Source organism: Pteronotus mesoamericanus, unplaced genomic scaffold (assembly GCF_021234165.1).
Source record: "Pteronotus mesoamericanus isolate MK-2021 breed Mesoamerican mustached bat unplaced genomic scaffold, CSHL_Meso_final contig_192, whole genome shotgun sequence".
NCBI classification, from domain to species: domain Eukaryota; kingdom Metazoa; phylum Chordata; class Mammalia; order Chiroptera; family Mormoopidae; genus Pteronotus; species Pteronotus mesoamericanus.
Window position 1 is genome coordinate 360,214 of NW_026555082.1, and position 132,383 is coordinate 492,596.

At 55.7% G+C, this 132,383-nt stretch overlaps 2 protein-coding genes across 4 annotated transcripts; one reads left to right on the top strand and one right to left on the bottom strand.

Annotated features, from left to right (window-relative positions):
- Positions 1–5,384: 5,384 nt before the first annotated feature.
- EVL (Enah/Vasp-like) lies at positions 5,385–93,902 on the top strand. Of its 3 annotated transcripts, none has more exons than XM_054567662.1 (14): positions 5,385–5,518; positions 48,281–48,449; positions 55,149–55,326; positions 76,916–76,979; positions 80,548–80,615; positions 81,287–81,516; positions 82,267–82,388; positions 85,172–85,232; positions 86,315–86,378; positions 87,962–88,028; positions 88,126–88,188; positions 91,317–91,383; positions 91,724–91,781; positions 93,446–93,902. In XM_054567662.1, the coding sequence occupies exons 1-14, from the start codon at positions 5,496–5,498 to the stop codon at positions 93,481–93,483; spliced, it is 1,272 nt and encodes a 423-aa protein (XP_054423637.1). In that variant the 5' UTR covers positions 5,385–5,495; the 3' UTR covers positions 93,484–93,902. The 3 variants fall into 3 exon arrangements, with proteins under 3 accessions (XP_054423637.1, XP_054423639.1, XP_054423638.1); XM_054567663.1 differs by lacking the exon at positions 5,385–5,518 and adding an exon at positions 33,541–33,670; XM_054567664.1 differs by lacking the exon at positions 88,126–88,188.
- Positions 93,903–95,553: 1,651 nt separating this feature from the next.
- On the bottom strand, positions 95,554–110,936 carry DEGS2 (delta 4-desaturase, sphingolipid 2). Its single transcript, XM_054567665.1, has 3 exons — positions 110,843–110,936; positions 97,423–98,165; positions 95,554–95,721 (listed from the first exon to the last, which is right to left on the bottom strand). The coding sequence occupies exons 1-3, from the start codon at positions 110,922–110,924 to the stop codon at positions 95,575–95,577; spliced, it is 972 nt and encodes a 323-aa protein (XP_054423640.1). The 5' UTR covers positions 110,925–110,936; the 3' UTR covers positions 95,554–95,574.
- Positions 110,937–132,383: the final 21,447 nt, after the last annotated feature.

Consider the following 132,383-nt stretch of genomic DNA (forward strand, 5'->3'; position numbering starts at 1 on the left):
CAGGAAGCTTCGATTCTTCAGATGAAACTGGAGACAGGAAGCGAGCCCAGATAACTGGCGTGGCTGTGAGGACATGAGTGCGGAGCCCCCCAAAACGTCCCCACGGACGGGACTGCCAGGTCGCTGAGGCCAGGTGTTATCAGGCTGAGTCTGGGCCTGTCCCTGCTGGAGGAGGGGACAGCCTGGCAGCAGGGACTCTGGGGCTCTTCCTCTCCTCCTTCAGCCAGAACTCTCTCCGTTTATCAGTTTTATATTCACTTCAGCTCTATGTTTCAGGTAGGAGATATCTTCAATGAAAGGCTGAAAAATTAATATCTGGCAAAGGAAGCCTACATCCCAGAGTAGGAAGATGATTTGTCTGGGCCTTGAGTCGTTGGCAGATGCCCGGGAAGACTTCTTTTCCAACATTGTGTGGCCACCGAAGTTCCATTCCAGTGAGGAGGGGGGCAGTCAGAGTCATGGCCCTCTCTTACGTCCCCATTCCTGACACTTCGGCGTCAGCAGTGATCCGGTGGCCAGGGGGGCGTGCCGAGCCTCAGAAACAGACTCCGTTCCCAGTGTGGTGCGGAGGCCACGTCAACACAGGCCCCACCCCACCCTTCCCAGGGCAGGTGAGGCCCTCTTCACCCTGGCGGTCTCAGGCTGGCCATGACACCTGGGTGTTAGGGTGCCGGTTGGATGAAAGAGCCCCAGAGGCTCCCCATGCCCCAGTCCCGTCTCGGGCCACAGGGGGCCTGGCAGTCTGCAGCACAAGTCCTCTCTGGAGGCAGCTGGATCGTTGGCACAGGGGTGCCAAGAGGCACAAGGGATCAAAAAACATTGGTGCTAAACCAACCTGTGTCCATGACATTGTCCTGTTGCTGAATAGCGATACAACCTAGGGCAGATTACTTACCCACTTTGGCCTCCATTTCCTTGTTAGTAAATTGAGGCATTTCCTAAAATGTGTGTGGTGCTAGGATATGGAGCTTGTTTACCATTTCTGTCAACTCTGCTCCCTGTCAGGACCTGATAAATTGCCCTAAGGGAACCAGCAGTCCAAGAGGAGACTCTTGGACCACTGGTGGGAAGAGGCACCGAGTCCAGAGGTTCTCCATCCCGCCAGGCCTCTGCCACACTGGGCCTGCTTGGTGGCCAGGGAAAAGCATGCCTTTTCCCTGCCCTCCCTGAAACCTCCGGGGAACGCCAGGAACGTAGGTTTTGACCTTTAGACCAATCAAAAAACCCATCAAATAATCAGTGCATGGCAACTTTCCCCAGGGAAGCTGGCAACTGTTGATTTCTAGTTGCTCCTACCCGCATCTATCTAAGACTGCAGCCAGGTAGTTTAATAAATAAAAACATCAGAGGGACCTCATCACACTAAAAAGTTTTTGCACAGCATCCCTTACAGGTGTGGCTCAGTGATTTGTGCGTTGCCCTACAAAGCGGAAAGTCTCCGGGCTCATGCCTGAGCTGCGGGTTTGATCCCTGGTTAGGGTGCGTACGAGAGGCAACAAATTGATGTTTCTCTCACATCAATGTTTCTCTCCCTCTCTTTCTCCCGCTCTTCCCCTCTCTCTAAAAATAAACTCTTTTCTAAAAAAGTAAAAAAAAAAGTTTTATACAGCCAGGAAACCATCAACAAAATGAAAAGACAACCTACTGAATGGGAGAAGATATTCACCAATGATCCATCCTCTAAGGGGTTAATATCCAAAATGTATAAAGAACTCAGACAACTCAAAACCAAAAAGGCAAACAATCCAATTAAAAAAGTGGGCAGAGGACCTGAATAGACACTTCTCCAAAGAGGACATACAGGTGGCCAATAGTCATAAAAAGATGCTCAAAGTCACTAATCATCAGAGAAATGTAAATTAAAACCACAATGAGCTATCACCTCACACCTGTCAGAGTATCTATCATCAATAAATCAACAAACAAGTGTTGGCAACAGGTAGGGAAAAGGGAACCCCGTGCACTTTGGTGGGAATGCAGATTGGTGTAACCACAATGGAAAACAGTATAGAGGATCCTCAAAAAAAAAAAAAAAAAAAAAATTGAGCCCTGGCAAGGTGACTCTGTTGGATGGAACATCATCTGCACCAAAAGGTTACTGGTTTGATTGCCTGGTCAGGGCACATACCTCGGTTGTGGGTTAGATCTCCAGTCGGGGTACATACAGAAGGCAATCAATCAATGCTTCTCACATCGATGTGTGTGTGTGTGTGTGTGTGTGTGTCTCTCCCCTGCTCCCTCTCCCTCTCTCTCCCCGTCATTCTTCCTCTCTAAAATCAATAAGCATATCCTCTGGTGAGGATTAAAACAAAATTAAAATTAAAATTAAACTGCCTTATGACCCAGCAATTCAACTTCTGGATATATATCTGAAGAAACTCAAAACACTAATTTGAAAAAACATGCACCCCTATGGTCATCGCAGCATTAGCTGCAATAGCCAAGACACGGAAGCAACCTAAGTGCCTTTCAGTAGACGAGTGGATAAAGAAAACGTGTTACATATATACAATGGAATATTAGTTGGCCATAATAAAGAATTAAGTCTTTCCATTTGTGGCAGGATGGGTGGACCTAGAGAGTATTGTGCTAAATGAAATAAGCCAGAGAAAGACAAATACCGTATGATTTCATATATGTGTGGAATCTAAAGAACAAACAAAATAAAATTGAAGCAGACTCCCAGATGCAGAGAACAGACCAATGGTGGCCAGAGGGGAGGAGGTGGGGACCGGGTGAGAAAGCGCGAGGATTGAGAGGATGGGCAGTGGCAGCGCAGCCGCAGGACGCCAAGTCCAGCACAGGGAGCGCAGTCAGCAACACTGTCGTGACCGTGATGCCAGGCGGGCGCTGAAACCCCGGAGGAAACGCGTTGTAAAGGGTACGATTGTCTGTCTACGCTGTGAGGCTGAAATTAATGCAAAATAATACTGAACTTCAATTGTAAGTGAAAAAAATTTGAAGGCAAAAGAAGTCATATAGTTATATTTGGTGTGGGAGAATTGTTTTTCATAAGACTTGGGTAATCTCTACTGCTTTTTTTTTTTAATTACGACTTAGGACAGTGATTTGATACCTGTATCTGCACACATTATATGTGTATGTGTGCATACACACATCCTTTGTCCTGAGAATTGTAGGACAGAAATACCTTGTTCTCCTCGCCCCCCCGCCCCAAAAAATGAAATCAGATGAGCTTCCAGGAAACACACTGACCAAACACTTCCATGCGGGGTGTGCTCCCTGGAAGGAAGAGCCGCCCGCTGCTCAGCACTGCCCCGAGAGACCCGCCCGCGCAGCCGCGAGGCTGAGGAGGAAGGGCCCTGTAACGTGCCTGATAAAGACCCTTCACAGCTCCACGGTCCAGGCTTGTTGGGCCCTCGCAACCGTCCTGCGAGAGGGGCGTGGGGTGGTATCCGCATGATTCCAGTTGTCCTTCGTGGGAATCCAAAGCTCAGAGACCTGGAGTTGCTGGCCAGTGACCACAGCATCACTGAGTGGCAGATCTGGGACTTCAACCAGGGTTAATTAGTGACTGACTCTCCTGTGTTTTCTGTTATGTCGCGATTCTGCCAAGTAGAGGGCCTCCGGCAGAGGCTTGCGAGGAACGCCGTGGAAGGCGCACTGGGTCAGCTGAACTGCTTGCTATTTGGTTTGAGGGACCACAGGACTCCCCAGAATTTCTTACTGATCAGCCTGCTTCAATTGGCTGTTACCGCTTCATTTCTCCAAGGCAAGCTCTGGTCGCTCGCTCGTCGCTCTTCACACACAGATAAGGTGAGAGGAGAGGCGTGTTCACGCCAGAGCACCTGATGCGAGAGCACTGTCCCCTGATGGGAAGCTGGGCAAAAGGGGCCTCCTGCAGTGCATCCTGACTGGCTGACTCCTGGCTGCCCGGCTCTGCACTGGGCACAGGGCACGCAGAATGTGCTCCTGCACAGCCCTGCCCTTGGGCACCGCAGGGACGCATGGGGCAGGGGCAGGAGCCGGCTGTCCAGGCAGCTGGGGACAGACAACCCCAGGGAACGGTGTGGGCTGCAGGGAAGGGTGCAAGTCACAGAGGGAGCAAGGAATCATTGAGGCAGTGCGCCCTTGGACTGAAGAAAGGAGGTCTTGGCTTATTTCAGGATCTAGGAACGTCTGGCTGGATTTGGGGGTTCATGGAGAGTTTTAATGGCAGAAAGAGTTGGACAGATAAGATTCTGCGCACCAGGCTGAGAGCTTCTTCCTTAGCACTGTGGGCACGAAGGGGCTAATGCGGGGTTCAAACAGGGGGCATCAGAGTCAGATTTAGAGAACTTGCTCTGGCAGAGTTTGAGAGGAGGGAGGCAGAAAGCAAGACCAGTTGGTTATAAGGCAGATGTCAGTCCCGGTGAGGAATGTGGAAGGCGGGGCGCAGGCAGTGGGTGGGGAGTGGGCAGCGCGCCCTAGTCAGAGAAGCCTTTCTGAGGTAGAGTCTCGACTAGTGACTGAGTATCTTTGTGGTGTGAGGCAAAGAAAAAAGTCAAGAGTGACTCACAGGTTTTTATTTGAGATTTGTCTCCCTTATTAAGATTTGCAGTCCAAATGCTGAAGATTCTTAATGGCAAGTATAGACTGCAGTTTCAGCTCATTTGCCAAGTTTTGCCAGCTTGGGCTTTACAAGCTGGTAAACATTTCTGTCTCCCCCCCCCTTTTTTTTTTTCTTTGGCCGACATCTCCTTTCCTTTTTTATTTTTTTTAACTCATATTCTGAAATTATTACGGTGATTTTTGTACTTCAGGGCATTGATAAGAACCTGATACATATTAGACACTCAATAAATGAATTGTCAAAGAAATGAGATAACCCATCATCGTTGACCTACAAGGTCATATTGTTCACAGTAAAGTGGTGGCATAAGATGTAGCTTTGAGGATTCCAAAGCCCTTTATGCATCTGTGATAAAGTAAGGTTTGGTACTGGATGGGTAGAATACAGGATTCTGCAGAATTTGCAGTAAAATGTAGCCAGGCATCTATCACTCTACACTACATTCACTGACCACAGTGGTCCTACCTGGCCATTACAGCAGCAGCAGCTGCAGGAAGACGAGGTAGTCAGGCAGATCACAGTGGAACACTTGTGTTCCCATTCCTTTAAGCTTTGCCCCCGTGCAGTCTCCTGGTCTGGAGGTGGGGTGTGTTCTGCGGTTTACCCGGGGCCCAGGCTTGCACTTACTCCTCTGGACTAATCCAGCGCCCAGCCTGGAGCCTAAGCATCCACTGCATTAATCAGACTTGCTGGAGTGATCACATGGTTTTCTCGCTGCCTCCCCTGTGAGCTGCCGCTTGTCAGCAGCTGGCGGAGCTGGAGGCTGCAGGCCCCTGTCTGCAGAAAGCCTTTGACTTCAGAGTACTGGGCGGAGAACCCCGCCTCTTTTTCCTGCACTTTGCACCATCTGACTGACTAAATGGTTGTCCTCCGAACCAAAAAGGCTACCAGACAATCTGAGGAAATTGTCTCTGACTAGGTCATGTTCGCATTTGAAGAATTCAGGTATGTTCTGGCTTTTCCACATCAGCCTGCCGCTGGGTTTTTGTTCTCGCTAGGTTTTTGCTGTGTAATGACAGCTTAGGTTCTGGCTGGTTCTCGCACACAGAAAAGGGGTTCTTGTCTGCATTGGGCGGGGTCTTCCCGGGAGGTGGGTCGGAGGTGCAGCGACGGTGCAGGTCAGGGTGTTTGCTGCATGCACAGGTGCAGCGTGGATAATTGTTTGCTGGCGTGTACATTTGCCGAGGACCCCACCTCGTGCCTCATTTGAGCTTCTGCTGCAGGTGTAGAGTTATGAATACAGAATAGCAACTGTTCATCCAGAATGAGTCTCTCGCTATCTTTTGTTTTTCTTCCTTTGTCAAACTCATGGAGTCAACTGCTCTCTTAAAAAAAAAATGCTAATCTTAGCAGTGAAGGTGAAAAATTCTGCAAGCCTGTCTGCTTAGTTGAGATGTGATTTTGGCTCTAATTCTCCTCATCGATAGTAATGTCGTGGCTGGCGGGTTTCTGGGAAGTGCCCTGATAATGTCCTGTGAACAGGACCCTCCTTTGCTTTTGTGAGCCTTCCAGCTGCTGTAATCACTAATGCTCCAAACGGCGTCTTTTGTGAATCTCACTCCCTCGCTTTCCTCCATCTCTTCTCCGGGAAGGCGTGTGTGGCTGTGAATGTGCAAGAGCTGCTCCAGTACAGATAGTTGCTAAGAAATGAAAATAAAGGAGGGGGCTGAGAGGGCTGTCCGGTCATTCCTGTGCGTGTTCCCACGGCTGTGGAACATGTGGAAGCGAGTGTTCATGTGTCTGGTTCGGACCTCGGGCAGCTTCCCATTTCTCGCACGGCATTTCTGCATATGTTAGAACTGAGCATGGATACCTTGCTGATGGGCAAAGACTGTGTGGGAACCTCCGTTCTGTCTCTTACAAGCCCTTTTTGTTCCCTCCAAATGGTGCTGCAATCCATATAAAATGATCATAGAATAACCACTTTTCATTATTTGTAAGAGGAAACTAGAGGCCTTTTAATCAAAATCAAGGGAGTAGATGAGAGAATCATCAGATTTCCTGAAAGAAAAGCAGGGCTACACAGGTTGTCCCCGCCCTTTCTGTCAACTTGGGGCTTTGGGCCCAGGAAGTTATCCTTTGTTTAAGAGTGTGTCCCTGCATTATTTCTAATGGACTGGGCTTGTGAAAAGGACGTTCTTTTCATGTGGCAACATGCTCGAGTGATATGGGGACTGTGCCCTTACATGGGGACCAGAAGTTACTGTTTTATAACAGCTCCATTAATAACTCACAAGAATTTATTTAATGCTTGACGTTGCAGTAGATCAGTCCTTAGAGAATGAAACAGGATTCCTGGGTCCTAATCCCAGTTTCAGAATCAGCTCTTCTGATCTTGAGAGAGTGATGGAAGAGTTTTGTGAATTGTAGAAAGTAGTGTCCCTGTAGGGTTCATATTTTGTTGTGAGCATTTATTATAGGTGGAGTAAGCCTTAACTGCTGCCCGGAACAGAGCTTGGAGCCTTTCTCCGCATTTCCAAGTTTGGGAAGGGACATGAACCCACAAAACCAGCCTGTGGCGCTGGTCTCCTAGCCCAGGAGCTGGGCCTAGTGAGGCGGACTGGTCCAGGGGAAGGCCGCCGCATGCTGGCCGGGGAAAGTGCGGTCCTCTCAGGAAAGTAAGCCAGAGCGGCGAGCCCCTCACCCCTGCTCCAGGCTCCTGCTGAGCTGGTCCTCATGCTCTCGGCTGGGTGCGACTGCCACACGGTACCAGGCAAATGGCTTTCTTCTTTCATCACAGGCTTTGCGTGTGTGGAGCTGGGTGGTTGCAGTGGGTTAACACCAGCGTAACGGAAGAGCTTAGCTTTTCAGCTGAGGTCAGAGTGGCTCTCAGGCTGTGACGTGCAGGAGGGTCACGTGCAGGAGGGCTCTGAAAACTCGGGCTGCTGCGCCCCTCCAAGAGGTGCAGATCCAGTAAGGAGGTCTGGGGTGGGGCTTGAAACCCGCAGGTGTGACGCCTTCCCAGGTGATTCTGATGCTGCAGGTCTGGGAAACAGATCTTGAGAGCCGTCAGCTTGAGAGAAGCAGACAGATTGTCACTGAGATGGGAAGTCTTCTGGGGCAGAGGCAGAGGGGGGTTTGGGTAGAAAAAGGTCAGGAGCCAGAGCAGCACACGGGCCGGTGGGCCAGCACCAGCATGCTCGTGGGGCGGGCGCGCTGACTGTGGCCGCAGCGGTCACAGCAGCCCCCACCTCCTGCGAGGCCTTAGAGCGGTGGAGGGGAGTTGGGGGTGAGTGTCTTAGGGCGTCTTGGCTTGTTAGCCTGGTTCTGCCGTCTACTGTCTCCTGAGCTTTCTTTGCCTCCATTTTCCCAGCTGGAACATGAGGATAGCAATTCTTGCCATGCAAATCTATGATACTGTCAGAATTAAATGAGAACATAAATGTACTTGATAAAGTACAGCACTCTTTCAGCGTGAGCAGAAGGGAGCAAAGGGCGTCCGGGGTGGCTCTGTCCTCTTACCCACACGTATTTATGGGCCTCCATGCACACGTCTCAACCCCAAGAGCACAGGGCCGCCTTCACTTCTAAAAGGAAGTCTAGTTTGACACGGACATGGATATGGGCCATTAGTCCCTATTGGAACGCAAGTTCTGGAGAAGTTTAATGAGTCCTCCTGTGTTGTCCACTTTGTGTACTTCGTGCCTAAAACTGCTCCACACGCAGTAAGCCTTGCTCAGCAGTGGACCCAGTTCGTTTTCAGGAGGATTGAACAAGGACGGAAAAGCACACAGCGGTCCGGCCGGCTCGGTGCGGGCCTGACAAAGGTGCCGTGGCGACCGCTCGGGGTGCCGGCTCAGAGGAGCATGTCAAAGAGTCGACAGCTGACCTCCTGGGAAAGAGGCCAGGTGTCCTCCGCACGCCCCAGGTGCTGGAGTGCCAGAGAGTTCCGGCCACATTTCATAAGGCGCCTCCGCAGGTGACCTCACTCCAGAAGTTCTGCTGTGGTAACGCTGCGCTGAGGCCCAGGGCCCCAGCCTGGAGAGCTGCGGCTCCGGAAGCGCGGGAGGTCGGGCCTGCGCTTCCCAGCCCATAGGGAAGTCCGGCCTGCCGTGGCCGCAAGTCTGTATCGGCCTAACACCAGGCGAGCTGTCGTAGCTGGCTGTTGTGGTAGATATGCTCTACTCATGCTTTTGCCTTTTGAAAAAAAATTTAAAAACTTCTTTGGTGAGGAGTGTACTGAAATAACAGTTTAAGTAAACATTGACCTGTTACTCTCCACTGCAGAGACTGTCACCTGAGACTGTCACTGGAGACAGCTCTGTGGGATTCCGGAGTCCTCCTCCCACCTAGGGACTGGAACAGGACCACAGGCCCCTCCCACCTCCAGAAGGGAGAGTTTTAAATGTAATTTTTGGCTCCATGATCCCTCAAGTGAGAATGGAACCCAAATTAGAAACAACCGTTTCTCAAAATTCCTGGTACTTTTTCCTGCTTACTTTCAGACGGACTGTGGTGTACCACCTCCGGGATCGGAAATCCAGTCAGAATGCGTCAAATCACATGAAAATGGGAAGTTACTACTTTGAATCTGTTTTGTTTCGATTATTTTTTTTTAAACACTATAGACAAGTTGAGGTTCAAACTCTTACTATCTCTGTTTTTAGTACTTCAAATATATATCTGGTTTTCAGAAATGTTATACCTTTTCTTTGCCCTTTGACTGGAAGGTTGAAACAAGTGAAAGTGAGTGGAATCAGGAACCACCTGAAGTTTGCAGCCAGGAAAACCCACGCAGGTGTCAAGTGCCAGCTTCATCCCTCTCATTCCCCAGGGTCCTATAAGACCTTAAAGGACAGGTATTTAGGTCCAGTGATGTTCCCCTCTGTGGTGTGGAAGGACAGCTCGGATCAGCAGGACATGGAGACTGGGCTGGGCCGGAAGGGGGAGGCCCAGAGCTTCATCACTGAATGCCTACTGTGTACCGGGCGCTGCTAGTTGCTTTGCCTGTGCTAACATTAACCCACATAGCATCTTAGGAATGAAAACAGAGGCTCAGGGACACAGACGATTCCCACGTGTCTACCTCTGCCCAGACCTACCCCAGGAGCACCTGGTCCAAGGAAGTGGGCAGAGGGTGGAGAGTTGAAGGAGAAAGAAATAGAACAGGCGACCAGGAAGGACAGACAGATTTCACGGACTTGACAGTTCCGCTTTGTGTTGTCTGACAAGCCACAAGCAAAATGTTATTTTGGGAAACGTAATTTAGCTGTTAGAATGACAAAGCAGATATATTTAAAAGAACCCTCCATTATTAAATAAGTGTTATAATTATTGTTGACTGTTACTCAAATAGAGGCATTGTTGGGGATCAGAGCCCAAAGATTTGACTTCACTTTGTAAAGTATAAACTTAAAAGCTGTGATGTTTTTTCTCTAGGTTATAGTTTCTTCAGTTACAGGAAAGGGCTATTTTGAGCATAACATGTAAGAAAGAAGTGTATAAATTAAAAATTTTGCTATAATGTTTGTATTTCTATTTTGGGATCAGTGGAAGCTTCATCAGTTAACGTTTAACCCATTCAGTCTTGTCCCCATTCCCCACACCCTTTGCATAAAAGCACAGCAGTTATCTCGTGTGTTAAAAACAATGAGTCCGGTGAAAACCAAGAAAGGCTTTAACTGGGCTCAGTTAGAGGAATGCATCTGGAACAGGACACAGCATCTGTATGACATTTGCTAGCCACTTAGGATAGTTGCAGAGGTCCCGCCAACTGTGTAGGTTCTGAAGACTCTGTGTATGTCTTTTTGGAGGTGGGAGGGCCTTTTTGCTAGTAGCAAACCATTCATTCAAAAAATACACTTTCTGAACACCTACTAAATATAAGCCATAAAAGAAAATGCAAATATGTTAACCCTTAGCCCTGCCTTCAGGAATTTGCTGTCCTGAGAAGGTGCGGCCCGGGGTAGCCATGACGCAAGGAGCACAGGAGCAGCGGTTCCGCTGAGCTGAGAGGTAGGAGGCTTTCAGAGGACGCGAGTCTTGCAGGGTGTTGGAGAAGCATAGGATTTGGACAGGTGAAAATAAAAGGAAGGGTTTGGGCCTAGTGCAGGGCCTGAGGCGGGGGCGCAGCGCTGAGAGGAGGAGCGATTTCTCTCATTTTCTTCAGCGTAACCACGCCTGTTTTGTCTTTTCCTCGAGATTGGTGACTTCTCTCTGCCCCGAAGTTCACTGCTTGAGGAGGCAAACGCTTTCCACCTTTAGTGACTTGTGTGGTCATCTTGGGACACACTGCTGGATGCTCTGCGGTGCTGGCACCTTTGACTCTCCACCAGCCTTGTTACCCTGAGCGTCTCAATTGAGCCTTCGGTGCTTTAGTTTGTCTTTCTGTCAGATGGGGTGTTACCCACCTCCCAGCATTACTGCACTGATTAAATAAGATTACTTACATAAAGCACCTAGCAAGGTGCCCAGCACTTAGTAGATACTCAATAAATTAATTTCCCTCAAGCAACAAGGCATTTAATTAGACTAATTAAATCCCGTTCTAATCTAATCATGGATTAGAAGCCGCCTAGGAGCCAGGAAAGGGGCCTGACCCCCGTGGGCCAGAGCACCTCTAAACTCGCCCCCCGCCCCAGAGGTCCGACTCGGGATGCTGGCGAGCAGTCCTTGGGTGACGGTCCTGTCTGTTGAAATGTTTATGACGCAGTGAACCAACCATGATGTGGCTTGTCAGCGGAGAGTGTGGCTCTGGGCTTGGTTGACAGGCAGATGCACTGGCCTGCGAGAATTATTAAGTTTCTCACAGCTGACGAACTGGGACTCCAGTGCTTGCTGTCTAGTTGTGACAACACAACCAGAGCCCCGTGCCACGGGGTGACATTCTCCCCAGGACCTGCAGTAGCGCACAGCCCACTGGGCGTCGTTCCGCATTCCTCGGTGCCCTGTCTCTGTTTCCGGAGCCTGGCATGAGATAGGAACGTCTGCTGAAGAAGTGGGGGCTGCGCTGACAGTCAGACGGGGCGTGGGCCGCAAAGTGAATTCCAAGGGAGAACTCGGTGATGCGCGCCCTTCCAACCAGAAGCGGCTGTTGTAGAAATGATGGGTACGTTCTGGGTGGTTGTTGGACATCAGGGGAAACCTCTGAAGACCTTCAAGTTGAAGGGTCCTGTGGGATGGTTCTCAACTGGGAGGACCCATCAGAATCCACACACAGGTGCCCAGGCTGCCTCTCCAATCGACGTGGTCCAAATACTTGGGGGTGGAACCCAAGTTCGTGCACACTTGCAAGCTCCACTGATGATTCCGGTGCCCGCTTACAGTTAGAGTTCGGGGGAAGAGCCTGGCCTTGGGAACCTGGAACCTAGGACCCAGTGATACGAGCTGTGTTACTGAAACTGGAAAAGCCGGACTTCACGCCCCCTGTCAGCTACTGAAACCAATAAGCAGAGACAGGCACTGAATCTTTATGGGTGCTTTATTCAGATGGTGATATGAGAAGACGGTGGGTAGCACCCTAACAGACCGACTTACATTTCCTTTCAAGCCAGGCTTGTTATAAGGGGGCAAAAGTGTAGGTAAGGGATTTGGAATTCAGGAAAGAGGGTAATCAGATAAAAGCTGCAGCCTGCAATTTCCCTAACACCCTTTCGTCCACTGACTGGCAATTTTCTTTGTGTCCTGGGTGACTGTCTTTCCCTGGAGCACAGAGGCTCAGATGCCACCTTGATTGCTCACGGTCTCTTCTGGAGCACAAAGGTCAATTGCTTGTGGTCTCCTGGAGTCCGGGGGCGGGGGGGCTGTACTTGCAGCTCCAGAAACAATAGCTCTTCACGTGCATTAACTATGGAGCTTATTACCTATCACCTTAAACTAATATTTTCCAGTTCTTGAGTACCCCATCGTTACCTTAGATGTGTCATTTACCTTCACTGGGGCTTAGTTTGTCCACTTGGAAAACAGAAATAATATTTTATGCACAGAGATGTGGCTCAGAGAGAATAAGATAATGGCCGTGTGGGCACTTTGGAAAGTCAAGAGCACCGGAAAATGAAAGGTGCCATCACACGCGCCTTCGAACCTGGGGGCGCCTCCTCAGGCAGGCCGCATCCAGGTGTGCGAAACACGGGTAGCTAGTGCAGAGTACACTTTCGGTCTGTAACTGAACTCGTGCTGGTTGGCGGTCCTTCCTGGGTTCGGTAGCTGCGCAGCCAGTGTCTGGCTGTCAGGAGTGCTCGTGTACAAGTTCAATGTATATAGCATAATCTAATACTTAATTTTTCTGTCATATTTTCCAGACTTGATTAAGGGTTATTTGAAGGCCGAAAAAAGGTTTGCTACATTTTCATTCCATCTGTCACACTTGAACAGAGCTGGATTCGTGATGGCTTCTCAGCACTTTTTATTCATTCTTATTAGCTTTTTTTTTTTTCTTAACCTCTTGCCGTATGCCATTGTTACAAGCCCTAGAAGAGGAAATGGCAGGAAAGAGGGTAGTTGCTGCCTCTTGGATGTCTGTCCATTTCCGAGCATGAAGCATTGCTGGGATTTTGAGGGAGACCAAGTCTGGGGAGCAGGACCTGCTTTTTCTGCACGGGCAGAATTGGTCCAGGCAATAGGTCAGGTGCCAGGCCTAAAGGGCTACGTGGTAGATGTTCAAGGCTGTGGGAATTTACAAAAGGGTTTGAGCTAGCAAAAATGCATGTGAAGCTTAAAAAGTCCCTACATATTGAGCCCTGGCTGGTGTGGCTCAGTGGATTGAGTGCCTGCCTGTGAAGCAAGGGGTCGCCGGTTCAATTCCCAGTCAGGGCACAGGCCTGGGTTGCGGGCCAGGTCCCCAGTAGAGGGCGCACAAGAGGCCACCACACATTGATGTTTCTCTCCCTCCTTTCCCCTCTAAAAATAAATAAATAAAATCGTTTTTTTTTTTAAGTCCTTACATATTGAAATGAATCTGATTCTTCTAGATTCAAATACAAACAAGACACAGGTGCCAGTGTATGGTGCTGGTTTTTATGTTTTTGGAGCTTAATGAAGTCACTCAGTTGGAAAATCAGGAACCGTGTGTCTGCCATTCACTTTGTTGTCCCCCAGTGTCAACTGCTGAAGCAGTTTATTTTGTGTTTTCCTGATAGGTCCCTGGCAGCAAGAAATTTTTGGACAGTTCCAAAATGGTAAATTTCATTCAACAGTGCATGTGTTGTGTTCTGTGCTTTGTTTTTTTCACACTGCTCATTCCCTCGTCTGAGCCCATCTGTGTGTGTGTGTGTGTGTGTGTGTGTGTGTTTAAAGGAATGTCTTGATGTAATTACTCTTGATGTCTCCGTGACGAGCAGGGAGCCAGCTCTTCTTCAGGGCTGCTAGGAGGAGAAGGGACGCAGTGTCGCACCCCGGAGTGGTTCCTCTTGGGGGAGAGCGCTGGGTGTGCGAGGTCATGCTGTGCCTGCGTTCCGTCGGCCATTTGTTGGTCAGCGCCCGGGCAGAGGTAGGAGTTTGAGGTCATTCCAGTAAGTAAGACATTGTACAAAAATGGAGAAGTTTTTTTTAAAGGGAGAGGCAATCATGTAATTTTTTAGCGTACCTATTTGTTTTGCTCTTCACAGCATTGCTATTCCTAGAAAGTGGCTGTGTTTTGCCCAGCAGCCAGCCTAGGAAGGAGGAGTTCAGAGGAGGGGAACTAGCAGTCCATTCCACAGTGAATGTGGTTCTGTGGGCCTAACCCCTCCCTCACGTCGGGGTGGCACGTGAGCTGGGCCTGGCCTGGCCATGGCTCAGTCCCTTGGCCATGGCGATCGGTTCAGGGGCAGGTCTGTCACCCAGGAGCTCTCCGCAGGACTTGGGCTAGAGCTGCTAGGCAAGACGTGTGCTTTTCTGGGGTCAAGAGCTGGAGGATCATGGAAGCCCCGAATCATTGGTAGCCTTCTGGTAACGAAGCCCACAGGCGGGTTGGCGGCCAGTGGCGGCCAAAGACCTGGCTTCTCACCGCGTCATTGAGCCTGGGCTTCAAACAGTCAGCCCTGCTTAAGCCAGGCTTATCCATGATGTTTTTCTGTTTTGTTTTTTTTGTTGTTGTTGCACTGTATGAACTAATAAATTCTATATTTTCCTATTAAAATGTCACAACCTAGAGAATTCCAAATAATACAAAACTGCAGGGCAAATCAAAAGCAGACCAGAACTTGTATCACTTTTTTCCCTCCAGAGGGACCATACTAGCCATCTGCAAACCTGCCAGACCCCAGCCACAGGGTTGTGTTTCTTCTAGGTGTTTACCAGAGTACTGAGGTCTGGACGCTATTTGGACTGGATTGTGTCCACCCCTCCCCCCGCATTCATGCATTGAAGCCTAGCCCCAGGGCGGCCGTATTTGGAGGCAGCGGTTGGAGGTTAGGGGTGATGAAGGTTGAAGGGTGGGGCCCTGGGCCAGCAGAGCTGGTGTCCTTGTAGGGAGAGGAACGGGCACCAGGAGCTTGGAGAAAAGGCTATGTGTGAGGACACCACAAAAAGGTGGCCCAAGGTGAGGGCCTCAGGAGAAACCAAACCTGCCGACACTTGACCTTGGCCTTCCGGCCTCCAGAACTGCGAGAAGGCAAATTTCTGTCACTAAGCCCCCCGGTCTGGTACTTTGTCACAGCAGCCAGAGCTGACATGTACAGGCACATTTAAAAGGGGGTTGGTGAGAGGACTGAAGACCCTGTGTGAGGCACAGTCCAGGAAGAGCGGGCAGTGAGCCTTTAGGAGAAGAAAAGGCAGTGTTAGAGCCACAGAGGCTCTCGAGGCGGCCCCTGGTTCAGAGCTGGAGGAGTCGCCTGGACACAGCATTGACTTTCCACTTCCCCGAAGCAGACCTGTCAGGGCCCCCGAGGCCCTCCCGTGAGAAAGGGGAGCGATATTTACTGAACACCCTCTGTTACCTTCTTTTGTTCTTCCAGAATAGACCTTAGAGATGCGGCCGGGGTCGCTTCAGTCTAATTCAGCTATTACCTGCGGAGAGCTCCGTTTCCAGTACATCATTTCATTAACACCAGTCCCAGCAAGTTAGAGATGTCTCCCTTTTACAGATGAGGAAACAGACCCAGAGAGGGTCACAGCTTGGTGTCACGGTCCCCAGGGTTAGCAGCAGAGCCAGATCTACAATGCCAGTCTACTGATCCCTGTTCTGGTGCTTCTGTTCCCTGGCCCTGGGAGGAGGGGGGCCTGGCACAGAAGTCAGTCCTGGGTGGGGACGGGGGACTGAAGGTAGCCCGAGGGTCCTGGATATCCCCGAGAGAGCTGGAGGCACTGTGGTTTCATGAAGCACCACGTTGACCGTGCCCTGTAGAATAGGGGGGAAAAAGAAATTAAAATCTAAAAAAGTTGTGGCAAGTAGAGAGAATTGTTGATCATGGGCAGAGCAAATAGGGCAGGTTTTAGACCAGCCAATCTTATCTTCCCGCCCTTTGCTTTTACCTTTCCCCTCCTACGCCAGAGGGTTCACAGTAAATCAGACACCTTCCCCAGGGCAGTAGAAACAAAGCAGACAGCTTTCTCCTTGATATTAAGCTTTCATTACCTTCACTACGTATGTATTTAATATGTTCGATCCATAAAATAAGACCATAAATTTATGGTGCTATTACTACATTAATAATATGTGAATATGTAATGTACAGTTACATGTGTTTAAAAATAGTAAAAAATAGTGGCATTGCTGTTGAATTAGCATTTGACCATCGTTGATAATAAAGGCCCCCCTTCCATTTGACTCCAAGACCAGGAAGGCCGTGCGTATTAAAGGAGGAAGCGATGTTCCGTGGAGCAGGGAGGACAGAACTCGTGGGTGTAAGAGGAGGCTCTACTGAGCTGTGAGATGCGGGACAAGTCCTTCCCACCAGGCCTTTCATGCCCCCGTCCTGTAACCACAGAATAGTCTGGGTAATTAAGTGATATAATGTATCTGAAAGTACTTTGTAAACATAAAGTATCAAACATGAAAAGAAACGCAGAGGGAGGGATGAGCAGATCTTACTGAGCCGAGTCTGGATAATTAAATGATATAATGTATCTGAAAGTACTTTGTACACTGTAAGTTTACATTACAAACATTTTAAAAAATGCAGAGGGAGGAATGAGCCTAGCGCTGTGGTACAAAAACCTGGGTTCCAGGTGGCAGCCAATTACAGGCCGGGTGGCCTGAGCCACTCTCCAAACTTCAGTCCTCTTATATTTAAAATGGAAGTTATGATGATAAATGTGAAGAACCCAGTACATGATAGGTGCTCAGTATATGTCTTTTAAAAGAGATTATTAGGTGTATATGCTGAATGTGACATTTTTAACTGAGTGTTGCCAAATGGCTTTCACCATGGACTTAGACGCTGTAAACAAATTTGTCAGTCTTAGAGTATTGTCTCAGTATTTTTGGTGAACTGTTTTTTATTTGTGTGCCAATAATGACATCCTGACTTAGAAAATACTCTGAAATCTTTGCTTTTGATCTGCAAAGAACATTTCCCTTTTTTTATTGACATATGATTGGCATGCAACGTTATATTAGTTTCATGTGTATGACATTTGTATGCATTGGGAAATGATCCCATCTCTCTCTGTACAAAGTTAGTACAATACTATTGGCTGCATTCCCCTCACTGTGCATTATATTCCTACGACTCGCTTATTCTATAATTGGAAGTCTGTGCGTCTTGATCCCTTTACCCATTCCGCCCTCCCTTTCTCTGTGTCTGTGAGCGAGAGCAGGACATTTCTAAGGTGGGAATTAACCCATCGCCGTTGACGGAGAAGGGAGGGCCATGGAGAGCGGCGCCTCGGGCTCCAGAGCAGCTCTGCCCGCAGAAGCACAGCAGCCACCCCCGTGGGCCATGTGTGGAAGCTAAATATTTAACCGCCCTGTTAAGAACAGAAGAAAAGTAATTTTTAATAATGTATTTATTTAAACTGCTATATCAAAATATAATTTCTACATGTAATCAATATGGAATTACTAGGAAGCTATACTGGATGCCTTTCTCAGACCAAGTCTTTGCAGGCTGGTGTGGCTTTCACACTCCCACCGCCCCTCTCCGCAGCCTGGCCGCGTTTCAGGCGCCCCTGGTCGCAGCGGCTTGAGGCTGCGGTGTGACGGTGCAGCTCCAGAACCCCCATGCACTGAGACCAGAGGGGAATCCCGACAGAGCTCTCTTTCGCATTGTTGCATTTAGCAAGTGGACTCCAACGTGCTGGGCCCAATGGGGCTTCCAGGCGTGCGCCGTATCCCGTGCTCTGTGTCCGGCTCGCGGTGATGGCAGGAGCTCCCACACGCTCTGAGCTGCTCCCAGGTCTTGTGCGTTGGCGCGTGGAGATGCCGCCCCCTTTGGCCCCCTCGCCTGTGGGCTCGCCATCCCTGCGGGGGGGGACATGCTGTGACAGGGCCTCAGTGGTGGTCCCTGGGCTCAGGGCAGTTCATACACTTTCTGTGGTGGGACGGTCTCTTTTTTGGAGGTCGGGAGCACCTTTGAAAAGTTAATGGAAGTTGTCCGCACAATCGCCTGGAAAAGTGCAACATGGGTGAACCACAGCATTGCAGACAGTTTCAGGGGCTGTGTGGATCCCGGAAGCCCACCTGTGTGCCTCAGGTGTGGAATGGGGGGGGTGGCGCACAACCATCTAGGAGGGAAAAGGGCGGTGGGGCCTCACAAACCTGCCTGGATGTGCAAAGGATGGCTGGGAGAGAAGATACTTGAAACTACTACTGTTACTGGGGAGACCCGAGTTAAGGGGCTCCCCCTCCCGAGTTCTTGTCTCGGCTCACAAGAGATGCATTCAAGCGAGAGACCACGTATGGTGGAAATGAGGTAGCCAGTTTATTTATGAAACACATATGGGCATGAAGTTGCAAGTGGGCACCAGCCGGTGTGAGTGTCTCGACTATTGGGATTTTAGGCGTTGTATGCTGGTAGCCAGCTTCTAGGCTCCCCCCCTCTGCCCTCTCCAGGCCTTGAGATTAGCACACAGTTTTAAAGGCTTTCTTTCCCAGCTAGTGGAAAAGATACATACAAATTTTCAATGGCTCCCTCCTCCTGTGCTATTATGGATTTTCTTGTGAGTTTTGGAGCACCTGGCAATCTTCTTGGACCAGGCTCCGAGACGCTGAGTTAAGGGTGAGCATGTCTCCCTCCCCACTTCCTGCCTGCGTTTGCTGTCTGTCCTCGCCCGACAGTGCTGGCAGTGGCCCCTGGAGGGAGCTGCGAGAGGAGGGAGAGATTTTACTGTATCGTTGTAAATATTTTAATTCTTCATGAGATGCAACATTTTTTGAACATAGAGATTTTGCTTAAAACACCCACACAAAACAACAACGACACCAGACCTTTGCTCCAGAATCCCACGTTAAAACTGTCTGGAAAGCTTCCGCCAAAGGCTGTGGGAAAAGAAACCTGGTTGAACACTCAGTCTGCCAGGCACTGGGGACGGGACGACAGGGATAAAACACGGTGGCTCCCGTCCGAGAGCCCTCAGTGTAGATAGACACAGACAGGCCGTTGTAACAACAGCGTGATCCCTGCACAGCTGGGGTGCATGTGGACACCTAACGCGCAGGCCCGCCCCGCTGCGTGAGCCACAGAAGCTTCCTGGAGAGACGAAGTCTAAACCGAGCCCTCTCCCATCACGGGAGGTAAGCGGAGCAGGCGGCCTCCTTCCAGCCTCAGCGGACAGTGAGCGGCAGTACGGGCTGTGCTGGTGACAAGTCTGGGCGTGGTAGCTTGCCCAAGGAGATGGGCCTCCTTTGCAGAGTTTTACGTGGGTACGTGACTTTGTCAGATTTGCATATTAACCTCGATTATTCGTGGAACTCACAATATGAAAGATGGGTTTGAAGGAGCTACACGTAACTAGAGGCAAGGTAGCCAGTTAGGAAGCTATTGAATTAGCCCAGGCAAGAACTGCTAAGGTTTGACCTGGGTTATCAGTTCTTGGATGTAGACAGTGAGGAATAGGAAAGAAATTTCCAGATTGCCTGCCAAATAAGTTGCGGTAGCATTAATTAAAATAGAAACCACCAGAGTAAGATCGAGGAATGGAGGCGACAAGAGAGCAGCTGATCCCAGCCTGTGCTGAGTGCTCCATGGGGTGGTGAGGTTGGCCGACCTAAAGCAGCCTGTGACTCCCAGTGGGGAAGCGCAGGGTTGGGGTTGGAAAAGGGAGAAACCACCCAGAAGCCATCTCGTCGGCCTAGAGGCAGGAGCCAGCAGGCGGAGGCTTGGAAATTATCCAGGGCTCTCTGTGCGCTCGGATGCCGAGGCCCGCGGAGGACTCGCTTGTCCAGGGTTCCCAGAGGCCTCCCTGGAGAGCCAGGGCCGTCAGTCCAAGCCTCGTGCCTCCCAGGCAGGGCCCTTCCCTCTGCCACAGAGCACGTGTCTCCCGAGCGCCAGGCTTTGTGGGAAGCGCTAGTGCGTGGGATTAGCCTGGCATTCTCCACGGTTGCAGGGTGTTTTCATTGGCAGTCACTATCCCAAATGCCAGGCTAGGAGAGGCTGTTTTAAAATAAAAACGACCCCTCCCATTTGCACTCGCTTTCTAGAACACCCAGGGTCTCCACATCAGTCCCATGGCGGCTTCGGGACCAGTCACCTCACCTTCCCGAGGATGAAGTGGGCCTGGGTGGGGAGGGGAGGTTTGCCTGGAGACATGCTGCTATGGGATAACGGGGCTGGGACTTGTCCGGGTCCCCAGGTTTCAAGGTCAAGCCATTTCACGATAATGTTTTGGGCTCCGCTGACCCAACCTCCCTCTATCCATCACGCATCACCAGTTCATGCCGGGGGCTGCAGAGGTGACTAAAACACTGTCCCTGCCGGGTTGGTAGTGGCACAGTCCCTGGAACAGATCACCAAAAGGTGTCCCCTTCACCTGTGTACTGTAGGATCGTCATACGTGGACCCCCAGGGGACCCGGAGGAGGGAAGGGGACAGTGACCCTGGCCTGGCCGGGCAGGGCCTCCCAGAGGACGGGCGCAGCGGGGCGTGCCAGCCCCTCCGTGTTCCCCCCGCACGGTTCCCAGGTGTGTCATTCTGGGTCTGGGTCAAGGACACACGTTTCTGGCAGTGAACGCAGGTAGCAAAGGAGGCTGAGGCTGAGTGGGAAATAGAGGTTGGCTATTACTAGCAAGAGCTGAAACGCTTTGTGAAGAGCTGGAGCTGATGAACTCCTTGAGGGTCTGGCACATGGAGAAGCTGGATCTAGCCACCGTCTAATAGGTGCCCGCAAGGCCAGTAGGACCTTGAAAAGCTCCTACTGAAGAGCTGGATGAGTGGGCATCCACAGTGGGCAGGTCTCGGCAGGTTCGCGGGGAGAGATTTTTGTGATGCGTGTCAAAACAAATACATGTGTTCCTATATCCTAGGCCAGAATGATGGGATTTTTTAAAATCATGAGCTCTGTTATTAGCTAGATCCAAACCGATGAAATTGAAGTGGAATTCAGTGGAAGCTGAAGAGAGTCCCCTCCCTCGCCACCAGGCAATGACTGTCAGGTGGCGGCAGCCGCGTAGAGGGTGCACAGCCAGGGTTGCCTGCTGAAAAGACCCCGCTGCAGGTAAACCAGTGAGAAGGGTGGGCTAGGCATGGCATTGAGCGGGCTTTGTGATGGAGAAGAGTAACTCCTGTGAGTGGTGCTGCTCCATGGGAATTCCTTGCCATGCTGTTTTCTGTAGACCTTTCCCTGACACACAAGTGCGCTGCAGTCCCTTAGCTGGAACCGCTGCTAGAAGTCCCCGCGCACGAGGAAGTTGACACCAACCTCAGTGGCCCCGAGTATTCTTAACAAAACCAAGGGCTGCACCCCACGCCTCGCTGCCAGGCTCCTCTGACAAGTGAGATGTTCCACTTTTCAGCCGTCTCTCCCATTCATTTTTGAATTTAACCTTCATCAGCAGAGTAGAAATGAGGAATCCGAGACTCGGGCCAGGTGCTGGGAACGCTCGGGTGGCCCACTAACCCAGGCCCTCGTGGTACAGGTGGGGATGCAAAGGCCGGAAGGGAATCGGTTGCCTGAGACTGAAGGGAAGGTGGAGTTTGTCTCCTGTCTCCCAGCTCAGTGCTCGTTCCTCTGCGCCCTGCCACGTCCACGTGACATGTGCCACATGGCACACGTCTGTGCTTGATTCCTACCGAAAGTGTTAGCTTGGCAGGGGATTAAATCAGTTACCAGCAAAATTGTTTGAAATGGCAGTCAGCAAACTTGGACAAAGAAAGATTTTTTTTAAAGGATTCAGTTTGGGGTTTTGTTTGAAAATCAATTCATTAATAAAGTAATTACATTTCCTGTCAACCTAGACTAAGGAACTAAGCCATACCAGCTGCCTTCCTAGTAACGGTTCTTGTGGGCCACCCCTGGAGGTGGTATCATTGGCTTCAGGAAAAGAGACTTGCAGGTGGAACGGACTCTGTTTTTAGAGCAGCCACTTCCGGCCTTGGCAGTTGATGTCTGTGGTGGGCACATCCCTGCACTTACCCTCTGGGCAGGGCGCCCCCCACGCTGGGAGCCACTGCTTTCCAATACAATAGGGAAATAGTAAAGTTAGCACCCACTCTGCAGATGGTTTTGAGTATGAAATAAAATAAGGAGAGTGAGATATTTTCTAGAACCTAGTACAGTTCTCCTGCCTTCACTCCGTTCACGCCCTATCTTCACAGTTGCCTTTTCCTGCCCAACTCCTCCTGCGCTCCAGGCACCCGCGCTTCCAGTCCTCAGACCTGCCCTGCTGTGTTAGATCCCATCCTCTTCCTGAGGGCAGGGTCTTTATTTTGTCACCTTTACATCCGTGGTGGTCAGCATGGCACGTGTCTTTTATAGGTGCCCAGCACATGTTTGTCAAGTGAGTGAATCCTCACGTTGGTGCAGTGCTTGTCACTGTGCAGAGCACTTTCCCACCCACCATCTCCTTTGATCCTCCCCAGAGCTCCGTCTGCTGCAAAGGACTGGCCGTTGTTTCTGCCCTTTGCAGGTGAGCACACGTGAGAAAGGAAGAGGTGGGACCGTGAACCTCAGCTCTGACTTCCTTCTGTCGCACCCTCTCCCTCCCCCCAGTGGGGTGCAGGGATGGCAATGGGCTGAAGTGTGAAAATTTTCTGCTTTGTGCTGCCCTGGGAATATTAGCAAGACTAAGTCAGACGGTGCTGTCTGTTCTCCCTGTGTGTCTGTGTTTGTGGTTGCTGGGCGGAATGAATTATGGAATGAATCAATGAATTCCTGGAATGCTCTGAGGCCAGTGTGGGCGCTGATGATCTTAACCAGTCTTGACAGCTTTCCCCTCCAGCCATATCCTGAATCTCATGAAAGCCAGTTTTCCTTCCAGCCTAATTAGAGCAGTTGGTCACCCCAAAACAGCTCAGAGCAGAAACAAAATCTTCAGAAGAAACTGGTCTGATTTCATGTGATTTTTTTCCCCCCATCTTGTCATTGAAAAAAAGTGTTAAAATTTCAAATTGTCAGGTTCCTTTCTCTGTAAAGGCCTCTGAGACAGCACATGTGAGCGGGAGGCGTTGGGTTCTTTGTTCCTCCGCAGACACAGGCAGTAGAACGGAGGCTTGGACCAAGCATCAGGGCCTTGGTTTCCAAGTCCAGTTTTGCAACCACTGCTTTAAAACCTTAGGCAAATCTCTTTCTTTTACGTGACCTCAGTCTCTTCTTGAGGCCATTAAACCCAAAGACGGAAACAAATCATTCGTTCAAAATAGAGTTGCGGCGCCATCTTGGACAACTGTGCAAAATCAGAGTCAAAGCACATCATTAGACCCGACCTCCTACTAAAGCAGACATGAGTCGCACTTTCAGTCGGCTGGGCGGTCTCTGCCGCACACCAAGACCGTTTCCCTTGTGGCTTCCCCTCTGGAAGCAAGAAGTGCCCAGCACAGAGCCCGGTTGTCGCCACTAGACCTGATTGTCTCCCAGGGGCTCACGGGGAAGGAGGAGCCTTTCTTTGCAGCGAGCTCCACTTCACAGGCCCAGAGACGTGTGTTCATGTTCCCCTTCGTCTCCCGGGCTGGCCAGCCCCGTTTTGCTCGGCCCGCCCTCATAGGTTACAATTCTGTTTGCCTCGTCATCTTAGCCACCCCCCCAGAATGCTTCCAGGTGGCCAGTCCCTCTTGTGTTGTGATATCAAAATCTGATCTCAATATTCCATGTGTGGTCCAGCCTGTAGAGAGAAAGCGTTACATACTCCACAACCTGCATTACAAAAGAAATGAAACAGGTACCCAGTCACTGTTCCTGATTCACATTCTGAGTTCTGATGCTTAGACATATATACGACACCAACAAGCTTGCCTTGTGATTTTTCAAAATGACTATGGAGATTTTGGACACTTGGGTCAAAAGTCCAGAAATAAGCCCAGACAGATATGTCACTTGATGTTTGACAAAGGCAATTCAATGGAAAAAGCATGGTCTTTTCAACAAATGGAGTTGGAACAATATGCAAAATATGTCCCAAATGAACTTTGACCTAGTTCCCACATGTTATACAAAAGTTTCCTCACAGGAGATTCTATATCTAGACAAAGTATAAAACTATAAAACTTCTGAAAAAGCTTGGCACAATCTTCATGACCTGAGGTTAGGCAAAGGGTTTGCAGATGTGACAACAAAAGCACCATCCCTTTTAAAAGGAATAAAGGAATAATGATCGATTGGACTTGATCAAATTAAAATAATTTTGACTTCATCAAAATTGAAACTGTTAGCCTGTGAAAGACATTGTTAGGAGAATGAAAAGATGAGACAAACTTCAAGAAAATATTTGCAAATTACAAAGGACTTGTCTTGAGAATGTATAAAGAACTAACAGAATGTAACAGTAAGAAAACAGCCCAATTTTAAAAATGGGCAGAAGACTTGAATAGACACTTCACCAAAGAAGATACACAGATGGCACGCACGCACATGCAAAGATACACAGCATCATTAGTAATTAGAGAAACTCAGCGTAAAATTACAAGGAGAGATCCACGCACTTATTAGAATGGCTGAAGACAGGCGGCATGGGGGCTCCGAATGCTGGGGGGCGCAGCTGCAGCCCCCGCGTTGCTCATCGGAACAAAGGGGCACGGCCTCACTGGAGACCCTTGGCCAGTCCCTTACGCAGTTAAACATGCAACCAGCCCTCTCAGTCCTGGATATTCGCCCTGTAGAAATGAGAATTTACATGCACATAAAAACCTGTGCAGGTGTATGTGACTGTTTAGGGCGGCTCTTTATAATGGCCAGAAAGAACTTCAGTGTTCTTCGGCTTAATGGAGGAACAAGGCGCGGTGCATCCATACAATGGGAGACTACTCTCCAAAAAAAGAACAAAAGGACCAAATTATTTCATGAGCCCAGCATCGTGGCTGGGTCTCAGAGGCATGCTGAGTGAGGGAAGGTGTCTTAAAAAGTCACATCCGTATAATCTCATGGGTGTGACATTCCACAGAAGAAAGCTGTGGAACACAGCTCAGTGGTTGCTGAGAGTGCATGTCAGGGGAGCGTCTGACCTCTGAGGGACAGCTAGCAGGAGTTTGGGGGTGTCGGACTTCTGCTTCAGATTGTGGTGGTGGTTACACAGATTCATCCAGGTGTTTGATTCACAGAAATGAAACGAATCAAACCAGACCAAGCCAAAAGTTCTGAGAAACAAATAATCCCAGTCTCTCGGCCAGTGATTTTTTAACCCTTTTAATAGGCCATTACTATTCCATCAGCACAGCCTCATTGGAACTGGGGCACATTCATTCCTGGTGGTGCCCCAAAACTTCCTGGGGCTATCTTGGCAAGGCTGGTTTGGAGGGAGCCGGCTTCCCGGGTTCTCACTCCTGTGCATATCCCATCCTAGCACCGATCCTTCTGAAATGTGCCCGGTGTGCTGGGCCCCCTTCCCCACATCACCTTACACAATTCCTCTTTTCTGGTGGCACAGAAGGTCACATCGCCTGCCCTTTCCAAGTCCTAGGAAGGTTCATTCCCTCAAGCGATGATAACCCCAGGGAGTAGTACCTCCCACACACAGAAGTGAGTATCTGGAATTTCACTCAAAGTTATAAATACACACTCTTAAAAAGTGGTCACTGATTATTCTTGCTTATTCAAGTGTAGTTAAACCTCAGACAGTAAGAAACTACTAGATTTTTGCTCCCCCCCAATTTTTTACCCATTTAAAAGAATCATTTTAATTATCTTACAGTTTGCAGTTTGGCGGTGTCACAGAATTGCTCAGTGAGTGAGAATTAGGAAAAGAAGGCATCTGGGGGTGTTAGTTTGTAAATAAAAGGTGGGCTCACCAGCAGGTTTGCTGTTTATAGGATTAGTTAGCTCAGGGTGGGGGGGCAGTCTCTTCCCAGCTAGGAAGGCCCCCCCCAAAGGTGTCAAGACATCAAAATACATGCAAAATATAATTAATGGGGAGCAGGTATAGGAAAAGACAGTTCAGTAAATACAGAGTTTCATTTTGGAGTGATGAAGATATTTTGAAATTAGATAATGGTGATGCCTGCACAACATTGTAAATACACTAAATACCCCTGAATTGCCAGGTTAGCCCCAGGAAGTCTTGATGTGCCCCCGGGAATGAATGTGTCCCAGTTCGAATACTGCTATGCTGATGTAATAGTAATGACCTATTAAATGGGTTAAAAGCAACTCTGTGACACCAGTTAGGTGTACTACAATTTAACTCAATTTCAACACTATCTACCTGAAAATAACATCAGATTCCACAGATTTAGGGCTCAGCCCCACAAGGCTGACCACTCCCCCACCCGACCCTGCGTTTCAGATGCCAGTTGCAAGTCCAGGTTTTTACCTGTGCTTCCGACCAACATAAATCAGGTTAACAGGACCCTTTACTGGGTCTGGTTAGTTTACTAGGGTAGCACTTACAGAACTCAGGAAACCAGTGTACTTACTAGATTGTTCCATTGGAAAGGTTATTAAAGGACACCAATGAACAGCCAGGTGAAAGGTAAAAAAGGAGAGGTCTGAAAGTGTCCCGTGAAGGAGTTTCTGTCCTCGTGTCTGGGGTGAGCCACCCTCCCAGCACGGGGATGCCTTCTGGCTCCCCAGCCGGGAAGCTCTCTACACCCCGCCCTGTGGAACTTTACAAAGGCTGTGTTACGGGTGCAGGAGTGCGTAGGTTGTGGGCCATTGGTGCCTGAGCTCAGTCTCCAACCCGTCTCTGCCTAAAGGTCAGAGGTCTAGGCTGGGGCTGAAAGTTCCAACTCTCTAATGACCGTTGTGCATCTTTAGATATTAACATAAACATGAGGGCTGTTGAAGGGGGCTTATTATGAATAACAAAAGATTCCGATTTCACTTTTATCATTCCAAAGCTATTTCAGGAAGTGAGGCCAAAAGACCAAATATTATAACAAGTGATGCTCACATTGTTCTTAAGTTTTGGAAATTCCAAGGGTTTTGGGATCTGTGACCCAGAAAAGACAAAGACCAAATACATATTTTTTTTATTATATATTACAGGCTGATTCACTTGTTGCTTTTCTTTTCAATCTTTGAGTGTTTGCACTTCTCAGAGATGCTATGATTTTCCCCTGTGAGTCCGTCCTTACCCCCTTAGAGCACTCAGTCGCCTTGGTTAGCATGAGTTTGGTCAGGAGCTGGCTTGGGAAGGAAGTTTCTCAGGGCAGAGTGCCCTGGTATTGCAGACTCAGCTCAACCATTTTTTCCCTAACTGCTGAGATTTGAAACTCAAATCCATATGTATACTCTCTCTGTGCCACAAGTAATTCATGCCTTTACGTCCCAGCCTTTTACACAGAGGAGTTTAACAAACAGTCCGAATACTCACTACGTACCAAGAATTGTGCTAGTCATAACTGGTTCTAAAAGATTGGTAAAACCTGGTAGCTTCTACCTGAAGGACAGTGATCTGTGACAACTGAATTGATGATGTTATAACATACAGAAGTAACACAGCAGTAGGAATAATTTTCTCTATCTGGGGGGTTCGATAGACATGTCATTGAAGAGGTGATGTATATATTGGATCTTGAAGGACAAACCCAAGTTTGAGTGCAATTGGTCATGCAGTTTTTTTGCTAACAGGTTTTCATAATGTGTCAGTGATGGTAACTAATTCTGTGTAGCCATTTCTCCTTAAACGGGACACTTCTTAACTATCTCACTAAATTGCTCCTTAAGTGTCAATAGCTCCTATCCTATTTTTCCAATAGTTTCTATTTCCCTGACCCAACTGATTTAGGAGTTGGTGCTCTACCTGCAGTCTATGGTTACTATTACAGCCGGTCTTTACATTGAACAGATGAAGAATCCGGGGTTGAGAGTGGGGAAGTGAATGTCAAGGGACATAAGAAAGCATGTCAACAAGAAAGCATGGCCTTGACTCCATATCTACTAACACCTTGGCCAGAAATCTTTTCCATATTTCTTGCTTTTTCTTATCATGCTGCTCAAGTGCCTTATGAAAGCTAGTGACGAAGTTAAAAGAATACCCTCCAAAGTTCACTCTCACCTGTTACCTACTTATGAAACCAAGAAAAGGCAGTAATGATATGGGTGGAGGACAAAGGAAATAAGGGATGAAAGTGAAAGGCACATTCTCACAGTGAGGATGTTTACTCTCAGGTTAGCATGTTCAGGAAATCCTCAGAAAATGAAAACGAATGCCATTTGGTACTTTAATAATCATACTCTACGGCTTCTGGCCATGACAGAGTAATGGTAATGGACTTGCTCTCTTGCCAACAAAAACTGTAAAAGTGGACAAAATATTCAGAGCACCTCAATATACAAAGGATACTGAAACTCACACAAACACACAAACTACTAAATTCTTGTTGTTCTACGCATTGAACAGGCAGCACAGGACTCTGAGCCTTGAGTAAAGAAAAGTACATGAGAAGCCCCACAGTGGCTCTGGCCTTCTGCCTGGGGTCTCTTCTGGAGCTGGCATGGCATGGTGGAGCTCAGGCTGAAAGTTCTTCTTAGTAAGCTCAGGAGGCAGATGTTGGAATTTCGGGCTACTCATATAGCTGGACAATTGCAGAGCAAAGAAACAGAGAAGAGGTTTCATGGTAAGGACAAGGACAGCAGAGTCTGTGTAGGGATTCACTTTGGGCTGTCAGCTGAGGGCTGGCTGTACAGGGTAGAATGAGACTGTCCGTGGGGCTTAGCACAGATTGCCCACCATAGGGCTAACAGCTGAGTGATGATGCTAAAGGCCATGCAGTGCTAGGAGGTGTTGGAGATTCCAGTCAGCCTGAATGAAGAGACCCCACTGAGCACCTCAGGCACCCCAAAACAGTACCAACAAAACACCTTAGCAGTAAGAACTGTGTCCCTGAGTAAGGGCCACGCACTAGGGTGATGTTCAAAATGGAAATAGAACTTAAGAAAGAATTTGTCCAAGCTCTACAGCATCAAAAGGACTTGCCAATAATTTACTTGCCTGCCAGGACATGCTCAGTACCTTGAAAGGAAAACAGTATAACCTATACCCTCCTCAGTGTATAATAACAATGTCTAACATACAATCGTAGATTAGTGGACAGTAAACAGTCAGAATATGTGATCTATACTTTATTGAAAAAAACAAAGTCACCTAAGGTGACTTTGAAGTTGGAATTAGCTGGCAGGTACTTCAAAGTTGCTATATAAATATGTCCAAAGACTTAAAGGAAAAAGTGGATAAAATGAGCAAACAGATGGAGAACCTCAACAGCAAAATGAAAATTATTAAACATTTACCAAATGGAAATATGAGTATTATAAATGAAATTGTAAAACTCACAGATTGAGATTGAAAGTGGATTAAAGACTCTATTAGAAAGAGTTAGTGGACTTGGAGTCTGATCAACAGAAATCATCTAATCTGAAAACCAGGGAAATAATACTGAAAAACGTAACAGCACCTTGATGCCTTATGGGTAATACCAAGAGGTCTGCATATGTATAATTGGAGTCCCAGAAGGAGAGGAAAACAAGAATGGAGCAGAGAAGAATTCTTTTTTAAAAAAAAATATTTATTTACTTTTAGAGAGGGAAAGGGAGGGAGAAAGAGAGGGAGAGAAACACCAGTGTGTGGTTGCCTCTCATGAATCCCCTACTGGCGACCTGGCCTGCAACCCAGGCATGCGCCCTGACTGGGAATCGAACCGATGACCCTTTGGTTCAAAGGCCAGAACTCAATCCACTGAGCCACACCAGCCAGGGCAGAAGAATAATTCTTGAAGAAATAATTGCTAAGAATTTCCCAAATTTGGTGAAAAACTTAACTGACATACTCAAGAATCACAGCAAACCCCTATCAGGGTAACTATGAAGAAAACCACACTAAGTCCATCAGAGTCATACTGCTAAAAACCAAAGAAAAAGAAAAATATTGTTACCGGAGGAAAAATGATTTATATACAAAAGATGACAATATGAATGATGGCTGACCTCTCATCAGAAACCATGGATGCCAGAAGACAGTAGAACATTTTTCTTAGTTCTGAGAGAAAAAAAAAAATCAATTCTCTGTTCAGAAAAAAATACTTTCAATAATGTAGGTAAAATAAAGATACTTTTCAGAATTAAAAAAAAAAACTAAGAGAATGTATTGCCAGCATACCTGATATATAAGAAATGCTGATGAAGTTCCTCAGGTAGAAGATAAATGATACCAGGAAAAAGATGTTTAGAAAAGATGAAGAGTACCAGAAAGGATAAATATATAGCTAAATATAAAAGTTTTTTGTAATTAAATACATATTTATGTACATGTGATCATTTAAAACAAAAATATATGACATTGTATTATGAATATATAATACACATGACTACTATACCAAAGGATGGGAATAGATTTATGCAGTTGTAAAGTTTTTACATTTTACGTGATGTCATACAATATTAATTCTAAATACACTATACAAAGTTAAGAATGCCTATTGTAATACCTAGAAAGACTTCTAAAAAGTAATACAAAGATGTATAGCTAAAAAGCCAATAGTGAAATTAAAATAGAATTCTAAAAAGTATTTAGTTCACTCAGAAGAATGTAAGAAAAGAGGGAGAGGGAAACCAAAGACAGATGAGACAGAAAACAAATAGTAAAATGGTAGACTTATAGCCAACCATATCAGTAAGTTAAGTGTAAATGGATTAAACACTCCAAGTAAAATATATAGATTATCACACTGGATGAAAATGCAAGACTGTCTACAAGAGACACTTTAAATACAAAGGTACAGGAGGGTTGAAGGTAAAAGGATGTGTAGTAGGTAGAGTAACGCTGCCTCCCCACCCTAATCCCCAGAACCTGTGAATGTGTTACCTTACGTGGCAAAAGGTGCTTTGCAGATACGAATAAAGTTATGGTCCCTGAGATGGAGCAGTCATCCTGTATTATGCATTGGCCCAGTCTAATCACATGAGTCCTTAAAAGTGGAGAATCTAAAAAAGAAAAGGAAATGGTAATTCTGTGAGATGATTGATATGTTAATTATCTTCATTGTGATTATTTCACAGTGTATACATATATCAAAACATTAAGTCATACACCTTAAATATACAGTTTTATGACAATTGTACTTTAACAAAGATGAAAAAATAAAAGCAAAAAGATAATTAGAATATGACCATAAACAGATAAGAGTGGAGAACCTTTTCTGGCTGTGGTCTGAAATAGACGTTAGGATGACCGCGAAGTCCCAGTGCTGCTGCACCTCTGGCCGTGAAGATGGGGAACAGGACCCTGAGCCAGGGGATGCAGGTGGCCTCCAGAAGCTGGAAAGGGCAAGGAAAGCATCCTCTCGAGCCTCCAGAAGGAAGCAGCACTTCCAGCACCTGAGATCTGTGTCAGACTTCTGACCTAGTATTATCTCACAGAACGAAGATAATCAATTTGTGTTGTTACAAGCTATAAGTTTGTGGTAATTTGTTACAGCAGCAATGGAAAACCAGTATAAGATGGAAAAAGATATACCAGGCAAATCGCATAAAAAAGCTCACAAGGCTACGTTAATGTCAGACAAAGTCAACCTGAAGACAAAGAGTGCTACCAGTGATGAGGAGGAACATTTCATACTGAGGGAAGGGGCAATTCGTCAGGAAGGTGCAATAGTCATAAAAATATGTGTACCTAATAAGAGCTTCAAAATACATGAAATTAAAATTGACAGAATTAAAGAAAGAAATAGACAAATCCACAATCACAATTAGAGATCTTCTTAAACCTTTCTCTCAGGGGTGGATGGAAAAATTAGACAAAAACAAACAAATCAACCACAACAAACCAGTGAGGACATAGAAGATCTGAATGGCACTTGCTTGACCTAACTGACATTTTTAGAGCACTGCACCTAACTTCAGAGTGCACATTCTCTCCTTGTGCACATGGTACATTCACCAAGATAGACTACATGCTGAGCCATGAAACAGGTCTCCATAAATTTTAAAGGACTGAAATCATACCAGGGAAAACAAAAGAAATTATACTCAGTATGTTCTTTGACCACAGTAGAGTTAAATTAAACATAAATAACAGTAACAGATGTACGAAAACACCAAATATCTAGGAATTAAACAAAATCAAAATAATCTATGGATAAAAGAGGAAATCACAAGGAAAAACAGAAAATACTTTGAACTAAAAGAAAATGAAAACCATAATATGTCAAAATTTGTGGCTTTCACCTTGTGCAGTGCTGAAAAGGAAATGCATCTCTGAAAGCCTTTTAAGATACATTTTCAACATTCAAAGTGCTTTCAACTCTTTAGTTAAGACTGGTCTTTCTTTTGTACTGCACTCTCTGCAGCTGTTTTTTATTCTGTCAGTGACAACATTTTAATGCATCTCTTTGCTTACATGCCAGCTTCTTCCTTCCCAAGCAGAAGCCATTTTTGGACGACTCCCGCATGCCTTTCAGCGTTTCGCCTCCGGTTCCTAACACAGCGCGTGGCTCAGTTCTGGGGAAAGTTTGAGTGAAAGACTGGGAACGAGTGGGTCTGATCTGCGTGAGGCCCTGTGAGGCCCCACTTTACACTTGAGGGAGCTGAAGCCCCAGCGTCACTTGACGAACCAGCGACAGAGCCAGCTTTCCCGTGTTCCTCAGACATGTCCCCGACAGGCCATGAGTAGCTGGCTAAAACGTCAGCGCGTAGCCTTCTTCCCTGGAAGGTGAGCGAGGATGTTGCTGAGGCCTTGGAGCTTTGCACGAAGGCCTGCAGGGGGCCATCGCGCGGACCCCCGCCTGCCGTAACGGCAGCTGCTGCCCGTCTGCTGCGCCCCCCTCGCCCTTTCCATTTCCCCTTGGCCAGCCCTGCCTCTCGGGGGGCCTGCAGGATCTGACGCCTCCTCCCAGTTTCCTAAATCTTAAAGCTGGCCCTGGCCTGAAGAAATGAACTGCCTGATGCCAAGAAATCTGTTTTGTAGCTTCTCTATGTAAGTTAACACTTAATGTATTATCCAATGTATTTCATTTTTCTTTCTAACTGCTGGCTTTTTCAGCCTGCAGCCTTGGGCTACTACCATTTCTAGCATGTTTCTGTTTTTTATTTTGACTGCGAGAATCTTTAGACTCAGTATCTATACTGTGCTGGTCCTTTCAACTTTCTCTGTACAAAACTGTCTTTTAAGCTATATTTTGCCGAATAGAGATTAGGGACTGGACTGGGACAAAAGCGTAGCTTAACTGAACAACACTTGCAGTTTTCAAAGGAAAGTCGAGATTTATGGCAATACTTTCCCACTCTTTACCTCCAGCCCCCAAACCTGGACCTGTCAAATGGCTCTGGAGCCCGCGGGGAAGCAGCACCGCAGCCTGGCCCCACCGGCCCTGCGGCCTCTGCCCTCGCCACCCTCGCAGGAAGTGCTTGGAGGCCTGAGGCCGCAGCCTTGGGGGTTTCAGGCCCTACAGTGACTCTCAGCTGCCCATGCTTGTGGGGCTGGGCTCTGGGAGCCTCTTGTTTCTCCATTTTCTACCGAGGTTTCAGTTTCCAACTGGGGTTTGTTTCCCCTTTGTCTCTGGTTCAGCTTCCTTTTCCTGTTTGGTTTTAAGTAGAGTCTGAAAAGCAAGTTGCTGCCTCCTGAGGGTCTGTGGTCCTCGGATCAGCGCAGCCTGGTGTGAAAACAGGACTCACCTCTCCGGCGTCCCTGTGCCAAAGCCTTTCAGCCATGGCCATGGTGTGAGTACCGGGACCAAAAAGGGGACAGAGGGATGTCAAGAGGAAACCTAGAACCATGATGGTGTAGAGCTGAAGGGGCCGTAGAAATCCTCCCAGACCCCCTGCTGTACAACAGGGAGATCAAGGCCTGGAGCCGGGGCAAGGGCCTTGGCCAAGGGCACACGGGAGGGTATCGACAGCCCACTCGCTCTGCACCTGCCGCTCTGTCCATTACATGGGCTGTCTCTTGATGCCTGTGACCTTTAATGGCTTCTGTGTCAAAAGCACACAGAAGTCAAAGACCTGCCTCGGATTGCAGAGGCGGGTCTGATCTATCTAAGGGGGCCGTGGCCTGGCTCAGGCGCTGTGGATGGGTCCTGGCTTTTCTTTCCAGAACAGCCGGCAGATGTTCAAGTTGTTCTACCTGAATACCGAGCAAATAGGGAGGAACCGAGGTTCCTTTTACAATGGCAGCTTCATGGACTGGAGTAACTGAGTCCTGAACTCAGCAGGAGAGGCTGGGACTGGCCCGTCACTGGGCCTGGCGCTGTTTAGCACGGCTGTAAGCAGCAGCTGGCCCGCGCTCATCTGCATGTCTAGCTGTGCACGGTCCTTCTGAAGCTGATGTTACATTTGACCTAACTTTCCCCTGCCCTACGACTCCAGGAAAGGTGGTAGATGATAGGACAGAGTTTTGCCGTCTGGGATTTGGGGCATTTACTTGATCAACACATTACAGCTTTGTATCTCAGCATAAAATGGTAATTTCTCTCCTTAAAAAGTACTTCATAGTGTCCAAAGTGCAGTTTTTTTCCAGTTTTCTAATTTGGTTCTTTTAACCCTGCTGGGTAGGCGAGGAAGGCATTATCATTCTAGTTTTGTGGATGAGGAAGCCCAGCCTGTACACTTGCTCAAGGTCACATGGCTGGTGGAGGAGAACCAACCGAAATGGCCTCGCCCAGGGTTTTTTCCAGGACACTGCAGAGCTCTCTAGAAGCGTTGTGCGGTGAGTTATTAAACTTGACAGAAGGTGGAACTTGCCCAACGCTCCCGGTCAGCTGAAGCGGGGCTCGGGTGGGGCAGAGCTCCGGCCAGGCCGTTGGAGCGCTCCTCCAGGGCCAGAGACGCATGCCGGCCGGTTTTCTGTCACTTTAGTCATTTGCCTTTAGATTTACAGAACGTGTGGCTGCAGCTGTGGAGAGCAGAAAACTTCCCACTTCAGAGGCACCCTTACTTCCAGGGCGGCAGGAGCCAAGCCACTGCCGGTCATGAGTGTCAGCTAATGACTGCAGAGAGCAGGGTCAGGAGCCAGTGGGGAGGGGCCTGTGCAGTTCTTTAAAGCTCTTTTTAAATTGTATTGGAGAAATCTGAGAGGTGTCCACCTTGAAAGGGCCTCAGACTCCATCTACAGTAGATTATCTAGGTTAGGCATCTTACCCTCCACTTTAACTGAGTTAACTTTTCTCTTTTTTAAGTATTCCTCAGTATTTCTCTGAGGGGAAAAACGTTGCATTGTTCTTAGATGAAACTACCCAGCTAGTCCAGCTGCGAGGTCCACAGGTCAGACGATCGAGGCCCAGAGTCGGGCAGGACTTACCTTTGTAAGGGAATTAACGGCCCCACCAAACCGAAGCCCCAGTTCTCTGTGCCCCTCCCCCACGCGGGCTGACTGCACTCTCGTGACAGGTGCAGCAGCAGGGGGACCCCATACAGCAGCCAGAAAAACTCTGTCCTGTGGACAGCAAGAGGTAACGCCCAGACCCTCGTCGCCGGGGGCCTGCGCCGGGAGCGCAGAGGGCCTCCGCACGTGACGGCGCACCTTCTCGGGCCCGGCCCAGGCCCCCCGGGCAGGCACCGTTTTCTGGATGCTGTGGATGGGGCACGGGGTTCCCTTGAGCACACGACACTGCCCAGCATGTGCTCATAGACCTTCCTGCACCGACTCTGAAGGCAGCAAATATTGCTTTTATTGTTCCCATTTCACAGAGGAAGAAACCCAGGCAAGGGAGGAGCGAGGAATTGGACGGGCCGCAGCCTCGGGCGCTGTCCCTACTGCAGGGCTTTGCTCCTGCACCCTCTCACGCGGTGTCCAAGTGGCTCTCTGCTTGGCAGTAGGGCGGGGAAGGCAGCTCTCAGAATGGGAGGCGCCGGTCGCAGGAGCCGCACCGCACGGGCAGTGGGAAGTGTGGACAGGCAGAGCCACAAAACGTGAGAAGCTGGCAATGTCAGCAGGGACTTCAAGGGAGGGTGGGATCTCAGGGAGACTCTGAGGAACAGGATGACCTTTAGAAGGAACCGAGCAGGCATCCCAGTCACCGTCACCCCAGGGCCACTCTAGGTGACAGGGATACAGTGAGCAAGACAGGCAGGCTTGTCCTGAAACGGGGGGCAGGCAGAGAGGGGGACAGCCCAGCAACAGAACTAGGAGCAAAACAAGTCAGCACGGCAGAGCAGGGCTGGGCTGCTGCCTAGCCAGTGCTTGTTGTGCGCTTAGAAATCAAGCTGAGCTTCAGCCCCCGGAAGAAACTTGCCCCAAACTGCGGAGTCGGGGTTCGAATCGAGGCCTCATGATCCCGGCTGTCCTTTGCAGTCTTTGATCTCACACTGTTGATGCCACGAGACCCAGAGAAACCTTCCTCCTCTGTCCTCCTGTAGCGCCCGTGTGTCTCTCTGCTTATTGATCGCCATCTCCCCTCCCTGTCCAGAGCTCCTCCAGGGCAGGACACAGTGCTCGTTGGTCCCTGAGCCGAGTGACTGCCACGCACTTGCTCAGACGTCTGTGGAGCCGGAGCCCACGCACCGTGCCGGGAAGCAGGCGTGCCGGCTGGGGCTTGGCCAGGCCTCGTTCCCAGGCTATTAGCTTGCCCGCAGAGGTGGGCTGCCCACCCTTGGCCCGGCCAGCTCTTCGCAGCTGTCCCAAGGCTATGTTGAAACCCATTCCACTCCCGCAAGTGGTCAGTCACAGGCTCCGGGGCCCCGGGCGCACACTGGAGTCGGCAATAGTAGCCCTCAGGTCCACGGGTCCTATCGGATAGCTCCCCAAGGAGAGGGCCTCACTGGAAGCCTTGAAAGAACGTGCGGGAAGTGATGTGGGAGAAGTTCAGTCTAAGAACCTCCGGCTCCCCCAACAGCTGGTGGAGTGTTTTCACCAGATGCCACTGGACTTCCCAGAGAGGCAGAGCCAGCTGTCCAAGCTCCTGGGACAATGGCATTACAGTGGGGAAAAGGCACACGTCGCGATTGCGCGTGATGCAGCAGTCCAGTCCTCCCAACCAATTTGGATGGAAGAAAGAAGTCTGGGTTTAACACGGAATAGATTCTTCATTTACCAGGAGCCTTTCTGTCATCCTAGTGCTCGCAAACATGGGGCACACGGGGCTCAAACATCACCATTCGAGCTTCTGCATGTTCACATATGCAGGCCTAGTTTACTGTTTTCACGGCTCTAATGCAGCAATTCTCCAGATGTGGTCTGGAGGCCCACCCTTTTAGATGTCTGAGTCAAAGCTGTATTTATAATAATACTGAGACAGGATTCGTCCTTTTCACTCTGATCTCATGAGTGCACACTGGAATTTTCCAGAGGCCACATGACATGTGTTGACATTGTCACTGTGGCAAATAATGAAATGAATGCTTGTGTTATAAAAAATTCTGTGTTAATTTCAAATATGGTAAACACGGGCAGACGTAACGGACGCAAACAGGAGCTTTAAGCATCCTCAGTCATTTTTATGGGTGTGAAGTGGTCCTTCAACAGAAATGTCTGCGAACCACTGCTGTGAGCGGTCAGTGATGTGCCTGCACCACTAAGTGTGCCCTCAGGACACTGGCTCCCACTGCAGGGGGCGGGGGGGGGCAGGGGCAGGCCCTGGGACCTGGGAAGAGGGTGGGGGGTTTCTCTCGAATGAAACCGCACTACAAAGCAGCATCACATGTCCCAGACGGAGTGGTGGCATCAGGGGAACCTTCTCACAGGCATAAAGTATTTCAGAGTAAACATTTTAAGTTTAGAACATGGCATTAAACCTGTCTCAAGCCTCTTCCCAGGAAGGGGGAAAAGTCGCCTGTAGATGATTCAGGTGTTGCTGAGGAGAAATTGTACCTTTCCATTGGCGAGATCGCGCCCTTCACCCACCGTGCCTCTCCGAGGGAAGGCGGCTAGCACTAGGTGCTGCCTGATGGGACGTGACAGAAAAGTCCCTACTGTCACTTGTTTCGGTTCTTGCTGTTTACTCTGAATTCAGTCCCAGGGAGACAATCCAGAATGGGGACAGCCTGCAAGATGATCGGCCTAATCTCGTTACACACAAAAATCAGTATCAATGACAAACAAAAAAATGGCCCAACATTCCAACTTTAAAGAGAGTAAGTAGATGACCCAATGTAATGCATGCGTGGATCCTGGATCCATAAAAATTAAAACATTTTAGGGAAAATTGCGTAAATTATTAATTTTCTTAGGTACAATAATGGAATTTAAGCTATGTATTAGAATGTCATTATTTTAAAGAAAGTAGGCCGAACATCTTAGGAGTGAAGTATGATGTCTGCAACTTACTTTCAAATGGTTCTGAAAAAAGTGACATTAAAAACGATGTGACATGCAGTAAAAATTCTTCACTTAGCGCAGCAGGAAAACCCCCTGTGCGGCAGAAGGTAAACCCTCTAATCCAAGCCTTTCCACGTGTTAGCCCCAGGCCACGGGGGACCTACCCCTCTCCAGGCCTGTTTCCTCCACCCCCAAAATTACTTCCAAACAGCCCCCAGGTCTGACAAGGCCATGAATCCCAGTCTCTGTCTCCCAGTCATTGGCTTGGGGCCTGGCGATGACATCCGTGGTGCGGGTCTCTACGTTCCCCTGAAATGAGCCTTGAGGAGCCAGGAGGCCCAGGGGGTGGCTGTGGATGCTGCGCTCTCCTTTCTGAGCCTTTGCTGACACTGTTCCCTCTGCCTGCAATGGTCCTCTCCACAGGCAGGATGCAGCGTGCCCTTCCTGTACCCATAGCACTTGGCACACCCCTGGGCTCTTGGTGTGGGCACGTGGGCCGTGCCCTCGGCAGGCGCCATGGCTTTTATTCGAGAGGAGGTTGAGTTTCGTCTGCATGCTGGGCGTAGGAATATATTTGGTACGTGATTGGCACTCAGTAAATGGGATGTTGTCTTAGTTTATTTTTTTAAAACAAATGCAAGAAGAGGGAGAAAACGGGGATAGCCATGTCTCAGGTGAGTCATGGTCTCTCCTGACCCCAAAGAGTTCCTGAAGGCTGAGAAATATGACACTCGGCAAAACTAGGCAAACTCAAAAGCAAGCCTTTATTCAAAGATACGGTAATTGAGGGGAGCTCCCTAGGACCCAGTTACTAGGGCTGCAGAGATGAACAATGTTTTTAAAACAAACCCAAGAGCCCTGCCTCTTGGAGGGGGGAAGCCCAGCAGGCCTTAGATGCCGGGGCAAGCACAGTGATGGCGTGAAGAGAAGTTAAGCAGCATCTTTTCAGTGGGGGTGGAGATCTGTCCCAGGAGGTGACAGGCACATGAGGAAAGGCTCGAGAAACGTTGGTGCATAAGGCAGGGCTCGGAGTCCTGGTGCGAGAGATGCCCCCCAGCGGACAGGCTTAGCTGGGCACCCCACAGACAGGACCCCACAGCACCGTCGTGACAGCTCCGCCCAGGGGCTCCAGATATGCCTCAGACGGACTCCACCCGAAGTCTCGCCTCCCGCAGGCTTGCTGTGGTTTGAGCCAACACTTCACTTGTTCACGGTGGCAGCCTGGGCACTAACCGTAGTCAGTTCCTGCACTCTGTGCCCTCAGTCTTATTCGTGCTCCAACGGACTTAAAACCTGGTCAATAAAGGCCATGCCCTCATTTCCCGCGGCCGCGCACCGCCTTCCCTGGGATCCCGTGGCCAGCAGAGGGCAGGCCCGGCAGAGCTCGGACTCTGGCCCAGGGCTCCCTTCCCTTCCCCACACTGTCCCGTAACTGATGGTATGTCTCCACTATACCTCTGGTCCCTGTCCACCTTGGGGGACAACGGTCAGAAAGGGGCAAGAACCAAGCTGACCCTGCCACTGGAGCCAACAGAAGAGCTTTGAAAGGGAGCTAAGAGGACAAGCAAGAGGGCAGACCTGTCACCAGGAGCGGAGTGGGTGAGAGGGCCGGAGCCCTGGCCTGGGACCTCGGGAGACAGCATGACAGGCTGAGGGCGCTTGTGAGTGGAGGCGACACCGAGGGAGTGAGGCCTCCAGAGAAAGGAGAGGAAGGCAGGGTCCCGGCCAGTGGTGTCTCCCTGCCCAGGCGACTAGACAAGTCACTCAGCGTGAAGTGGGGAGGTAACCACGCCCTCACAATGGCGGGGTTGAGCAGAGGAGAGGACCGGGCACGGTCCTGGGAGCCCAGCGCGAACACGCCCTGCGCCGGAGCCCCAGGCGAGGCCAGAGCCCGCGTCCTCGGCGCCGGCTGCCCAGGCTCTCGGCCTGCTGTCCAAGTTCACCTTCATGGCTTGTATGTTGAAAGTAAACAAGTCAGGGCTTCACAGACCGCCTTGGAGCCTGGCTCTGCCTCGCTTGGCTTTGAGGACATTTATTTATAGCCACTTCTCTCTGGCCTCCCACTGTTCCCTCTCTCACTTGCTCATTCTCTCGGCGGCTGCCAGGCCGTGCCTGCTAAGGCGGAGGCACACGCCACACCCAGGAGGGTGCAGAGGGAGCCTGATGGCCAGGCCTGGGCCTGCCCTCAGGAGGCTCACGGCCTCAGGGAGAAGAGAGGCTCTCAATAGCCGCCACGAAGGCTGGGCAGTGACCGGCGGCACACAGGGCCTCAGCGTGGGGCCGGGGCAGAGGCGCACACCTGTTAGGCGCACACGTGTTAGCGCCAGCTGGATACTGGGCACCTTCCTATAGGAAAACAAAAAAATACTTAAGTTTTATTAGTTTGTTCTACAAATGAGAACTCCTCCCCCAGAACCCTGTAGTTTTTCTATGATAACACTATCATGTACCCATTTTGTAACTGTCTGTTTTTCCTGCTAGATTGTAATGTCTTTAAGGGCAAAGATATGTCACATTGATTCCCAGAGCCTAGCAGAGTGCCTTCCTCTTGGCAGTTATTAAGTGAGTGGAAGTAAAGAGACAGGTGTTTTCTGAAGACAGGGACACTTGACCTGAGCTTTGTGAGAGAGTGAGATGCAAACCTATGGACGTAGGTGGGAGGGAGCATGTTAGGCAGAGGAAACATCTTTAATTTGTTGAGTAACACCAGAAAGTCGTTTTAAGTGGCCCACATAGAAGGGCGCTTCGGCTGGCAGGCGCAGCCCTGGCGCCGGGCTGCTGGCTGGGCTGTGTACAGACCGCCCTTTCCTCCCTGGCCTGCACCAGGCAACGCGTGGGCAGCAGCAGCTCCAGGCCAGCAAGGAGCGGGGCTCCCTGGGACCAGCAAAGATTCTGCCCTGTTGTTTCAGAACTCCGGAGATAAACAGGTGGGCAAGGGACTGCGGCCTGAGCCCCTGACTGGCCTGCAGGGAGCCTGTCCTAGCGGGGTGGCTCTTGTCCCGGTGGTGCTCATGCCCAGCAGAGGGACATAAAGGAGACAGGACAGACTGCAGCGCCCTGTGAAAGCTGCTGCGGCGCTAAGGCGGAGAGCGTGCGTACAGGGCCCAGAGAACCAGCGGTCTCAGCCTGAGCTTCAAGGGGGGTTTTCTAAAGGCGGTAGCATGTATCTTCAGTCTTTAGGATGAGGAGGAATTACGGGCAGGCTAGGCTGGAAAGGCATCCCAGGCAGACGGGACGCATGAGTCAGAGCGAAGAGGCCACAGAGAGGAGGGCCTGTGAGGGCACCCACGAGTATTTGCACCAGGCTGTGCCTCGTGTCGGCCGGTGGGCTGTGAAGAGACGAGGGGGATGGGGCTGTGAAGGGCCACCCACGCCTGCCAAGGAGCTGCCGTAGTCGCGACTCACCTTCCGTGCTGTGGCGCACCCACAGCGCTCCGGGCCTTCTCATTCCCACCACAGCCCCGCGAAGGAGGTGAGGATAGAGAAGGAAAGATTAGACAAATAAAGAAACCAAGGAACAGAGAAGTGAACTGATTTGTCTGCGGTCACAAAGCCAGTCAGTGGCAGAGTCCCAGTGAGGGGAAAGGCGCCATCAGATTTGCAGTGTCTAAAGGTCTTTCTAGTGACAAGGGCCAAGGATGAGCCAGGGGGCAGGAGACTTGAACCCAAAGGCAGGAAGAGCAGCCGGAAGTCGGGCATGGGGGTCTGGACTGGAAGTGGATGAGGACGTGACCACGAGGATAGAGAGGAAGGGACAGATCCGAGCGCTACCTAGGGAGCAGCCAGCTGGTGGCCAGCCAGAGGGCGAGGCGGAGAGAGGCGGCTCGCTGGGCGGGCTGGGGAGGCTGGGCAGGAGACCGGGGTGGAAGGGCGCCTGCTGGGTCCAGCACACTGAGCTCTAAGGTCTCTGAGGCACGTCGCGGGGAGCTTCCCGCCGCTGGAAGTGTGGTCCACAGCTGAGGGGGTCAGGCTCGGAGTCATCCCCGTGGGGACCCGACAATGTTTTGGTGGTCACATGACCTCCCCCATGGGCGAAAGAGCCCATGGAAAGACTTGAAAGTTAGTGTTTCTCAAGTTTACTTCATGGACCATTTACATCAGAATCAGCAAGAATCTGTGTTAAAACACAGAGAGCCAGGCCCCGCCTGAGGCTGACTGAATGAGTCTCCTGAAGCGGGGCCTGAGGGTTTGCATTTTTATAGACCCCTCTCCTGATTCTTACGACGCAGACAATTTTGAGAGTCATGGACAGAGGATGCAAAGAGAAGAAAGTCTAAGTAGCTCCCATTGGTGGACACAAAGATTCAAGGTGGTTTTAAAGTCTGTTTTGGAGCAAAGACTCATTGAGAACAAGGTAAAATCCCACTTGAGAAAAAAGCCTGTACACTCACTTTTATAAATAATTTCCAGGGATTCTTAATATTCTTTAAGCCTCTCCACGGACCCCAAGTTCAGAACCCTGACATAGGCAGTGAGTCAACCAAAACCTGTGAGGGATACTGAAAGGGAACCACCAGAGAGGCAAATGGGAACCAGCAGAGCCCCGAGGCTGGGAGTCCGGTAGGAGGGATTTGCAAAAATGAGGGTTCAGTAAGAGAGATGGGTGATTTGATAACTGAAAAGCACCCATGGGAACTGGGAAGTGACAAGTCAGTGATCTTGCCTGAAGCTCAGTGTATATTAGGGAGAGAAGCCAGGTGCCAGCAGAGACATGGAGAGGAAGCATGTGGGCAGGCAGCCAGTTAGGGGGAAGGGACAGCTCACTGCGTCCAGCCCACACTCAGGTATCTATGAGGTGCTTAAACCTGTGAGTTACTGTGGTGAGGGTGCAAGGAGCTCCCAGCAGGGCAACACTCACCCCGGTTTTACCGCTGAATGTCCTACCTCCCGGGAAATCCCTCAGTCCCAGGCAGACCCAGGGGTCGCAGTCCCGCTGGGGAGACATGAGCCGACGAGAGTGGTGGGACGTTCCATCTGACGGGAGCCACGAGTCGGGGCACTGGGCAGAACGGGGCCGGGGCCAGCGCTGGACAGAGAACCAGTCGGGGATCCAGGCAGCAAAGAACGGGGCTCCAGGCTGGCCCTCCGGAGGAGCGGCAGGGCAGCCCACATCCCTGCGTTTCCCCGAGCAGAGCAGCCTGCCGCGCGCTCCCCAAGCCTGGGCCAAGAGGCAGCAGCCTCCCCGCTTTGCACAGTAGGCCCATCGGAGAGTTGCGGTTTCCTGCCTCTTGATCCCAGGCCTTCTGAGGCAGAGAGCGCCGATGGTAATCTGCAGCAGATGCGTTTGTTTGGCAGCTGCTCTCTCGGAGAGTAAACGGAGTAGGGTTTTAAAAGGCATGTCCCCGCGGGCACACAATCAGAAACGCACTTCTTCACAGTGATAGAGTCATTTCTTCAGCCAGCAGTCGTTAGGGTCTACAGCATACAAGGCCTGCGTTTACCAGCGGAAAACAAGAATCCCTGCCTTCCAGGAACACACCGTCTAGTGGGACAGACAGGTACATGTGCAGCTATCGGGAAGCAGGACACAGTGGCGAGTTCTGTGATGGGAGCAGCAGTGGGCACGGGGCGGGAGGAGACCCCGTCTTCACATACAGGCCTGGGGGCTGTGCTTTCCCCAAGCCCAGCCCGGGCGCATGGTTTCTAGCAGCCTCTGGTCCTCGCTGCTGACTTAGGGACTTCCGCTCTCTTCTTCCAGTTTCTGTAGTAAATACCTCAAGAAGCCCCGAAAGGTATTTGTAGGGTGGAAGGGATTCCAAGAAGCAAGTACACAGGAAAGAGTGCCTGCATCAGCCTGTGGCACATTCAGAGACTCCTTCCTGGTCATGCGGGGAGTGGGAGAGCCAGAGACCGACAGCCGGTGGGGCGTGGCGCCTGCGCTTTTCCAGGTGAGGAAACTGCTCCGCAGCCTGTTAGGCCCCAGGGGGCAAAGCCCATCCATCTGGCAGTTCAGCACCAGGAGAGCAAACCAAACTGAGTATTTTGACCAATTTTCCCCACTTATCAGCTGGTGGTTTGTCTGGTATCATGGGAATCAGCAGGCGCACGTGGTGCGGGGTCTCCTGGACGGAGGGCCCAGGAATAGGTTTCCAAAGGTCAGTAAGGGAGCTTTGTATGTTCCTGTTGTTTTAAAAAAAAAAAAAAAAAAAAAAAAATCGGTCATTCAGAAATAATATTTTTAAAAATAAAATACTTGTCTGTCAAACTTCCTTTCCTCAAATGATACATGATTTAGACCGATGAAGTTTACAAGGGCTTTGGATGTGTGCGTGGCCCAGTCTGCGTCTTCTCCGAGTGAACATGTGGAGAAGACGGCCGACTACTCAGAGCTGAGTGGCAGCGTCGGAGCTGGGTAACAATCAGGGTTTTGTTAAAGCAAAACAAAACCCCAAAGGGATAATAAGGAAGGCAAATCTGAAGTACTGAAAATGGGTCTTTTCCTGCACTTAGGTTTTGTTGGTGGGAATAAAATAAGTAGAGGTTAGATAAGCACTATTCACATGGGGTAGAAAGAAAAACAAAACAGGTTTTTTTGGTTAACCGCAAGTTCGATTTGAACCTAAAGTGTTGAAAACAACAGCAGAAAAAGGAACCTGTGGCTATAATTACAATAAGAAGAATAGTTATGGGTGTTTGAGTACCTACCAGGGGCAAGCACCCCTAAAAGGCGTGTGGGGTGCAGGACGCCCCAGGTCCACGCACGGCCCTCTGCACAGCAGCGGGCCCTGCCTCCCTCCTCTGCTGCCAGCTCCACGGCCCCCACCCCCCGACATCCCACATCCCCTTCCTGAATTCACCTGCCTTCTTCATCTCTAGGCGCTCAGCATTTTCTGCAGAAAGGCTCCCCTGGCTCCGCGCCCCTCAGACGGGGAGCTGTGTCATCACCTGCCCCGTTTCCTGCCCAGCTGCGAGCTCGCCAAGGGCAGCAGCTGTCATGCTCACCTCTGCACCCCTCAACGCTTTTCACTTACTGGCGCCTGTGTTTGTCAGACTGAGATGCAATGATCGTATCCAATCATAGGGCCCAGACACTAAGAAAATGTGGCAAATTGGGACTCGCTAGAGGAGAGTGACCGAAGGCAGGGGGGCTTGTAGCTTCGTCGTGGGAACAACGGATGAAGAACCGAGATGTCCCTTCAGTTGTGTGCTGAGCTGTCATAGGCTATCCAAAACACCTCTGCCACTCTGGAGGGCAGGGAGCAGGATGTCACAGAGCCAGGGGATTGCCTAACAACTAAGCCGATTCACAACAAGGCGGGCTGCTTCGAGGGGGAGGACCCCTCGCTGGCAGTTCTCATTCAGAGCCGCAGTGCGCACTTAGGCTGCACACCTTGGATTTGAGGGCGGATTAGGCCGCCACAAGGGTTCTCTTCAGCCCTAAGAGTCTACCGTGAGCATTTATCAGGGACCTGTTCTGTGCCAGGTCCAAGGATCACAGCAGAGAATGCAGCAGGCGTGCCCCTGCCCTCAGAAACCTGCACTATTGCGAGGTGCGCTGTTTTGGGTCTTCCAAGAAGCAGACACCAAGACCCTGCTGGTGTCCGTGGAGGAGAGAGGGAGCAGGAGCAGGCAGGGGGCCTCGGGCCAGGGTGCAGTCTGCCGTCTGTGAAGGGAAGAGGGCAGGAAGAAGGACTGCGTGGGGAACGCCGCAGCCCACGGCACACGGACTGATGGAGGGCTGAGCCAGGGCTTCCCCATCGAAGAGCCCTGTGTCAGGCAGGAATGGCCAGCCCTGGGGACTCTGCCCTGTTCAGTCACTGGCAGAGAGCAGCCCGGAGAAGCCTGGCCTCTGTGCAAATATGGTGGCCAGGCGGCTGGGACCATGGGTCACCTCTGCTCCGTAACAGGCTCTCTTGCAGATGTGGAAGGCCCACTTCCATGGCTGCCACCCAGGGATTCAAGAGAACAGTGCCCTGTCACACAGGACCTTCCTGTGTGGTCACATGCCAGCAGGGGCTGGAACTGGGGTTTCAGCTCGGGTTCCTCTGACTTTAATCCCAGGCTGCACCGCAGGCTCCCTCCCAGTCCCTGAGACAGTGTCTGGAGCACGCGCCTGCTTGCCCAGTGTCACTTAGCCACTGGGTGTATCAGTGGCGTAAGTGACACAGCTTAGCCCATAACTTGATCTCTGGTCATATTAGAATGAAACTATGATTTAAACCAGGGTCTGCTTGATTCTGGGTACAGTTTAATTTCTACCAGACTTCATAAGGACGGGGCCCAAAAGACTTAGCGAGGATAAGAGCAACTCCTCCTAAGCATATTTTCTTAAAAGACTTAAAAGACATGTGGTTTCAGCCTCCAGAAGGCAGAGAAAGCAAAGCGCAGTGTCGATTGTTTTCCCCCTGCCAGTAATAATATGGCCCTTTTCTGGGAAGACCCACGCCTATTTTGCTCATCACCGATTTCCCCTTAAATATATAGTGAACTATGGAAAAAACAGTGCAGCACAATTGCACCCAAAAAAAGCCATTATGATTTACTTCTGATATATCTGTCCACAGACAGAGCCCTCAACACAAGGTTTAGACAGCTGATGTCAAGCATACCCCAGACTCCGAAACCCCAGAGCAGAGCTGGGGGCCAGCAGCAAGTCCGAGGCCCAGCGCAGGCTCCCCAAGTGGGTTTGATCCCCAGCCCTGGCACGTGAAATCACTGCTGGACAACTGTGGAATGTCCAGGGGGATTCGTGGAAAGTGAAGTGAGGGCATACGTGTGGAGAGGCTTGTATGTGCCCTGTCCACTGAGTTATGGTTGAGAAGAGGATGATCTGTACTGGCCCTTTCACCGTCCAAGCCACCAGGGAACGGAACTGGGTCCCCAGGGCCTCAGCCTCTGGGACACGTGGGCGCTGGCTACATCGGCCAGGTTGACATTTCCAAGTCACTGAGGGACGTTCTCCTAAAAGCCACTAATCTGTTACCCAGTACCCACTGGGGCTGGGGAGGGGGATCTTTTTCAAATATTTGTTTCCCTGGCTTAAATATGGTAAGGGGTGTGTAATGTGACTTTTCCTGACAGCTTGGCTCACTGTTATGCCAGTCCATTATTGTACACACTTTTGCTTCTACTAAATTAATTGAACCCAAATTGTCGTTCTTTAACTTTTGTTTCTAATTCTGATTGTTGTGTTTGTGTGGCCTCGCTTTCTAACAACGGCCGCTGCTCGCTGTGGCTGGCGTGCCTGCCTCTCACAACCGCATCTTACCTTTTTAGTTGGGGGGTTGTGCGGTGCTAAAGGCTGAGGCGCAAGCGGTCAGGGCCCCGGGTTCACGTGTGAATGGAGAAGCTGGGGGCTCCTTCCTCGATCTTTGTGGTGACCGTTTCCTTTCTCCAGGGGCTTCTTTTGCTTCTTCCCTGGTCTTCTGTCATGTTCCAAAGAGGTGAAGTGGCTTACTAGTAACTGTCTTCAGCAAAGTAGGGTGCAGACATCTATTTATTTGGATTTATATGGCTCTGCTCTGTAAAGAACACCTGATGGTTTCTTGTCTACATAGCTTGTAGGAGGGCACCCTGCCATCGTATCATAAACTGAGCATTTTTTTGGATGTTGTGAAGAATACTGTCTATGTCCTGTGCCCTAGAATCATACAGAACTGGTTGGAAATCCCAAATTTAGTCACTGAATACCTTTGTGAATTTGTATAAATTGTATCATTCCAAGTCTCTAAGCCACTATTTTGCACCTACAAAATGCAGCCATAATGGCTGTTTGCTAAGTGGTGAGGCTCCAGTGCTTCAACGCGTTGCCTGCTGTAAGACAGTGCCTAGAACATGGCAGACCGTTGGCTGGGTTGTAACAGTAATTCCTTTCATATCCAAACGCCTTTTCCCCTAAAAGGAAAGCTGTGTTTTCCAAGCCATCAAAAATTTTGGCACTGAAAACTCCACTCCCCGTGGCCTTTGGAGAGTGAAAACTCGTCGCCTCAGCACAGCTCCCCCGTAGACAGCCGGGAGCTCTGGCAATCCGAAAGGTTCTTTGTGGCAAAGAGCAGTTGGCCCCTGACTGAGAAAAGGGCCCCGCCAGCTTCCAGCCCTCGTGCCTGATGCTGACACTTGAGTTTTCTCTTGCTCTGCAGTGAACAGAGTATCTGCCAAGCCCGGGCTTCCGTGATGGTCTACGATGACACCAGCAAGAAATGGGGACCAATCAAACCTGGCCAGCAGGGGTTCAGCCGGGTCAACATCTACCACAACACTGCCAGCAGCACCTTCCGAGTGGTCGGGGTCAAACTGCAGGATCAGCAGGTGAGTGCCGCGCGTCACGGGCGGCGCCCCCGAGCCTGCACCCGCACTCTCACGCACACGCGTGCACATGTGCACGGACTCACACAGGCGTGAAGTGAAAAGAGGTAAAAAATATAAAAGGTCAAGATTTGAAGTCAGAAGATCTGGGTTCAAATTCTGACGCCAGCCCTGGCCGGGTGCTCCATTGAGTGGAGCATCATCCCCATACGCCAAGGTGGCAGGTTTGATCCCGTCGGGGCATGTGCCAGAACCCACCAATGAAGCATAAATAAGTGGAACAGCAAACTGATCTCTCTCTCTCTCATCAAAAAATAATAAAGGTTTTTTTGGTTCTAATTTAAATTCACATTTTTTTTAATTTTTTTATTTAATCTTTATTGTATTTTTTTCTGTTACCATTTAGTCCCCTAAGAAAAGTGTTTTTTTTTTAATTCTGACTCCATATTCTCATACACCGAGGTATGAGACCTTGAGCAAACAATCTTTTCTGAACATCATTTTTCATATCTGTCTCATACAGACAATAATCCACACTCTGCATACCTCACTGTGTTATTGTCATATTGGAATAAAATAGTAGATGTGAAACAGCTTTGAAAATATATATTGTACAAACATGTTAGTTTTATTTTATGCCTACATATCCATAAGCAACATGATAATGAAGATTTTTGGTTTATCAACCCCTTAAGTGTTACTTTGGAAGGAATATCAAGATAGTGTGAAGACTCCAGGAGCATTTCTCTCCCTAATAATACATCCTGGACAAATCAGATGAGATGGTTTGTGAACACACCTGACAAGCACCTCCGCACATACGTGGTTGAGACCGCCTCTGTCAGGAAGTCGTGTGCACATAACTAAGACAGAGTAGACTGATGCAACACGAACCAAAATAGCGGCGTGGAGAAAGGGTTCGTGTGGCCTGACCACAGCGGCTTGGGTTCACACTTCACTCCTCTCCCTCCGGTTCTATTCATAGAGATTGGCAGGGACAGTTTTAGCAATGGAATCAACAGACCTATAGTTTCAGCATTGGTGAAGAACTCTGCCTAAATAGCGTCTCGGGCATCCTTTGCTGGTCAAGCCATGGCTAAGTTGAGCAGCAGGTTAGAAAGGATTCTTTGCAAGAATCCACATGTTAGCAATTAGAAAAGAGAGAACAGAAACTTAAGACTCTATTTTTAGTGGGTTGCAAGTTGAATGTGTTTCTGCTTTGGCCAAAATAAGTTTCAGATTCTTGTGGCTAAAAGAGACATCCCCACTGCAGGGCCCCTCATTAAGGGGGTCTAACCTGGAACTCCTGGTACCTTTAGGGGCACCCCTTCCCCTTGTTGATGAACCTTACTGATAGGAAGGTTTCTCTAAAAGCCTTCTAGAGGCTCTTTCCTGTTTCTCCAACTCATTGATTCCAGCTCTGCCTTTTAGAGGCACTCAACACCATACCCTGAAGGACAGGTAGCACCCTACCTATCTTACACATTTTTGTAACACCCACGGGTGGGGGCTGGCACAGCATGCCACCCGGTACCCCACACCTGTGACATAGGCCTATTACCTGGTACAGCCTCGGAACCCCAGTGCGTGTTCCCCAAGTGCTTGCTTTTCCATGACCAGCTTCCCATTCCCTTCTTGCCTCTTGGTTGCCCTCCCGGACCCGCTGTGAAGACCACACAGTGTGCTGGAAAGGGCGCGGACTGGAGAGCCGGATTCCTGGGGCCCTGCGCGCGTCCTGGTCTCGGGAGCCTCCTGCGGGTGAAGCCACGTGTGAGGGCTCCCTGGGGCGCAAGCCTTTGCCCTGGCGGAGGCGCTGGCAGCAGCCTTCCGCGACCTCCTGGGCCGATGCAGGGGCTGCACTGGCCCTACCTGGGAGACCTGGGGTGTGACGGGGGGCTGCCAACACTGCCTCCCACCGCACTGCGGGCGCGAGGCATGGGCCTCAGGGCGTGGTGGGGATTCTCCCCCAAAGGGTGGGGCATGGTTGCCAGGGACACACAAGGGTTTCTTAGCAAACCAAGCCGTCAGTGAGAGTGGCGGGAAACCTAGTTCACAATAACATTTGTGGACCTCAGGAGAAACGACTAATTTTCACAGGTCTGTCTCCAGTCAGTATGGATTACAAGGTCAAACACTTTGAGGGAGACAGAGATTCCTGGTTTTATAACCAAATAGGGATATCTTCCATGTTTAATTTCTCTATATCTTAATGAGCATTTTTCATATCTAAATAACCCCATGGCAAGAATTATCACCAAATTGTAGTAGCTATTATTTTTATTTAATTATAGTTATTTTTAATGCTTATTTTCCCTTTAACCTTTATGTCCTGATTCTGTCTGTCTGTCACTGTACTCAAAGTTGTGTTTACTTTTGCCTTTTTGACTCAAGTAGAAGAGCTACTTTCAGTACTTCTTATAATGCAGGTGGTACATTCTCCCAGCTTTTGTCTGTCTGGGAAGGCCTTTATTTCCCCTTCATATGTAAAGGATCACAGATGGGTATAGTATTCTTGGCTGGTGGTCCGTCTCTTTTGCTATTTTTAATATTTCACTCCGCTCCCTCCGGCCTATAGGGTTTCTACAGAGAGATCTGACACTAATCTGCTGGGGTTTCCTTTGGAGGTTCCTGTCATTTCTTCCTTGGCTGCCTTGAAAATTCTTACTTTAGGATTAACTTTTGACAGTTTATAATGTGTCTTGGAGAAGGCCTTTTTGTGTTGAGATAATTAGGTGTTCTGTTAGCATCTCATCCTCAAATGTCCCATTTCTTCCCTAGGTTTGGGAAGTTCTCATCAATGTTGCTTTGAATAGGCTCTATGTTCCCATCTACCTCTCTTCTCCCCCGGGGATACCCATGTTATGTGGCTTTTCCTAATGGAGTCAGATCATTCTCATAGAGTTCTTTCATTTTTTAAACTCTTCTCTCTCTATTCCACCTGAATCATTTCTGAATTTTTATCCTCAAGCTCACGAACTCTCTTTCTTATCCGGTCTGCTCCACTCCCAGTGCTCTCTTGTGCATTCTTCCTCTCAGTCATTAGTTCTTCAGTTCCAGGATTTCTGTTTGATTCTTTTTTTATAGCTTCTGTCTCTTTGGTAAAGTACTCCTTTTCATTCATTTTATTCCCAAGCTCATTGAATTTCCTTTCTGAGTTTTCTTGTATCTTGTTGAGTTTCTTCATTACTGCAATCTTGAATTCTCCGCCATTTACATCTCAGTCTCCCATGACTTTGAGATTTGTTTCTGGAGACTTGTCAGTTTCTGTACATCTCTGAACATTTGAGATAGTGTACTCTTCTTGTTAAGATAGATACTGTTTTAACCTTAACAATTCAGTAGGTTGATTCTTAGAGGTCTTTCTTTTGTATTCCAATAGATGGTGCTATAGAGCAAGGTTTTGTTTTCTCTCACCCCACTACTTGCGCCTCCTGGGTCACCATGGGAGTGAATGTTCCCCCTGAGCCCAGGTTGACTCAGTCTTGGGGCACCACCATCATGGCGGGCACGGGGGAGCCAGGCCCTCGAGCAGCCGCACTGACCCCTGTTGCTAACGGCCCTATGGCCCCAGGCGCCACTGCGCTGTTAGGTGCATCTCGCAGCTGCCCCTGTGTCTGGGGCGGGAGCTGTCCTCATGGCCCCAGCGCCGCTCCTGCCCCTCTTACCTTCGGCTGGGCACGGTGCGAGCGCTGCACCCTCACTCCTGCACTGCTGCTGCGCTAGCTGGGGCCTTGGCGGCCGCCGCACTAAACCTGCAGACACGCTCCCTGTCCTTCCCTCTGTCCCGCATCCCCTGCATGTTCCCCTACGCTCACCTTCAGATGGACGGATGCGTGGATCTCTCGGCTGTGTTTGTGTGTTGAGCAGATGAACCTTTGCTGGATGATAAATGCCCGACTTGTAAATTTAAGGGGAGATAAAAAGGGTTCTTCTCACTCTTCCACGATGCTGATGTCAACAGGAAGTATAAATTGAGAGAGCCTCTCCGAAAAATGATTGGACAGACCCTACCAGAACTCAGTGTGCACCTGCATCCACGAAAAGACATATGAAAATATTCACTCTTTTATTCTTTTTTTGTTTCATTTTTTAAAGATTTTATTTATTTATTTTTAGAGAGGGGAAGGGAGAGAGAAAGAGAGGGAGAGAAACATCAGTGTGTGGTTGCCTCTCACACACCCCCCCACCGGAGACCCAGCCCACAACCCAGTCATGTGCCCTGACCGGAAATCAAACCAGTGACCCTTTGGTTCACAGGCTGGCATTCAATCCACTGAGCCACACCAGCCAGGGCATACTTTTATTCTTAATAACCAACAGCTGGAAACTACACAAATGTATGTTGACAGGAGAATGGATTAGGTGTTTGTGGTGTGTCAAAAGATGAAATGTTATGTAGCTAGCAATCTAAAATAATTAAATACTTATAAACGCAATCATGTGGATGAATTGTATAGACATTATGTTGAGTGAAACAAAACATACCGTAAAAATCCATTTCTATGTAGCTCAGAAGGCAGGATCTGCCTTTTGACCCAGCGATCCCACTGCTGGGGATAATCCAAAGGAATCCAAAACCCTAACTGGAAGGGACGGAAGCGCCTCTGTATCCATCTCAGTGTTATTTACAATCTCCAAGAATTGGAAGCAGCCCGAGGGTCCATCAGTCGATGAATGGGTAAAACAACTGTGGGCCAGTTATGCAATGGAATACTACTCAGCCATAAAAAAAGAAGAACCGTTTACCCTTTGCAACAATATGGATGGGCCTAGAGAACATTCTGCTAAGGGAAATAAGCCAGTCAGAGGAAGGCAAATACCACATGATGTCATTCATATGTGGAATCTAATGAACAAACTGAACTAACAAGCGAAATAGAGACAGATTCCTAGTTAGAGAGCACGTGACAGCTAAGAGGGGGAAGGTAGAGGGGTGGAGGGATTGAACAAAAATGAAAAAGAACTCATGGACATGGACAACAGTGTGGTAACTGTCGGGAGGGCGGGGTATGAAGGGACTGAATGGTAATGGGGAGAAAAACAATAAAAAAAAAAAACCTCAAAAAAAATAGGCAAAAGTAACTGATGGTGATAATAGTCAGAAACATGGTCGTCACTGGGGAGGAGCGTGGGGAGAGAGGTATTGGATGAAGCTGACCAGCTCCCCCAAGTGGACTTGCAGCAATGCACACGTTCCAAGCAGAGTAAACAAAGGAATGGAACCGCTGGGTAGACACAGATTTTTTACTGTCAGCCCACTGTGTTCCCTGGACCCCTCTCTCTCTTCACTGTAGGATAGGCCTAACCCACCTCCCACTGGCTAGGACTAAGAGCCGGTCCGGGTAGCACCCGCGCTCTGGCCTCTGGCCTCACTGTCCCCGAGAGCACAGCGCATGGGGCAGTGCAGGGGGCGGTGACCAGAACCCCCATCACAGGGCCCGGCCCGCCAGCAGGGTGTCTGGGCCGCGTCCCTTTGCATCTCCGAATCCTTTCCTGACCAGGGGCACAGTGGACAGAGTCCATCTGCGACTCCAGATCCCAAACCCTGGAGCCGCAGCGCCAGGAGCTCTGAGAAACCATCTTGCGCCTCTCCTGGAGCAAAGTGCTTACCGGGACGTCACAGAGGGCCCGCCACTTCCATCCCGGGGACTTCCTGTATCTCAGCGACACTCCCTCGCAGCCGGCCGTGTGCCAGCGCCGTTAGTTCACACTCAGAGTTTAGTCCTCACAACATGCTGCACTCAAGGGGGCCACCCCACAGCCACATCCCATTCTTCCCCATTTTACAGATAAGAAAACTGGTGACGAACAAGCCCTGTGACGTTAGCGCAGGCGACTCCAAGCGGGGGTGGGGGAGGGCTGCACACTGCCGGCCCCGCCCCGCCCCCCCCTCAGCGAGCCCCGCTTGCTGGGTGTGGCAGTTGAGGGTCTGAAGGAGCAGCGAGCAGAGGCTGGATGGGCCCGGGAGGGGGTCCCGCCTGCTGATGAGCGCCTGCATGGCTGGGTGCTGTCTGGTTTTCTGGGGGCTTTCCCTGCCGGGCCTGGCATTGATCCTGGCAGTCCGTTGAGATTTCTTGATGGATTAAAATCAAGATATTAATAATGGTATATATTGGTGTGGCATATTTTACCTTCTCCAAGTGATCCTTTTAACTAAAAACCCATTTATTAATGCATTTCAAGTACTAAACATGCAGAGGGCTCTGGGAGGCATAAATACTGATCTGAAAAGACTCTTGTCCTTAAGGATCTTTGTGTCTGGCAGTCTGGTTAAGATTATGTATCACAATGTGACCTTTACAGTAATCCCATGAGGGCAGAAGAGCCGGGATTATCAACCCCATTTATAAGTGGAGAGACTGAGCCCCAGAGAGGTGCAGGGACCACCGTGGGTGACGTAGCTGCGAGGCAGGGCCAAGGCCAGGGTCCAAGGAAGCTGACTCCCAGCCCAGGTCTCTTGTCTGGGGGCCGTGCCTGCACGGCGTTACCGTGAGATGGAGTAAGCAGCTTCTCAGCCTTCAGAGCTCCGCGGGTCAGGGGGTCAGGTTGAACGGCTGCTGGACACACTTCCCCCGGTGACCCCGCCCACCCACCCATCCTCTGGGTGCCCCAGGGGACACAGTACCCTCGCCCCGTAGCAACTCCCTCCAGCTCACTTACCTTTTATTTATTTAGACGCATTTCTCCCTCTTCTCCCTCCAGGTTGTGATCAATTATTCAATCGTGAAAGGGCTGAAGTACAATCAGGCGACACCGACCTTCCACCAGTGGCGAGACGCCCGCCAGGTCTACGGCTTGAACTTCGCCAGCAAGGAGGAGGCGACCACGTTCTCCAACGCCATGCTGTTCGCCCTGAGCGTCATGAATTCCCAGGAGGGAGGTAAGCAGGGCTCCGCGCAGCGGGTGCTGAGCCCCTCCCTGCCGCCACAGCTCTGGGTCTCAGGCGCCCGCATCCCACGGCCACACTGGTGTTCTGTGGGCACGCGAGAAAGTGCCGCCTGACTCCAGGTTTAGAGAGATTAACAGTTTAAAGGAAGAGGGGATGATGTGGGCATCTCTTGCCATTCGTGAGCTACGGATTCGCTCTGATGTGTTCCTAGAGCCATCTGTCCAGACCTGGTTTACATTGGCCACCCTGCTTCCACGTTCCAGAGCGCGCATTTGGCAGAAATGGGAGGGAGTGAGCAACAATGTATTCTTGAATTCAATTATTTACATGCCTAACAAACTTGGACTATATATTTACCAAGTATAAGAGCCTGGTGGCAGACTATATAGGAAGGGCACAGAAGAGTCCTTCCCCTCAAGGCGTTGGTTATTTCGGAGTAGACAGATTCCTAACCTGCCAGTCACCGTGCCCTGTGATGAGCGCTGTATAAGGTAGGAGCACGGCACTTGGAGTAACTGCCCGTCTGGACTGCCGGGGGCGGCTTCGACGGGTGGTGACGTTTGAAGGGTGAGGAGGCCACAAGGCAGAGAAGGGAACGGGCCCGAGGCAGAGGGAAGAGCACAAAGAGGCATCCGGGCATGAAGCTCAGCATGTGCTGGGCAGACAACACTGCCGTGTTCCCGAGCCCCAGGCCCATGGCGTGAGGGGCCGGAGGGGAAGCTGGGAGGGGGTGGCCTCGCGGTGAAAGGCCCCAGCGACGTGGGAGGCCTGGACACGCTTGATGCTCGGTGCAGGCGGGGGCGGGGGCGGGCGGTGCTAGCGCAAGTGCCTGAGCAGGTCAGCTAAAGCCGGGAGCAGAAATGCATGTGGCTTTCATTGGAAATTTGCGGTGTTAGCTCAGAGGGAGGAGGGGGACTTTCGAGGGTGTAGGTGACGGCCACAGATCCAGTCCTGCCCTGGACTGCAGGTCTTACCCCAGCGGAACCTCCTCGTGTAAGGCCCCCGTGGGGGCTCCCCTGCAGGGCACGAGCCCTGGTTCTGCTGAGGCCTTGGACACGCGACTCCATTTTCCTGTGCTTCATTCCCTGATCTGTAAAAGGGGGAGGGCATTGTTTTTACGTTTTGGTGAGCTAGAATGTAAACCATTCAGCAGACCGCCTGGCATAGATCGATCCCGTGTCAGCGTCTGGGCATCGCCACTGTCACTGCCACCGCTGCCGTTACAGCTGGGGTGGGAAGTGGCAGGACCTGGCACTCAGAACTGGACCGAGGTGGCTTTTGAGCATCTATTGTCCTGATATACTGCAGCCGTGGGACCCTGTTTAAACTGTAGGGGAATTTTGTGAGTAAATAAAGACACGCTTTGAGTACGCTTCCTGCAGGTTACACACACAGAACAGAACGTGCAGAGTGCTTTCCTGCCGTGACGTGGTCCTCAGGTGTGTGGATTTTCTGCTGTTGACTTGGGGTGCGTGGCAGGGAAGCCCCTCAGCTGCAGCGTGCGGAATGCCGCCCAGGGCGGAAACACTGTGGGCACGAAGTCAATGTCCACGAAGCGTTTTTTCACCCAAGGGCCTGGGACTTCGCGGTAACAAGAGCTGAGTTAAAGTTCCATCTGCACTACCTCTCCGCCCCCAGATACGAAAGTTAAACTTATCTGTACGCATGGACACTTTGTGGGGCAAGAAACAAAAGAAAAAGGTTTTAATTGAATCAGACCACTGACTCTTTCAAAGCAAGCACTTAAATTAAATGAAACCAGTTACTTAATTAAATTCGCTGTAGAATCTCAAGGAAACCCGCTAATCCGCTTCTTTTTCACAGAGGAAGGCTGCGACCCACCTATTAGGAGGAAACAGCTTATCTTGGTCAGGCAGTAATTCAGGTTTGGGACCCAGACCACCTCCGGGGGCGGATGGATGTCTTCGGTGGGGTCCAGGTGGGGCCACAACGTGAGCGTGGCCTGATTTCACCCTTGCACCATGAGCAGCGGCTGCCCGTCTGGGTTCGTCGGCCGTGGCCTGACCTGCTGGGGCAGGCGAGCTTCGGTGCAGGGAACTGCTGAGCCCGCTCGGGGTGATGCTTTGTCCTCACCTGAGACATGACCTGCGGGCAGCAGGTGCACACATCTGAGAAGTGCAGCTGGAGGAGCTGTGACATGTGTGTGCACCAGGTCCTCCCCCCACCACCCTCACAAGGACAGCCAGGATGTCACGTCTGAGAGACAACAGTGGCTTTGCCAGTGTTTGAACTTCCCTCTGTGCGCACTGCATGCAGAATGTGTACGTCTGTGCGTGGTTTCTTCCCCTCGATGTTGTCTCTGTCACCGGTTCCCGTCACTGCGATGTGTGACACTGACGCAGCCTTCCTGCTGTCGGTGGTTCAGCCTTTGGTGCTCAGGCCAGCACTGGAAGCCCCTCCCCCACCCATCTGTCCCCTCGCTGCCAGCTGATTGTGACGTTCCCTGTTAAATCCCCCCATTGGGAAATCGCCCCCGCTGCTCCCTCCCTCCCTCAATGAGAAGCAGGTTGCTGTAGTGAAAAAAGCACTTGTTTGAGGGCAGCTAGATCTTATATTAAGCCTCTGCTTTGCCACCTGTGGCCATGGTCTTTCCTGAGGTTGTTGGAAAGATTAAACCTGCGATGTTTATAGAGCCCTCAGTGTATAGTGCCTGGTATGTCATACGGTTCTTTCCCTCTTACTCTTGTTAAAGGTGGTTCTCTTCTGTGAGTTTCCTTGTCCTTCTGTGTATAGTGTAGTTCTAAGTCCCTCTCACAAAGGGGTGGAGAGGATTCCAGGGCCCAGCGTGGCGCCTGGCACCTTGGCTGTGCCCACCCATGACCCCCTCTCCTCAGACTGCTCTGCGGGGGCAGCGCGGGCTCACGCCTTCAGGTCGTGGTCTTTTCTAAGCTCAGCGTCTCCGCAGGTCGGGTCTTAGCATTCCCACAGCTCCACCCTCGTGTGTGGACAGACACTGGCATGGCTGCCTCTGGGTTGCACACCTGCCAGAGATGAGACACTGGATACAAACCTGAAAGCCACTCGGACGATCCCAGATGCCGAGGACTTACTGCTGAACAGCGTTCCTGTCCCCCTTCTCAGCCCTGAGTCTCACCACAGCCCTGTAGGTGAGTCCCAGGTAATATTAGGAATGGCCAGGAAGCCAGGCTCAGAGAGGAAAGTGACTTCCCTGTAATTCCACAGCCCAAGTGTTAGCGGAAGTTAAACCCAGAATTCACTCATTGACGCAGGTCATGTGGTCTGCATGCTAAAGACAAGCGGGGACCGTGGCTTCTGTCTGTCTTTGTTCCTGTCTGCCTCTCAGCCTAGTGAAGCCACTGTCAAGCCAGGACTCTAACATTCTCTAGAGAGAGCATGGGCACAATAGAGCACTGTCTTTGTTCTATGTGGAAAAGACAGGCCTTTGACCCTTGAAAGATCTGGTTTTCTGACATTGTCACCAGGACGATTGCTAGGGGCAGGTAAGAAAGACCCTGAGAAGAACGTGGAGCAGCAGGCTGCACTTCACCTGCAGAGAGTCCGGGTCCATGCAGGAGGCGGGCTCCCACGTCAGCCGCGGTCGCTGAGTGAGGCAGTCCTTGCTTGTGACCGAAAAACAGCAAATACGGACAAGCAAACAGCAAGCACCTCTTCTCCTGCAACCCAGAGATAACTAGTGACACTCTGTCCTTCCAAACCTTCCAGTGTTCATGCATGAGTGGAAACTGTCCCCTAGAAACAGCCTCTGCGTACCGTCCTCTAACCTGCCTGTCTCAGCTAGCTCTACGGTACGAATGTCTTTCCACGTGCAAGAGGTTGGATCGTCGCACCATTTAAGTGGCCAGAGTATTGCATTGAGTGCCCTGAGAGAGGGACTGTGGTTTAACCAGCCTTCTGCTTTTAAACATGTAGGTCAGCCCCCTTTCCCCATTACCTCCATGTCGCAGAGAGAGAGCTCTCGTATGTTTATGTATTTGTGTGTTTGCTTTGCATAGTGCATGTTCACCTTTGCGCACTTGTCCAGTTATTCTTGGGCATACTTCTGAGTCAAACAGTGTATACATTTTTAAGTTTCCGTATATCTTGCCCAGATGCCTTGCAGAAGGGTGTGCTGGGTTACGCCCTGTCTAGCCCTCAGGACAGTCCCCCACTGCCTCAGCCTTCCCCAGCACGAGGCGTGCGCGCTCTATCTGGTCAGCCTTAGTAAACGCAAAGACAGGAAAACACCATTTTTATCGGCACTTCTGTTTAATAGGATAGGTGGGCATTTCCCATGCATTAACTGGCAATCCCATTGTTCCCATTATTTTCCGCGGTAGCTTTAATCAAGTGCAGTGCAGCCCAGAGGGACGCAGATTTCTGCACCTTCAGGGACCCCTGCGTAATCCCCCGCCCCCCGAGTATGTGCATCCTCTCCTGACAAAGGGACCTCGTCGTTCCCTGGGCAAGTGCATGGAGGTGGCCTGGTGTCATGCGGGTGTGCTTCAGGCTCAGCGATGGATAATAAATATGCCTCCCTCCCTCCCCAAGCTGCCGTCAAGGGGCGTCTGCAATGCCTCGCTCTCCTCCGGGGACCTTGCCGGGGAGGAGGCCCATTGTGGCCCTGGCCACGCGCATGTGGGAGAGGCCTTGGTGGTGTGGAGTTGGCAGACCCGACTCTGGGCCCGGCCACGCCGGCAACCACGTGCGCCTGGGCAAGTCACTGCCCCTTGCTGGGCCTCGGTTTCTTCATCTGTAACGGCTGGTGTGTCTGCCTCAGAAGGAGAGGACGAGTAGGTGGTGGGGTCCGGAAGGCTTCTGAGCACACAGCGCAGTACAGCGTGAGGGCCCGTGATGGCGACTAGCAGCAGTGGCTTGGCCGTGCCCCGTTCAGCCGAGGCACATGCCTCCCCTGCCACAGAGCCTGAAATCTCTGGGGCAGTTCGGCCCTCTTGGCGTTCACTTGAGAGCTGGGAAGAACCTGGCCTGGAAATCAGGAGCCTGGTTCATGGCCCAGTCAGCTACCACCTTGCACATGGCTTCAGGCACGTTTCCTCTCTGGCAGGCGTTGGGGCTGGGCCAGACAAGTCATTCTCAACAGGGATGGCTGGTGTGGGGAAAAGGCGTCTGCATGCTGCACGGATGCACAGCTTGCTCTGCGTGTGCCCCCGGCACATGGAAGTGACAGACTTAATTATCTGAGCCAGAGCTGAACTCTGTTTTAAGAAAAAGTCTTTATTTTTTTTTACCAGTTTTAATACTTGCTGAATATCTAGGAATGCAACCACCACGTACTTGAAAAGAATATGGTGTTTTAGTTTATTTGTAACTTTACTAGAATTGGTTTCTGTTTTGGGAGCATCGTCACCTGTGAGGTTTGTCGTCGTCCACAAGACTCCCCAGCCTTCCCTGGAGGAGACGTGAGCCTCTGACTGCGCCCCCTGGTGTCGGGCCTGCAATGTGCGCTGTGTGGGTTTATTACAGATTGCTTCTTATCTCGCCTGCAGAGCACACTGAGGTGGTTTTTTTTTTCTAATTTACGTGTGTAAGTTATCTCATCCATGAGTTTCACATCAAGATCATACAGGGAACATCCCAAATGTTTGTCATGAAAAGGGGTCGTTGTGTCCGAAAGGGTGGACCAGAAGGTCTGCGACAATCAGACTAGTCCCTTCCAGCATCACATCTGGGGTCTCATTTGAGTGTCACTTGACGGTGCCATGTCGATACACAGTGTCTGCCGTCTCAGCCGAGAATACTGGACCCGAGGGGGGACCCAAGGTGGCCCAGGTTGGGAGGGCAGCCGGGTGAGAACACGGTGCCTCCTCCGTCCCGACTCAAAGAGGCAGTGTTGCGGCAGGCCGGACCCCGCCCTCCTCCCCAGGTCCTCTGCCTCCAGGGCTCGCTTCCGACGCCAGGGTTTCCCGAGGCGACGGGCTCAGATCCCAGCCTGCCCCCCCACCCCCACCCCGCTCCTGCCTACTGCAGATGCCATCACAGACCCATGTTGTCACTTGTGCCTCGGACCCACAGGCTGTAAGTCCGAGGTTCCCATGACCCCCTCCTCGGGTTCAGTTAACTTACTAGAGCAGTTCACAGACCTCAGGAAGACGTTTCGCTTATGAGATCACTGTTTTACTATAAAGGATACAACTTGGGAACAGCCAGTTGGGCGAGACGCCTGGGGCCAGGTGTGGGGGCAGGGCCCGAGCACCTGTGCCCTCTGGGCGCTCCACGCTCCACACTTGGCACCGTTTTCTACTCTACCACTTACGAGCCGTGTGACCTTGAGCAGGCCCCTTACCTGCGGAGCGGGGTGCCGGAGGACGGCCTGGCACAGTGCCCTTGGGAGGCACCTCGCAGGCGGAGGCGTCCAGGAAACACAGCTCGCTTCCTCGGGCTGCCCCGCCCTTTGTCCCCAGACCAGTGCTCTCCCGTGGAACTGCTGCGGGCCCCTGAAACTTTCCAGAGTGGTGCACGATCGTCTCCATTGTTCCAGGAGGACAGGGCCCTAGTGGCACCTGAAGTGAGGCCCCGCGATGACGGGATCCAGCCACCTGGTGGGAGAGAATGTCTGAGAAAATCTTTGTGCAAAGCCTCCACTGGGGTGGTCCAGGTGGGGCTGAGGAGGGGGTCCAGGGAAGGAGACCCAGGGAAGAAACAGCGTGTACATTGTGCAGACGACCAAACTGAGACCCGGTGAGGGGCAGTTACCCGCACAGGGCCCCGTGGCATGTCAGGCAGAGCTGGGGCCTGCACCAGAGGGTTCTCCCTCTGTCCCAGGCGCTCAAATTTGACAGGCCCGCTCCTGCCTAAGGAAGTAGCGTCCCTGGGGCCTAGGGCCACCGTGGGGCTTCAGGAGGATGCAGAGGGATACGAAAGCCAGCCCTCAGGAGGGCTGGTGGGGGCTTGCTTTTGTCCGTTTTTCCCCGTTGGGTTCTCTCTAATGAAATCCAGTCAGGCCTTCCCAGCACGTGGTGCAGCCTGCCCTTGCTGGGAAGCTTCTCCCGCGCCCTCGCCTTAGGAGCCACGGCAGCCACAGCAGCCTTCAGCTCACTCTCCTACGGCCTCCCCTTCCTGACTGTTGACTCAGGGCCACCGGGGCCACCGCGGACCGAAACAGGGTCCCTGTCTCAACTCCCACTAAGACCCCAGGAAACTCTGTCCAAATCAGAAGATCTGGCAACCCCCAGCTCATCACAAAGTCCTACATACCCCTGTGGGTGACCAGGAGTGACAAGGGCAGCCGGCCAAGCTTCTCGCTCTGACCAAGCCTGCGTGTGTCGGAGAGAGCGCAGAGAAGGCCCACGAGCCCCTCCACGGCAGGTATCAGGCCCTCCGGCCGGACCACCAGGGCCCGGGCCCATGCACATGGCTAGTGGGCCCGCGGTGCCCAGGGCCACAGGAGGGACAGGGGTGCTGGAGTGCCTGAGTCCCAGCACCCGGGCTCCTGTGGCAGGACTGGCCGCTGGGGCAGCAGCATGAAGCCCATTCACGGGCGAGGAGGCAGGAGCCACCGGCTGTTGCAGACAGGCTGTTCAACCTTGGGCAGGACTCCTCCAAGCCTTGTCTCCTCTCTGCAAAATGGCACGGTAACATTTATCTCAAATGGGGTCATAGGTGTACGGCAAGGCTCAGTGCCAATGGCAGGAGGCCAGAGCGCCTCGCATACACGCCCACGCGTGGGGGTGGGAATGTGCGTGTCCCTCAGAGGCCGTGGGCACAGGTGAGGGGTAGGAGCCTCGGAACAGTAAGGTGGCGGCAGAGGGCAGGCAGGGCCGGAACAGGAGCACTGCGGCCAAGGGCGCCTCGGTTTCCAGCTGTGGGGTGTGTTGCAGTGAATTTCAAAGTGGTCATTTTGAGCAGTTCCAAGGGTCCACACCCTGATGCAACCAGAATAGATTCCCTTTTCTATACCCACTGGGACTGAAACAAGAAAGAAAAACCTCGTAGCTCAAGGGAAAGCCACGTGGGGTGAATTAAAATACATGGTGAAGCGCTTGTTTTCATCAGCCTCTCAGAATACAACGGTATAGCTGTTTCTTAGTTGGTTTGCTTGTAATAACATTACTGGTGTATCTCAGATATGGCTGTCCTGGTGCTGGGTGCTAAATGTCCTCCCAGCTTTTGCAGCGTCCATGTGCTTAGCCAATGCCCGGGACAGCATCCACACACGCCAGGGAAGGAGCCGGGCAGGGCCCACTAGGCAGATGGCCATTTCCTCACCTTGCCCCTCACAGGAGCTTAGAGTCGGGGCCAAGCTTTGCTTCTCACAAACCTTTCTATTGAAAATTACTTACCATTTTCTCCTAAAGAAAAAGAAATCGCAGGCTGTCTTACTCACCTGAGATGCAGGAAGTAGGCCCCACCCCGCCTACCTGAGCAAGGCGGCTGCTCCAGGCCCACACCAGAGCCCTCCTTCCGCGGCTGACTGCCCTCTGGTGGCCGCTTCCTGAGCACCTGGCCTGCTGCTCCTGGCGCAGCCTCTGCTCCGAGATTTGCCCTGGGAGCAGGCAGGCCATCCCTCTCCCGCCTTCTGGCCGAGTGAAACGGCTATGGCCAGCTGCCCGAACGCCCCGGCCCACTGTCCCCTCTCACTCCCCCTACACTTAAACACAGTGAGGCCTTTCCAGCCACGGGGCAGGACCCCCTTCCCCTGCGCCCCACGGAGCTTCTCTTGTGCCCCCATCCTGACCATGAACACCACTTGGCACATCCTGTTGTCCCAGCGTGTGAATCCACTTGGGTTGGGAAGTCACACAGGGTCCTGTTTGTTCACAGGACAAACCTGCCCTCTGTCTAGCCTGTGAGTTCTTGCTGCATCCACATCAGGTGGGTGAGCAAACAAAGACCCCAGGGGCTTGCCAGCCCTGGGACCCTGAGCCCGAGCCCGGGCCCGGCCCCACCCTGGGGTTGCACCACCTCACCCCCATATGCTCATTGTTTCCCCTCGCAGGGCTGGAGCAGGACCCTGACTGGTCTTCGCCTCCTTTAATCTGTCCTCCCTGCTGGCGCTTCTCACGTGACCTTCCTAAAGAACCAAGGTCATTTCGACAAGGCTCTTGCGGCCTGGCCCCTGCCTCATTTCGGTTCTCCCCTGCCTTGTGCCGCACCACGCCAGCCCGGGCCGTGCGCCTCCCTCCCGGTGCCCTGCCCATCTGCCGCCAGCCTGCTCTCACGCCGCACGCTGCCGTCCTTCCGGGTTGCAGCTCGTGATTTGCCTTCCAGATTGTGAGCCCCTCGAGGGCAGGCGCCCTGCAGAAGGGCTGTCGCATCCCGGGTGTTTGGTGAGCGCTGGGGGGCGGCTGGGGGGTGGTTTGCCAGTTTGTTCCTGTGTCTGTTTTGTGTTGTTCACAAGCCTGGCGCTTCCTGCCGTCACAGCACCCTCTGCAGACCACGACGACTCTCCTGAACCAGCACCGCTCGCAAGCCTGTGACACTGGGCGCAAGGTGAGGGGTGCTATCTGTGATTGAGGGACATGGCCAATAGAACTGTCTCACACAGAAATCGCACCCGTCACCTTGGCCCGCCTCTCACCACCCCTAGCCAAGGAGCACGCCAGCCCCGCAGCTGCGGGGGCTCTGCGGTGCGTGTGCACTGGACGTGGGCTTGGACAGACCTCGGTTCGAGGCCAGCTTGTGCCAAGGGCGTGTGTGCCCTCGGACAAGTCGGTTCACCTCTCTGAGGGCACTCCTACCTCACAGGGTTGTTGTGAGGAATGCATGAGATGATGTTGGTGGAAAGTCTTTGTTACCTGTAAATTACTATAACTATTTGAAGTTGCTTTTTTAATATATTTGACAAGTTAACCGGATCAGTTCCTGGGGTGGCGCCAGCAGCCTATGCTTTGGGACACCAGGTAGCCAGGCTGCTTGGACGGGGCCCGGGCCCGCAGGACGGGGCGCAGGTGGGGAGGGCCAGGCGGTAAGGAGGATTCCGGGGGCGTAAGCAGACCTCGGTGGCTCGGTGGTCCCAGGAGAGAGTCTTCCTCTGCACGTTGGCGGGCCTTTGTGTCCCTCCTGGGGTCCCTAATTTCAGAACATCCTGCCGCCGCCATTGTCTCCCTTTAAAGAGCTGCTGGTGCACTGGCACCTCACATCCTGAGTAAGAAAGACCTCCTGCGAACACCAGCCCCAGGCTTATCTCCCTGACAGGAATGGGGAGGTGTCTTGTAGATCGGCCTGGACCCCACACCCAAGAAGGGCCGAGACAGCAGATGGCCCGCTACAGACGGCTGCCTCGCAGGGCCTGCCCGATGTGCGTGGGTTGGGCATGGCGGTTGGGTGCGGTGAGCAGCCTGTGGGTGGCACAAAAGACTGGCACAACCTCTGGAGGCAGATGACAGGGCGCCAGGCCTGTATTCCAGGCTGTCATGCATAGCAGCTGTGAAACCTTGAGCAAGCCATTTCACGCCCCCCACCAAGCCTTAGTTTCCTCATCTTTAAAATGGACTTAATGACTGCCTACAATGATGTGAAGTTGAGATGTTCCCAAAACAAATGGGAATGTGATTGCTGAGCTGTCAGCACCCTAAGAAGTCAGGCTATACCCTGGCAAGGTAGCTCAGTTGGTTGGAGCGTCATCCCTTACACAAAAAGATTGCGGGTTCGATCCCTGGTCAGGACACATACGTAGGTTGCGGGTTTGATTCTCAGGATGGGTATGGGAGGCAACTGATTGATGTTTCTCTCTCACGTTGATATTTCTCTTTCTCTCTTTCTCCCTTCTCTCTCTAAACAATCAATGAACATATCCTCAGATGAGGATTTAAAAAAAAAACAGAAAGAAAGAAAGAAGGAAATCAGGCTGTTGCTAGAGCACCCAGTTCCAAGGCACTGTCCTCAGATCTCACCCCTCCAGATGGCCGGAGTCATGCGTGGCACAGGAGGCAGCAGTGACGCCCTGGGGGCTAAGTCCCACGCTGCCCAGGTCATCTGCTGTACATGCCCCCGCCTTCCTGTAGGTTGTTGTGCTGGCCTCGTCTCTTTGGGTCTTCACAGCATCCTCCTGAGATGGAGGGAGACATTAAGAATTGTGTCCCCACCTTAAGGATGAAGAGCGAGAGCTCACAGCAGTAAGTAGCTTGCCCAAGACACAACAGTGAATCTCCTAATTCTAAGTCCAGTGTCTGCCCACTGGACAAGATTGCCTCTCAGAGAGGCCCGGTCAGCTCATGGCCCCATGGCTTTGGAAATCGTAACGCTGCTTGGTCGTGGGTTGATTGTGACAGGAATTTATCCTGGCCCGTCTTTATAGCTGAGCACCTGCACCTCCGAAGTCAGAGACTCCTCAGCATCTGTTTTCTTTTTTCTCACCTACCAGATATATAATACCTTTCCTAGAGAATGACAATGTCACGGGTCAGCATTCTGCCACGTTCAGCACACACATGCTATAAGAGCCAGCTCAAATACCTTAATCAGCAGCCATACCAGGGACTCAGAAACCCAGGCACTGAAGTTGGGCTGCAACTCGCGTTTCCAGAGTGGATGGGCTGTGAGCATTTGAGGACCTGCCCCGCTGGCTTGTCTGCTGCCAGCCTTCCTTCGTCCATTTATTCACTCAACACGTAACTGAGCTCTTGCCAGAGCCACCTACTTGATTTGCCTGCTTCTACACTCAGCCCAGGATCGTCTGTTCTCCCCACACAAGCAGATCTTTCCAAGTCCAGGTCAGCCCTTGCTCAAGGCTCTCCAGGGGCTTCCAGTCTCACTCAGAATCAAATGCAAATCCTCGCCGAGGCCTGCAGGGACCTACCTAGCCCTGGCTGCTTCCCCCGCACTCTCTGCCTCACCCCCTCGCTGACAGTCACACCAGCCTCCTTGCTGTCTCCCCGAGCAGGCCCGCGTCTTCCTGATGAAGGCCTCCACACCCGGTGTCCCTTCTGCCCAAGGTGTTCATTCTTTCTTTTTAAGATTTTATTTATTTATTTTTAGATAGAGGGGAAGGGAGAGGAGAGGGAGAGAATCATCGATGTGTGAGAGATACATCAATCAGCCACCTCTTGCACGACCCCACCCAGGGACCTGGCCCGCAACCCAGGCATGTGCCCTGACTGGAAATTGAACTGGCGACCTTTCGGTTCACAGGCCGGCGCTCAGTCCACTGAGCCTCCCCAGCCCAGGCAGGATGTTCTTTCTTCTGCTCCAGCATCACCTACTCAGAGAGGTCGCACCCACACACCTTCCACTTCACTTCTCTTCCCTGCTGGGCCTTCTGCCATGGCTCCTCTCCAGAACCCAAGTCCAGGGAGCAGGTTGTGCACAGCTGTGTCCCCAGTGCCTCGCTCGGTGACAGTTGAGGGTGCGTGAATGAGCACCAGCTGAGCACCAGCTCGGAGCCAGGCCCCAGCACACAGACACATGGCTCCTGCACGCACGGAGCCCAGCCAGGTGCAAGAGAGCGTGAGTGTGGCAAGTGCTATGGCGAGGGAGGATGGGGCCTGCGGCGCCTGCAGAACAGCGGGGCTAGGCAGGAGCAGCAGGAGGCCTGGCTTGGAGCCTGTGTCCGTGGGCCTCAGAGGGCAGCCAGGGGGCTGCCTTTGCTCTGTGTGATGGATGGTGTGGCCAAGAGACCCCCAGCCTACGGAGCCCTTGGCAGTCTGTGTCATGAGAACTCATGCAGATTTTACTTTCTACTCTGAATATTTCCCTATTTGGATTACTGACCAGTAGAACTGTGCCCTGGAAGCGTGGTCAGCATTCTCCCCGTTTCTCCACTTACCCCCGGAGCGTGCCAAGCCGTCGGTGCCCACCCCGAGCTGGAAGGGCCGGTCTGGCGTAGGAGGAGAGGGCCAGCGGCAGGCGGGCCTCTGCAGCAGACGCAGGAGTGGCCGGCACCAGTGCAGGCTGTCCTTAGAGATCGGGTCTGGGCATGGCTTCCCTTCTTTGCTTCCCTCCTTGGGTATAAAAAATGGGGAATAAGTGATGAAGACCTAAATACAGTTAATTAACACATTTATAGGCTTGTGGTGTGAAAAGGGGCCTCATAGGTCCTATCAGCAAAGACTTTGTTTGGTCTTGCAGACGGAGAAGCCGGGTCAGAAACTTAGACTCTGGCAGAACCGGGGCTTAGGCCCAGCTATTTGCCTGATTTCGGTAGCATGTGTCCTTCTGGACTCCCTTTCACAAACACTGGTGTTGAAATGTCATTCCTCCCTTCCTGGGGCTCCAGCAGCTGGAGGGGGCCAGGCAGCCCAGCCAGGCCTGAGCCCGCTGGGTGTGGACACTGCCTGCCTGGGAGGGTAGGGAAGTTGAGGATCCCAGCTAACACGGCTTCTCTGGCTGGAGGTGAAGAAATAACCCAGGAACCTGCTGCGCCCTCAGCCTAGGCTCAGTTGCAACTGCACCTTCAGTGTCTCCGGCTGCTTCTTCCTAACATACACTGCTCTTTGAAGCAGAAGTGGTCTGTTGCGGGCAGGCAGGCCATGAGGAGGATTTCTGACCCCCGGATACTGCTCCTGAGGCCTCTCCTTTGGGCAGTTTTCACATGACCCATTGCAGAGTGACTTCTGAGGAGACAGGACGCTCACTGTGGCAGCGTGGGCTTGGAGGCCGCCAGCCGCCGTTCTGGCTCGGACTCCGTCACTCACCAATTTGATGCAGGCAAATTTTTAATCTCTCTGGTGTCCGTGGCCCAGTGGGGTAATGATAGCACCACTTGGTGGCCACTTTGTGAGATGTGTTATCAGAATTTAATAGCCCTGGCTGGTGTGGCTCAGTGGATTGAGCTCCAGCCTGCAAACTGAAAGATTCGATTCCAGTTTGATTCCAGGCCACGGAACATGCCTGGGTTGCAGCCCATGCCCCGAGTTGGGTGCCTGTGAGAGGGAACCAATCAATGTAGCTCTCATGCATCGATGTTTCTCTCCCTCCCCCTCTCTAAAAATAAATAAATAATGCCTTTTTTAAAAGAATTTAATAGATACACATATGAGATGCCAATCATTCAGAACTACCTAACAAGGAAAGAAACAGGCATTGTTGGGTTGCACTCTGTCCGACTCTAGGCTGATATGAACTTGTCATTGATCCACACACCAAGGCAAGTGGTGCTTTTGCTAATTTTTCACCCAGGAAAACGGAGTAAAAGAGATTCGATAACCTGCCTAAGGTCAAAGAGTAAATGACAGAGCCAGGGCTCAATTTAGCTCTACACAGCTTCAAGTCCCTGTGCTCAGAACAGCGCCTGGAGCCTGGTGGGCAGTCAGTGAATGGGGCTGCTGCCACTGGCGCCTGCTGCGCCCTCTAGCTCAGCCCCATGGGTCAGGGGTGGATCAAGGCCCAAAGACGGGAAGTGACTGGCTGCTCCAGGTGCCAAAGCCCACTAGAACGGTACATTAGTCACCTGGAGAAGGGTTTGGGCCTGCAGGAGGCAGTTGCATGAGCCCAAGTCAAAGAGAAGAGGCTCCAGCCTTCCTTCAGGTGCCCTTCCCAGGCAGCGGGGGAGGAGGCAAATGCCTCTAAAGTCCAACGTCGTACCTTACACAGTCCTGCATAGTTCGCATATTTGCATTTTAGTCCAGGGAAGTGAAGAGGGAGCAGTCAGCATCCATGAGGGCAGACTGTAAAGGAGATGGTGCCTGACCCAAGTAGGTCCCCAGTAGGCAAAGGGGAACTGGAGGAGTGGCTGGGATCTGGGCCAGGCAAGTTAGGCTTTCCCAGGGGAACCAGCCGGAACCCCGAGTCTCCTGGCTGGGGAATAGCGTGGAGGAGCTGGGCTTTCTGACGTTGCGTATGAAGGCGTGGGCACAGGCACAAGCCTGGACAGAGACCAGCTCAGGCTGTGGGGAAGCCTCCCCAGGAGAGGGCACGCGTCTGAGACCCAGGCAGGGCAGAGAAGGTGACCTGAGAGACGGTTTGCGGGAGGAGCAGCATTGCCTGGGGACAGGTAGAGGGGGCGAGCAGGAGAAACTGCAGTTGGACTGGGGAGCAGGCATTGCTTTCGTGAGAAGGTGCTGGCTGGGGTTTCCCACACAGAGAGCCAGAGGTGGTGCCGAGTCTGCGCACCCCGTGCCAGAGAGGGGCAAGGCATGGACTTTGCTTTCCAGGAGCTCACCGTGGAGTGCAGCGAACACAGCTCCAGGGTGGGCGGGGCGGAGCCAGAGAGCGCCCCTTGGGGACAGAGGCCCATCCTGGGTCCTAGTTGACACCAGTGGGCCCTGTGGGTTTGCCAGTTAGGGAAGTGCCAGTGGAACAGCCACGGTGCCCACACATGTGGTGACAGTAAGGCTGGTGGGCAGGTTGAAGGATCCACCGCCTGTGGGCCTTGGAGCCGGTTGGGCGGGTAAAAAATACAGGACCAGCAGGAACAGATTAAGAGAGCAGCAGGCATGATGGTGAGGAAAGGAACAGCCAGCGGGGCACCTGGATAGAGCCTGGGAGGAAAGGGTGGCCCAGCTGAACAGCACCCGGGGGTTCTTCCCTCGGCCGGTCACCTGTTCCCTTCTGGCTCCGCGCCCACTCTGTCTCATCCCATCGTGCACAGGGGACAAGAGGAGAACCATGGCAGGAGGTTTCCCCTGGCAGACCCTCCCCTGGGGCCCCCAGCGCTCACTGGAATCGGGTAGACGGGAGGGTTCTGATAGGTTAGCTGGGAAGCCGCATTAAAGATTGAAGCGCGAAGCCCATCTGACGGCCGCCGTGGATCGGTTTCCCACTGCAGGAGCCAGGCGGCCGAGGAAGGAGAGGTAAGTGGCCAGGATGCGAGGAGCGCGCCTCCCGGACTGCGCCCAGGGGCCCGCCCGTAATGGTCAGCAGGGAGTGGACCTTCCACTGCTTCTGCTTCTGCCACTGCGACTGCACCGTGCTTTGCAGAGTGAACTGTAGGTGACGGGGCTCTTCCCTCTCCTTCCTGCTCCTCAGGGCCTCTCCTTCTGCTGCCGGGCAAGGGTGGGGGTGGGGTGTAAGCTCTGGGTCTTGGGGCCAAGTACCTGCCATTGACCCATCAGAGGGCCGGGCTGCGGTTTGCACTCAGGCCTTGCAGGAGTGGCGGGCAGGAGCAGCAGCATGCGGACTGGGCTTCGGGGCATGTGGGCTCCCGTCCCAGCGGCACTGGTCACTTGAGACGCATGTGGTCTTGTGAAAGTCACTCACTCTTTCTGAGCCTCAGTTTCTCCATCTATAAAATAGGTCTGATAGTCCCTGCCCTAGGTGAGCAGATTACTCACAAAAATGATGCAAAGGAGCTTTGTCACAAAGGTGTGACAGATTTTTACTACACTTTATTCTGAGATTCTTTTCAAGGTTCTGTGTCCTGAAGTGAGCCTGTGAGGAAAGGGACGAGCGCTGTTTTCCTGGGGAAATAACTGGCCTGAGGACCGCAGCCTGTGCGGTTGGCCGTGGCCTGGCCTGGCCTGGCAGCTGGGAGATCTGGATTCCAGCTGCTTGCCTGCCATTTTGGATGTGTCCCTCCCTTTATCGGGGACTCAGGACCCCTCTGCATGAGGAAAGGGTCTGGCAGGGGTGCAGCTTGCCAGCACCCGGGCAGCATGGCCGGCCTGCTGCCGTCCTTGTCACCGTGGGAAGGCCTTTCCTCTAGTGCACCAGGCGGGCGCTCCTGACAATGGCCTTGGGCTTCAGCCCTCTTAGGATTGCAGTCCCACGTCAGTATCTGCTGACCTTCCAGGCGCACAGGCCACAGAGACGCTGGCCTCTTAGATACAGCGTTAGCCGTCGGTCACCATGGGGTTGCACCAGAGCCGGCAGGCCCAGCGGGGAGGGCCTCTTGCAGGGTTGCGATGGCAGGCACACGAGCTGGCTCCACTGGCCCCGAGTCCAGCAAGCGGCCTCACTCACCAGCCCGCTGGGGGGCATCCCTCCTTAGTGAGGACCGGGCAAAGAGGCCACTAGAGGCTTCCCACAGGGTCACTCCAACGAGCGCCTCCACTGGCGCTGACCTTGGGAGGCAGCCGGGGTTTGTCTGCTGCTGCACCCAGCTCAGGGGGGCGGGGGCAGCACTGCCCGGGCTTCCTGGGGGGAGGCAGCTGCGGGGTGCAGCATGCCAGGTGGGCAGAGCCCTCGGCTGGGAGGCACCCGTCCTGGGCACTGGTCCCAGCTCTGCCACCAATTCCTGTGTAGCCTTGGCGGGTGACTCAGAAGTGTTAGACCCAGATCACAGGTTCCATTCCCACCTGGACACTTGCTTGGCAGCAGGAACCTTGAAATGAGAGAGGAAGGCATGCTAAGGACTTGGCCTGGGAAGGCTGCCTCCCCGCCCCCCCGTCAAAGCGGCACTCTAAGTCAATTCCGAATGGAGGGACCTTCTGGAGAAAGGAGAGGAGCCAGCCAGGAAGATGGCGCGGGGGGAGGGGAGCTCAGGGGGACTTGGGACTCTGCCCAGCCCGGACCAGGTGGCTGTCGTTTGCTGGCCAGAAATTCCATCAAGCCTCACTGAGCAGGTGCTGGATCCTTTGTCTCTGGAACTTCTGGGAGCTCAGGTTCCATCTTTTCAGGAGGCTAACTCGAAACCGACCCTGTCCCTCCGTCCCAGAGGAGCCAGGGCCGGCGTCCGAGGGCCTCATAAATGTTAATGGGCAGGCAGGAGGACGGCCTTTCTCAGGAGCAGGTGTCCACACGGGCTTGGCTTCTCTGCCCACTGGGCTGCACCCACACCCGCCAGGCCCCCGGGGCTGGAGCCACGGCGGTGGCTTGTCCCCTCCGCGGGGCTCTTTGCCATCTGTGTCTTCATAAGAACGTGATGCGTCCTTCTCTTGCCTAATTTGGAAGTTGAAAAAAAGGGAAATAATCCTACAATCCAGAGATAGCCACAGTGTCCATCCCAGTATGTTTCCTTCTCGGTCCCTTCAGGCTGGAGAAGTTTAGAACTCAATGGCCTTGGCTCCGTCCTTCTCACTTTATTGGAAACCAAGGCCCAGGGACGGGTTCCCCACAGCACTTAATTATTTGTGGCGGACTCTAACAAAAACCTGGTCTCCTGGCTTCACGTTCACTCTGCAGGGATTTGTGGAAACGGAAACTGTCCCAAAGAGGCCAGGCAGGAACAGGGAAGGACTGGGAACAGGGTGGGGCCGTGCGAGGACTGGGGCTACGCTCCCCAGTAAGGGCTGGAGGGGCGCGGGCACCGCACTCACCGCCCAGCAGCCAGCTGGCCGCCGCCACTTGGAAACCGACCACCCATCGGGTCCTGACAGGCACCGTTGAGAGCGGGGCTGGGGTAGTGGATTTCAGCCCACTGGGAGGAAGGCGCTGGCGGCTCGGCCGCCCGCACCAGGTCACCTCCATGGTTAGGTCCCAGCCCACGCGTCAGCCCTACAAGCCCGGGAGGCATCTTTCCCCTGGGACAGGGCCACGCTTTTGCACATGCCACGCCCAAGCACTCCGTGGACGGGGCATCGAGGCGGGTGACTCCGGGACACAGGAGAACTACGTGGCCTCCACAGTGGCTTCTGATAGCACCACACAGGGTGCAAATAACATGACACCAGGACAGACGGGAGAGAACCAGGCATCTAGTGCCTGGGGTTTCCTACCAAGGAAGCACTGCAAATGGCGTTACCAGGGATTTCCCAAGGGATCCTACACAGTCCTGGGGGAGGGGTCCTCCTCCCGGCCCCTCCACCCTGCCTCCGCCAGGGGCCGGCCGGGCCAGGAAGGCGGCGGGCATCTCTGCCGAAGACACCCGTGGGCCACTGCACAGACACCATGCCAGGCCTCAGCGCCCACCTCTAAACCAGAGGGAGGAGCTGTACTTTAGAATGTTAAGGACCCTCGGAGCTCAAAACAGACTCACGTTTCTGAGTCTGAGTGGATGGAAGGTCTTATGCAACCAAAGATTGTCTCTTCCCTCTGCTCTACAAGTCCAGCTGTATAATTTTAAAATAGGTCTCCAGTGCAGGGGCCAGAGCCCCTGAGGACCTGTCACACTCCCCCGCCCTGAGGACCAGGCTGGTAGAGGGGGTTGGGAGGAATCCAGCTCAACAGGCAGAAGAAGGGCCCAGCACAGGGTCACCCTGGACCACTGTGTGGGCAGCGGGCTGCCGTCTGGGGTCCTGACCAAGTGACCAGGCCAGTCCAGCAGACGCAGAGACCTTTGCGCAGCCAGGATTGCCTGTGCTTTGTAAGACCTTGGTCCCGGGGTGGGGCCTGGGCAGAGTGAGGGTGGGCTCCAGCCCTCAGACCAGGTGCTAGACAGGGTCCCCGGGGCAGACTCCAGACTCAGGCCGTGGGCTCCACAGCAGAGGCCCAGTCTAAGGACAAGGAAGGGGCCCAGTTCCACCCAGAGCCTCCAGCCTCGGCCACGGAATGCGGGGCTGGGACACCTCGCTCCCTCCTGCCTCGGCCAGGGTGCGTGGGGCAGGGGTGGGGAACAGCCATCTGCTGCGCGACACCAGGCAGGGGCCGAGCACCACCGGAGGCGGCAGCATGGTTCTGGCAACGGGCCAGCCTGCCTCCGCCTTCTTTGCTCCCCCTTCCCCGAGCCAGTCCCAGCCCATGTGAGGGACTGTAAGGAAGAAGGTGGCATTCTTCACATAGTTGGAGTGTGGCTCAGCCACTTGCTGTCCATGCAGCCCCAAGCAAGTCACTTGTTCTGGGCTGTTTGCTCACCTCCTACAAGTCCTCATGGGCGCTGCCTTATAGGGCTGTGCAAGCTAAAATCAGTTACAGGGAGGAGAGTGCCAGTGTCCTTGTGCCCTTACTCCAGTGTCCCGAGACCTGGGCCCAGCCAAGCAGGCGAGGCAAGCGCTTGTCCCTCCGGGACCTTTGTAATTGGGAATGTTTATTTTCTTTATTAAACTCAAATTTTTCTAATGTCTATTAGACTGAACATATATTACATATTATTTATAGTCAGAAAAACAAATGTTTAAAAAGCATATAATTATATGTTAATAAATAAAGCCAAAATAAAAGTACTTAGAGCCCTGGCTGGTGAGGCTCAATGGATAGAGCACTGGCCTGCAAAGCAAGGGGTCCACCGGTTCAACTCCTGGTCAGGGCATATGTCTGGGTTGCAGGCCAGGTGTCCAGTGGGGGACGCACAAGAGGCAACCACACATTGATGCTTCTCTCCCTCTCTCCCTCCCTTCCCCTCTAAAAATAAAATCTTTTTTTTTTTTTTAAGTAGAGAAAGGGAAAGAAAACTAACATATATTGCCTGCCTACTATGCGCCAGGCCACCACACCAGATACTGCATGAGTCACCTCTGCAGAGAGTCCACAGCATCTCCTGCCGTCCCCTAAGAGCAGCAGGAGACGCTGAGTCAGGGGTCGGTCAGGCAGGTCCGCCCAGGGAGTTTTCCTCGAGTGCTGGGCAGCCTCTCCTCCAGCCGCCCGGCCCTGGCCCACTGCCTGCTGTCGGGGTCTGCCACGCCGGAGCCGAGAAGGCGGCAGGCCGTGGCTGATGCCGGTGGGTGCCAGGGCCCAGGGCGGCGCGTCTGAGACTCTCGAGTCTGGAAGCTGCTTCTGGGCCAATAAATGACTGCTGAGCAGAGAAAAGGATTCAGCCCATGTTGCATCGCACCTGGCAGTGGAAATAGAGCCTTCATGGATGGGTGGATGTGGCACTGCAGTGTAAGAAGGTGCTCACCCAGGGCAGTGGCTTCCGCTGCTGGGGCTACGCTAGGAGCGCCTGCCTGGGAGGCACACAGGGCTCCTGCGCCGGGCAGCAGGTGGTCCCAGGCTCAGAGGGTCTGAGCTTTCAGATTCTGTCACCCTGTCCCCCCGTGTCCCTGATCCAGGCACAGCCCGCTCACTCCTCAGCTGGCAGATTTTGTTGAAGGCTGATGTTGCTGTCACCTCATCCTGGAGGAGACAAAGCACCTAGTCAGCGAGGCAGGAGGCCAGCTTGAGTCATGCCGCATCACGAGACTCCCTACAGTTCCCCAGTGACCCCTGAGCTCACCAAGAGAAGGAACAATCGGCTCTTTTGCAGAGTGGCGCAGAAGCCTGGCTTCTCTTACAAACGTGACACAGCACCAGCCCTGTGTGAATTCGGTGCATGCGCAGGCCTCCCATGCAGGGCCCAGGACAAGGATGTGGCCCAGGGAGCTGTGTGCAGGCCACCTCTGCCACCTCTGCCTCCGCCCACTGTCCCCCACCCCCCAGCTGCAGGCCCGCAGGTGCAAGAAGAGGGCGGAGGGTCCCAGACCGTGGCTGGACCTGGCTCTGGCACCTACCTGCTTCAGGGTCATTCCTTTGCTCAAAGGCCAGGGCAGAATGGATCTTTAGAGTTTAGTAGTGCCAAGTCCACTGGTGATTTTGGTTGCAACAGGCCTGTGGGACGTGGAGAGGCCAGATGTTAGAGGGTTGAGAGACAGTAGCAAGGGAGGGAGTGACAACAGCAAACGTAGTTGGAGAGGGGAGTCGAGGAGTCGGTAGCCAAAAGGGATAATTTGAACCACCTGAAAATGGGATCCTGCGCACAGGCTGTGAGGGAAGAGCCACGAGAATGGGAGAGCGATGACTGAGAGGACATGGTGGGGCGGGGTGTTACTCAGGTGTGAGGCCCACTGCTGAAGGGCCAAGGACTGCTCGCGTGGGAGCGACCAGGAGAGCGGAGACAGGCCCCCGGTTCCAGGCGTGTCTGCCAAGCTGTTCTTCCCTGCTAACCAGGGCGCTTCTGTGCTTCTCTGCCCCACAGGCCCCGCCACCCAGCGTCAGGTGCAGAATGGCCCCTCTCCTGATGAGATGGACATCCAGAGAAGGTAACCGCCCACCCAGCAGGCCCGCCTGGTGGCTGGGGCCCCCTTGAGCAAGCACAGGGCACCCCTGCAGTAACTAGGGCCAGGGCTCCCAGACGCTCCGGTGTGCACAGCGGAACAGGCCTGAGCAGAAAGGAAGAGGGAGCAAGTTCATTGCTGCTTTGCCCGAGCCTGTGGTTTCACAGAGAGTGCCCTGCCTTCCTGCCTGGCGGCCCTCACAACGAGCCCGGCAGTGTCCTGAGTGCCGGTCACTCTCAGTGTGCCCCTCCCGGGCGTGTGAGGAGGCAGTTTTCACGAGGCAAAGGGATTCGGTAACGTTGCCAAGGCCGCCCGAGTCTGTCTGACTGAGACCCTGGCCTGGGCACTGTCCTGTGCCATCTCCTCTCTCTCTGTCTGAAGGCCACTCCCTGCTGGAGTTTTGAGCAGGAGCCGCAGCCTCTCTGGAGAATCCCAGCCCCCTGCCCGCTCACCCCCCAGGAAGGTTAAAGCAGCAGAGGCCGTGAAAGCTGGGCCATGCTGACATGCTTGTGGGGCCAGCCTGTGGAGGAGGCAGCTCCCAGGCGACACGGACCGTGGGGCAACACCCCCTGCCCTTCCAAGCATCTTCCGCAGTGTTAGGACTGGGAGGGAGGGCCCGTGCTGTTGTCCTGACATGGCAGAAGAGGTCACGGTGGCCAAGGATGGAGCAGCCTCCCCAGGTCTTGCTGCCGGGGAAGGCAGGGCCAGGGCTTGCCCCAGGCTGCCCTCGCCCCACCGGGCTCTGCTTCTCTGTGAGGCCATGTGTCCAGCTCTCGGGGCACTGTGCTAAGCAGGCAGGCCTGGCCCGCTACCCTCATCCAGGTTCTGGGGAAGGGCGCGGCCTGGGGCCTCGCGGCTGGCCGCCAGCAGGGCCCCGGGCTGGGGGCAGGGGTCTGCGGGGATTCTCTCTTCCGGCCTCTCCCTCAGGCTGAGGAGAAAGCGCTCTCTGAGCCGCTCGGGCTCTGAGTGTGTCCTTAGGGGTCCACGCTGCCCCTTGCCCTTCCTTTCCCCATTTGAGTTGACAGGTTTTGTTTGTTTTGCTTTGTTTCAAGATAATACTATTATCTATTCTTTTGGGGGGGGTCTGTTTTTAATTAAAGTTCACACTTGATATTATTTTGTCCTGGTTCAGGTGGGCAGCATGATGGTTAGACAGCCATACAATTTACAAAGCGCCCCCAATACTCCCGGAACCCACCTGGCAGCACACAGCACAGTATTATGGACTGTACTCCCTACTCCCTACACTGTCATCTGCATCTCTGTGGCTGTTCTGTGACTACCAATTTGTACTTCTCAACCCCTTTACCTTTTTCACTCAGCCCCCCAACACCCCTCCTCTCTGGCAGCCATCAGTCCATTCTGTGTATCTGTGAGTCTGTTTCAATTTTGCGTGTCCATTTAGTGTGTTCTCTAGATTCCACATACGAGTGAGATCATATGGTACTGTTGTTCTCTGTCTGGTCTGTTTCACTGAGCACAGTGCACTCCGGGTCCATCCGTGCTGTGAAGATGGCAGCGTTAGTCCTTGCTCTGCTTATCTCAAACAAGGAGGGCAAGGTGGGAAGATGCGCTTCCTAGAGAGATTCCCTTGTGCTAATTCCCATGTTTCCTGATTCCCAGGCCTGTCTTCCAGCCTCGGGAGTACAGCAGCTTACAAAGGGCCTTACCCCTCTGCCTCATGGCAGTCCTCGTACTGACCCTTGGGCTTGTGCTTACGGGTGCTGCCCCTCACAGGAGCCTGCTGAAGCTCAGGGGATGGAAGGACTGGCCCAAAGTAGCCATCGGTCAGAGGCAAAGCCAGGACTGGCGCCTAGTCCAGCCCAGCTCAGCGCCCTGCCAGGTCCCACGAGTGCGCCCGGCCAGGCCGAGAATGCACGCACGGGGCATACAGGTCTCAACAGACCCTTCTGTTGCGCTCTCAGAATTGGGTAAAAACACCACACTGCATTCTCTCCACCCACAACCCAAGTGCAAGTTGTGGGAGGCCACTGGCTGCAGACAATTCAAGTTCAGTGCTGCCAGCAGTCAACTGTCTGCAGGCTGGAGCGCCCCTGGAGGTCAATCTGTGAACTGCAGGAGGCACACCCTGGAGCAGGGGCCCAGCTATACCACTCAACCCAGAGGGAGGCCCAGGGAGGGAGAGATGACTGACCCCAGGCCACGCAGTGAGTCAGTGGCTCCAAGCACAGAAACCTTCTTGTTTTCATGCAAACAGTATCATAAGTTCAGGCCTGATTTTTAAATATTTCCAAACACCTTCATTTCGCTGAGGGCTTCTGAATATGGGTCCTGCTTGGGAGATTAGAGTTTTGGGTAATGTTTCAGCAATTTGGATGGAGAGGCTAGTGCGGCGCTGCTGAGAGATTTTTGAACACCGTTAATGCCAAAGGACCTTTTCCATTATTTTTTAGGTACCAGGCATAAATCTTAAAAGAACCCCATGAAACCGGTGTAATTGTGCTTATTTTATGGAGAAGAGTCTGAGGCCCAGGAAAGGGAAAGGCTTTCCCGCCATCCCAAAGCCAGGAACCCCAAAACAGGGGCCAGAAAGCCCCCTACCTCCACATGGTCTTCGCAGTGAACTGTGGGTCCCACTTGACTGTCCTCAGGGGAAAGCATCCGGACAGGGCGCACATATTATTCCTGCCCTCACTGAGCGGCTGCTATGTGCGGGCCCCGGGGCCAGGCACCAGAGGGGGCCGGCTCGCTGTGCACCGGGCACGGCCTCACGACCCACAGCCTCACGCCCTGCGGGCGCCCTTCCACCGCCCCTGCCACGCAGGCACCATGGCTTGCCTCCCACATGCTCCCCCACTGGGCCCAGGCTGGTATCTGAGGCCCCTGCCCCGATTTGGAGAGCGGGCATTAGGGGAGGCACCGTGCCGGCGAGACCCGCCGCCTCCCTGGCCTGGTTCCTTGAGCCCCTGCCACTCTGGGGTCTCGGTCCCAGATTCTGCAGATGTGTTTGTGGGTCCGTGTCCTCCCTTGACCAGCCCTCCAAAGCCCCCCGAAGCCGCTCTGCCACAGGAGCTCGGGGCTGGATCCCACTGAGGCACACACAGCCTGCATCGCCCTGTACCCGATGGCCCTGTCCATGGAGGCCAGGCCTGCGGCTAGATCTGTGCTGCAAAGGACGAGCACGTGCCGCTGGAGTGCCTGCTTCTCCTGAGAGCCCTCAGAGCCTGGACATTGCCCCAGGCGCAGAAGGAACAGAAGGCCTGGGGCTGGGGCGGCCGAGGCTGACGTCGCCGTCAGTCAGGGGCTGGGGCTGAGCGCCCAGCCAGCCTCGGGGGGCTCGGGCACTCGGCCACATGGTCACCCAAGCCTTCGTGTGGCCCCTGTTTGGGGACGTTGAACCAGCCGTGTGCCCACCTCTGTTAAGTGCAGGCAGCAAGCTCGGTGGCCATCCAGGCCAGGGGCAGGATGCAGAACGCTCGCTGGGAGCCCCCCAACCCAGGGCGCCCAGAGCCGGTGAATCCCGGCTCCGCAGCCTGCGCTCTGTGGACGCAGCACAGGGAGTCAGGCCTGCCCCGCCCTTGTTGCTTTTCAGACAAGTGATGGAGCAGCAGCACCAGCAGCAGCGCCAGGAGTCTCTAGAGAGAAGAGCCTCCGCCACAGGTGAGCGCAGCCCCCGCACCTAGGTGGCCCCAGGGGCACCCCGGGCCCTCTCTGAAGAGCTGCCGGTCATACGGGTCTCAAAGTGTGGCAGTCACATCCAGTGAGAGTAGGGGAGCCAGAGGACAGGGCAGAGGGCGGGGAGTTAGCTCCGCTCGGCCGGCCCCTCCCCACCGGCCTCTGGTGCCAGGTGCGGAGGGGAGACAGACAGGGCGCTGCCCATCACTCAGCACTGCTCCCTCCCGTGCGCCCACGTCAGCCCTGCCGCCCACAGCTACCTGCCATAGTCCCAGAGGCCAAGGGCCACTCGCAGTTGCACCACAGGGACCGATGTTTGCTGATACCTAGGAGGGTGCGAGATGAGGAGAAGGAACAGAGGAGGAGCAAAGGGGCAGCGTGTGCCCCCACAGACCTGCCCCTCCCACTGGAAGCCCATAATTAGATCAGGACAAAGCCAGCTGAGCTCAGGGCCATGGGCAACTACATGGCGCCACAGCTCCAGCCAGGCCCATGAACGTTGGGGAGCCGGGGACCCACACAGGGAGTGACCGGAGCAGGGCCCAGCTCACCCCCGGGGGGTGGTAGGGGCAGCCTGCGTTGTCCCTCTGCCCCTGCTCTCTCCCGGGGAAGCGCAGCTGGGCGGGGGTCTGACTGAGCCCACTGGTGTGTTTCAGGACCCACCCTCCCACCGGGGCACCCCTCATCGGCAGCCAGCGCCCCCCTCTCCTGTAGCGGGCCTCCGCCCCCGCCCCCGCCCCCTGTCCCACCACCACCCACGGGGGCCACGCCCCCGCCCCCGCCCCCACTGCCAGCCGGAGGAGCCCAGGGCTCCAGCCACGACGAGAGCTCCGTGTCGGGACTGGCCGCCGCCCTGGCTGGAGCCAAGCTGAGGAGGGTCCAGCGGGTAAGTGTCCCTGCGCACAGGCAGGATGGGCTGGAGGACCAGCGTCCAACCGTCCAACTGCCGAGTGGACGGAGCTTCCCCTCGTCCACGACCCCGAGCACAGAATGGCCCTTCCCCAGCCAGGACTGCCCCTCAGCCCACCACTCGGAGTGCGGAATGTGCGGCGCGGCCCTGTGTGGACTCCGAGGGGCTTTGGGCCATGGAACCCACTGCCGGCCCTCGTGGGGACCTTCACAGACGCGGCAGGAACTGCCCCCTTTACAGATGAGACTGGGGCCCAGGCGTCTGATCAGCATGCTCATGCCAGTTGACCGGCACAGTTTCGACTGTGGCCGGGGCTCACCGCTCCGTGCGCGTTAGTCACAGGGTCGGCTCCCTCGGGCTCGGTCTCCCTTCCCGGGCCCTTCCACACGTGTCCGGGAAGGTGGGACTCGGGGAATGAGGCCGAGAGGCTGTGGCTCTCGCACAACTGGTAGAGGGTTTGGCTCCCTCCCCAAGAACTGTCTCCCCCTCATTCTGGGTCACACTGCACCAGTAAACCTGGGACGTGTCTGCTATGGACCCAAAGGGCCTGGTCCCTCCCTGGCTGTGTCACCTGTGGGGCTGGGAAACACCGACCTCGGCGGCCCCTCAGGCCTCTTCCAGCACTGCAGTCGTGGGAGTCACACGTCTACACTCGTGTTCCTGTCGTCCCCTCAAGTGACGCCCTGCACAGACGGCGGGCTAAAATGCTGCGTCCTTTCCCCTCAGCCAGAAGATGCGTCTGGAGGCTCCAGCCCCAGTGGGACCTCCAAGGCCGATGCGAGCCGGGCGAGCAGCGGGGGCGGCGGGGGCGGCCTCATGGAGGAGATGAACAAGCTGCTGGCCAAGAGGTGGGTGTTGGCCTCCCCAGCCTCGGCAGGCTGTCGGGGAGCCCCTGCCCTTAGCCTGTGCGCGTCCTTGCCTGGGCCCGCGGCGCGTCGTCTGCGGGGTTCAGCCCTGCGGCGACCGTTTCACTTTCCTTTCTCACGGGGTCAGTCCGAGGCATCAGGCCGAAAGCAGTCCTGTGAACTCTGAACCCCTCTTCATTTCCATTTAACAAGTACTGAAGCATCTCTTCTGTGCAGCTCAGTCCTGAGCAGAGAGGACTTCCACGACAGTTTTGGAGATAAATGCAGAAGGAAAAGAGAAGTACACCCTGCCCTTAGGGTCTCAGCATGAGCAAGTGTGGCCCAGGGCTAGAAGGGCTCAGAGTGCACCACGGGAGTGCAGGGCCAGGGGTCGTGATGGAGGACACAGGAAGGGGGATGGTGAAGCGGCCTGGCCCAGAGGTCATCACCCCTACGAGGTGGAAGACCAGTCCTATCCACGTCACAGTTGGGCCCTGGGGTCTGGGGCCTGCCATCTACCTCTCTGTCCACACCAGCCGGTGCTGCTCCAGCTACCCAAGGCCGTCAGCCTGTCGCTGTGGCTGTGGGCTGTTCCCCAGATGAAACCTGAGCAGATGGGGACGTCACCCAGCTCCTCTAGCAAGGGTTGCAGATCTTTATTTTACTTTCAAATGCGGCACGGTGGCCGGAGCGAGCTGAGGCCAGGGCATCCGAGGGCCCAGGAGCAGGCCTCGCCTGTCAGGACGCTGCCTGTGGTCCCAGGAAAGCAGGGCGGGGGCCTTGCTCCAGCAATGACCCCTCCTGCCTGCGGCCACCCTCCAGGCCTTTCCCTCTGCCCTCCTAGCCGGCCCACCCTGAGCGCGGGCTCCCTGCGCACCTGGGTTCTCCTGGTCCTCTCTCGCCTCCTTAAATCTTGAAATTCACACGGCTCTGGGAGGCGGGAGCACAGGCCCCCGACCTGCAGGTGGCTGGTCTGATGCTTTGCTGCAGGGACAGAGCTGCGTCTCCTGCCCCAGGTCTGCACACACACAGGCTGACCCACAGCACAGGGCTTTCCCGAGGAGCCTCCAGCTGGGCCCGACGTACAGAGGGACCCGAGAAGGGGACAGCCAGTGACTAAAGGGGTGCAGGGTGACTGCGACTGCACGTCGTTGGGGAGACAGCCAGGATGGCTTCGTGGAAGAGGCTTCCCACGTGCCAGGCCGTGAAGGGCGGAGGTGCGAGGGGAGAGCAGCGTGTAGAGAGCAGAGTGGGGCGCGGCGGGCGGGGTCAGCACCTGGGGCGGCTGAAATGGCCCCCTCCGGCGGGCACTTGCAGTCCATCTCCGAGAAGTGAGCGAGGCCTCCTAGGAAAGCCAATGGTGTTCTTCAAAAAGAAAATATTCACGCTTTTGGTTAGTCCAAAACCAACACAGTAACAATAACAGCTTGGCCAAGATAGCCTGGACCAAAGGGAGAGGAAGTTCCCAGGAACAGGAAGAGGCCGCAGGAGCCAGTGAGCCGCCCAGACGCGGGGCTCGCCCTCCCGAGAACAAACACACTCTGCACAACTCAGCGGGGATTACTGGAGCCGCTCTTTGAAGTGCACCTTGGTGAGGGGTGCTGGGTGGGCCCGACAGCTTTTCTGCAGCTGGTGGCAGACACCAGCCTCTGTCTCCGAGCCCTCCTCCCTGCAGCAGAGGCAGAATCGGGGTCGCGCTGAGGGTCCCTGTGTAATCAGCACTCCCACGGACGCTCAGCCCCGAACCTTCCTGGAGCTGGGTGGCCTGGCCGGCTTTGGGCAGCGGCAGAATGTCACAGGGCAGAGCAGCAGCGGTGGGCCGGTGAGGACACTGCTGCCGTCCCAGAAGCGGTGTCGTGGCTTGCACTGATGGTCCAGAGTGAGAAGGGGCAAGGCGGGTTCGAAATAATGCAGAGGGAGAACTACCAGCCTTACTGTTGGAGGGAAGGAGGGGTAGGTGTCTGAGCGGCGAGAGCTGGGTAAAGCTGCATTTCCCGAGCTGAGGACGCTGAAGGGGCCCCTGTGTGGCTGAGGGGCCTACAGTGTGGGCCCTGGCGCCGACCGGTGACCGCCGGCTGGTGGCCCCGCCCACTCACCAGGCCAGCGTCCCTGTTGTTGGGGACTGCCAGCTCTGACAGTCACAGGCACTGGCGGCTTCACAGAGCTGAAGCGCCCAAGGGCGTGACCGGGGGAATAGCAAGGGTCTGTGTGTGCGGACTTGGGAGTTAGCCACAGGAGGGGACCCCTGAGGAAAAACCGCAGGGAGTTCTGAGGGTGTGGAAAGAGAACCCACACGTGGGGGACACGGGCGGGGGGCATCAGTGGGGGTCCGTGCTGGGGTAACACAGAAAGGCCCTTCCTCCCTCCCACAAGGTGGTCTGCTCACCCGGGCAGGGCGGCCTGTGCGCGGAACGTTCCCACATCCTGCCTGTGGCAGGTTGCAGCCCAGAGGGGCCCCACTCCTGGTCCCGTGTGGCCAGGCCTTGAGCAGCCTGGAAGACAGCTGCCGCCCAGATGAACCAGCACCCCGGGCCCCCCATGCTGCAAACCACCTTCCAGCCCGCGGGTGCTCGGACAGAGGGCAGTGCCCCCAGGCCCCACCCTGTCTGGCCTGGGCACTCACCGGGCGTTACCACAGACCAGATGGGCGCTCAGACTGCCCCCTTCACACAGCGCAGGGTCCCGATCCCCCCACGGTGCTCTCTGCGGACGAAGCTGTGTCCGCACACACAGGGGGGTGAGAAAACTGCCAGGCGCTGAGTTGTGCCCTCTCCCCCATGCACCAGGAGAAAAGCAGCCTCCCAGACAGACAAGCCGGCCGATAAAAAGGAAGATGAAAGCCAAACGGTGAGCGAACGCCCCTTCGCCCGCCCCACCCGTGTGAATCCACCGGGCAGGCTCTCTGGCCCCAGGCCAGGCCCCTGGGGCACTGGGGTGCATTGGGTTTGGACATTTGTGTGACAGGTACTTCACCGGGAAATACATGGGAGGGATTGGATGCCGGGGACAGGAGGGCCTGTGGAGCGCTCGTGTCTGTCCCCACAGCACCGGGCCGCTGGCCTTTGCCCCCTGAGAGTCTAGACGCTGCTCTGCTTAGGGCTCACCGAGCAAAGGCAGAGGAGCGGATCCCGCCCACAGGCGCCCCGAGGGAAGCCTGGGGCCTGGGAGCAGGGAGGGGCCACGCAGACAGATCTGGGCCTCCTGGACCAACTACTGGGAGACCAGGGTGGTTTTTATTTTCCAGTTATTTCTGTTCTTAAAGATGCCTTGAGTCCATTGATGCCAGCAGGCCTGGGCAGAGGGACCAGCACTCGGGACCCCACCCTCCCTGGGCGTCCTGGAGCCGAGTCTGGCCACACAGGCTCAAAGCAGCCGCTCCCACTTTGGGGCCTTGTTCTCTTTTCCCCTGTGTGAAGCTTCTCCTAGAAAAACAGTCTCCTGTTAAGATGGCTAAGTTGAGACCTGAACTACAAATGGCATACAGGCTGCCTCTGAGTGGCAGAAGGAGACAGAAGAAATACAACCAGATGTAACCCCTGGGCTCCAGCCCAGCCCCTGATTTTCCTGGCTTCTGGTCCCCATGCTGGAGCCGTGCAGCCCCCTCAGCCCCACCATGGCCTTCCCTTCAGCCTGCACTTCTCTGTAAACTTCACTTTGTGGGAAAGAGCCTCCCCCCGGGCTGGGTCAGGTCTCTAGGACTTAATTCCCTGGGCCACATGCGCACACACGCACACGTGTGTGTCCTCGGGCCCTTGGCACAGACCAACGCCCCACCGGGACTTGGGGGTTTCATTTATTAATGATATTCATTATTTCGCTGTTTATCAAAGTAACGCATGTTCCTTAAAAAACCCCGAGGTTTTCTAGCTGACCCTGCCCCACCAGCCTTTGGAACCAGGCTGACGCCCGGCCTCCCCTTCCCGTTACAGGAAGAGCCGAGCATCTCTCCATCTCCGGGGACCCGAGCAGCCAGCCAGCCACCTAACTCCTCAGGTAAGAGGCTGCCCTGCCCTGCACTGGGCCAGGTCATAGAGCAGGAGGTGCTCCCCCAGGAAGATGCTCGGACGCCACCACCTCTCTTTACGGATGAGCAGAGGCAGCCAAAGGGGCTGCACTAGTGGGGTCTCCCTGCCACCGTCCCCACAGCCGCCACTCCGGGAAGCCCCAGGCCCCCTCAACAAGCCCAGGGCAGGCTTTGGCTGGGCCCCCTACACTGAGCTCCAGCTGGGACAGTGTGCCCGGCAGGCATCAGGGCTGGCCAGCCCGCAGAGCCCACACAAGAGAAGCAGCCTATCTGCCCGCACCTGTCAGGCAACAGCAGGTGGCCCTGGGGCTCAGGCTCCCTGCCTTGGGCCAGGGCTCTGAAGGGGAAATCAGACCGAACCCAGCTCAGCAACGCTCAGCAACCCACAGTCTACGGTCTGGGACATGGCGTCCAGGGAGGGGGGTAATTAGAAGAGTGGGGAGCACCGGAGTTTGTCACTCCGTCACTCAGTAGATGTGTGTGGTCAGCGTCTGCTCGGTGCAGGAGGGACAGGCAGAGAGGACAGAGGCCGGGCGCCCCAGCCGAGGAGGCTCCAGCTGCTGCGGCTATCTCGCGGGGCCTGGGGCGTGGCTCCACCCTGTGTCCTGGCGCTATACTGGCGCGCCTGCCTCCCCATGCGACTGTGTCCATGTCCCCTTCCCAGAGGGTGCCACATGGATTTGGTGACCGATGATGCTCATGAGCACCTCACATCCAGGGCACGTGTTAGATGTTTTCCCAGTTTAGGAGGTCGATGCTCAGTGTGGTCATGTGGTTTGCTCAAGGCCACATGCCTGCAGCTTGAATGTGGTCCCAGCTCTTGTACCTCAGGCCCAGCGTGCGTCCCAGGGGTGGCTTTCAGGAGGCCGGCCTCAGACCTGTGGTCAGGCTCAGTGCCAGCGGGTGGCATCCGTGCCGCCCTGCGCGCTTTCCTTCTGCCTCGCTGCTCGTCCTGCAAAGTCAGTGGATTCAATTCAGCTCAACACATCTCTTGAAAAAAAAGGAAATATAACTTAATACCACTTAACTTTGAAAAGAGAAGGAAAGACAGAGCGGCCCTTAAGCCCAGGATGAGAAGGGCCAGCTGCAGTGCCTGTGGGGAGGACCAAGGAGTCAGTGGACAGCGGGTGCTCGTGGAGCCCCAGGGCCTGGCCCCCAAAAGCAAATGTGGCCCTCGGGCTGGCTGGGGGTGCAGGGTGAGGGGCCCCCCGCCCCGCTCGGCCCACGGCTCTGGAGTCGCAGTTGAGAGGCTCCTTTGCCACTTATTTCAGGGTCCAAGGAGAGTGGACTTTCCATGCTGTGGACTTGAAACTAGACCAGAAGTCAAGGTCAACCGGGTCCCAAGTGAGGGAGATATGGGGTGACCACAGCGTCACCCACATCCCTTCAAGGGCTGCCTGGGCCAGTGGGGAACTGAGAATAGGCCAGGCTTCAGCTCCGCCAAAGCAGAGCCTTCTGATGGGGGCTCTGGGGGGCCTCCCGTCAGGGATGTTGGGTGGGGACCGGGAGCCCTCTCAGCCCTGAGGCTCCTTGTCCATGACGCGATTGACAGAGGCCGGCCGGAAGCCCTGGGAGCGGAGCAACTCCGTGGAGAAGCCCGTGTCCGCACTACTGTCCAGGTGAGCAGCCCCGGCAGTCTCAAGCTGCATGCGTGTCCAGCGGGGCCGCAGCGCCCACGGCGCCCACTCACGTGTCCGTTTCATTCCACTGCCCTAGAACCCCGTCTGTGGCCAAGAGCCCCGAAGCTAAGAGCCCCCTCCAGTCGCAGCCTCACGCTAGGTATCGAACCACCCCGTCTCTGGGGCCTCCTTTTTCCCCTGCCGGGACTAACACCCCAACCCCGTCCCATGTCCTATCATCTAACAGTGACTCTGGGGAAGAGCGATCTGTTCTTCTTTCAGACCCGGGGCAGGCAGCGCTGGGGGACTGCTCCTTCCGCTCCCCTCAGAGAGGGAGGGGCTGGGACCTGGGGGGGTCGGCCCGCCCAGCGGGGCAGCGAGCAGGGTGGAGAGCGAGCCCCAGGTCGGGGCCCACTGCCTGCGTCCTCGGGCAAGCCTTCGCCCCACCCCCTGAAGAGGTCTGTCCGCCTCTGCCTCACAGTCATGCGGACAGCTGTGGGACAGCAGCTTGGACCCAGGAAGTGCTCCCTTGCCACAGCTGTGTCCCACAGCACAGCCATCCCGGACTGGCCCGGCGCCCACCTCCTCACCGTCCACCGTGTACACACCCACAGCCGGGGACCCGGGGGATGCTGACCACATTTCCCAGGCCAAGAGCTGTGGTGGTGACAGGATAAGACATCTGAAGCTGAGGCTGCCCCAGGAGGCAGGGGCACACAGCCCCGTGGTTGCCCAGGCCGGGCTGCAGGCCTCGAGAGCCCGCACTCTGGCCTGGCCTGGCCGGAAGGGCGGTGGCAGACTCGATGGGCAGGAGGTGCACATCGCAGGGACAGCTGGCGTGTGCCGAGGCCCATGGTCCGCCAGGTTCTGGGTGGGCCCTGCAGGCCCCGGCCTGCGAGGCACCCACCTCTCTGTGGGCAAGGCCTGGCGAGGGTCAGCTATGGGCTCTGGAGCCCGAGGGGGTCGCATGGAAGACAGCTCCAGGGCAGGCGCTTTAGCCGGCAGACAGGGCGGGCCTGCCTCAGAGGTGGCATCTGGGCTGCCCTAAGACCGTGGGACAGTCCTTCCAGTCTGGAGGCGTGGAGGTGCCGAGGCCTGAGCTTGTCGCCAGCCTGGCAGGTTCACAGGACAAAGCGGCCGAGCTGCTGCAGCGTGGGAAGGGTGGTGGCAAGGGAGGCCTGCGGGTAGGAAGAAGGCCCGCGGAGAGTGTGGATTCGGAGCTCTGAGCACAGGGATGCACAGGGATGGGGAGGGAGGGGCTGGAGCCGAGGCGGGGCACCCGCGGCTGGAGTGGGGACGGGCTGCCAGGCGTCCCGCTCGGAGGAGGCTAGTCTGCTCTCCAGTGTGGAGCGGCCCCTCCGGCCGCGGCGCCCCTGAGCTCGCAGAGCCCGGCAGTGCCACCGCCCGGGACTGCCAGGTGTGCACGCCGGGGAGCGGGGACGCAGAGAGACAGGTGAGATGGTTGGCCCAGGGGGCCCAGGAAACTGCGGTTACAACAGGGACTTGAACCTACAGGGTGTGTGTGATGGAGCCGGGGGTCTAATGCTGGACCTCTTTCCCCGTCAGGACCCAAAATCACTTACAGACTCGCCCAGAACCACGTTTGCCCCGTCTCTCGAGTTCCTCTGGGAGGGGTAATGCGAGGGCATTTTATTCATTCGTTCACTTTAATTCAGTCCTGGGCACTGGACCGCTACAGCTCTGTGGCACACTCAGCGGCTCTTGTCCCCGCCTCGCTGGGATGGACTTGCCGTCTCCCACCGTGCAGGTCTGAGGGGCGCACAGCGACTTCGCTTGTCTGCGGGCCAGCGCCGGCTGCATGTGCGCGGCGAGGCCCTTGGAGGCCTGCTGCCTCGGCTCCCCCCGGCAGGCACCGTGTCGCTGCCTGGTCCCCATGCCGTGTGTCCCATCCCCACAGCCCATCCTCCCTGGAGCTGGAAGCCCGTGCCCTCGGCCCCGCCCCCCCCCCCCGCGCCCTCCCTCCTCTCCCCGCCCCCCAGGGCCGGACAGCTACCCTTCCGATGAGTCTGGTTCTCGTAGACCCCAGCTGAAGTGAAGGCGCACACCGCCCGTCTCTCTGCCTGGCCGGCCTCGCTCAGCACAAGGCCCTCCGGGCCGCCCACGCCGCGCAAGCAGCAGGCCTCCTCCCGGGCCGTGGCTGCGTCCTCCCCACTGCCCGTGGGGCCCACAGCTTCCTTGCCCAGTCGCCTTGATCCAGGCGGCACTCAGGTGGCTGGGACTGCACGGCCATGGGGCGCAGGTGTCTCTTCACGATCCCATCCCTCAGCGACGTCTCCTTCAGAGAAAACCCGGAAGTGGGACTGCTGGTCTCATTTCCTGAGGAGTCTCCACGCTGTTTTCCATGGAGGCAGCGTGGTTCCTGCGCGTTCTCCCTCGCTGTGGAGACCAGCGGTCATGTTCCACCCGCTGCCCTCATCTGTCCAGTGGCCTCACAGCCGAGCCAGCCCTACCCGGGCCCCGTGTGCCCATCCCCCGTCACACCCTGGTCCCAACAGCGGCCCCGCCTGTCACCGCCCTGCACTGGCCGGCCCGTCAGCCTTCCTCCGCACGTGGGAGAGCGTCGGGCCCAGACGGCGCGCCGCGGCCGCTCGCCAGGGCTGGGCAGCCAGGCGGCTCTGCCGCGGCTCTCCAGGGAGGGGGCACGTGCAGGGACACGAACTTTCAGACTCGCTCGCTCTGGTTCAGAAACTGCGAAGAGCAAACCCACATCCAAGGACGCTGATGGAAGAAGTCAGGCTCTGGGAGAACTTAGGCCTTTAGGACAAGTGTTCACTGTACAAAGTTTCTGCCATTTTGCATCGTATTCAATGCCATGATCACTAGCCTTCCCCCAAGCCTCCGGTGAGCCAGGAACACAGGTCCCGTGCCAAGGACAAGCTGGTCAATGTGCTTCTTTCTCTCCGGGGGCAGCAAGCGACTGGGACACGGCCCGCCTGCGCTGCCAGTCGTGTGAGCTCTCAAATCCGGAGACAACGCCCTCCGTGGACCCTGAGTGCTGACTCTTGGGTTGGGAAATGTGGTCTCAGTATCCATGAGATGCTGGAGACGGGGCGCTAGGACCCTCCCTGCGCAGCTGAGGAGTGGCCAGAGTTACAGCGAAGGCCTTGGAGGGACACGGGAAGAGGGCAATGCCCAGCCCAGCCCCAGGGCTCAGCTGGGCGGAGGTTCTGTGGCGCCCAGGCTCCTCCTCACGCTCCACCCCCCAGCACGGTGCACACCGGCCCGGCCCCCTACCCGCCTGACCACGCCCTGCGTCCTCTTCCCCAGGATGAAGCCAGCAGGAAGCGTCAACGACGTGGCCCTGGACGCCTTCGATTTGGACCGGATGAAACAGGTGAGCGTGTCCGTTCCTGAGAGGCGTGAAGGAGCCAGAGGCCAGGGACCACCTGGGGCGCGCGTGGGCAGGCAAGGCCCGGGGCCCTCCCGGCTGCAAATCAGGCAGGGAGCCAGCCATGGAACTCGGTCGCAGCGCCTGTCCCAGCCTGTGCTGTCGCAGGGACAAAGCGTGTCTCCGCCGGTCTGGGCCCTCCAGAGCGTGCCTGGGATGTGGGGGGCTCTGGGGCTGGCCAGGGCCCCCCCCAGGCACACTCCACCCTGGAGCGAGGCCCAGGATGCTGCTTCAGACACACCGCCCTTCCCGCTGCCTGCCCCTCACAGAGGCTCTGCTCCCGCAGGAGATCCTGGAGGAGGTGGTCCGAGAACTCCACAAGGTGAAGGAGGAGATCATCGACGGTGAGCCGGGCGCAGCCAGGGTTCCTGCGGCAGGGCCTTTGGTGCTGTGCTTGGGAGGCTTTATTGTCCCCTACATCCTACATGGCCCTCCCCACACTCCAGTCAGCAGGCTGAGGCTCAGACAAGCTAAGGGACTTGTGGCACCAGAGTCTGCCGTCCCCACGCCCCAGACTTGTCCGGAGTCTCGAGGCGCACCATGGTAGCCATGGCAACTGCAGAGTGGGTGGGGAGGTGATGGAGAACATCCTCCGAAACCCAGGGCAGCCAAGCGGCCTCAGTGCTTGCTTCTCTTCGTCTGTGGACTTCGGCTGACTTTTTTTATTCTGCTCCCTCTCCGGGGAGGGCTAGAGGGGCCCAGAAGTCAGCGTTACCTCATGGGCCCAACCTAGTTCGCAGCCTGCCCGGGGAGCTGGGGAGCGGGCGGGTGGCTCAGATTCCAGAGTGCACAGCCCCATCGCCGCGGACCCCCTCCATTCCGGCTCCCACCGGAGCCTTGGATGCCCTGGCTCAGATCTGGGCCTGGGGACAGGGAGAGGTCTCCTCAGGCAGGCTGGCATGGCCCTGGGGCGGGAGACAGCAAAGTCACACCTATGGCTGGTGACAGAGAGCTGCCTGGACTCTGGAGAGAGAGGAAGCCAGGGTGGGAGCCCACCTGGGGCGCCCACAGAGCCAGACCCCTGTCCAGAGCAGAGTGCCCAGGCCACACCCTGTCCCAGCCCCAGCAGAGCACACTCGGTTCCTGTCTGTCCAGTCCCCCGCAGGCCTGAGCTGGACAGATAAGGAGATAATAAACAGAGCAAGACACAGCTGGAGCCAGAACAGAGGCAGAGGCCAGCCATTACCTCGGCTTTACTGCTGGGCGACCCCCCAGGAGGGGCTGCCAGTGCGCCCTGGGAGGGCCAGGGCTGCCGGAGGCTGGCAGCCGCCCGTGTGCCGAGGCGGCCAGCGGGGCGGAGGCCACCCGGAGTGCGAGCCCTGCCCTCCCACTGCAGGCGCCGCCACAGGTGGAGCTGCCTCTTGGTGGCCGAGCAGTGCGGGGCCCCGGGAAGCTGCCCTCCTTTCTCCGTGACGACCCAGCCCTCATCGAACTTTTTCTCTTGGCCTTTGGCTCCAGGCCCAGCCGGGTCTGTCCAGGAAAAGGCCTAAATCTGCAGGGACTCCCAGGGGTGGGGACAGGAGGAAGCCGAGGAGAAGAGCAAAGCCCCTGCCCCTCCCGGAGATCAGGCCAGGGACTGGGGCAGTTGTCGTCCGCCCTGCTCAAGGCCGTGGGCTTCCTGCTGCCACAGTCGGGGCGGGGCTCCTGGGTCCTCTGAGCAGAACCAAGAGGTCCACCTGTCCCGGCCTGTCTGGGGACCCTGCTGCCTGCCTGCCAGCCCCTCCCCAGCTCCTAGGCCTCGTGCAGGCCATCCCCCGACCCCTGCCTGGTCTTGTAACGGCGACCGCCAGCTGCAGAAATGTAGTGACACCCACAAAACCCGCACCTGTGTCCTGTGCGCCTCTAGCCTGGGCCTCTAACCTCTGGGAGCCTGGGTGGGGCACTCCGGAGAGGGCAGGCCCCCGGGAAGGACCGCCCCGGGGTGTGGGGACAGGGCCCTGGGGGACGAGGGCCAGGCTGGTCCCGGCCACACCTGAGCCTCCCCCTCCCGCCCTGTCCCTGTCCGCAGCCATCAGGCAGGAGCTGAGCGGGATCAGCACCTCATAGGCGCGCAGCCCCCGCGCCCAAGATGTGTCCCCCCGTGGACGGCGGGGGACAGTGAGGAGCCCAGCCGGCCCGGCCGCCAGCACGCGAGCACGCACTGAAGCTGGGATGTGCTTCATTTACAGTCTTAGCCTGTGATAAAACATTAAAATGAGGAAAAAGTTCAAGTCCTGGATTTTTTAGATTCTACCTGACACAACACCAGGTCTACTCACCTTTTTTTGTATTTTATATTTGTCTATTTAAGTGTACATTTCTTTTGGTTTATAGAGAAGACACCCCCAAATCACGCGCTTCATTAGGTGGTTCCGAGTTTGCTCCGGGGTGGCGCTGTCAGCACCTGGGCTGGCGTGGCGAGCCGTGCGCGCTCAGCGCCTTCCCAGGGTCCTGTGCGAAGGTCTGTGCACGCTCCACGGTGTCCGTGTCCACGTGTAATAAACGCTTACTGTCCACACGCCCGGCTCCGTGTGCTCCCTCCCGCCAGCTCTGGGACGCCGCTTTGGGCAGCGCCCACGACAGTGGAGACCAGGAGTAGTGGGAGCGGGACGGGGGCCTGGGGGAGGGGCAGGGGTGGCTCAGGCTCTTCCTGTGGGTCCCGCGGAGGCCTCGGGAGCCACGCCCTCGGGGGAGTGGGAGGCAGCCCCGGGTGGCGCCCGGCCTGGAGCTCGTGTGCATTCAGCCCAGCGGGGCCGGGAGGACGTGCCGGTTTGACCCCCCACCGCATCAATGGGGCGCCGCAGGGGCGCCCCGCCAGGGGCACTTGCCAGCCCTTCAGACCGTGCGAGTTCCCCAGTGTAGCCAGGGAGGGCCTGACTCGGCCCAGCCCCCAGCAGGCCTCAAAGCCCAGTGACCACCCACGGCCACCTTGGACACAACAGCGTGCCCCGCGCCCGGCCCCGCTGTCCCCTGAGGGCCCCGGGAGGAGGGGTGAGGCAGGGGCCCAGTCTAGCACATGGCAAAGGGTCTGCTGTTTTCTGGACAGGCTCTGTACGTACTTCATCCCATAGAGGGTCCCCAGCAACCCTAAAGGACGGGAAGAGGACTGTTCTGTCCATTGGGAGGCCAGCCCGAGGCTCCAACCTCTGAGTGGCCGGCCCCAGGCCCAGAGACGGTTTTAACAGCTTTCTCCTGCTTCCTTCCACCTCCCAGGGGTGGGGGTCCTGCAGCCTTGCACCTGGGCGCGGAGGGGCAGCCCAGGGGCTGCTGGGAAGGATGCCTCCCAAGGTCAGCTGGGCCACCAAGCCCCTCTGGAGTCAGGACAGCCATGTCCCCACAGAGACACCAAGGACACCAGCCCGCTTCTCTCTGACCTGTAGTCACCTGCCCATCCAGCCACCGTGCGCCTGGCCTGTGGCCCCTGTTCTGAGCTGGTGGGGGAGGCAGACCTCAGGGACTCAGGGGAGGCTCCCCCAGGGGCAGGGCTCCAGGTGACTCAGGGGGGTTGAGCCCCAGGAGCCGGTAACCTAGACCAAGGGGAGGCAGCGCCCAGGAGGGCAGAGAGGAGGCTTCAGGGCCATGTGGACTTGCAGGGACCTTCTACCGCCTGCACCCCCAAAGGCTAGCCCTCCACAAAGTGTGGGAGCAGCCGCTCTCCCCAGGGAGTGGGAGCAGGTGGGGTATGGCTTTGGGACCACCTCCAGGGCCGGCCGGGGGCCTCACTCTCAGACCCAGGCTGGAGCCGAAACTGCCCCACCCCCTCAAAAATCAGGCCTGTGGCTGTGGAAACAAATGCTCGTTTAATTTAGGGCACGGGAACACCAGAGGAAGGAGCACAGAGCACGCAGGGCAGGCCCAGCCCCGTGCGGCCCAGAAAGGGAGGGCCTGGCCTGAGGTCAACAGCGAGTCCACAAGCAGACCAAGCTTCCGCAGGCCACAGCCCGTGCCCGCCACCCCCCAGTGCAGTACCGGGGACCTGGGAGACAAGCGACAGCCCAGGGTTCAGGGACCAAATGCAGCCAACCCCGCTCTGGGCACTAGGCCAGGGGCAACGGTGACGGCAGCTCCGCAGCAGGGGGGCGGGGGCGGCGAGGCCAAGCAGCCAGCCAGACAGGGCACAAGCAGGGTCCGGCCACTCCAGGCACCGGCAGGCCCGGCTCACAGGCGGTTCCCTGACAGCTTGCACACCCGCTTCACCCTGGCATAGGGCCCCAGGGAGTCCTCGAACACAAAATCCCAGAGCACCTTCACCCACGAGTGGTGCTGCGGCAGGTGGTCGTAGTACTCGGGCGCGATCTTCCGCACCTGCGGAGGGGGGAACGGGTCAAAGGCCGCACCTTGGTACCAACAGGCCCCTGCCACGTGTGCGCACGGGAGTGTGCACACACACAGGAACACAGGTGAGCGTGTGCACACACACGTACACACGCTCACCTGTCACCCCCGGGGCCCGCGCCAGCCCAGCCAGGCAGGAGGCTGGTGCTGGCCATCCATTAGCCCAGGGCCCTGACGGTCTCGGCCCACCCCCGGTTCAAAATGCACCTTGCATCCTTGGGGCCCATGCTGGAGTTTCTGGCCCAGGAGCCTGGGGTGGACCGCACGTCCCTCCCTCAAGCTCCCTCGAGTCCTGAGGCCCAGCCTGGCTTGAGCCACGCTGTGCGGTGGTCACGCCCACGCTGCTCTTCACCCGCTGCCAGCGCCCTCCCCAGCCCCGGCTGCCAGCCTCAGTCCTGCCATTTCCCAGGCGCCGGCCCCGGGCCCCCTCCCCTTCCAACTCCCTGCCCCCATCTGGGCCCGAGAGGCTCCCTCAGCTGCCTCCTCCAGGAAGTGCTCCCAGCCTCAGCACCTGCCCTGCTGGCCAAGTGCACGGGGCGGGGGTTGGGGGGCAGCCTCCATTCCCCCATGGAGGACACCCCACGGCTGGGGCCTACACTACAGGTTTCAGCGGCAGCTGGGGCTCAGGGAGACGAGGCAAGCAGGGAGCGTTCACCCTGCTCAGGAGTCAGGAGGCTGAGCGACCAGCTCGGGTCCAGATTCTGGCTCTGCTGCCTCCCATGGTGGGCACCTCCCCTCCCTCTCCAAGCCTCTGCCTTCTCGTCTGTGAAATGGGAACAAGTGCACCTTCCAAATCAGCTTGTGGCAAGGCTTCCATGAGACAGTGCCCGACACAGGGCAGGGCCTCAGTGCCTTCCGCAGGATCGGAGCAGGGAGGGGAGGGCGGGGGCTGCTCCCCCAGACAAATGCTCACGGAGCCACGTGCACACACGGGGCACGCACAGACACACGTGCAGCACCCACGCGCACATGGAAGACCTCACTGCCCCGCTCCCCTCCTGCCCCCAGTACCAGGGGCACCTCAGCTCTGTCTGACCCACCCATGCCAGACCGAACAACTCCTCCCCATCTCCTCCCCCTTTCCTTCCTCCCTCAGAAATTCTCCATCCGCAGGTCCCCCCAGGCAGAGCCACCAGTGGGAGACCTCCACTCTGCACAACTCGGGCGAAGCCCTGGGAGTCACAAAGCCTGCCCAGTCTTCTTGGTGCCACATGGGGCCCCTAGGAAGTCACAGGGCAGTGACAGAAAATAAGCAGGAACAAAGGGTCAGGAGCCAGGAAGGGGAGGTGCTTTCCACACACGATCACTTCTGCTGCCCCATTTTCCAGAAGCGGAAGTCAAGGCACAGAGAGGGCAAGCGGTCCCCCCAGGGGTGCACAGCTAGCACATGTCCTCGCTGGGCTCAACCAGGTTTCCACTTCACTCAGTGATCTAAACAGCAAACGCACCCTGCCCTCCCAGGGTGCACCTCCTGGTTCTCCAGCCGGCGCTCACCTGTACGTAGGGCCTTTCCCTTTGCCCTGGGGGCCACGGCTGGGAACGTAGCCACCCCGTGATCGGCACGAAAGGCACAGGAGGTCAGGGCCTGGGCCCAGGTCCCCCACCATGCCGCCCCACCCCCTCAGACCCCGCGCTCCCCTGGCCGCCGCGCCCCAGCCTGCGGCCACGTACCAGGGGCAGGTTGCAGCCGGGGATGCTGGGGAAGTCATGGTGCTCCATGTGGTAGCCCACGTTGAAGGTGATCCAGTTGAGGGGCCCATAGTAGGAGTAAGTCTCATGGCCCTTGAGGAACATGTAGTGCTCAGCCACAAAGTGGCCGGAGATGGGGTGCAGGCCCAGGCCCAGCAGGGAGCTGGCCAGGAGGTAGACCACGGGCTTGAGCCCCCAGAGGGCGAAGATGGTCAGGTCGGCGGCCAGCTGGACCAGGGCATTGAACACCTCCATGCGGGTCAGGGCCTTGGGGTTCACGCAGAGCGGCCGCAGCGAGTAGAACAGGGGCTGCAGCGCCAGCCAGAGCAGCTTGCGGGCCGGCGTGCAGAAGAGCCAGCCCTCCAGGCGCGTGGGCACGTCCACGTCCAGCCCGTCGCCGCCCAGGTAGCGGTGGTGGTCCACGTGGTACTTCTTGAAGGAGGCGGCGTAGGGCACGCCCACGGGCAGGTTGGCAAAGATGGCGAACCAGCGGTTGTGGGCGGCGCGGCCCGTGCCGAAGGCGGCGTTGTGCGAGATGTCGTGGATGGCCAGCGTCAGCGAGTGGTTCACGCAGCCGCCAAAGGCGTAGGCCCAGAAGAGCAGCCAGCGCCAGGCCAGCCCTCGCACCAGCCAGCAGGCCAGCAGCTGCGCCAGCACCAGCCCCAGCACCGTCCACTTGAGGTGAGGGTCCGGCCGCATCAGGGCCTTGATGGCCGGGTACTTGGCTGCGGGTGGGAAGGAGAGAAGGTGGTGAGGCGGGCCCCAGCCCCGTGCTGTCTCCCTCCCTGTCTCCCTCCCTCCCTCCCTCCCTGGGGTGTCTTGCTGGCTTCCCTCCGCCCCGCCCCCCTCCACCAGCCGCTCAGCCTGTGGGCAGTGATGAGGGATAGATCCGCCCATCCCGCCCCTTGAGGACCAGGCTAAGACTTGCCCGTGCTCGGCCCTGGGGGCTCAGAGACAGGCCGGCCTGCCCACCCCACCTCGGGACCCTGGGGCCGCTTCCCAGGGCGCAGGTCTTCGCCACCAGCCTAAATAAAGAGCAAGTGTCACCACGGGTCACAGAGACATGCTGTCAGAAATCAAGGCAATCTGGCCAGTGGCTCAGTTGCTTAGAGCGTCCCAATATGCCAGGTGCCGGGTTCAATCCCCAGTTGGGGCACCAAAAAAACAAAAACATCAATAAACTTCTAAAAACTTCTTTAGAGAAATCAAAGCAGCTGCAGAGGCAGGAGCTAACACAGCGCCCAGGGGACCCACACACGCCCGAGCGGACTGGAGGCCCCAGCGGACCTGGGAGGGGCCGGGCAGTGGGGGAGGGGAACACGGAGGGCTTCTGGCTTGCTCTCAAGTGTCTCAGTTCTTAAACAAGGTCTGACGGAAATACGATAAAATGGCCAATGCGTTTATTTTGGAAGGTGGGTGTTTGTTATGGTATCTTTTGTACTTTTCCATGTTACAGAGAAAGAAAAAACAACGAGAGTGGGATCTGGCCAAGCACCTGAGCGCCTTGCCGGCTGGGAGCAGCCGACCTGCAGGAACGGGGGTGGCGGTGGGGGGCGGGGGCATCCTCAGTAAAGACCGCCGGGCCTTCCAGAAACCCCCGCAGTGGCTGGGCAGGAGGGGCCGGCAGGGCCGGGCGGAAGGCCGGGGAGGAGGCTGGTGTTGTGTCCAGGGGTGGGGACAGACAGGGACGGACGGGGTGACAGGCGCCCACCAGGCCTGCTCTGTCCCCGCTCCCAGGGCAAAGCAGGCAGGCCCCCCTCGGAGGTACAGCCTGCGCCATGATGACCAGAGAGGGAAACTGAGGCTGTCACGGGCGGGGGCTGGTCCCAGGCTCACCCTCCCCGGCTACCCAGGGAAGAGAGTCCTGGGACTGCAGCAGCAGCTGGACCCCGCCTGGGCCGGGCCAGGCCAAGGCCCTGCTCATTCCTCCAACTGACCTAGGGAGTCGCCCCACCTTTGTGCTTGGTTGGAAATGGTCTCCAAGCTCAGCTCCGAGGCACGTTCCCCGCCCCCGACAGGCCCCTCCCTCCCCCCCACCAGCCCAGTGTCCCCGGACTGAGGAGGAGGAGCAGCCTGAGTCTCAGGGTGATGCAGGGCTCAGCCAGCCCCTGAGGGCATGTCCCTGGCCTCCTCGTGAGAAGATGCACCTGGCAGGGGAACGCCAGCCTTCTAGGTGCAATCACGCCTCTCCAGCGATTGAAGACAACACAGGGTGCCCGGCTCCCAAACCCTCCCTGTCAGAGCCACTGGCAAGAGAACAGGCTGCTCAGAGGGGGGAAGGTAGCGTCCCTGGGGGTGTGCAAAGGGAGGCACAGCAATGCGGGCGGCGGGGTTCCGCCCGGGTCCGAGGGGCGTCTCAGGTGCAAAAGCCTCCCGCCCAAGCTGCCGTGCCTCCAGCCCAGTGTCACGCCAGCGCTCTGCGGCCACTGGTTCATCCCCTCCCTCTGCGGGCTCGGCGTCCCCGGGGGAGATGGTGGGGACACAGTGTGCCCCTCGGTGTGCTGCCCACCTCAAACAGTCCTGACGGCCCTCAGGACAGCCCCGTCTGCCCAGAGATGCTGGGGGGCACCGGGGTTCCCGTGCCCTGGAATCACAGGCCGCCTCTGCCCAGGAGGCCAGGAGAACCCCCGGCCAGCTGTCCGCACGCCAGGCCACTCACTGAGCTTTCGCGCCTCCACAGCTCTCAGGGCAGCCTGGGGCGGGCGGCTCAGGGGTCGATGGGTCTGCGTCCCGCGCAGCTGGTGGGGGTGGGGTGGGGTGGGGAGGCCAAACCGGGACTCCCACCCCTGCGGGAAGGGGCCACGGGGGCCTGAGCCTGTGACCCTGGGGGCCTCTCCCTGCTGCCGGCCAACAACAGGCCACCACCCAGTCGGCTCCTCACGTGTGGGGGTCACAGCACCATGAGAAAGGGTGAGCAAGCAAAGCGACAGGCAATAAACTGCGGCCCCCCTCAGCCAGCCACGGGGTCACTGCAGTCCCTGCGGGGCGGGAAGGCGGCAGCGCCCGGAGCGGGCTCACATCCCAGCTCTGGGTAGGGGTCTAGAATCCAGGATATGGAAAGATCTCCTACAACTCAACACCCAAAGGCAAACAGCCCAATTTAAAAAGGGCGAAGGCCTTGGATAGACAGCGCCCCGAAGACGTGTAACTAACCAATGAGCACACGGGAAGATGCCGATGTCATCAGTCACTAGGGGAATGCAAATCAAAACCACAGTGAGATACAGCCTCGCACCCACTAGGGTGGCTAAATTCAAAAAACAGAAAATAGCAAGTTGAAAACGATGTGGACAAATTGGAACCCTTGTTTGTACATTGCAGGTAGGATTACAAAGGGATGCAGCCACCGTGGAAAATTATTTGGTGATTCCTCAAAAAAGAGGCTAAACATAGGATTACCACATGACCCAGCAATTCCACTCCTAAATATATACCAAAAAGAATGCAAACTAAAGACACAAATGCACGCTAATGTTCATGGAACTACTCACAACAGCCAAAAGGCCTACACAGCCAAGTGCAAACGTTACGCAGGCACAGGAAAGCAGGTCCTGGGGGCGGCGCGTTCAGCAATGGCGACTGTGGTTGAACACGCGGTGCTGCATATTTAAAGTTGTGAAGAGAGTCGGTCTGACACATTAGAATACCAGGAAAAAACGCTAACTATGTGTGGTGATGGATGTTAGGTAGACGCACTGGGGCGGCTATTCTGCGATATATACAAATATCGAATCACTGTTGTCTACCTGAAACTAATCATTGTTCTATGTCAATTTTTTAAAATACCGCCATTTTTAAGAACGCTTACATTGAATTTTCCACCCTCTCTATTTCCCAGTGCCAACCCCCTTCATCCTGCTCCCTGGAACCGACTCCCAAACCCACCACCGGCGCCCCCAGAAAGGAGTGAAGCAGGGCCAGCCCGGGGGCAGGCGACAGGCGGCAGAACCTCAGAGGCGCGGCGCTGGGAGGAGGCGGCCAGCCACCAGGGCCGCGCACAGAGCCGTTCCACGGCTGCGAAAAGTCTAGGGCAGGCGGGGTCACAGAGACAGAAAGCAGAGGTCACCGGGGCCGGGGAGGGGGCCAAGAGGGGGAGGGGAGCTGGTACAGTGAGGGGGGCGCGCGGCTTCTGTTACAAGGGATGAAAAACTCCCGGAGATGGTGTGACGGCCACACAGCGCTGCAACCTTGCTGGGCGCCACCAGTCACAGAGGGAAACACAGTTAAAGTGGGCAGCACGTTTTATGCTCTGTATATTTTACCACCGTTTTTTGTGTCTGTTTTTGTTTGTTTTTAATTCCCAGCTCCAAGCGCCAGCTCTGCACCGGACAGTCACTGGCAGGACCAATAGCTCCGGAGCATGTGGGAAGCTCGGGGGAGGGGGAAGCAGGGATGTGATCAATCCCAAGCTCAGAAGGACTCGTCAACCCATGCACCACGAGGCCAGGTTTCCGGCGCACGCAGGCTACCAGACGCTCCCCGCAGACGGCTTACAGCTGTGTCAGAGCCTAGAGGGCTAGAAGCTAGCGGGGCCCTGCTGATGGAATCCAGGCTGACGGACGGCTCTCCCCGGGCCGCCCACGAGGCCCTGTGGCGGCTGCCCGGCCCAGACCGGAGGCCCCGTAGGGTGCTTCACATCCCCGCACCATCCCATCAGATGGGGCAAGAGACCAAAGGACCCAGGCCTGGGGTAGGGGGTAACGTGTGGGCCCCACTTGGGAGGGGGCGCAGGAGACAGGCCTCATGTCACCTTGTTCCTGCCCCAAAAGGGGTCAGAGTGAATGGGACACTTCAGAGGTGCTGCCCAGGAAGGCAGGTGCCCCCAGTGGGGAGCGGGGGCCTTGGAGGCAGCAGGGACCCAGATCCGGCAGGGAAAGAAGCCATGTCTTTTTGATGGCTGGGGCGAGAAGGACACGCTGGCAACCTGAGAGTCAGGGAGGCCTCGCCCACAGCCCAGTGCAGGGAAAAGCACGCGAGCTCCTCTGAACCATTGAGTACCTGGTGCGGGGCCGGGACCGCAGACTGCAAAGCTCCACCAGCCTCCTCCACGCCGGCGGCAGCCTCTGGGCACCAGCCCCCACCCCGGGCACCGGGGCGGGGGATTGGGGCTGACCCTCACCTGCCCAGGCACAGCCAGGGGCCAACCCAGCCCCCAGCCTGCACAGCTTCCCGTTGGAAGGAGGCCAAGCCTGGGCAGGAGGGCAGGGCAGGCCACACCTGCGCCAGGTGGGCACAGACTGGCGCACTGTGGGGCAGCGGATGCCGGGGTCCTGGCGCAGGGGGTCCGGGCCAGCACGCAGGTCACGCCCAGGCCCCTCAGAGGCAAAGGCAGTCGGAGTCCGGCAGCTGCGGCTCCGAACGGTGGGCCTCAGGGGCCAGTTGTCTAACAGAGACCATCAGCGCTACCTGTGGGAGACAAAGGGGAGACCCTGGGGGTGCCTGCCCCGGCCTGGCCCGCCTTCAGGGAACTGGCGCCCCTCCTCCTTTTCCCAACAGTTTCCCCGGCTCAGGGCGCAGCCCCAGCAGGGCCTGGGGCGCCCAGGAGCACCTTCCAGACCCCAGGGCCACGAGGAGGAGCCCCCCCACCCCGCCCGGTCAGGCAGGCCCAGGCGGCCATCGGGAGGCTGCACAGAGCAGGCGCTGAGGCCAGCGGCGGTTCCTGGGGCCTGGGCAAGACCCCGCTGGCTTGGGGCGCAGCCAGGGCGCTGGAGCCCTGTGCACTCGGAACTGGCACTGGCTGGGAGGCCCCAGCAGGACCACTTTGGAAGTGGGGCTCCTCTGGACTGTCCTGACAGCCGTGCTGAGCAGGAGGGTGCTCACACACACAGACACACTCACACCCGCCTGCCAGGCGGAAACTCAATGCTCGCTGATGCAAAATATCTACCTTTTCCCTTGCCAGAGCATCCGGCTCCCGGGGGGATGGGAGGCCTAGGGGAGCTCCCAGGAGAGACGCGTAGCCCGGAAGCTGAGGTCACTGGGCAGGTCAGGATTTGGGGTAACTGGAGCCATGGGCTGTAGGGTGTCCGCTGCTGGAGGTTAAGGGGCGTCATGGGCAGGAAGACGGGATGGGCACCCGTTGAACGTGGCAAGGTCGTGGGGGCCTCGACAGGAGCCCTTTCAGCACAGCCAGGGGTGACAGCTGAGAGCTGGGCGGTGAGTGTGGGCATGGGGGGACGGCGAGGCCAGGGTGGGGGTCACAGAGGAGGCCAGGGGCGCTGGCCCACCAGGAGGGCGCTCTGGCAGGGCTCAGGGAAGGGGCACAGGGAGAGGGGGTGTGAGTGGGTAGGGGGAGCTGCCAGCTCCGCCTTCTCTGGGCCTCTGGGGAGAAGGGGCAGCCGCCCCCCGGCAGCCCCCAGAGGAGCCCTGGGCCTGGCAGGACACCCCAAGCTGGCCCGGCCTTGGCCAGGCTCCGCCCCCCACGGGACCTCAGCTCACCTGGGGAGCCCGCCCACTCAGGAGTGGCCAGGCCAGGACCTGCAGGCACGAGAACAGCCTGGGGCCCAGTGTGGACAGCCACCTGGAACCAAAGACACACACACCCATGCAAATGTCTCCCAGCAGCGGCTGAGCCCGAAGCAGCTGGGCAGCCGGCTGCCAGCAACTGCCGTTGCTAGAAGTCCCACTGTCCAGGCATGACACAGATAGGAGGTCTGAGGCCCAGGGGGACCCAGGGAAGGGCCCGACAAGGCCCAGCACAGCCGGCGGAGCCCTGGCTTGTCCTCAGGGGCCTCAAGTCCAGGCCTGCGGGAAGCAAGCCAGACCCAGACCTGGACCGGGGCGCCAGCAGGGGCCACGCGCCCACCCGGTGTCTGACACACACTTGCCGGTCAGGTGTCACCCGCATCGCAACGCACGGGGAGGAAAGAGGTTCCACCGCCAAGTGAAATAATCTGCCTGATTTCCACCGCTCCTCCCCCCAGAGTGGGAATGAGGGCTTCACAAGGCGCCCTCAGCCCCCAGGAGCTACCTCCCGCCAGGAGCTGAGCCGCCTCGGGGCGAATTGCCCAGAGAGCATCCGGGGCTGTTCAGGGCCTCCCCTGTGTGCCCTTGGGCAAGGCCCTGGGGCTGCTTCCTCACTCTCTGTCCCCAAGGTGCCACTGGGACAGCCCTGGGGCTCTGAGCACGTGGAGGCGGTGTCTGCACAGGGCTCAAGGGCTCCGGGGCTGAGGGCCACCCAGGGTGGGGAAGGGGAGGGGGCGGCAGGTACTGAGGCATGGGGAGGTGTGGCTCCAGCAGGCATGTGTGTTACATGTATTTACATACATGTCAGGCTCAATCACCAGGAGAGCAGAGCAGGAGGACACGCTGCTGGAAGGGAGGGCAGCTTGACCCCACCCCCCGCCAACCCCACAGAGCAGCCTCAACTGTGGGTCCGCGGTCACTCCCAGGACTTCTGACCAGTGCTGCGGGGCCAGCCAGGCAGAGGGAGGGCAGGTGGCCGGGCCTGGCCCCCACAGGCCGCAGGAAGTCCCGGGGCTCCGCTCTCGGCCGCTGTGGTTGGGACGACGGTGAAGTCACTTCCCCCTGGTCCCCAGCAGGGCTCCCAGGAGCACTCGGGGCTCCTTCCCACTTCCCCCGGGACCTTCCACGTGCCAGTCCCGGCACGATCTAGGACTGGCTACCACTGCCCCGGGGACACCGAAGGCCATCGCGTGCCAGTCCCGTGTGATGAGTCCTTGTCATTGTCTTCCGCACCCCAGTCCCCCAAGTCGCAAACGTTCCGCCTGAGAGTCAGCCCCTGCTGCCCACGGGACCCTCCGCACAGGAGCTGCTGTCGGGGGGACACCAGGAGCCCGGTACGCACCCCCTCGCTGTCCCCGCCGGCAGCAGCGCGCGCTCAGCGCTGCCAACTTCTCCTAACAAAGGACCCCGACTCTCTGGGCCCGACCACTTCCTGCCCTGCCTCCTCGCAGCGCGGCCCTGAGGCCTGGTCAGCCACGGGCCCAAGCTCCGGCTCCCACCTTTCCAGAGTCACAGCCAGAAGACAAGCCTCACCCCGTCTGATCGGTGTGGGACATGCCTGGGGGACCTGGGTCCGCGGGGAAAATGTGGAAAGTGGCCCCAAAGTGCCTTCAGGAGGCACTATTCTCTGCCTCCTCACCCGCCTCTCGCCGAACCTGCTTTCTGTCCGTTGGCAAATATTAGCCGAAGGTCTGCGGCAGCCAGGCCGTAGGTCGCGGGGACGGGAGGGGTTCCCAGGCCGAGCGGGCGCGGGGGTGCTGGGGCCCAGAAGTGTGTCCCAGACAGACGGTGCCAAGGGGGCGCACACACACAGACACACAAGCCTGGTGACTTTCCCGCCGAAACGCAAAGGATAAAGGCCTTGGAGTTAGGAGTGTGGGGGCGGGGGTGTGGCGTGACCGCGCGTGGTCATAGGGGTCTCTTCCAGGTGATGGGAGTAGCCTGAGTCGGACCACGAAGCGTCGGTGGCCTGAGCCTTTCAATGGGTGAGTCTTACAGCGCAGAAATGCTACCTCACAAAAGCTGGCACAAACGCGGGGTCGCGGGATAAAGGCAGGCCGGGGGGAGACACAGCGCGCCCAGCAATACGGCGGCTGGAAAGGGACACGTGAGTTGGCACCTGCCGTGAGTCACGTGCCCGGGACCGGCGGCCAGACACCGGCTCTGCTCAGGTCTGGGCTCGGGCCGAGCAGCACTGGCCTGAGTCCTGTCTCCCCGCAACTCACTGGGTCACTGCGAACAAGTGACGGCCAACGTCCCCGGGCCCTGTGGTGCGTAAAGTGTGTACATGTCTGTGAGGCAAAAAAGGACGAACAGAAGAAAGGGCTCAAGGGCAGAGACAAAGGACAGACCGGGAGCGGCGCCTGCTGCCCGTGGAAGCCCAGGGCCCCCGTGAGCCCTAGAAACAAAACTCACAAATCAAGAGAAAGGACAAACTTCGACGGAAAGGAATCAAGGGCGTGAGTGAAAAACGGGCAAGAGAAAGCAATGACATTGAGGAGAAACGCAGCCTCAATCACCCGCGGGGGACGCCGCTGAGACTGGGCGGGGGGGCGGGGGGCCTCCCCGGGACCCAGCTGCCAAGGGCGGAAGTGCGCGCCCCTGCACCCCGGGGGCAAGGAAGCCCCTCCAAGCTGCCGGCAGGCACTGGGCAGAGCCAAGAACGTGCCTGTCGTTTCACAGGCTTGCTCAGCCTCTAGGAAGCCCGAGCCGTGCCAGCCCCGGAGGGAACGGCCCCCGTGGCCGTGGGCCCGCCCTGCCCTGCGGGAAGCTCGGAGGTGCGTGGGGGAGTCAGGGTTGAAGCAATTACCCCACAATTCAAGGCAGGATTGCAGACGGGGCAAAGGCCGCAAGGTGACTGTGCCTGCAGGAAGGTCAGGGAGCAGGAAGGAGGAGTGGGGGGCGGGGGCGTGAGTTCACACCTGCCCATGGCTCACACCTGCCCAGGGCCAGCGAGCACCCAGGGGCGGCCCGCTGCCTGCCTCCGCAGTCAGCGATGAGGCATGCTGGCCGCTTGCAACTGGCCACGAAAGAAATGTTGACAGATCAGGGCTGCTGTTCCCTCCAGAGACTCGGCCAGGAAACGTTTACCAGCATGCAGGGCATGTGTGTGCATGCACGCGCGCACGTGTGTGTGTGTGTGTGTGTGTGTGTGTGTGTGTGTTGTTAGAGAATCTTCCAGAGAAAAGGGACATTTAGGCTGAAACCTGAAGGATGCATAGGAGTTCGGTCGATGAAAAGTAAGGGAAAAGAATTCAAGCAGAGGGAACAGCGTTTGCAAACAGCCTGCAAACAGCAGAGGCCAGGGGAGGGGGGAACAGCCTGCCATCTGTGCTGCCATGAGCCAGACCACCGAGGACCCCTCCCGCCTCCTCACCCAGATTAGGGTCCCAGGCCCCCTCCTCTCCACGGTGAGCCGCCCTCTCTGCCCCTACCATGCCCATCACGGCCCGCTGGCCAAGTGCAGGTCTCCCGGCTGTGGCCAGACATTAGCTGCCCCAAGGGGAGGTCGCACTGCTCAGGGCAGCCCTCCTCCCAGTGCGGCTCACGCCGCTGGGTGCACGGGCCGCAGCCCCCGGGTGCAGGAGGGCGGGGGCTCCGTGGGGGGCCCATAGCCAGCCTGCCCTCCCCCAACAGCGCGGCTCTGTGGTGGAGCGAAGAAAGCCCCCAGATTCCCCGAAGGGCACGGACAAGCCCGCCAGCTCCGCTCTGCATCTCCCGGCTTGCCACCAAGGGAGCCCCGCCAAGGCCCTTCCTCGGCGAATGCTCCCACCGGTGCCAGGAGTCCCACTTCCTTGTTTTCCTTTGATTATTTGAGCTTCTTTTTACGACGTGCTTGCCCTATTTTTATAAGTAAAGAACAAAAACAAAACCACAAAGCTATTTGTTTTTGAAAAGACAAATCCACAGCCACGCCTGACTTGGATTCTGATGTCAGTGGGACCAGACTCCTGCTGGCTCCGTTCCCACCCTCCCAGTACAGACGGCCTTGGCCCGGGCCTGGGACACAGGGCTCTTATTGGCTGCTGCGGGTCCCCCTTTCCCTAGGACACCGTGCCCGGGGGAGCAGGGCCCCAGCCAGGCAGAAGCTGCGGATGGACTTCGGTCCTGCCCGAAGGGCACTCAGCCAGCTCTGTGCCAGGACCTCCCGGTCCTGACTCTGAGAACAGGGTCTTTATTGAGCACCCATGGCCCTGGCAGCTTGCCATGGGCACAGCAGACCCCTCGGTGGGGCCAGAGCCAGTCCAACCGCAAAGCTGGCCTCAGCGGCCTCTGAGCTGGGTGACCCTCGGCAAGTGGCCTCCCTTCTCTGAGCCTCACGCTTCTGCCTCTTCTGCAAAGAGACGCTGGCTGACGGTTACACCTAAGATTCTTCTGCAGCTGGGAATGGCACAGGCGTGTCTCTGTCCTTGCAGAGAACCCAGCCTGACTACAGGAAGTAACAGCTAACATGCAGGTAACTTTCACCCTCAGCACATAACATTCCCTCCATTTAACCTGGACAACAAGTCTGGGAGGGAAGTGCTGCTATGAACCCCTTCTAACTCCAACCAGCCCTGGTTTCCTCATCTGCTTTTTGACTTGCCCCGAGGTCATGTGGCTCCTGAGTGTGTGTGGAAGCCCTGGCAGGGAGATGAGGCCCCGGGCGCTAGCCCCCTGCAGCCTGCCCCCGCGAGATAAGGGCCAGGCCAGCAGGGACTGAAGCCAGGGGTGCCCTCACCCGGCCGGGGTCCTCCAGGGCAGCCGGTGGGGGGCGCGGGGGGGCTTCCTGCAGGAGGTGGAACCGAGCCAGAGCCAGCCGGGCAGAGCGGAGGGAAGCGCATGCAGGCAGGCAAGCAGTTTGTGCAAATGCCAGAGACGGAGGGAGAATGGCATATTCCAAGTTCATTAGCTCAAAACCGGGTGCAGGGAGAGGAACCCACAGCCCCCAGCGGAGCCGGAAATAACCGCGGCTCCTGGAGAGTCAGCCCCGGAGAATGTGCAGCCCTGCCCTGCCTGGCCAAGCCACCTCCCTCCCCACGTCTCTCCCGGCCTCCTCGGCCGGCCACCCCGTCCAGCCAGCTTCCAGGGCTGGTTCCAGGGCCCGTGGCTTCTCTCTATGGAGGGAGCCTTCGGGGTGTCCTGGAGTGCCGGGCGCCACCCCGGGCGCCCGCCCAGCCTAGACCTCCTTCCCCTCCTGCCCGGGCTGCCAGACCAGGACGCCTGTCCAGAAGCCACAGCATGTCTCCCAGCCTTCTCCTCGTGGGGCCAGGTGCCCAGCAAGTCCTGGACGGGGAAGGCGGGGGAGAGCCAGCGGGCGGGGAGGAAGCGCAGCCTCGCCTGGGCCCCGCCGAGGGGGCGGCGGCCAAGACGCTGGGGGCAGCTGGTGGGAGGGGGGACCAGGTGACCAGCAAGACCCCTCCCAGCCACCCTCAGGATAATCACAGGTGTGGGGACGACAGTGCCGCTGTCCCAAACAACGCTGCGCTGTTCCCCACCTCGCAGGTGAAACCGAGTCCCAAACCCACCCCGGGGGTCGCCAGCCCCAGACCCCCAGCTAGAGGCGGGCACCGTCGGGCACTGGGCATCGGGGCATCGGTGTCTGGAAGGTTGGAAAGCAATAGGATGCATGTTTCCTTGGTCTCGGGGTAGGGGGTTGGGGCAGGGTGGGGCAGGGAGCCACCAGTCCCTTCAAACGCACCGAGGAAACAGTTCCTGTGAGAGCAAAGGACTTGTCATAAAGGGGACAGTGACTTGCTACGTGTAAGACACAAGGTTAAAAACCTCCAAATCCAAGACGCCAACAACCAGCAAAAGGCCAACCCCAGGAGAAAAAAAAAGAAATTAAAGGGTCAGCTAAACATAAAAAACCAGTCGTCACATAAAATGTAAATTAGACCCACAGTGAAACAGTGTTGCTTCCTTGGGCTGCTTGGCAAAGAGGAAAAGTTTAGCCAACCGCAGGGGTGGAGAGGGTGCGGGGAACCGCCACCTGTCCTGGGGAGGCAGCAGCGTGTGCACCCGCGGGAAGCCACCTGGCAATGGGGGGGCCCCTTGGGGGGCATCTAGGAAGAGCTGTTTTGGGGGTGTGGGTCCGTGATCCCATAATCCTGGGTCCAGAGGAAGCCGCTGGCGCGAAAGATGGCGACCCCGCAGGGCAGGGGGCCGTGTGGGTGAAAGTGACCTCGCGAGGCGCGACAAGACAGACGGGCGGCCGCCATGCGTTAAGCTCCAAGCTACCGGGCAGAATGGGCAGGATTCTTTGGCACAATCTTTGGTTTTTACTTTATTATTATTAAATTTTAATCCTAACCCGAGGACATGCTTACTGATTTCAGAAAGGGGCGCGGAGGGAGAGGAACACCGAGCGGTTGCCTCTGGCGCGCGCCCTGACCGGGACCCAACCCGCAACCTTTCGGGGACGGCGCGCCAGCCCACTGAGCAACGCCGGCAGCGGCCGATCTCCGTTTTCATAAAACAGTTGTACCTCTGGTTCCGCGGGCGTTCCCCTCGAGGTGCCCGTTCTCTCTACACCTGGTCTGGGGTGGACTTGGTGGCCTCCCGGCGGCCGCAGGACCCAGGAGATCCGCCCACCCGGGCGCCTGTTGCCGGCGGAGGACCGGCGCCCGCGAGCCGCCTCCCCGGGCGGGGGCGGTGCATCCCGGCCACGGCCGGTCCCCCGGGACCGACCTCTGCGCCGCCGCGTCTCCGAGCCCGGGTGTGCGCCCGGGTCCCCGCCGGGGGCGTAGCAGCTAAGCTGCGCTCCCCGGCGCACGGGTCTGGGCTCGGGTCCTCGGGTCCTGGATCCCCAGATCGAGGCAGAGACGCTGGGGCGCTCAAGACCCGGGCGGGGGCAGGCAAGGGGACCCCGGGCCCGGGACGCCGGCGGAGGGGCGGCGCTCCCACCCTCCCGGAGCCGGGGCTTGAGGCGCCCGCGGGGCGCGCGGCCGGCGCTCACCGAGCATCTCCTTGCGGCGCTGCGTGTGCGGCTGGTCGGTGTAGACCCACTCGAAGTCGCTGCGGCCCGCACTGTTCCCCATGGCGGGCCGGGGAGCGCGTCGCGGAGCGGGGCACGGCTCGGCTCCGCTCCACCTGTCGCCGGGTCCGCGCCGCGCGAGGCAGGTTCGCGACTCGGGGGCGGGGCCTCGGGGCGGGGCCTGCGGGGGCGGGGCCAGGTGCGCCCGGGACCAGCAGACCAGGGGCGGTGCCGCCTCGGGTCCGGCCGAGGCCTGGAGAAGGTCGCGGCGGCCCTGGGACCCTCTGTTCCCCCCGTGGGGAAATGGGACCATGAGCGCGCACCCCGCGGGAGTCCCTGGCCCCCAGGTTGTGCGGGGACGTCCCGGGGGGCTGCCCTCCCTCCTGGGCTCCCGGCCTCGCTCAGGGCAGGCGTCCTGGGTCCTGGAGACCCCGCTGCGGCTGGGCGCCGGTTGTCCCCGCGGGCCCCCTCGCATTTGTGCTCCTCCTGTCCCACCGACGAATCGGTGATGGGGGCCCTGGGGAGGGGGGTGGAAATTAATGTAAAAGCAGGTGCTCAGACAAAATTCGCCCCAGCAATTCCCGCTTCCCCTACCCGCCCCCTTCGCTTCCCGCAATAACGCAGGGGGCAGGTGACGTGTCCGTGACAACCTCACGGAGGAGTCAGCCCCCACCCTGCCTTCAGGTAAAGCGAGGGACACGGGACACAGGCGCAGGAAGAGGCCTATTATGACTCAGGGTGATGCGTGCCGTGACACAGATAAGAGTAACCAGGGTCCAGGAGAGGGGTCTTTAGCCCTGGGCCTTGAAGGACGAGGAGGAGTTCAACCGCGGGAAGGGGAGGCCTGGTGGTAGAAGCAGCGGCGTCTGCAAAGGCTCAGAAGCCGGGGAGAGTCCGAGGGTTGCCCAGAGAAGAGCCCCAGTGTCTGGGGGCAGAGGGCGCAGGGCCCCTCATCCGCGCCCTCGCAGGGGCCCTGTCTCCTTCCTCCCTCTCCTGTGGAGGCTGTGCTGGGCGCGCCTGAGGGCCACAGCCCCCGCCCCCGCCCCACACCCCCCCCTCCGCCGGTCCTGGGAGCCACCTGGCAGCCGCAGAGACCCACGAGGCGGGCGGGCAGCAACGGTGAGCTTCCCTCCGGTCTCCTGGAAGTCTGGGTCCAGGGGCCCAGCGCACCTGGCAGGCCTCCCTCGGCCCAGGCCCAGGCGGTCCTGGCAGGAGCTGGGTAAAAAAAAACGCAACTGGGCATGAGCATCCTGGGGCGCCAGCAGCCTGTCCTTGGGTCAGGTGCGGGGAAGGGCAGGCAGAGGCTGGATCCCCATCCCCACCGGCAGGGAGGCCCTCGGAGCCCACTGCTGCCAAGAAACAGTCCGCCGCTCCCGGGGTGATCTGCTCTTTCCCAGGCAGCGGGGCCCTGCCACCAGCTGCACTTCACAGATCGGGAAACTGAGGCTCGGGGCTGAGGAGGGCCTTCCCGAGGGAGTGAGTGGCCTAGCAGGACAGGCCCCGGCCTCTCACTCGAAGGCCTGAAGTCCCAGCATGGCCCCCATGTTGTGTTCGGCGAGAGCCAGGTCCCATCTCTGCCCGGGCACAGCCACGCCCGCCCGTGCCCTCTGCCCCAAGGAGAGGCTCCGGGCGCGTCGCCCGCCCGGCCACCCCGGGACGCAGACCCGCGAAGAAACGAGCCCAACCGCTTTACTGCGGAGGAGGAAACTGAGGCCCAAGAGGGGACGAGTCGAAGAACACGCTGGAAACACGCCTGGGGTGAAATAAAGGTTCGCTCACACACATGCCTCGAAAGCCAGCACCCGGAGCCAGCGACCCCCAACTCCCTGAGGTCAGCCTGGACCCTGGAGACTGGCTTCAAGGCGGTGGACTCGCCCGGAGCCCACGCCACGGCCTCTCCCCCAGCCCTGGCCCCCGCAATGGAGGACATCCCGCATTGTCTGGCAGGTGGTGACCTGGGCGGGGTCCTGGGCCAGACAAGGGGCACCAGGGACAGACCGAGGGAATCTGAATACAGTGTGGACTTCGGTTAATAATAATGTGTCGATGCTGGCTCATTGATTGTAACAAACGCATGACACTGTTATACATTAAAAGAAAGAAAAGTGGGTGTGGAAACTATCTGACTCTTGATATTAGCTTCACAGTTTTTCTGTAAATTATGAAGTTTATTATTAAAGCTATAATACGGAGGTTTCTCTAGATGGATAGATACATTTGTTGTTGTGAAACGGCCAACAGCACTGGAAACAGGGGCTCTCACAGCTGGAAACCGGGGGCACCCCCGCACGACCAGCCACTCTTCGCTGACTCCTCCACACCCTTCCACGCCCCCGTCCCCCCGGGCAGCACACAGCCTGACTGGGGGCTGCGGACTCCCTCCCGGGATCTGCCCCAGCCGCAGGACCAGAGACTCAGGTGGTTGGAGCGTCGTCCCGCAAACCAGAAGGTAGCAGGTTCGATTCCCATCAGGGCACATGCCTGGGTTTCAGGTTCAGTTCCAGGTCGGGGCACATACTGGAAGCAATCGATCGATACATCTTGGTCACATAGATGTTTCTCTCCCCCTCTCTCCCTCCCTTCCCCCCTCTCTAAAGTCAATACGTCTGCCCTCAGGTGATGACTTAAAAAAACAAACCCAACCCTCTATTGAAATGAAAGCACAGGGAAAAAAGAGACAGGGAAGACAGAGCCCCAGCATCCACCTAATGAACTTTCTAGGACAGCGAATGGAGAAGAAGCAACCTTTATCCCTACGCTACCTTGTTTTGTTCATAGAAGTTGGCAGTCACGGAAACAATAATTATAACTTAATTATATGCCACTGTGGTCATCCTCCTCTGAAACGGACTTTTTACAGCGTGCATTTATGTAAATACTTGTTTATCGCCTGTCCCCTCCGGGAGAGGGCCGTGCGCTCTGGGGGCCGCGCCTGGGCACCCGTGGGCCTGGGACAGTTTCTGACAAAGAGGGCACCCTTGGTAGCAATTTGCTCAGTGAAAGAAAAATACATCTTGTCAAACAAGTAATACACGAAGGCTCCCCAGATCAGAAGAGAGACGTGAGTCTTCGGACTGAAAAGCGCTCAGGGTGTGTCACAGGTTCAAACGTGGTTCAGCCACTGTGGAAACCGCGGCAGGACCTGCCAACGCCCCAGGATGCCTCCCTGGGACCCAGGAGCCTCACTCCTGGGCACATGGGCCAAAGGACTGAAAACGTGCACCCACTGAAAGGCGTGGCAGGGAGGCCCAACCGCCAGCCACAGGAGAACCGGCGGACCTCGCATGGGGACGCGCACCCGGCAGTGGTGCGCAGCCATAAAAGCAAACCGATGCCCACGCCCGCTGGCGCGGCACCTGTGCCTCTCTGTGTTCCGCGATTCTGATGCTCTGACATGTTGGGGCGTTGCTGGCCCCGAGGAGACTGCCCTCCCAGGCCCAGCCAGTTCCACAGACAGTCAAGGCGGAGTCTGGGAGGGTGCCTCCCACATGCTCGCTGACCAGTGCGGGGCCCACACTCAGGGCGGTACTCCCCGCCCGCGCCACCCAGCTGGGCCGGACGCTGGGCGCCGGGTGCCGGACAGACAACGGGGATCAACTCGTGCGACTGGACCGATCCTAAGCCAGCCTCCCCCGCCGCCCCCGAAGGAAGCCGGGTGGAAGGCTCCCGCCCACGGGCGCCCTCACTCCCTCGGCTCTTGATGTCCCTGCCACTGCGTCCTGTGTGGTCCTGCCTCCCGTTCCTCCCGGCCTCTGTACCCAACAAGCTGCATTTTCGACGGCGGCCATCCGTCGCTGGCGCGTGGGCCTCACCACACCGGGATGCAAATCAAACCTGCCCGCAGCGAGCAGGCGGCGTGGCCGCAGGCGGCCATGACGGGCCACGGGACCGCTCAGCGAGGGGCTCGGCGGTGCCCCCGGCAGCCTGGGAGACGCACAGCCTGGCGCCCGGGGAGCCGGCGCCCCTGCTGTGGCTGCGCTTGCGGGGGCGGCCGGGGGCTCCCTCTGGACCCTGAGGGCTGAGCCCCCGTCAGCTCTTCTCTGAGCCGGGCTCTGGGGGGGCGTTGCCCGCGCCCCTTCCTCTGGGTGAAGTTTAGGAGAGGCTGCTCCGAAGGGAGAGGCATGTGACACTCCCCGTGGCATGCGGCAGGAGGCGGTGACACACGCAGGTGTCACCTTTCAGCCAGCCCCAGGGAGCCAAGGGGTGCGCTCACCACCCGGTGAGCGGGGCGGAGGGGCCCCTCTGTGAGCGTGGCACCCCGGGTCCCGTGGGAAGGGCCCTCACTGCTGTGTGTGTGTCTTGCTGCTGCCCCCCCAGGCCTCCCTGACCCAGCGGGGCGGGCTCCCCACCCCTGGAGGCCCTGGGGTGGGGGTGAGGAGGAGGGGAGGGGGGAGGGGAGAAGGGACCTTTCCAGCCGGGGCTGCAGCCCGGAGCCAGGCCCTGGGCCCCCTCCTGCCCCCTCTCTGTCCCGCCAGCCCCGATAGGAATATAGAAATAGCAGAGCACAGCTGCAGGCGGCTAACGCTTAAAACAGAAAAAACAAGCGGGGCAGGGAGGCTGGAAACGAGCCACAGGGAAAGGAAGCAATAGGTTCATAAGTGAGTTACAGAGTTTCTATATTTATAGAAATACTTGATGAATAAAATTGACATATCTACCTAAAACAAAAGGCCCAATTGGAAATCAAAAGTTCAAAGAATAAAAAATGTATATAATAATTATATATAACAAATATACAACAGAATTTATATACTAAAATAATTTACATAACAAGATTGTAAAAATTGCCAACTGGCACACTGGCTGGTGTGGCTCGGTCAGTTGGAGTGTCGTCTGGCAGACGGGAAGGTTGGGGGTTTGATTCCCAGACAGGGCACAGGCCTGGGTTACGGGTTTGTTGGGGAGGCAACCAATTGATGTGCCTTTACAGCAGAGGTTTAACTCATTTGCTACAATGTGCCCATTGACAAAACCTTATGGAGCTAATAAGGGGATCAAAGGAGAGTCAAAAGGGGAACCCACTAAATATAAACATTGTAGTCCCTATAATCTTAGGGAAGTAACTAAATGTAACATAGAGGGAAACTAGATACACCTCATTTGATCAGCTGCTTTGCCTACACTTCCCATAGATACAGTGTTACCATCGGTGTTTGGCTAGATACTGAGAAGGGGAGCAAAGGGGACAGACCTGCAGCTTAGTACCCTGGGGAGCACGAGCCTGCGGTCTTCACCAGGAGGCAACAGCTTCCCACCCTGGGGGGCACGCGCTGCTCCGCCGAGGGGACTAACTCTCCTGCCTCCTCCCTGCAGTGGTGGGTCATGGCGGGTCGCGGGGGAGCTGCTGGGCCATAGAGACCTGTCAGTCCAACTAGGGGGTGCAGACGTAGCCGGAGCCCACGAAAGCTTGGGAAGTTAACGGGTCACTTTGAAAAGTCATCTGGTCTATCCCAAAACCAAGCTAATATAATCCTAGGGGGAAAAAGAGTGTCCTCTTTTGCGTTCTCCCCCCCCCCGCCCTCACCCAGTGATGCACTGACCCCATCCGTTCGTGTCTCTTTCCCGGGGCACACGGCCTTGTGGGTCCAGCAGCAGAGGGCCGCAGCAGAGGGCATGGGATCCAAAGGGACGAAGCTCTCTGCCTCTTGCCTGTGACCTGCACTTGCATCGTGCATTTGTGTGTCCTCTCTCCGCAGCCACGTGGCCCGTGGCCACCTGAGCCGCACACGCGGGCTCCAGGAGGCGTCTGAATACCCCAGCATGGCTGTGGGGCACACACTGAGCTAGCCGGGTGCTGGGCCGGGCTGGGCTTGGATATGGAGCAGAAACTCTGGACACTGCTTTTGTCCTGGCCTTGGTGAAGACTGGAACTTTTCCATGGTGGGAGGGACAGAGATGGGACACTGGCAAATCCGAGGGGAACCCCCTTAATTGTACGTCATCAACAAGCCATACTGCAGAGCCTCATCCCCCGTGGGGTCTCTGGAAATGCTCTTCCTTGTGCTTCCACAAGAATCCCACTTCCACTGATCACAATAGTACTCTTGGCTCCAAAATATCCCCTGCTGGGCAAAGATGCGCTAACAGAATTAATAAATTGCAACCGAAACCTTTGGCATTTACAGGTGGGCTTGATTAACGACACCTGCAGTTTAAATAGTGCCGTGGCTCAAAGTAAGTTAAAGCGGGCCCCTCGAGGGGGAAGCTTATCCTGAGAAACCCCAACTAGTCATCGTCCCTGTGGGGGCTGGGCTGCCAGGAGCCCTGCAACCCAGAGGCCTGGCAGCTGGCCCGTCACCAAGCCACCAACGAAACCAACAGCGGAGGCCAAGACTGGAGCCCCGCTCGGCCACAAGAGCGAGACCCACACTCCCGACGGGGGACCCCCTTGGCCAGCACATCCCAGGGAACGTGGCCCTGGCCCAGCTCGCTCGCTGCTAGAGATGACGGAGACAGCTGCACCCTGGCGCTCAGACCGCCGCCCCGCAGCCACAGGCCGCGCACAGAGTGGGCCCCACGGGGGGCGCCTTTCTTCCTTTGAGCCTGTGGATTGTTTACGCTTGGGGCTCCCTGTCTGCTCAGCCTTGATCCTGGGGCATGGAAACGACCTCACTGGGGAAACGTCCCACCTGCACTGCCACCCGAAGCCAAGGATGGACGGAGGGACCGCCCACGCCCCAGGGCCTCCTGCCCCACCGCCGCCTGCTCTCCACCGGGCCGCCCAGGACCCCCTGGCAACGCCGTGTGAGCGAGAGACTCAGTCGTGGGCCCGCCTCGGGGGACTCCTATTTCTGCTGCTGTCACTGTTTTCATTCTCGCTACACCTCTCCTCTGGTCTCTACACGTCTTCTCTATCATCCCCACAAAGATTCCTCAATACGACGTCAGAGCATCCAAAGGGCAACTGTACAAATCATGCCCTTTTCCTTTCTTTTTTATTTTAGAGGGGGAAAGGAGGGAGAAAGAGAGGGAGAGAAACATCAATGTGTGGGCGCCTCTTGAGTGCCCCCTACTGGGGCCCTGGCCCGCATCCTGGGCATGTGCCCTGACTGGGAATTGAACCAGCGACCCTTTGGTTTGCAAGCTGGCATTTAATCCACTGAGCCACACCAGCCAGGGCTGTTTTCTGTAATCCTTTTTTTTTTTTTTTTTTTTTTTTGCTTAATTTGTATTTATCTTAGAGAAAGAGGAATCTTTCTCCCCGCCCCCCCCCATGCATTCATTGTTGATTCTTATATGTGCCCTGAATGTGAATTGAACCCACAACCCTGGTGCATCGGGGAGATGCTCCAACCAGCCAAACCACCCTGCCGGCTGCCATTCTGCAGCCCTGGCATCTGAGGCTTTGCAGACTCCAGAGAGACCGCCCCTCCCAGGGCTGGCCCTCTCCTAAGGTCAGTAAAAGCCTAGCCTAGAGGAAGCCTTTCATATGCAAACCAGCCAATGCGGAGCCCAGCGGCCACGCGATGAAAGCGCACAACAGAGACGGAGGACTCATATTACTAGATTTCAAGGCCACGACACTGTGTTATTGGTAAAAGGACACAGAGAACAATGGAACACAATAGAAAGCCCAGAAATAGACCCATGCAGATAGAGTCCACTGACCTCAGACATCAGACCAAAGTCAACTGTACGGAGAAAGAACAGTCCCTTCAGTAAATGGTGCAGGAACCATTGGACGTCCACATGTGAAAGAACTGATGAACGTAGATGTGACCTTACATGAAAATCAATCCAAAGTGGGTCATAGACCACCCCCGCCCCCCCCCCCGCAGCTGGTGTGGCTCAGTGTTGGTCCTGCAAACCAAAAGGTTCCCAGCTCGATTCCAGGCCAGGGCACAGGCCTGGGTTAGGAGCCAGGCCCCTGGTTGGGGGTGTGAGAGGCAACCGACAGATGCTCCTCTCGCACATGGGTGTTTCTCTCCCCCTCCTTCTCCCTCCCTTCCCCTCTCTCTAAAAATAAATTTTAAAAATCTTTTTTAAAAAATGGGTCATAGATCTGAATGTAAAATGCAAAACAACAAAAATTCTTGAAGAAAACATAGGAGAAAAATCTACACAACTTTGGGTTTGGTGATGAGTTTTTAAATACAACACCAATAGCACAGGCTGTGAAAGAGAAAAAAATGTAGTCTCTTCCTCATTAAAATGTAAAACTTTTGTTCTGTGAAAGGCGCTGCTAAGAGAATGGGAATAAAAGCCACAGACTGATAGAAAATATCTGCACAGCACATATCTGATTAAAAAAAAACTTTTATCCAAAATATACCAACAATTCTTAAAAGTCAACAGTTAGAAAACAATCAATCCAGTTAACAAACAAGCAAAAGATCTGAACAGAGTCCACACCATAGAATATACACACGTGGCAAATAGGGTGTGAAAAGATGCTCAGCATCATTGGTCATTAGGGAAACGCAAATGAGGACAAGATGCGGGTTAGAACGGCACACGCATTGGAATGGCTGCAGCCCGGAACACTGACCACACCACGGCTGGCGGGGGTGGGGGGCAGCAGGGACCCCCTTCACTGCCCGTGGGGTAAACAGGGGTGTGGCCACTTTGGAAGACACTTGGGCAGTTTCTTATCTGCTGGTTGCACTCCTGGGTGTTTACCTAATTGATTTAAAAATGCGCGTACCAAAGCCTGCACGGGAACGTTTCCAGCAGCCTTATGGACAACCACCGAAACTGGAAGCAACGGAGGCGCTCGCTCTGCAGGGGGGGAACAGCCAGAGAAACCGGCTACAGCCAGACCGCGGGACGCTATTCTGAGATAAAAAGGAATGAGCTAACACATCACAGGAAGACCCGGATGACTCTTGAATGCACACGGCTAAGTCAGAGAAGGCAGGCTGACTGATTCCCTTCACGTAACATCCTGGAGAAGACGACGCTGTCAAGACTGTAAACAGCAGTTGCCAGGGGTGCTGGGGTGGGGTAGGGGTGAATATGGGAAACTCAAGGGAGTTTTTAAGGAGGTAGAATTATTGTGTCTGAGACTAACAGTGAATACAAGGCTTCAGCCTTTGCCAAAACTCATAGAACTTTATATCACAAAAAATGAACCTTAATGTGTACAAACTTTCATTTATTTATTTGTTATTTTCTGAGTGGGGGAAGGGAGGGAGAAAAAGAGGGAGAGAAACATCCATGTACGGTTGCTCCTCACGTGCCCCCACTAGGGACCTGGCCTCCAACCCAGGCCTGTGCCCTGACTGGGAATTGAACTAGCGACCCTTCGGTTTGCAGTCTGGCACTCAACCCACGGGGCCACACCGGCCAGGGTGTAATGTGTACAAACTTTTAAAAACCCATTTAGGAGTCATTAGGAGTCAAGGATCCCAGAGTAGAATGCAGAATGTGACAGAAGAGACAAATCGTAGTAGAAATACATGAAACAGTCTCACGGAGGGGCATGGGAGAACAAGGTGCTGATGTAAGCGGCTTTGGCAAAGAAGAGAGACAGGAAGACCAACGGAAAAGGGGCTGTCCTCTCGCGGGTAAGGCAGCTTCTTGGGGGGACACGTGGTAACAACCCTAGAGCCAGCGCGCATGAACACTGGAATTAAACCACTAGGTAAATAAAGAGCAGGTGGTAGAGACTGGTGCCCACGATGGAGGAGGGAGCAGGGAGATAAGCAAGGGAGAGGCTAGGATGTCCCATGTGATAGTGGATGAGGGTTGGAAACATCAATATAAACTCATACTCAGCCTCCCGTAGAGACACATAGTTACGTGTAGAAACAGTTACAGGTGGGGGTCAGTACACGCACACACAGGTCCTTGCTTCGCCAGCGGAGCGCCCCTGGGGACGAGGACATCCCAGTAGCCAAGGTCACACGTGACCTTGGTTTCTAGTGCCCTTCTCCAGGACAAGGGACCAGGGCCCCTTGGGGAAATGGCAGATTCTAGGGTGGGGGCAGGGAACGCACAAGGTGAGCCTGGAGCATCTTGTGTGTCAGAAAGTCAGGCAGTGCTCCACGCACACACACGCTGGTGACGGCAGGTCAGAGGGACACGGGGGCGTCGGAAAGAGCTCCCCGTGGTCGAAGCTGGAAGAATCTGAACAACAAGACAGATAGAGCTGCATTGGATCGCAGCCCAGAGTGTAAGACAAGTATCGGTGAGCATACACCGATACAAATAAATGACTGAGTAAGTAACTAAGTGGGAGAGAACAGATAACTCTCCCACACAGATTCCCCGAGTGATGTCCAGCCGGCCCTCTGCAGAAGCCGGAGCCCGGCCCTGCACCCAGCCGGGCGAGTGACGGCCCTCCGACCAGCACACAGTGGAGGTCGGGGGTCGGGAAGACGGTGGAGAAACCCGACAAACTTGGCCAGGGACCAAGGTCCGCATCAGCAGCGACCAGTCACGCTGAGAGCACGTGCCCTTGATGGGATATGACAGAAACAGCCCCTTACCCCTGTGGCCTTCCTCCCTAAAGCCCGTAACCCGAGCCTGACCAGGGGAGAAACACCAGCCAAATCTCAGTAGAGGAATTTCGCACCAAGTGACCGGCCGGTCCTCCTTAAAGTTGCCGTGATCATCGGAACAAGAAAAGTCTGAGCACCTGTCGCAGCCAAGAGGAGCCAAGGATGCCCTGTGGTGGCCTGGATGGGATCTTGGGACAGAAGAAGGGCATCAGGGGAAAACGGAGAAAATCAGAATGAAGTGTGGATTCTAGTTGGTAAGGAAGCATCAGTATCTGTCCCTTAGTTGCAACAAGCCTAGCACATCAACAGAAGTTAACAGGGAAACAGGTATGGTGCATACAAGAACTCTCTGCACTCTCTTCCCAGTAACTGTGTGAATCTAAAACTGTTCTACAATTTTAAAAGTTCATATATTTTTAAAAAAGCATTCAAAAGCATACAACTGTAAGTTTCCATTTCCATGAAGTTCAAGAATAGACAAAACCGACCAATGCGTCAGAGGTCAAAGAGGGGTTTCCTGGGCGGCGGGGCAGGAAGGGGGCCGCTGGAGGCCGGGGCCAGGGGTCTGCGTCTGGCCCTGGAGGGGCTTGTACGAATGTAGACGAATGGGAAAACCCATCGAGCCCTCTTCTTCCGAGTGCATTTAATAAATGCTACACTCTAGTTAAAAAGGGAACACAAAATGAAACAATAACAAAAACCCAGACATCACCATCTAGAAACATCGCAGAGAAATTCCTAAACTCCCGAATGAAGAGAAAAATCCCAAAAGCTTCCAGGAAGTGACAAAATAGATTAGCTGCAGAAGAACAACAGTCAGCCTGGCCACAGACTTCTCCGCGCCCAGCCCACCCCAGTCTCTCGCACGGCCTCTCCCACCGCATCTGCCCTGCCAGACAAACGAGGCCTGCTCCGCCCGCCATGCGCCCCTGCAGCCACGCCCCACAGTTGCCTCCACCCCTCGCTGCATCCTCACATCTCTGATCCTGAATGCCTTCCCCATCCCCCTCCAAATCCTGTATGCCAAAGCCCAAGTGCCACCTCCTCCCAGAAGCCTCCCAGATCTGAGCCTGAACTAGGGGCTCATCTGTCTTCCACCCTCTCCCCTGGGCGCTGGGCTCTACGTCTGCGGCCTGGGCTTCCCCAAGGGGCAGCGCCACCTCCGGACACGGACAGATGGAGCTGGGACCACGGCTCTGCCTCTCACAGGCCAGGTGGCCTTGGGCAAGCCACTTCACCTCCGAGCTTCCGTGTCCTCATCTATAAAGGGGGGATGGCTTCCCTACTTTCCAGGGCGGTTGTGAGCAGGAGCATGTGTGGGAAGCACCCCAACGCACCACCTGGCAGGCAGTGAGCAGGCCCTTGGCCAACAGCGGGTGTCCCCCGGGAGAGCGGGCCGCTGCAGGAGCGGGCACGTGAGGCCTGCAGGGGCTGCCCGGGGTGCGCGTCCGTCGTCCTGGGGTGCTTGGAGCCGGGCCCTAAGATTTAATTCATGACACCTCTCTGATTAAGTCATTTTCAAACATGGCTTAAGGACAAAATAAAAACCAGTTGGAGAAGTCTGCCCTGTTTCTGTGAAGGAAATTTCAACTACACAGCACACACAAACAAAACTGGTCACCATGGCTATTTGGAGCATGAGATGTGGTACCGGCTCCACAGGCGGGAGCCAAGTCCAAGCCCAAAGTCAGGCCCTTGTCGATCGTGCCAGTCCCCCCCGCCCCCCGGGTCCACAGCCAGGGGCTTGCCCTTCTACAAGCTTGGCGGGGAGGGGAACGGGCTCCGGGTCTGGCCCAGACCTGTCCGACTTTTGCGTGTTGCACCAGGATATCTGTCTTCGGAACTGAGGTTTCCAAATTGAAGCTCTGGAATGTTCTTGGTCTCCAGCCCAGGCCCAGGTGTGACAGCATGCCAACCAGGCACAGGGGCAGCCCCGGGGGTGGCACGCCGCGGACTCCGTGCCTTCCCGTCTCCCCGCCACCTGTCCGTGCGCCCCCGCCAGGACTCCCCGCTGCAGGGCCGCCTCCTGGAGCCGGCAGCCCGCAGATACGTGTCCTGACGGCGGCCTCGCTCAGGGCGGGCGCCAGGCCCCGGAGCTCCTTGCTGTGGCGCCACCTGATGCGAACATCTGTGAGCGGGGAGCCTGGCGCTGCACCCTGGACAGAGGGAGCTGAGGGTTGAGTGCTGGCAGGGAGGCAGCGCAGTGCTCCGCTCCCCCAACGCACACGCCCCGCAGAGTGGAGGTGGTGTCGCCAGGTCAGTCCCCCGGGGCTCTGTTGGGATTAAGGTCACCCCCCAGCCAGGTGGGGCATAGTAGTTCTGAAGAGAACCCCCAAGAACTCAACAGAATGTGCCGCGGGGGGGGGGGCCGGGGGGGTTGGCGGAATCACAGGCAGCGCGACAGAGCCCCCTGTGTTCAGATATACCAAAGACCCTGGATGTGGGAAAGCCCCCTCCTGAGGGGTCTCTCGGGGGTCTGTTTTCAGTTCAATGCGATTGCATTTTTAGGGAACAATCCACCGTTTATGGCCCACACAAATCCGAGAATCCAAAAGGTCTCAGACACGTCCCTCAAGAAGGTCAAGGGTCTGCCCTGGTCCAGCTGCTAGCCTCTGACCTCTCCTCTCCTTGGCTTTGCCCTCACACCCAGGGCATCTTCCTGAATCCCATGCCCACACCCAGAGCGCCTGAACGGCCTCGCAGCGGGTCCTCAGGGAGAGCCGAGACGTGGGCACCTTGCACCTAGCCACTTCAGCTGGGCCTCGCCCACAGCGTGGACGCTGCGGTGAAACATGAGATGCTTGTTGATGGCGTGACAGGAGAAGGGGCAGGAAAGGAGGTGCGGTTTCTTACAGCCAACCTGTAAAAATGTAATGTGCAGAGATGCGTCATGAGAGACGTGTCTGCATACATACGCCCACACCACGGAATATTCTGAATGACCTCTTTGTGTAATCCGTGTGTGGCCCTGCGTATGCTGCATATGTCTGGGTGAATGTGTGTCTGTCTGTGCATCCGTCCCTGCATGTCTGCGAGCACGACATCTGGGTGTGGCCCCGTGCTGGTGAGTGAGCAAATGCTGGAGAAGGCGCTGAGGATGCTCCCGAACAGGAAGCTGGGATTACTTCCGGGAGGTGGAGCTTTGGGTGGAACATAGTTATTTCCAGGTTTCTGCCGTTTGAGTTTTACAAGCGTGGGTCATTTAGAGGAAGAAGAGATTTCTAAATGAATGTTTTAAAAGCAGTGAACTCCGGGCCAGCATCCCTGGGGCGCGCGCTCCTCCACGCCTCGCCTGCGCCCTCTGCCGGCCGGGAGGTCCCCTAGCGCTCCCCGAGCCTGCGCCTTTACGCTCACGGAGACGCCCCTGGGAGCCCTGCGCTCCGACTTCCCCGCCGCAATCCCGGCCCGCGGAGGCAGCACAGACCCTGCCCCTGAGCCTGCCACCCTCCATCCCCACCCCGAGGCTCTCCTGGGGCAGGGATCTGCCCGCAGCGGGTGGGAGCCCGGCGCGGGCGGCCAGAGGGCCCCCCACCCCACGCTCTGCAGGCGCAGCCCGGGAGGAGGCCGAGAGGGCCGGGGTCGGGAGTGGGGCGCGGGGGTAATGGCAGGTCCAGCGCCTCGGCAGCGGGCAAAACGAAGGGCGGAGAAATTGGCTTTCGAAATTCTTACCTTGAAAGTCTTTTCTACCGGCCCATACGTCCCCTATCTAGGGGGAGGGGACGCAATAGGCCCCTCTGCCTGATCCGAGATCTAGGCCCCGTGAAACCGCGGGGCTCCAGCCGCGCCCCAGCTAGGAGGTGGGGAGAGACGAACTACTCACATGCCACAAAGGATATTGGCCTAGTGACCAAAGCAGTGCCACAGCCGGGGTTTGGGGTGGAGAGGAGTCGTGAAGGTGTGGGTTCGGCCTCCCAGGACCCTGACCTGAGGGAGGAGAGGGAAGTGCTTCCCCTGGGAGGACAGCCGGGCCAAAGGCCTGGCAGTGGGAAGGCGCGGGCTAGCAGAGGAGGGGCCGGGGCCCGGGCCGGGGCCGGGGCCAAGGAAGGGACCTCGCTGCGGGCTGGGGAAGGGACTCTAGCAGTGGGTGGGGAGTAGAGAACTGGAAGAGATGCAGCCACAAGAGAGGACCATTAAAAGTCCGGTAAAATGAATCCTCCCTGAACAGTCCTTCTTAGGCCCCTGCTTCTGGGTCAACTCTGCAAGAACTAGGTCAATGACACTTCACCTGGGCCAAGAACAAGGCAAAAAGGGGCTCCGATGGACACCTTGACAGAGACCAGCGCATCTAGCTAGTTGGTCACTGGTCGAGCCAGGGGAGGTGGCCAAGTCTCTGGTCAGCCCTGCTGGGAGGGTGGAGAACAGGAACAGTCTGCTCCAGGAGGCAAAACAGCGAGCATGACTGAAACAGCAGTTCGCCCTTATCCTCCGTTTTGCTTTCTGTGTTTCAGTGACCTGCAGGTCAACCACATTCCAAAAATATCAAGTGAAAAATTCCAGGAATAAACAAATTACAAGTTTCAAGTTGCACACCGTCCCTCGCCGTCCTGTCTCGGATGTGAATCACCGCTTTGTCCCGTGTCTCCGCTCTATATAGGGCTACCCACCCCCTGGTCACTTAGTGTCTCATCTTGGTTATCAGATCGACTTTCCTGGTATCACAGTGCTAGTGTAAAATGACCCTTAGTTTACGTAATAATGGCCTGCAAGTGCAAGACTCCTGACACCTGCAATTCAGACACGCCCAGGGGCCCAGCTCTGACAACCCACCTGCCTCCGGGGCCTGACGTTCCGACCCGACCCGTTCACTGGCTCGCTGCCCCCCACCCCCACTCCCGTATCTGCCAAGGGGACCAATTTACCCCAGGCCAGCACAGGGTCACCCCGAGGTTGGAAGGGAGGGTTGAGAGCAGGGGCCACCCTGCCCCAAAGGGAGTCTCAGGGCTCACCAGCACCACCCCGAAGCAGCTCCATCCAAGCCTCCCTCCTGAAGGCCCTTCTCATGGGTGCAGCCCAGCCAACGCCCTTGGCCGCGGTCAGGCTGCCATGCCTTTCCCAGCAGGCCCCTCTGCCAGCAGTGCCCTCAGTCAGACCTAACAAAAGGCCCCCTCACCCTGTAACGGCCACCGGCTTGGTGACGACTTCCCAGCCCCTCCTCTGAGTGTGGCCCTCCTTGGCCTGGGCAGGTTGGCTTATGTCTGGGTCCTCGGTGCCAACGCAGGGCACACTGTAGGTGCCTCATTGGTGCAGGCTGAGTCCGTTCCCCAGCCACTCGCCGAATAAAGACTCAGCCTGCACTCGGAGCCTCGGCCTCCCATCTGTGGAGGGGGTGCTGGGAAGAGCAGCCACAGCTGGCCTTCCAGGAGGCACCCGGGAGCCTGTGGACCAAGACACCAGCCAGGGAGCAGGACGAGAGATGCCCCCTCCCTCCTCGACCAAGCCCAGGGGCACTGCTCTTCTTGGTGCCCACCCAGACCGCAGAGGGCGGAGGGGGGTCCACGTGACAGGCGGGGACACCGAGGCTACACAAGCAGCAGCACTCAGCCTGGGTGGGATGGGGCGGGGCGGGGGGCAGGCCCGCAGCCCCCACCTATCCATGAAGAGGTGCGCCACACTGTAGCGGCCGACGACCTGTAAAGCGACCTCCTTGGCGCTCTCCGCCGCCCTGATTTGTACCTTTAGAGTCCTTCTCAACAATGGAGTTGACTCCGGTGACATTCTAGTATTTAAAAAAAGCTGACTGGGTCAAGTTCCCTCCAGCAAGATTCACGGGCAACGAATCACTTGCCCTGCGCCAGGCACAGGGCAGGGGCACGACATGCAGGGGGAAAGCATGTAACAGCGCTGAGCGCAGGCTGCCAGGCCGGACAGCACATGCTGCAGGGCCCCGCTCATACACGTGCAAAACACAGGCAAAAGTAACCGATGGCGGGAAAAGTCAAAACAGCAGCTGTCCTCGGCGGGGGTTCCTGGGGGCTGACACGGACTCGACTTGGCCGTAGCGGCGCCGCAGGAAACATTCCCCCTCTTTCTCATGGAAGAGTTTGCCCTTTAATGTAAATAACTACAGCAAATGTAATGATAACATACCACCGGTGCTCATGACAGTTCCTGGTTTTCAAGTCCCTTCCATGCTGGCACCTCTGTGTCCCCAGCGCCAAGCGCGGGGCAGCCACGCAGTAGGTGCCCAGACTCTTGGCGGAAGGCAATCACCAATGGCCCCATTTTACAGCCATGGAAATGGCAGTTCAGCGGAAGTGGGCCTTGTCTGACTGCAAAGTTCTTCCCAGAAAGTTCCGTAGCCCCTCAGCTCTGGGAGGGGAGCGGCGAAGCCAGCCGGGCAACGGCTGTGAGGGGCCAGAGCGGGAGGGACCGATGCTCCCAGCAGGAGGTGACCTTCAGGCGGGGTCTCAGTGAACGGTGGGCTTTAGATCGTCAAACGCGGGCGGCAGGACGGCCGCCCGGGGAAGAAGCAGCAGAAGCAAAGACGCGGCCTGAGCCCAGCCCAAGGAGCGGTCTGGACCGCGGCGCCCCACGGGGCCCGTGCCCCGGAGCGGGAGGAGCCTCAGCAGGGTGAGCGTGCCTGGCATAGCCCCGGGTTGGAATCAGACAACGCTGGGCTCTTCTGGAACTCGGGTCCTCAGAAACTTCCAGAACATGGTGTCAAACATGACTTGCCTTTGAGCTGATGTCAGCCACACCCACATTCATGAAAGAGGCTGGAGAAAAAATAGTGTCCTGGAAGGCAGACCTGACATTGCCCACCTAGGCCCCGAGCCTGGTGCAGCCCAGAATCCAGGGTGACTCAGCCGCTGTCCCCTCCCCCCAGGTGGCTCCTGCTGAGACGCTCAGGGCTGGGGTTACTGGCAAAGAGACTGGACTCCTCCTCCAAGTGGCCCTAGGGAGGGCAAGAACTATGTCGGGCAGCCCTGGCAGGGACAGAGGGCTCGGAGGGAAGAAAATCAAGATGACCTTAAATTCCATCTAGGCAGCGACCGTCATCCACCCTCCGCTGGGCCTGTGACCCCCGACAGTTTTGCTTCCATTCAAAAGAGCTGCGACTGCATCAGTGGAGCCTCTTAGACGCAATTAATGTCTTTACAATTTTACTTACACTAAGTTATTCGTACTTAGCCTGACATTTCTTTTCATTTAAAATTCTATGGTGATGAGGATGGTGATGGGAAGGGAGGAGGAAGAAAAAACAAAAGAGTGGCTATCACTCACGGCTGGAAGTCCGCCGCCCGATGCTCTTGAGAGAAAGAAAGGATTAAGTGTGTTATGTAAAATTATAAAGGTAACCACAAGCACGTAGCAACTGCATTTTCAAAAGAGCAGAAGAAACACTTGTATCCAAGTTGAGCAAATATTTTTATGATCTACGGAAGAAGAAAAGTATTAAATAAGATGACTTCATGGAGACTAAGACGGATTTGTCACACTGATATATGCAAATAGGTTAACTCATCCGTAAAGGGAGATGCCTGTCAGATGGTTCACATTCCATTCTAAGCTGGAGGCAAAAGACACTGTCCGAACCAGAGGGCTCAGAAAGGGTGACGACAAAAGAGTAGAGCAGGAGGTTACAGGCAAAAGCCAGCAGACAGCAGGGGTCAGGTTCAAGGCGCAACCTTAGGCAAGACCAGGAAGGGCGTTTGATAATGGTAGTGAAAGTCATAAGGAAGATAGCACATACCTACCACACACCAGGTAGCAGGTATTCGTAGTAATGCATCGAGAAATAAGAGTCAAAGCATAAAAAGGAGTCATTCTGGTCAAGTTGCTAACTACAGCAAGCAGGGTGAGACATGAGGAAATGATTCTATTCTTGTTCTGACTGGCCTGGGAACTTAACCTTTTGAACTTTCTAGTCCTGCGTCAATGCCTGGGTGTACATACATCGAGCCTCCAGATAACCCTGACTCCCCACCACAGGACTCCCGCGTCCGGCCCCGCGCCGCCCACCATCGAGCCTGTCTGACATCTGACTGATACCAGTCCTGGACTCATTCTAGGGCTAAGGGTGCAGGAGTGATAATTCTCAAAAATGTGCTTTTTAGCATAAGAACTCTTAACTTTTCTTTCTGCCAAACACTTCTGGGTTTTGTCTAGCTGTATTCATAAGACCCTTGACTAAATCTTCATCATTTAGTTCTAGCAAAGCCTCCAGACTCTTTTTGAATTCATTCAACAGCATGAAATACACAATATCTATAGTCTTCCAATGAAGGAAATATAAGGAGAAAGAGTGAAAGGCAAAATTGTAGTAGGAAATTTTAATTCATCTCTCAGAGACATGTGCACAAAAAATCAAGTAAAATTAGAGAAGATCTAATAACATAATTTTTGAGGTAGATTTAATTAATGTATATTAAACTTTACCCTAAAAACAGACTACTCCTTTGCAGATGGACAGCTGAACATTCACAAAGATTGAGCACATATTAAATGTTTTCAAAAACCAGTATATTTCAAAAAGTAGATATAAAACAAATATTTTCTGGTTACAATGTAAATGAAACCAGAAATTAATAACCAACCTATAAAACAAAAAAGATCGTACTGCCTGTAAATTTTTAAACTCTTAAATTGTTCTTGGGTCAGAAATCAAGTTAAAATTTCAGAATATCTGGAAAACAACCATAATTGAAACACTGCATAGCAGAATTAGGGTAAACAGCTAAAGCAGTACTCAGAGGTAAATGCATAGCTTTTTTTTTGGTGTGTGCATATGTGTGTGTGTGTGTATTTATTTTAATTGATTTTAGACAGGAAGGGAGGGAGAGACAGAGACAGAAACATCAATTTGTTGTTCCACCTATTTATGCATTCATTGGTTGATTCGTTTTGTTTTTAAAGATTTTATTTATTTATTTTTGGAGTGAGGGAGAGGGGGGAGAAAGAGAGGGAGATAAATATCAATGTGCAAGAGAAACATAGATCTGCTGCCTCTCACATGCCCCCAACCGGGGACCTGGCCACAACGCAGGTATGTGCCTTGACCAGGAATCAAACCAGTGGCCTTTTGACTTGCAAGATGATTCCCAACCCACTAAGCTATACCAGTCAGAACTGGTTGATTCTTTTATGTGTCCTGACCAGGAATGGAACCCACAACCTTGACATATTGGGACAACACTCTAACCAACTGAGCTACCCAGCCAGGGCAATTCATAGCTTTAAATACTAACATTAATAAGTATGAATGAAAAATTAATGAACTAAGTATCTAACTCGAGATAAAGGTAAACAACAACAAAAAACCCAATAGAAACAGGAGAGAAATAACAAATATAAAAGTGTAAAATGACAATTTAGAAACAGAACTAAATAAAATAAACCCATTTTAAAAAAATGAAAGTAGCTAAATCTATGGTTGACCAAGTCAAGAAAATAAAGAAATAAAACATACATACACTAAGAAAAAAAGGTGACCAAGGGTGGACCCCTCACTGCATGCCTTCAATACAGCGATTAACACGATATTTGGTCTTCATCCACATTTCCTGGCCCACAGCTCCCAAAATCCTTGGAATTTCCTAAGTGTTAGGAATGGCAAAGGTATCTTTTGTTACATTAATGAGGTGGCTTTTGGGCCCCACCCCAGGGTGGTGGCTGGTTGCCAGGTGACCCAACCAAGTAATTAAAGAATTGGAGCTTTCGGTCCCATCCCAGGACTTCCAGGGAGGGGACAGAGGCCGCGACTGAGCTCAGCTGCCAATGGCCAATAACTTAGTCAATCACGACTATGCAATGAAGCCCCCATAAAGCCCCCTCCCCAAAAAAGGACAGCTCCTTGGCCTTTCTTGGAGAGCCTCCTCTGCAGGGGAACACAATGCTGCCAGGTGCCACCATGCAGGCCCCAAGTTCCATGAGGACAGAAACTGCTTCATTCCAGACCCTGCCCTATGCATCTCTTCATCTGGCTGTTGATTCCTATCATCTAACGCCCTTTGTAATAAATCAGTAATCGAGTAAATAACCGGGTTTCGCCGAGTTCTGAGCTGTTCCGGCAAAGGTCGTGGGAACCTCTAACTGATAGCCAGTGGGTGAGCAGCACAGGTAACAACCACCTGTGCTCCGAAGTGGAGGGCAGTCCTGTGGGACTGAGCCCTTACCTGGGGAATCAGGCTCTAGCTCCTGGCAGACTGGTCAGAACTGAGTTGAAGCGTCCCACGCCTGCTGTTTGCTTGTTGGTGTGGGGAACACGCCCTGCCTGCCTTTCCCCAATTAGAGTCAGAAACCCTTTTCAATACCCTTTGGTGTCTTTATTTTTTTTTTTAATATTTTAATTATTTATTTTCAGAGAGAAGGGAAGGGAGGGGAAAGAGAGGGAAAGAAACATCAATGTGCAATAAGTTGCCTCTTACACATCCCCAGCTGGGGACCTGGCGCACAACCCAGGCCTGTGCCCTGACCAGGAATCGAAGGCCGACCTTCCAGTTTGCGGGCCGGCGCTCAATCCACCTGCCAGGGCCTTTTGGTGTCTTTAGAGCTGACCTGGAGCAAGAGAGAGGGCATAAGAAGACACATCAGGGTCATTTTTTAGCTCCTTCTTATGGCCAAGCCCGTCCTCCCAAGGGGGTGAGTGGCCACCTCAGTGGGACCCGCCGCCCCCTGAGAGAGTCTCTTTTCCGGAAGCTTTAGTCGAGTCCCCATTTGCACTGGCGCAGGCTGGGGTTTGAGGAGGCTGCATAAGGATTTCTGGCTTCCCGGACCTCACAAGGGACCATGGGCTTTGGCAAGGGGTCGCCCCCTCCCCATCTCCTCTCAAATACGGAGGGTGGGTGAAGACGAGAGGGCCTCAGTGGAGCCCCCAAGAAGCCTGGGGCCCTGGCTGGAGAGAGGCCCCTACCCCTTCCCAGACACTGCCCTCTGGGGCAAAGGTTCAGCTTCCAGGCTGAGACAGGTTGGAGCCCCGGGAGCACAGGGGGCGTGGGAGGGGGCGTGCTCCAGGGAAGGCTGCACGCTGGGACTTAGAGGTCCAGAGCTCACAGAGGCAGCGGTCGTGGGGACAGAAGGGACCTGTAATTCCCCTGGCCCCGCAGGCCCCCCTGACCCTCAGAGACTGGGCACTGAGGCTC

Excerpts from the sequence above, each read along its gene's own strand:
- EVL (XM_054567662.1), top strand. The coding sequence starts at position 5,496 with ATGTTCGCATTTGAAGAATTCAG. Across the intron at positions 76,980-80,547 it reads GAGATGGACATCCAGAGAAG|ACAAGTGATGGAGCAGCAGC; the intron begins GTAACCGCCCAC and ends GTTGCTTTTCAG. Across the intron at positions 88,189-91,316 it reads CAGTCGCAGCCTCACGCTAG|GATGAAGCCAGCAGGAAGCG; the intron begins GTATCGAACCAC and ends CCTCTTCCCCAG.
- DEGS2 (XM_054567665.1), bottom strand. The coding sequence starts at position 110,924 with ATGGGGAACAGTGCGGGCCGCAGCGACTTCGAGTGGGTCTACACCGAC. Across the intron at positions 98,166-110,842 it reads GCGCCGCAAGGAGATGCTCG|CCAAGTACCCGGCCATCAAG; the intron begins GTGAGCGCCGGC and ends TCCCACCCGCAG. Across the intron at positions 95,722-97,422 it reads CCGGCTGCAACCTGCCCCTG|GTGCGGAAGATCGCGCCCGA; the intron begins GTACGTGGCCGC and ends CCCCCTCCGCAG.